At 43.1% G+C, this 110,460-nt stretch overlaps 1 protein-coding gene across 1 annotated transcript; it reads left to right on the forward strand.

Annotated features, from left to right (window-relative positions):
• Positions 1 to 1,454: 1,454 nt before the first annotated feature.
• On the forward strand, positions 1,455 to 79,510 carry LOC111234819 (cytosolic carboxypeptidase 1-like). The gene is made up of 13 exons (XM_022762994.1): positions 1,455 to 1,573; positions 1,690 to 1,770; positions 2,187 to 2,335; positions 2,970 to 3,057; positions 3,360 to 3,492; positions 12,079 to 12,232; positions 24,531 to 24,711; positions 33,588 to 33,717; positions 36,802 to 36,933; positions 50,645 to 50,707; positions 51,038 to 51,151; positions 69,688 to 69,845; positions 79,201 to 79,510. Exons 1-13 carry the CDS (start codon positions 1,455 to 1,457, stop codon positions 79,508 to 79,510), a joined length of 1,812 nt encoding a protein of 603 aa, XP_022618715.1.
• Positions 79,511 to 110,460: the final 30,950 nt, after the last annotated feature.

Below are 110,460 nucleotides of genomic sequence, written 5' to 3' on the forward strand. Positions count from 1 at the left end.
CAATAGCAATATAGGTCAGAAGAAAGAAAATGAATGAATAAATAAATAATAAGAAAACCATAGAAAAAAATAATAAACTCAATAGACAATTATATATGTCAAATAAAAAATAGGACAAAATAAGTGATCAGACAGGTATTAAAGTGCATAGATATTCATACATACATTGGACTTTTTTAATATAACAGCCTTTCACATATTTTTTATACAATATTATTTCATTTAAACAGGCATCAAATATAGATGTTGTCTTTTAGGAAATAACATTTATGTATAAAGTATTTCACTAAAAGTATTACACCAGCATAAACATGTTGAGGGTAAACTATGATTCTCACTCTGTCTATAATAAATACTGACAGGCTAAGGGAACAACCCTGGCTTTAATAACCCAGTGGTATGTTACTACAGAAATATAGGAATTATCTTACCAAATTATTCAACATAATGAGAAACAACAACACAAACACATCAGCTCAAACTCTGTATTAACTGATGTAGAATTCCACACATCAAATACAGAAACCCAGACAGAGGTGGGTCACTATGTTCGTCACCATGTTTCTTCTAGTGTGATTATCCAGAGGTCAACAGATTATCTCCCTCCAGATTATAATTCATCCAAAATTAACAAGAATGATTATTGAACCTTTTAGGTACTGATTTGAAACATCTTATATATTAACTGTACATGACATCATTGTCTACACAGATTATTATATGGGAAGTTGGATGGAGAATCACAAATTCAATAAATCGAATGCACCTTAATATCAACTAAACAGAAATTGCATCTTATCAATTCAATCTTATAGTTTCACACATTTACAGACACACTGACACTTAAACTGTTAAAGCTGTATTTTCCCTCTGAACTTGGTTTCATCATGTTTCAGGCCTGTTGAAGCTCATCAGAACTGACACCAGCCTAAGTCTTCAGTCCTGAACAGACCTGATGGTAGTACTGGTTTTGTGAGGGACCTTTAAAAGTCTGTCTCTTTTCAAACTAAATGTAGTCATCCCTGCAGCTGTTTGTATCTATTGAGAAGCTGTGCTGTGAGAATTAAAGTAGATACGGTAACCCTTTAATTTACAGGCCATTAATTATGTAGTAATTGCATAGTAATTATGTAGTAATGTGAAGAAATTACCAAGAAATAATAGTCAAGTAGGCTGTTAAAAATGTAGCAATTTTGTGGTAATGGGAAGACATTGCCAAGAAATTACAGTCAAGTAAAGTCAGAATAATTCCAAGTTGTAGTCATATATACTTGGAATTACTGTAAGAATGTTGTAATTATGGAGTAAAATTGAAGCAGAATAAAGAGGCTGGGTTGTTCATTATATGGGAATTGTTATAGTAAGTAGTATAGCCCACATACACAGTAAGACAGGAGGGTCGTTTCTGTATCAGCTATCATTAATATCCCATTGTGAAGACGCATTTCTTCACAATGGTCTTCACCTCGGTCTTATTTATCTCGACCAGGCAGAAAGTGTTTGAGGATGTGCTGCGTTTCCTGATTACTGATGACATCATCAACCAGGTGGTCTTTGACCTGGAAGACAGCAGGTATAGCAAAGAACACAGCACATTTATTAAGCTATCTATTTTAAAAGATGAGTTTTAATTTGAAATGATTTTTTTATGAATATTATTGTGAAAATATCAGTCTCTGTCTCTGTCAGTCTTCAGAATCCGTCTGAGTCCCTGAGGTTTTTCTCTAACTTTGAATGTGGGAACCTAAGGAAGGCTGTTCAGGTCCGCAGGTAAGGACACACAAGCACACATATTACAGATAATAATATTACATCTTATAGCTTACACATGGTCCTGACTAAAAAAATTAAATCAGTAAAACACAGGTAGCACAGAATAAAGCAGCACACATTGTTCTTCACTGCCCATATCCAACAATGACTCTGTGTGTAAAAAGCAGGTTGAATTATTCTCTATTGGGTTTTATCAGAAATATTATCATAACTAAAACTGCACAAATACTACTTAGTTACTTATCATTTTTTACAGATGGACATCAGAGGGTTATTTTCTGTTGCCACCATGTAAAACAACTTTAATACAGAGAACAGTTTATTATTGAGTAATGGTGGCAGAAAATAGTAAAACATGTTTTAAAAAGTTAAGGTTGTTGTTCTCTCCTCCTCTCTCCTCTCCTCCCGTATAGATATGAATATGACCTTATACTGAATGCGGATGCTAACTGTTCGCAGCACGCTCAGTGGTTTTACTTTGAAGTCAGTAACATGGTGGCAGACGTCCCGTATCGGTTTAATGTCATCAACTGTGAGAAGAGCAACAGCCAGTTCAACTACGGTGAGTGAGTGAGTGAGTGAGTGAGTGAGTGCAAGCTTGGGTGAATGACAAACTGTAGAGAACTTTGGTTTAAAAGCACTAGAAAAATGCAAACAAACAAACTTCAATAAATTGACTCATTACAGATTATTTACAAGTTTATACTAGAAATTGTTTATTGAATTTAAGTTAAGACATTTAAGTTGCTGTGTAACATAACAGAAGCATCTAAGATAGTCAAGCCTCTCATGATGATTTATAAATATGTACAGTTTGTTGAACTGGAAGCTGAGGAGATCATACCACTGTCAAGTAAGAAACTTAACAATTTAGTTTTGATCACTTCAGTTAACTTGCTGTTGTGTTGCAAGCTATTGTATAAATACTTCAGTATATGGCTTTGCCCCATGCTTATTATTTGTCCTCTATAAAGTGAATATAAATACATACAGTAAATTCCCTTAGACACAGTCACACCCAGCCAAACACAGTCAAAGACCAGAGTGAACACACAATGCTGCAGTATCATCAGACATTTCCACCAGTTTACTGCCATGACACCATGTCTGTTCCCTGTGGCCTGACTGTCTATCTGTGTGTGTGTGTGTGTGTGTGTGTGTGTGTGTGTGTGTGTGTGTGTGTGTGTGTACTGCAGGAATGCAGCCGGTGCTGTACTCGGTAAAAGATGCTTTGGAAGGTAGACCACACTGGGTCAGGACCGGAACTGAGATTTGTTATTTCAGGTATGAATGAATTGCTGGTGGAGAATAAGACTAGTATGAATTAACTGAATCATATATCATACAGTATAATGATATATGACCTAGTAATGATATATGACCTAGTATAATACTGATTCACCTACAGAAACCCAAACCTCAGCAAAAGACAGTTCAATGACACAGCTAATAAAGGCTCTGACACAGTTTGAATGACTTGTGATGTGTGAGAGCAGTGAGAGCTCAGAGACCTTAAACACAGGTACGGATCTTCTATTTACACATGACAGAACCTGTTGTTTCTTATTCTCTGTTGTCTCCTCTAGAAACCACTTCTGTCCAGCTCGAGGCAGAAGGAGAACCACCTTTTATACTCTGACCTTTACTGTCACCTTCAGACACAATGAGGACGTCTGCTACCTCGCATACCATTATCCCTACACATACTCTGCTCTGAAGGTATCACCTGTCCATCTGTTATTCAGGTGCAAAGCCCTCTAGTTTTTACACTTATTCAGTTTAGTAAAGCACACAAACACATATCTATGTTTTTAACTTGTGAATTACATAAACAGAAGAAAACAAGGCTCCTGTTTCTCTCCTGTTTACTGTCCTTTTTGCTCCACTATAACAATAATAATAATAATCTTGATTCATAGAGCACTTTTCAAAAACTTCATTACAACGTACTTTATAACAGCAGAAATATCGAGTCAATAAAATCAATGCATTTCAAAACAAAGAGGACAGATAGAACAATTAAAACAATCAAGAGCATAAAAAACAGTACTGAGTCATTTTGAGAGAAATAAACACTTCAAGGGAAGGTAAAACCAGGAAAAGTACGTTTTAAGAAGGGACTTCAACAAGATTTCCTCGGGCAAGTCGTTCCAGATCCTTGAGGCCATAACTGCGAATGCTCTGTCCCCTTTCATTTTCAGCCGGGCCTCTGGAACAGACAGAAGACCTTTGCCTGAAGATCTTAAAGTGTGTACTGATATGTGGCAAACTAAGAGGTCAGAAATGTAACCAGGCCATGGAGAGCTTTAAAAAACAATCAATAAAAATGTCTTTAAAAGTTAAAAAAAGATGGTATTTTAGAAATATTTGTAAGATGATAAAAACATGATTGTACAAGTTTTGTGGTGTCCACCTCAAAACTTAGATTACTATCAAACCAGATGCAAAGATTTTTGCAAAAGGCTTGATTTGGTCTGACAGGTACCAAGCAGATGACAGGATTTGTTTTATCATTGGCTGGTACCCAATAACCAGGATCCGAGTTTTGTTCTAGTTCAACTGAGAAAACTATCTGACTTTCAGGTTTTATTCTCACACTGGTCAGTGGGTCTAACTGGCAACTACAGTTGCACAGTGACCTTTAAGATTTTAAATAACTTACCTTGTGATGTTCATTACTTGAAAACAAAATCCTTTTGGATGAAGTGGTCGATGGTGGGGTTGTGCAGCTGACCATTTGCTTTTAAGTTCGTTAACAATTCCTTCTCGTGTTTCTCAAGACGGCTTTTATGCACTTCAGCACAGAGAATGACCTCTCCACAGAGGCAGTGGAAACAGGAATTGTCAGGACAAGACAGGTGAGGGTGTTCACTTGTGCCACGCTTTCTTTCAGTTCTTTTTGAGGAGGAACTGGTGAATGTCGGCTGGGCCTTTACCTGCAAAGTCAGACATGACATACATGACAGTGAGTTTCGTGTAAGGTTGGGGCTGGTCAAAATGCACACCATAGCTCTCCATTAAACTGGAAAAGGTAGCAAAAAAAAAAGGAGATCTTGCTGTGCCATGACAAGATTTTGTGTGTGAGCTTAGGATAGGACAAAGAAAGCCTGTGTTAAAGTTTTCTTCACTTTTGCTTGTACCCCATTCAAACCAGATGCCATAACGGCTGCTCCATCAAAGCACTGAGTGACCACTTTGTCACCACAGTCACAACCCCACAAGAACTTGCAGCAGCCGCAAAGCTATGGCATCTGCTCATCTGTCCATCACATCATCATACTTGTAAAATGCTCTTTCAATTCAGAGCAAACTGCTGCCTTCATTCCACTCTGCTCTGTTTTGCCAGCAGCAGCTTTCCAGTTGCTCTGAGCCCTGGTCAGTCTGCAGCCCCACCTCACTCTGCTCTTCCTCTTCAGTCGCTGGTGTCCCTAAGCTCTTAGCTCTGGCCAGCCAACAATCTCAGAGTATATTTTTTTTTAATTATTTTTTTGGGGGGCTTTTTTATGCCTTTATTTGATAGTACAGTAGAGAGACAGGAAATGGGGAGGCAGTTAACTTAACTGTTGTCTTTGTTTACCTGGATGATATCCTCAGCTTCTCCCACAATACCACTGATCACATCCTCCAATGGTCCTGGAGAACAAGTTATTTGTAAAAGCCTAAAAATTTGTCTTTCATGCTAATTCTGTGAGGTTTTTGGGTTACGTCTTTGAAAATGAAACTGACCCTGAGAAGATCTAGGCGTTGATAGATTGGCCCATACCAACTACCCTAAGACAGTTGCAATTTGCCAACCTCCTACCTCTGCTTGTTCAAGAACTACAGTCAAATAACTTCCACATCTGTGTGTCAGGGTCCGCTTTGCATGACGTAAATGTCGTCATCCAACAATGTACAAAAGGATTCCCACAGATCCCTATGCAGATGTCTTTATGCAGCCCAAAAAACGTGTGTGCAGACTGTTCGCATAGCAAGTGTGCTGACTACGCATGCTCCAGATAACTAAATGGATTCTTGTTTTAAAGAGAGGTTGTGCAAGGAGATCCTGCATATCCACAGTTATATAATTCTTTGTTGAAACTATACAAAGGTAGTAGAGTGTAGATTAGGAGATGTGCAGACAAATGAATACAGATGGCAGTGATTGTAGGAGATGAGTTAGCTAGAGGCCATAGGCCTTGGTGAACAGGTGGGTTTTCAACAGTTTTTTGAAAATGTCCAGAGATGAGGCTGTGCGGATCTCTTCCATTCCAGAGGGTGGGGGTTGCCACACTGAATGCTCTGTCACCGAAAGATTGCAGGCTGGTGTAGGGGTTGGAGAGTAGACCAGTGTCTGAGGACCGTAGGTTCCGGGATGGGTTATAGGGGTGGAGGAGGTCAGACAGGGACTGGGGTACCGGATGCGGGATTTGACCAGCCGGCGATGTCCAGAAGTAGATGTAGATCTCCAACCTTACGGAGCAGGGCCTTGAAGCCACAACCATGAGCTCTGTATTATTGCTGTCGAGTTTGAGTAGGTTAGATGACATCCAAATTTTGATTTTGTGCAGGCAGTTGACAAGTGACAGCATATGAATGGAAGCTGAGACCGTGGCAGCGGATGTTCTGACCAAGGGGGAGCATATAGATGGTGAAGAAGAGGGGTCCAAGCACAGAGCCTTGGGGTACACCGTGGTTGACTGGGGCAGGGGCTGAGCTAGAGCCTCCAATGGTGACAAACTGTTTTCGGTTGGTGAGGTAAGACTGAAACCAGCAGAGTGCTGAACCAGTGAGGCCAAGGTAGTCAGAGAGGCGGGTTCCAGGATTTTACTGAGGAAAGGAAGGTTGGAGATCATTGGGGTCAAGACTTGGCTTCTTGAGGATGGGAGTGACTGAGGCAACTTTGAACCTGGAGGGTACCAAACCAGATTCCAAGGAGGAGCTGATGTTGTCCACAATAAGGGGTCACAGAGCATGCCTTGACCAACGCGGTGGGCATGGGGTCCAGAGAACAGGTGGAGCCTTTGGCCTTAGAGACCAACGTGGCAACCTGAGGAGCATCCACAAGGGAGAAAGAGGAGAGGGAGCACTTGGGCAGATGAACAGTGGGGGGAGCAAGGAAGGGGACAGGTGCCAGAAGCTGCAGATGGATGAAATCAACTTTTTCCAGGGAGAGGGTTAGGGTTAGGCTACATTTTTAGAAAACAATTAAATTCTGAATATTATTCTGAGAATCATCTTAAAAACCTCAAAGCGGAGGGTTTTTCAAATCAAAGATTATTTAGATTCATTAAAACCTTAATTTCAAGTCATTGCCAAAGGTGAGACTTGGTTAATAAATGAAAAGGGTAACGATTTTGTATTTTTTGTATTTTAGTGTATATCAGACAAATAACAGGGGTGGTAGCATAGCATTTCATGTACTAAAAGATTTTCTATGTAGAGTAACTGGTAGAACAACTGTTGATGATATTATGGACAGTTGGACAATTGAGATTTTTGTATTTTTGTATTTTCCTGCGTTGCATATATAGAAGGCCTAGTTCTGGCATAGAACAATTCATGAGTTCCATAGCTGATATTTTTGGGAAAGTATGTGATAAGAAATTACTCTTTATTCTTGAAAGATTTTTTGAGACTAATTTCCTCTGGGTTGTGATTGATCATAAACTAACATGGAAACAATATATTAAAGAAAAAAAAATCTAAATCAATAGCAATTCTGTATAAATCTGGGGATATATTAAATTTTAAGGCCTTGTATTTCCCTAATTTATTTTGGAAGTGTGGGGTTCAACCTTTTAAACAAGTATAAATTCAATAGTATTACTACAAAACGAGCCATATGTATTATCAACAAGGCTGGTTACTGTGATCACACAAATCCATTATTTCTTAATTCTTAGGCTATGAGATTTAATGACGTAGTATTTTATGAAACAATGCAATTTTTTTTTTTTTTTTTTAATAATGTGCAAATGTGATCTGAGATATGTTTATGGTACAAATAGTTAAAAAAAGGGATTTAAAGGAGATGTATTTCTATAGTTGGGGTCAAATTATGGAACAATGTTAATTTAAATTTCAAAATGTGTAATTTGCTTTTGGTTTTCAAAATGATTTGTTAAGCTATTTTTGAGGGTCAAAAATGGGAATGATTTCCTTTTCTTAATTTATTGAACACAAATATGAATCAAGAAAAATAGTAATATCCCTTTGGTTCTTAAAGAGTAATTTATAGATATTTTTTATGGTTACAAATTACATTCTCAATTGTTTATGTCTATATTTACTGTTGTGTGATGACTGAATAAAAAAACTACTACTTTTAAAACTACTACTAATAGGCACTGAACAAGCAAACCAGGCCCTAGAAGCCACACTCCACTTTGTGACAGCCACTAACTCCCCCTGGAGTGACCATCTCAGCAGGATTGAGTATGCCCACAACTCCCTGACCAGCGCTGCTACTGGTATCTTACTTTCTGACTGTTCTCAGAGTGAAATCACATTGTCCTCGGTTCAAGTCCATGTGCATTGTTGCTGCAGGGTATGTTTTGCTCTCTTCCAAAAACATCCCATGAAAGACCGCCTCGTCTCGTCGTCTCCCGCTTATCTGGATCCGGGTCGCGGGGGCAGCAGCTTCAGCAAAGAGGTCCAGACGGCCCTCTCCCCAGCCACTTCCACCAGCTCCTCCAGGAGAATCCCGAGGCGTTCCAAGACCAGCCGAGAGATATAATCCCTCCAGCGTGTCCTTGGTCGGCCCCGCGGCCTTCTCCCGGTGGGACGAAACACCTCCCCGGGGAGGCGTCCCGGAGGCATCCTCACCAGATGCCCGAACCACCTCAACTGGCTCCTCTCGACATGGAAGAGCAGCGGTTCTACTCCGAGCTCCTCCCGGATGACCGAGCTCCTCGCCCTATCTCTAAGGCTGAGCCCGGCCACCCTGCAGAGGAAACTCATTTTGGCCGCTTATATTTGCGATCTCGTTCTTTCGGTCATTACCCAAAGCTCATGACCATAGGTGAGGATTGGAACGTAGATCGACCGGTAAATCGAGAGCTTCGCCTTCCGGCTTAGCTCCCTCTTCCCCACAACGGCCCGGTTCAGCGCCCGCATCACTGCTGACGCCGCCCCAATCCGCCTGTCGATCTCCGGTTCCACCCTACCCTCACTCGTGAACAAGATCCCGAGATACTTAAACTCCTCCACCTGAGGCAGAGCGGGCAATCCACCCGTTTCCGGCTGAGAACCATGGCCTCAGACTTGGAGGTGCTGATCTTCATCCCAGCCGCTTCACACTCGGCCGCGAAGGCGAAGCTAAGAGGACCACATCATCCGCAAAAAGCAGAGACGAGATCCTCCCGCCAACCGAACCCAAACCTCTCCACCACCCGGCTGCGCCTAGAAATTCTGTCCATAAAAGTTATGAACAGAACCGGTGACAAAAGGCAGCCCTGGCGGAGTCCAACCCCCACCGGGAACAGGTCTGACTTACTGCCGGCTACGCGAACCAGACTCACACTCCTTTGGTACAGGGACTTGATGGCCGCTAACAAGGGGCCATCCACCCCATACTCCCAGAGCACCCCCCACAGGGAGCCCCTGGGAACACGGTCGTAAGCTTTCTCCAAATCCACAAAACACATGTGGACTGGATTGGCAAACTCCCATGCTCAAGCCCAGGACGAAAACCACATTGCTCCTCCTCGATCTGAGGTTCAATTATCGACCGGACCCTCTTTTCCAGTACACTGGCATAGACCTTACCAGGGAGGCTGAGGAGTGTTATTCCCCAGTAGTTGGAACACACCCTCTGGTCACCCTTCTTAAAGATGGGGACCACCACCCCGGTTTGCCACTCCAGAAGCACTGCCCCCGATGTCCACGCAATGTTGCAGAGGCGTGTCAACCAAGACAGTCCTACAACATCCAGAGCCTTGAGATACCCAGGGCGGATCTCATCAACCCCCGGGGCTCCGCCACCGCGCAGTTGTTTCACTACCTCGGCGACTTCTGCCCCGGAGATTAGACCATCCATTCTCAGTTCTCTTGACTCTGTTTCCTCCACGGAATACATTTTGGTGGGATTGAGGAGCTCCTCAAAGTATTCCTTCCACCGTCCGACTATATCCTCAGTTGACGTGAGCAGCTCCCCGCCCCCACCATAAACAATGTGAGCGAGTTGCCACCTTCCCCCCCTGAGGCGCCGGATGGTTTGCCAGAACCTTTTTGGAGGCGATCGATAGTCTTCCGCCATTGTCTCACCGAACTCCTCCCACGCCCGAGTTTTTGCCTCAGTTTTTGCCCGCCGGTACCAGTCAGCTGATTCCGGAGACCCACAGGCCAACCACACCCTGTAGGCCTCCTTCAACCTGACAGCTTCCCCACCCCTGGTGTTCACCAGCGGGTACGGGGGTTACCGCCACGACTGGCCCCAGCTACCCTGCGGCCGCAGCTCGCAAAAGCCGCCTCAACAACAGCAGAGCGGAACAAGGCCCATTCGGACTCAATGTCCCCCACCGCCCTTGGGACGCGATCGAAACTCTGCCAGAGGTGTGCGTTGAAAATCATCTTAACGGGTTCTTCTGCCAGGCTTTCCCAGCAGACCCTCACAACCCGTTTGGGCCTGCCAGGTCTGCGCGGCGTCTTCCCCCGCCATCTGATCCAACTCATCACCAGGTGGTGGTCGGTTGACAACTCTGCTCCTCTCTTCACCTGAGTGTCCAAAACATGCAGCCGCAGGTCTGATGATACGACTACAAAGTCGATCATAGACCGGCGACCTAGGGTGTCCTGGTGCCATGTGCACCTATGGACGTCCTTATGCTTGAACATGGTGTTAGTTATGGCCAAGCTGTGACTAGCACAGAAGTCCAATAACTGAACGCCGCTCGGGTTCAGATCAGGCAGGCCGTTCCTCCCCACCACACCCTTCCAGGTCACGCTGTCATTGCCCATGTGAGCATTGAAGTCTCCCAATAGGACAATGGAGTCCCCTTTCGGGGCACTTTCCAGCACCCGTCCCAAGGACTCCAAAAAGGGCGGGTAGTCTGAACTGCTGTTTGGTAAATAGGCACTGACAACAGTCAGAACCCGATCCCCGACCCGGAGGCGCAGGGACACAACCCTTTCGTCCACTGGGATAAACTCCAACATACAGGCAGAGAGCCTGGGGGACACCAAAAAGCCCACCCTGGCCCTCCGCCTCTCACCCGGAGCAACTCCAGCAAAGAGGAGAGACCAGCCCCTCTCAAGGACTTGGGTTCCGGAGCCGACGCTATGTGTTGAGATGAGACCGACTATATCTAGCCGGTATCGCTCAACCTCTTCCACAAGCTCCTCCTCCTTCCCCGCCAGAGAGGTGACGTTCCATGTTCCAAAAACCAGTTTCCGTAACCGAGGATCGGACCGCCAAGACCCCCGCCTTGGTCTGCTGCCCAATCCACGCTGCACCGGATCCCGCTGACTCTTCTTGCAGGTGGTGAGCCCACTGGGAGACGAACCCATGTAGCTGGTTCGGACTGGGCCCAGCCGGGCCCCATGGGCCAAGGCCCGGCCACCAGGCGCTCGCCCACGGGCCCCAACCCCAGGCCTGGCTCCAGGGCGGGGCCCCGGTGTCCCTCCGGGCCAGGTACTCGGGTTCTTGATATTTTTCATCATTAGGATCTTCTGAACCATTCTTCGTCTGGCCCTTCACCTGGGAAAATCTGCCTTGGGAGACCCTACCAGGGGCAAAATGCCCCCGACAACACAGCTCCTAGGGTCATTAGGGCTCTCAAACTCCTTCACCACGGTAAGGTGACGGTTCAAGGAGGAGCCCATGAAAGACCATCTCAGAGAAACTGTCTCTCCACTACATTGGTCCATTTGAAATAGAAAGCATCATAAATTCCTCTACTGTTACATTAGAACTTCCCTGCTCCATGAGATTGTGAAAAACCAGGGTCTGTCAGTCCTTTGTGCCCTCAGTCCCACTCTGCTCTGCCTCGTCAGCCTCTGGCATCTCTCAGCCCTCAACTCTCACTAGCCACCTCATCCTCCTCCCTGACTATTTAATATAAACTTGTTTACATTTATATTCTGAGTCTGAGTTCTGCATTTGGGTAGAACTCACTCATCACAGTAAGGGATGTTCACCAATTAATATGTGAGAACACACTACAGAGCTGAAAGTTAGTATCACTGTCCCTGTTTCTAGTCCAGTGTGCTGCACTAAAAGACCATTAACATGGAGAACATTTCACAGCTTTCATACTGTGAATGCACGTGTACATAAGAACCTACATGTCTACTCCACATCTGTGTATTTATTGTGTTTGTCAGGCTCATCTGAAAGTGCTGCAGAATTCAGTGGATCCCTCAAAGGTGTTTTTCCGGCAGCAGATCCTCTGTGGCACTTTGGCAGGAAACTCATGTCCAGTGGTCACCATCACTGCCTGTCCGGCCAGCAGGGCCTGGAAGGACATGCACCAGCTACGTGAGTGATGCTCTGTGTGTGTCTGTGTGTGTGTGTCTGAGCAGACAAAAGGAGACAAACAGCAGCCATCTTAACAGAGACAGAAATCATGAGCTCTGTTAATTTTCAGTACTTTAGATTCAGAATCATAATCTGGTTTATTACCAAGTAGGTTAACAACATACAAGGAATTTGGTGTTTTGTTGCATAAAAATACACATAGTAGGAAGAAAAGAGAGGATAATCCGCCTAGCTATAATTTGGACAGGTGAGAAATATTGTCATTGTTTTTTTTGAAAGCCCCTTCAGTTTCTCTGATATCCATCCTCTGGTCTGTTAAAGGAACTATAGGTAAGTTTTTGCTTTTACTACATAGCTTAGCATGAGCATTAGCAGCTGTTTACTTACCAGGTTAGAGGGAGAAGGATAGCTGCATGCAGGTTCTAGAACTGAGATGTACGACAGGTATGTGTGAACATACAATTACTCAAGTAATTGTATGACTAACCACAACCTAAGCAAACATTACAACAACAGAACATTAACCAACAGGTACATGTACATTAACAATGGTCAAGAGTTCTGCTGTTTAGCTGTGCTGTGCTAGGTGAGGTTAGGCCGAGTTAATGTTACCCAGTCCTTTGAACAAAAGAGGAAGGTCCCTTTCAGTGTTGCTGTAAACTCCAGTGAGTTGGGTTTGCTCTGGTCGAGTGAAGTCCTGTCTGGCTGTGTGGTCTCTGTGTTAGAGATGAGGTTAGCTGGTTTCCTCTTTGTTCTTCTTACAGAGTTAGCTGTTCCAAGCAACAGGAGCCACAGCAGAGTTATGCTGGCAGACTGTGTTCTAGCTGCTAGGGTTAGGTTGGGGTTAAAACAGGGTTAGGGTTAGGGTTAACTTGTTCACTCTGTGTTGAAAAGCAGAGTGAGGAAGAGTGTTGCAGTCTGCTGTGAGCAGGCCTGCAGGAAAGCTGTTTTTCCAGGTAGCCTTGTGCTGACCTGGTGCTGGGAGCCCAGTTGCTCCTTGAAGAAGGGGGAGAAGGGGAGGGATAAGGAGCTGCTGCTCCTTAGCAAGCCAAGGAGAGAAGAGGAAGAACAAAAAAGGAGATCTGTCTTTTTCTGGTGACACCCTGGGTGTCACATATCACACACTGACCAACACTGACTGGATCAGTGAGTACCCTGGGGGAGGGTTGTCCCCATGTGTGAACAGGGAGGAACTGTGGGGGAGTGAGTTCTATCGGCTGTAGAACAAAGAGCATGTGGTCTCCACCACCAACAAAACTGAACAGTCAGTTTTCTGTTAGACGTGTGACAGATCAGATTAGGTTTAGCCATGAATACTGCCAACCAACTGACAGTACATATAATATACTGTCATGTAATGTCATCTAACAGAAAATAACTTAAACAACTGACATGCAAACTTGATTTCACTGAACCTCCTCTTTCAAGTATACATTAAAGTTAGTTGGATTGCATTTGAAAACTTGTCTGGTAGCTTTTGGAAACAGATGGACTTAATGAGTGATAAAGTGATGGAGAGAATTGCTTCCAGTGGCACTGCCCTGTAGCGACTCAGGCTCATGCTACTGTAGCTTGTGTTTTTAAGTGTTTATGTTTTAAGTGTTTATGTTTGTCAGCAATAAAGTGCTTTATGCTTGTACTATTTGCCAACAAGTGGCAAGCTTGGCCATATTAAGGACTCCAGTGTCAGTCTGACAGTACAACAACTTTGGGCAGCTGTGGGTAGCCTGGAACAATGGTCTCAAGCCTAAAAACTTTACTGCTGATTCTGTTCATCAGTGAACGCTTAATTCCTTGTCCTTCAACAACTTTGCAGTAGGGATATGGATTATGACGGGTATAATTCAGAGACACACTGCTGTCCTTCTGACCCCTTCAACCTACATCATCGGATCATAAACCAGCTGTCATCTGAGCAACACACACGGCCACTGCGAAAACAAGAGAGACATGGAGGTGTCCAGGAGCGTCTTCACCCCGCAGCTTTTCGCTTTTATTTTGAAATCAAGTCTTTCAAGCTTTTACCGTAATCGGTGGTATATACACGTACCACAAAACACAGAGCTTGACCGTGTTTTCGAAGTGGAGGCTGGCCTTACTGCAGTAGACATCACTACCTACCAAGGGAGCTCAGCAATATCATCATTGGTGCTGTTTATATCCCCCCAGTGGTAACGCAGGGAGAGCTGCTGCACACATAGCAGAATGCGCACATGAACAGCTGCAGCTGGGGCACCTACTTTCTTTTTAGGCAACTTCAACCATTGTAAGCCAGAGCTGGGTTGCCAGGTTTTGAACAATATGTGCAATGCGACACCCGAAAAAACAGAATCTTAAGGGTGCATATTCTGCAAAGTCAAAGCCCCTTCTCTCAAACTCAGTCCACAATACTGTATTCCCTCATATAAATCGGTTTTCAAGTCAAGCAAGCTCCAGTGTGTCTGAACCTGGACTGCGATGGTCCTTTTTTTCGATCAATTTTTTATTGTATATCAGTATATCACACAAGTGTAAACATTATACATTTTACATGTTTTCTTCTCTTTTCCACTCCCCCCATAATGTCACATATGTACAATCTTAAACTTTGCGAGATCTACTATGGAAAAGGTTACAAATGTGTCATCATAAACAATTACCAGTTGTAATAACCGAATAACAAGTGTATCAGTTTGTGATATTGATTCTTAAACGTATTGAACAGATTTGTCTACACTGTGTCCCAACAGATTACTTCATCATTTGCCCTAGTTAGGTCTCTATGCCATATGGCTTCTACTGGTAATGTCTTGTTGGATTTGGAAATAAGTTTATATAGTTTAGAGACAATCCCTCGCGTGGGTCCAGGTGGGGCTAACACATTGTGAAGAGGGTGCGTAAGAGGTGCAGACCCTCATGGGACACCGTAGGCCTTCATGGCTGACCTCAACTGCAGATAGAAAAAGTGTGATGAACCAGGTAAGCCATATTGGGTTTTTAGATCATTAAAAGCTCGCAGGCCACTGTTATCGTATAGGTCTTTCAAAACGTTGACTCCCTTACTCTTCCAACTTGGAGATGAGAAAGATAAATTGCCGGTCAAGAGTAGAAAGTTGTTAAAAATCGGTGAGTGGTTATGCCATTTGAGATCTGCACGCATATATTTCATGACTGTATGGAAAGTTGTGAGAAGGTATATAATTAGAGGGCCTAGACACAATTTGGCCTTTTTCAATGGTATATTAGAATAGACCAGATCTTGCAATCTATGAGACAGTGAGAGATTTTCCTCTATTGGTCTCCAAGAGACAGAGGCATTAGAGTCAAACCAAATTGACAGGGAACGTAGCACATAGGACCAAAAGTACACCTTAAAATTTGATAGGGCTAGCCCTCTTTGTGGTTTATCACGCTGCAAAGTTGCAAGTTTCAAACGTGGTCTTTTCCCTTTCTATATGAATTTGGAGATTAATGAATTAAGTTTCTCCCAGTATCCTACGGGGGGGGGGGCAAGGGGAATCATTTATGAGTAAAAATTCACACGGGGAAGTACATCCATTTTAACTATTGATATACGGACTTGAAAAGAGAGTAACAGTTTTGACCAATGTTCAAAGTCTGTCTCTATCCGATTATATATACCTTTAAAATTTCTTATAGCAATTGAAGGCGTAGAGGGAAAAATATCAACACCAAGATATTTGAAAGTCTTAACGACCGGTATGTGTGAAGGCAGGGGAACTTGGGATAAAACTGAGTTTAAGTGCATTAATGATGATTTCGTCCAGTTAATTTTATATCCAGATATTGAGCTAAATGAATCAAAAGTAGTCAGCAGGTGTGGTATTGACGAGCCAGAGTTACCTATATAAAGAAGGATATCGTCAGCATATAACGAAATTCGATGGTCTGTATTACAAAACGTGATAGGATGGACCAGGGGATGTTGTCTGACTTTTTGAGCTAGAGGTTCAAGGGAGAGTGCAAATAGGAGTGGTTAGAGAGGACAACCTTGGCGGGTACCTCTACATATTGGTAATTGGGCGGAGCAGATATTGCCCGTGCAGACCATTGCTGAGGGACTTGCATATAAAACTTTGATCATGTTAATAAATTGTTTACCCAAATTAAATTTATCCAAGGTAGTCCAAAGATATGCCCATTCCAGCCGATCAAAGGCTTTTTCAGCATCCAGTGATAGAACCAAGCACGGAGAATCAGTACTGCTAGCTGAATGGATAATGTGCAATAGGCAACAGGGAAGTGTTGGGACTTAATAAAGCCAGTCTGATCATTATGAATTAATTTTGTGAGATTTACTTCTAGTCGGATTGCGAGCACTTTGGCATATAATTTAACATCACTATTCAAAAGAGAAAGGGGTCTATAATTACCGCATTGAGACAGGTCTTTATTTGATTTTGGAAGTACAGAGATTATGGCCGTGTTGACGCATACATTGAATGCACCCTTATCAATTGCTGCATTAATCATTTCTAGCAGCGGTTTTCCCAATACATCCCAGAAGGCGAGGTATAACTCTGGCGGAATTCCATCCCATCCTGGTGACTTACCCTTCTTCATACTAACAAGAGCCATCCTTAACTCTTCTAAGGATATAGGGGCATTGAGCAACTCGGCTTCATCGTTTGATAGGGAGGGCAGATCTAACTCCTGAAAGAAACGGGTACATTTACCAGGGTCAAGTGAGATTTCAGACGCATACAGAGTGGAATAAAAAGTCTTGAATTCAGTATTAATGTCGCGGGGGTTGCTCAAAGTACCAGTAGGAGTTTTTATGGCAACAATATTTGAGTATTTCTCATTATTTTTCAATCTCAAAGATAGAAGGTGGCTAGGCCTGGCCCCATTAAAGTAGTATGTCCTTCTTGTCCTATGCATCAAAAACTCTGCCCTGCGTCTTAACAGAGAATTCAACTCAGTTCTCGTTATGGTTACTCTTCGTTGAAGCGCCTCAGAGTATGAGGCCTGTTGTTGGGCCTCTAGTTGGGTGAGAGTAGTCTCCAGCTCAGTTATTTTCTTAATTCTGTTTTTGTTTAGATGAGAAGAATAAGTGATGGAGGAATCTCTGATGCAGCCCTTAATCGCATCCCACACAAATCTGGGGTCATCTACAGAACCTACATTTATATTTATAAAGATATCTAAATTCTCTCTAAGAAAGTACAGGAAGTCTTCATTCTTCAGGAGAGAAGTATTGAACCGCCACTGCGGCACTCTGGTAGGCGTACCCTGAAGTGTGAAACATGCTGTAACAATTCTATGATCAGATAGAGAGCAGGGTTTGATTAAAACATCACGTATCTCTGAGAAAGATGCAGGTGAAGCCAGTATATAATCTATTCCGGAATAATTTCGATGTCTTGCTGAATAAAAAGTATACTGTTTAGATGTGGGATTGACAGCACGGTACAGGTCTGTTAGACCAAGCGCAGACAGAAATTTTTGAAAATCTGTGGATGCACGTGATTGATTGTATGTGAGACGTTGCACTGATTAATCCAGTGTCATGTTTGCAAAGCAATTCATGTCTGCACCAAGAATCAGAGAAAAATCTTGTAGCTGCAGTAGGGTTGCAGTTAAGTTTGGAAAAAACTCATATTCATATTGAGATGGCGCATAAACAGAATTAAAAGTGAAATTGCGCCCAGCTATAATAGTCTTGATATAGGAAACCCTGCCATCATCACCACCATATTTCTCCAACACAGTAATGGGGAGGTTGCGTTTTAATACTACTAATGAGCCCCTGGGTTTTGTATCTAGAGATACAGATGCAGCCACATAGTAATGCTTATTTGTAAAGCGATTAATATCTATAGATCTTAAATGAGACTCTTGTATAAAAGCAACATCCACACACTGTCTGTGCAAGAGATCTAGACAAGCTGTGCGTTTAAACTGGCCATTCAGCCCATTAATGTTCCAGCTAATAACATGTATACTACACATGTTGACTAACAGTAACTAATGTATTGTTGTACCTTTGCATTTGGGAGAGGAGACATAATATGCACCCTAGTGCAGGTAACAGATAACAATAAGTAATCAGAGTAAAGAGAGAGATCCATCTCACCCCAAAAAACCCAGTCACCATAGACCTGACCACTCTCCAAAGAACGGGAGAGGGTAAAACTAAATAATCCCACACTTGAACATAAGAACATAAAAAATAATAAGGACTGCAAACTCCTCCCAGGGAGTCTAAATTCCCCCCTCACGTCGGACTCGTGCTCCTCGAGCGGCATGTTCCACCCTCGCAGCACGAGCCCCCCCCCTCCAAATACAGTTGTGTCATACCATACCAGTTGTGAAATACACAGGACTACAGGACCATACGTGTAATTCTTGAAGGTCATATCTCTGTCCACACACTAGGCAATGAACAGCTGTATCATGTAAACATTTTCATGACCAATGAAAAAACAAAAACTTAATAGGAGCCATAGGCCTAATAATGCAAGGTCTATAGTAATCATATAAATCAAATCAGCTCCTCTATACCAGAAAGAATGGCAGTTCATTCTTTTAAAGAGTCTATGAGATCCCTCACCTCCTGCAGATTGTTGAACAGGTGGATCGCTTCTCCGCGCATCGCTTTAAGTTTCGTTGGGTAGAGCAGAAAGGTGCGAGAGTTCAGCTTTTGCAGAGCATCCATTGCAGTGGAAAAGGCCGACCTACGCTTGTAAGTAGACGGGCTACAGTCAGGGGTGAAGCGGATGGCTTTGCTCTCAATTTTCACAACAGCACTCCGCGCGGCTTTTATGATTTTATCTCTGTCAGTGAAACGCAGCAGCTTCATGATGACAATGCGCGGGATGGATTTGCCATTCGCGTCCCGTTTGGGAGCGCCTAAGCAGTGTGCACGCATTATTTCCACAGGACCCAAATCTGGAAACCACCGTCAGATAGCATCCAACATGTAGATTAGGAGATGCGATGTCTCTGCAGTTTCAGGAACTCCGTGCACACGTATGTTGTCTCTGCGAGACCTGTCCTCCATGTCCGCAATTTTCTCCTCCAGTCGGTCATGCTGTGCAGTAAACTTTTTAACAGATGCTGAAAGACGGCTGTCCACCTCTGCCAAACGGTTCCCGTCTTTCTCCAAACAATCCATACACTCCGAAATGCCCGTACGCATGGCCACCATCTCGCCCCGAAGTACAGCGACTTGAGCATCCACCAACTCCTGCGTCTTGCTTGTCAGCTGCGCCACCACATCTTGACGAGTGTAGGGATAGCCTCCTTCATAGCTTCTGCAACCGCTAGCTCAACAATGTTAGTTAGTCCCTCGATGTCGGATGATGGGGCTGTAACCAGCTGTTTGCCAGCTGCCTTTCTTGAACTCATCGCCATTTCGTTGTGTAAAAAGTGAAATAAACACAGCGAAACCAAAAAACAAAAAAAGAACAGCTTAAGGTATGCAAATAAAGTGAAAATTTGGGGGGGCGCTGCAGAGCTGCAAAGGAAGTGTCCTACATCCCCCACGACGCTCATGTGACTCCACTGCGATGGTCCTTAAGGTCAGGCTTGGCCTCCAGGTGTCTGAACCTCGACTGTGATGGTCTTCCACGTAAGGTGTGCATGCTAACACACATTCCTTCCTGTTGGGTCTGAGCTCTACCTCATGAGCTGGACACCAAATATGTTGGATTTCGGTTGTCTATCAATTTATTGGCTATCATAAATTAAGAAAATATTAATATTAAAAATATTAATATTAAATAATAACTATAAAATTAGTCCTTGGGGCACCAGCCTAAACTAATAGGCAAAATAGCCAATATGGTTTCAGTCTCAATTTATTACCATTAATCTGGAACTCTGATTAACAATTAGAGTTTACTAACTATAACCAAATTACTATATCAACAGTAAGTTAAAGTTGAAGGATTGGAATTCTACAAAGTAGAGGTTGGCAATATTCATGCTTGTGCAACATTAAACACACCAGTAGTTATACTTAAAGGCATTTATTTACAATAGAGCAGAGTAAAACACAATGTCTAATCTATTATATACAGGTGTGTGTATGTGTGTGTAGGGGTATGTCTGTGTGTCTGTGGGGACACAAACAAAGGCAAGATGGCCGATTCAAAGTGGTCACTGTGACCACATGACCTGAACAAAGAAGACTATATAAGATGGCAGTAAACAAAGAAAAACTATTCAAAATGGCCGCTGACACCACCTGGTGTGTGTGGGAGGGCGCGGAGGCATAAGGGCGCGAGTCACCCAGGGGGAAAAGGGGGGGAACTAATGTTTCGACGTCAGAATGTTTTTCACGGTGGAACCATAAAAAACGCACTTTCACCTGCCTTTCATAGCAACTGCATTCAGGTCTGTTGGTTTTCAGAATGGAGAGATATTTGACGGACGAAAACAAGCGATGCTTCTGAGACCAGCAATACAATGTGCTCAGATGACGGTAATCGACAAAAAGCCAAGTCAAGAAAATATGACGAAGCCTATCTTGCTCTTGGGTTCACAGTGAATGTGGTCGGAGATGAAGAGAGACCCGTGTGTCTTTTTTGTCTGAAAACTCTGGCAGCTGACAGTATGAGACCCAACAAATTAAAAAGACCCTTTGAGACATTACACCCCAGTAATGTCAATAAACCACTCGACTTCTTTAAGAGAAAACTCAGTGAATATCGTCAGCAGGAACATCGGTTTGTAAAAGCTGCATCTGTGAACATGAATGTTCATGTTCATTATTTTGATAAGTCAATAAAGTTAAACATGGCCTATTTTGTAACAATGATGAAAATTTTTCTTCCTCCAAAGGGGGGAATGACAGAAAAAGTTTGAGAACCACTGGCCTAGCTCATGTAATCTAAAGGTACTAGGTTAGAGGGAGGAGGTTAGCTTCATGCAGGTTCTAGAACTGAGACGTACTACTATGTGTGTGAACATACGAGTACCCGATTAACTGTACGACTGACCACAACCTAAGCAAACATTACAACATCAAGACATCAATTCAATCAACAAGTACATTAACAAAGTTAAGACTTCTGCTGCTTAGCTATGCTGTGCTGTGCTATGCTGTGCTGGGAGAGTTTAGGCCCAGTCAGTTAACTTTACCCAGTCCTTGGAACAAACAAAGAGGTCCTTTCCAGTGTTGTTGTAAAGTCCAGTGAGTTGGGAGGCTTCCTGGTGGAGTAAAGTCCTGTCTGGCTGTGTTGCTTTGCTGTTATCTCCTTTGTTCTCCTCACAGAGTTAGCTGTTCCACGCTAACTCTGCTATGACTCCTGATGCTTGGAAAATCAGCTGGCCTTGTGTCGTAGCTGCTGATTCTGAAGAGAACTTGGTTCACTCTGAGTTAATCCGAGGCAGGTCGCTGCTGTTGAGGAGAAGAGCGTTTGCAGGCTGCTGTGAGCAGGCCAGCGAGAGAGCTGGTTTCTCAGGTAGCAAGGCTGACCTGGGCTGGGGTCTTGTTGCCCTTTGAGGAGCCGAGAGGAGAGAGCAGGAGCTGCTCTCCAGAGCAAGCCGAGAAGAGAGAGAAGAGAAGAAGGAGATCTGGTTTTGTTTGGTGACACCCTTGGGGGTCACATGTCACACGCTGACCCACACTAGCTGGCCAGTAAGGTCCGTGGGGGGAAGGGTTGTCCCCAGGTGTGAACAGTGAGGAACTGTGGAGTGTGAGTTCCTTTGTCCAGTGGAGCAAAGAAACATCTGGTCTCTTGAATGATAAGTCCCAACACTTCCCTATACCCATTCTCAACTTTATCTCTGGACAAAATATCTATTTTCAAGATTCAGACTTTTCATTCCAAGGATAATGATAATGTTATGTCCGATCCATGACCCATTGCAATACAAATCTATAATCTATTTTAGCTTTATGTGTCATAAACTGTCAGTCACACTGGGAACAATTCAACTGCTGAGATGGACCCTGCCCTTCAGAATAAAAGCTGCTGGTTTAGATAGTGTTCAAGTAATGTAATGTAATCTATTGTTTATACCCAGTGAATATGAAATCACAGATTAATAATCAGACAGAAAACAGTGACAGTACTAAGCACTACTATGTGCTTTAACACTCACTGAGTGAGAGTACGTGTTTACATTATGTACCAGATGAGCCCAATGATGTTCAGTCTGTAACACACTAATTACCTGATAGAGGGGCTTTAAGTGTGTTATGTCTTCCCTACTGCACCAACATCCAGGTAATTATAATCCAGGAATCCAGACCTCAGGTAGAGGTCCCCATCAGGCACCAGGACACACTACATGCGTTGGTTCATAGCAGAAAGTATAGTCTCAGGTGGGAGATAAACCCCTCCCCCCTTCCTACCTATCTGTCTGTTGCTATGTCCACACTACTATGTTTACGTTTTAAAATTCATTTCCTTTGCTATGTTTTCGCCTCCCATCCGAACCAACTCCGGATTTTTTGAGCACAGAAAACGTGAACTTTTGAAACACTGCTGACCCAGTTTTAGTTTGAAAATTCCGGGGGTTGTGTTGTAGTCTGGACAGGCAAAAATGGAGACCTTTGGAAACGATAATGTAGACACCCATGGTCGCTCTCTGACTGATCAGCCTCGACTACCAGTGGTGAATACATCACAGATAACAAATTACAAGCATGACTGACCTTGTTGTTTTTGCTAGCAGCTGTTGTGCAGTTAAATTCTGCATTTAACAGTGCAGCTGTCTTTGCTCTTCCTCGTTCATAGTATTTTTTGCAACTAACCAACTGCAGAGTCGACAATCTGCTTCATGTTTACACCAGCTCACACATGCCCATTGTACATGATTACTCAGGTATGTATGTGTTTTCAGGTGTCATAGTCTGCACAGAGATCGTTTGTGATAAGGAGCTAAAAAGGTCACTGGACAGAGATCGTAAACGAAAACATAGTAGTGTAGATTTAATATGTCTATCTGTCTGGAACAAGCCTTTAAGGAAATCTAGCCTGTAGTGTGTGGAGTTTTCTGCCAGAAAAAAAACATACATGGACACATGCCCTTATGAGAGAATACCAACAGACCTGGAACATCACTTTGCTCTTAAACTGCATCACTATGAAACAGCGATGTTGCATTATTCATTCACACTGGATGTTCACTGTGATAACAAAACACAAGCACATTATAGAGTCTGCGTATTGATTTTCCTAAGATGAATGGAAAACAATGGCAGCCTGCAAGTAATGCTTCAAAAATATTGTTAAAATGTTCAACAAAATGCTCATGGTCATGATTTGCATAGAGTACACATAACACATGTGTTGGCCTTTAAACATTCTGGGTCATTGTGGGAAATTTAGTTGTTGGTATCTTATTTACAGTCATGTGAAAAGATGGAGATCAGGACTGGACTGGAAAGCATCACACCTTCCAACAATGTGTTTAAATGCTCCATCTTTGACACTTGAGTGTCTGAAAATGTTGGCGTGTTCTCTTGAGGTTATTAGAACATAGATTGTGGTTTTATAGCTCTGTCTATCTTTCTGTCAGTTATATTCAGTGAACTTCAGTGCTGCGAACTGAGGATGAAGATGAAATGTCATAGAATACACATCAGATGATCAGACAGGTTAGAGACAAACTTTTTGTCCAGATCATGTAAAACCACTTCATTTGTTAAAACTATGGGGACACAATGGCAGTAAGTACAGCAGGTCAAAGGTGAAGCAAGTATTTCTGTCTTTAAATGACCTTGAGACGTGTATATATTCTGTCTGATCATTGTGCTACTTCTGTTGCTCAGACCCCAGTGATTAATACAATCAGCTGATTCAGACGTATATTTCGTCAGACACTGCAGATATCTGGTAGATGGAAACGTAGCTTTATAAAATAGCTGGCTAGCATGTTGTAATGATGGATTAACCTGGACAGGCGGTTCTAAACTCAAACAACTGATCACACACACATGCTGTCTGTTCAACATTCACACTGTAATCACTGACAGTAATTATGACCCCTGCACAACATTAAAGTGATAACTCATTTTCACCCATAACTGAGGCCAGCTGTCACTGTCACAGAGCTAAGCAGGTTGTTGTGATGGTACACAGGATACACAATGTGGCGGTTTGAGTGAGAGTGGGTAGGGGAAGGGTGTAGGGGCAGGATTGGTTTTGGGTTCTCAGAGAGCTCAGGTCATGTCAACTACCAGATTACAATACGGAGGCAGCTGAGTGCTGATTGACAAGGTACCACTCAGTTTAGAAGGTAGGATCCTAAAAACACTCAGTAATGTTTCTGGACTAATTCGCCACACACTGTGCATCCTACCATACAGAAACATGACAGATCTATGTCTGTCTCCCTGCAGGTAACCGTCCCTGTATCATGCTGACAGGACGTGTCCACCCTGGTGAATCAAACGCCAGCTGGGTGATGAAGGGAACCCTGGAATTTCTGTGCAGCACTGAGCCGGTGGCCCAGAGTCTGAGGGAATCCTTTGTCTTCAAGATCATCCCCATGCTTAACCCAGATGGAGTCATCAATGGAACGTAAGTGGGAGGCAGGAACAGTGCTGGATGCCTGTGTTAGTTGAGTAGCTGGTGGAGCTTTGGTCTAACTCCAACACTCGTCTCCACTCACAGACACAGAGAGAGAGAGGAGAGGGAGACTGCAAATGACGCAGAAGAATCCACAGTACATGTCTTAGATTAGATGTTGGTATGAGACTGCAGCAAAGATACATACAATAAATGATACGTATAAATCAATTAATGATCACAGAGTGAACGCTTGTGTGTGTTTGTTAAATCAGCTGCTGTAGTTTGTGTGAGTGTATGTGAGTGGAAGTGTCTTGCTCTCAACAGAGTTAAGGGGAGTTTATAAGATATCAGTCTCTTAAATGAAGCCTTTGGACAGCTGTGGTGAGGTGATCTTTTCAATAGGACTTTTAGTTTTCCAACACAAGTTTCATCTTAAAAGCTTTTGTCTGCCTATGGAGACAGAGGGGATTGTGTGTTCCCCCCTGGTGGCCACAGTCGCTATAGCAACCAGTGTCTCAGCAGGTGCTACTGACAGTTACTAGGCAGAAATGGGCAAAGCTGACTCTGAAGATGTCAGGACCGGCCAAAATGACCTCACAATAATGGTTTTTAAACAAAATTGTCCTCACAATTATAAAAATACATGTACACACATGCAAAGAACCACACATCAACACACACACCCACACAAGTACACGCAAATACACTGTGTTGATTTACCTTAGAGTTGCTCTCACACCTGAGTTTAAAGGCTAAGAGTTAATCAGTCTAATTAGCCAAACAAAGGACTGTTTGAAGGTTAAGCTTACACAGTTCCCAACACCACACACACACACACACATACATTGAAAGACACAAACTCTATTACCACCATATGAATATCAACTGTATAAGTGTTTCAACCTGGTAACACAAGCTTTTTGGAGGCTATATGGTAGACAGCTCTACTGCCACACACAACAATACACACACGCACATTGACAGACACACACAAACACCATCTTACTTTTTTGATATTCACCTTCAAAATAAGAGTCTCTGTAAAAAGAACTTACTGGAGGTTCTGTTTGGCAGCTCTACTGCTACACACAAAAACACAGACACACACTTACTCTCACACACACACACACACACACATATATATATATATTGACAGAAACACACAAACACCATCTCCACGATTTCAGTTAACCTTTAAAATAAAAATCTCAACATGGTAAGAGGAAATTATTGGCTCTGTTGTACACAACCTTATGCAATTTATACTGCCAAACACAGAAGTACAGACACTTTCAAAATAAGAGTCTCAAAAAGGTAAGAGGTATGGTAGGTAATAAAAGTCTGATCTTAGAAGCTATCGTCTATATGGGGATATAGTGTTATAGCTTTATTGCAAATCAACTTCTGTTAAGGCATGTACATGTGCATATGCATGTCTTGCTATGGTTGTTGGGACAAATTTGGGTTTGAAACAATCAGTGTGAGGGATACCTGCAGTCTCTATGACATAAATAAAACGGAGAGTGACGTCCTTTGTACAGATTGAAACATGAGGAGTGAAGTAAACCCACCAAGCAGTAGGCACATTCAAAATTTCAAAGTTTATTATTATTATTGGTTATTATTTTGGACATTTAATGCCTTTATTTGACTTGACAATGTAGAGAAACAGGAAATTTAGGGACAGAGAAAAGGGGACTGACATGCAGAAAAGAGTTTCAAAGTTTATTATTATTATTGGTTATTATTTTGGACATTTAATGCCTTTATTTGACTTGACAATGTAGAGAAACAGGAAATTTAGGGACAGAGAAAAGGGGACTGACATGCAGAAAAGAGTTCGGCTGGTTGCGAGTTGAACGGAACTCAGCTGGTGAAGAGAATGTTAAATATCTGCGACAGATGTTTCTCTGACGCTTGACTCCTGTGGTATGGACATTCCTCTGTGTATGTCGTTATATTCAATGATGAGTCTCCACTGTGACTATAGAAACATGTTATTATCACTGGGGTTTTATATTGAAAATATATTTCAGCACAGACTTCATATGAAAACATAGCAACAATGAAACTTCACTCTGCTCTCTCACTGGATGTAAATACATTGGAGGTTGATTTAAGATGTTGAAACAACTGCATCATTTTTGTACTGATGACAGTCTCACAAAATGAATCCCAAAAGATTAATTTATAAAACTAATTCCAATGTGATGACAGTGTGATATGATTGGAAGCTCCAGAAAGTCCTGAGTAAGGAAAGTTAAGTACAAACTATTTCCAATCAAGAGAAACCTGTCATGCATAGGCGGAAATCCCGGGGGGACGGGGGACATGTCCACCCCTTCCTGAGGGTTGTCTCCCCAAATATATTACTGTAACCTAAATCTACTGCCTGCTACGATCTGACACACAATAACCTGGCACAGTGGTTGTGGCTCAAAGAAAAGGAAAACAGATATACACTATTTTTTCAGTGCAGCTAGGCACAAAGTAAACCCCAGTCATGTCAAGGCATTGTGCTTATGGAAATTGTCACAACCCTCTCCACTTGTGTACCTGTTGCTTCCTGTGTGTGGCTGCTTCCTTTGCAGACTAGAGACTTGGTACTAGAGGTGGGTGTGGCAAAGGATTGTCAGTACCTGGGTTCATCAGTAGACCTGGCACACCTGGGCCCTGTGTGCTAGTGCTTTTACAATCAAGTTGGAGCTCAGTTCTGGTTCTCTCTCCTCCCTGAGGCATCCGTTTGGCTTGGTTGGCATTTGGTTTGGTGTTGTTTCTGTTACTGCACCATACAACACTGCATTCACATACACTTCTTCACTCATGGTCTCACTCACACTGTTGATCTTACATATTACACATGCCATTGTTAGTTTAAGTTCTCCTCCTAGATTTATTGTGTTTTTTTTAAATAAAAGATTTGTTAATTGGCTTGTCTGTGTGCATCTCCCTCTTTTGTCATGGCTGTGTGGCCCGGTTTGTGACAAAATGATAACATAATGGTGTCATTAGGAAAAGGAGACAGAGAAAACAGAACTTTTATTAATATGTAAACAAATGAGTGTCTAAACAGAGAGACAGAGGAGCAGACACACACAGACAGATGCAGGACAGACACCCCTCCTCACAAAGCAATGGTCCTTTTAACTTCATTGTTGAAGAGAAACCTCATCCCGCTAAGAAGCTCTACATTATTAACTCATGAAGTTAATGTAAAGCTCTATGTGTGATTAAGAAAGAGCAGTGGAGCAGAGTCGCTTGTTGACTGATATATATGAGTATATGCTTCTGATATGTAATGCACACTTTCTGACCAGGTACCAGGTGATACACAAGTCAATGAAATAATTTAAAACACAAACTACCTCTGTTCATTCACCTGCTGCTCAACACTACACTAATTACAACCTACTACTTCCATGGTATAGTCTGATCGTACTGATGTTTGTTTGAGGCATCATATTCTCAACATAATGAAACTACTCATGGGGTCAGACTAACATCTGATTTACAACAGTTACAGCTGACAAGTGTGTAAGCTCATCACCACCTCAGAGGCAGAAGAAGCCTTTGAGGGGCAGGAGGTTCACTCATCAGTGTATCATCTTCATCTTTGATTTAGTTTCTCCTGTTGTGAGCCAACTCAGTTCATGTGAAAATAAGAGAAAAGAATAAAATCTCTGCAGCTCTAGTTGTGGTTCTAAGTTCAGCTGTGTCTGTAGCTTTAGATGTCTTAAATAACTGTGGTTGCAGCTGTGAGCAGACTGTGACTGTGATGTTTATTTAGTTACATTCAGAAAATACAAAAACAGACAGAGAGACCACAAAGGATAGGAGGAGCTATTGAGCAGAGAGGTGTCTTTTCCTCCTGTAAAAATCTTGTCCATGTGTCAGGGTCTGTGATGTGGTCTCCTCTGTCATAAAGTTTGAACTCTTTTTATGTGGCCGTAGGAAATAAACTGCAGATGTACCAGATCCAGACACTGTCACAATCCGCCTCTGCTCTTACCTGCTCTCTCTGGGGTTTTTCCATTCCTCCTCATTTACTCTCCCGACACGCCCCCTCATCAGTCCTCATCCAACTCACCTGGCCGCGCAGCTGCTGCTGCTCTCCAATCAAGCTCATACTTAAGCTTCTCCAGTTGATCCACTTGTTGCCAGATTGTTCACGCTTCTATGCCTGATACACCAGCGTCTACCTGCAGACTGGCTTCCTAGTTTGGTCTCTGTTTGATCCTTTTTCTCTGACCCAGCTTCAGCTCTGGTAAATGCTCTGACGTTTTGTCTCTGGCTTCAAGTAGCTGTTGGTTTCCTGCTCAAAGACTCTGCTCCTAAAAAACGATTCAACTCACTACTTCCTGGTTTGGCCCGCTCGCCTCTCCTGCTGCCTGGTGTCAAACTGTAAAGACCACATAGCATATTATCCACCATCACTCCTTCAACAGGTAAACAATATCCTCTTTACTTACCTATCCTGTGTGGTTCCGCTGTGGAAAGAGATCTGTCACATACCTGTTGGTGTCTGAGGTCCACACATTGACTCTTTGGCTCATCGGCTCCACGACTCAGCTCCACTCTCCAGCTCTCCACACGGAGCTCCTGGCTCTCCATTCCCCATCATCTGTGCCTCTTCTTCGGCACCTGCTGATCCAGTGTGAGCCCATCATGGGCAGTATTGGTTTAGGCACATTCCTGTTGCCGCCTGAGGCTCCTGCTCTGCTCCGACTCTCTGAATCATCAACTTGATTCCCCTGTCGAACACGCGGGCTTCTAGGCTCCCCACTCCCAGCCTTGGGTGTCTCTGTCCTCGCCCACTTGACTTCATCACCTACCTACTCAAAGGGTCGTGTGTGAGTACCAGCATTCATTATTCACCTGCACTACTACTGAGAAGAATTACTCACCTGCTGGGCAAAGATACGAACCGGTTATACTCACCTGCCTCAAGCTCTCCCCTGCCCATCATCCCTATGAACTCTCTCCCGTTTGCCCACCTACCTGCTTATGACAATTCCCCTTTTCCCCAATACCCACCTGTGTGAAAAAATCCTTGCTGGTTCATAAAGGTCATTACAAACTATATCCAGTTGTGTGCTGCATTTGGGTCCATACCATACCCGTTTCAGACTCAGGCTTAACCAGTGGTGAAAAAATAAGCCTTAACTTCTGTTATCTCTCATCTTAAACAAGAGTAACATTTGGTTTTAGACCTTAATTCACTCCAGAACTGAAAAACATTAATGAAATCACAACTCTAATTTCATGAAAACTCAGTTGAGGAAAGCCTGGTACCATCACAACTATAGTTGTTGTTAGGTGGTTCATGCACTCTGACTGATTCACTGAAAAGCCCGTCAGTAGAAGAGGAACTGTAAAACTGAATGTTGTTCAGGACTCTTTATCATACTGGTTAATAGCCTCAGTATCTACAGTTAGGCCCAGAAATATTTGGACAGTGACACAATCGTCATGATTTGGGCTCTGCATGCCACCACATTGGATTTGAAATGAAACAACTACAACGGAATTGAAGTGCAGACTTTAAGGTTTAATTCAAGGGGTTGAACAAAAATATATGATTAAACATGTAGGAATTGTAGCTATTTTTATACAAACGCTCCTCATTTCAGGGGCTCAAAAGTAATTGGACAAATAAACATAACCCTAAGTAAAATGTTACTTTTCAATATTTTGTTGAGAATCCTTTGCAGGCAATGACTGCCTGAAGTCTGGAACCCATGGACATCACCAAACGTTGGGTTTCCTCCTTTGTGATGCTTTGCCAGGCCTTTACTGCAGCTGTCTTCAGTTGTTGCTTGTTTGTGGGTCTTTCTGCCCTAAGTTTTGTCTTGAGCAAGTGAAATGCATGCTCAATTGGGTTGAGATCTGGTGATTGACTCGGCCATTGCAGAATATTCCACTTCTTTGCTTTAAAAAACTCCTGGGTTGCTTTTGCAGTATGTTTTGGATCATTGTCCATCTGTACTGTGAAGCGTCGTCCAATCAACTTTACTGCATTTGGCTGAATCTGAGCAGAAGGTATATCCCTATACACTTCAGAATTCATCCGGCTGCTTCGGTCTTTTGTCACATCATCAATAAACACAAGTGACCCAGTGCCATTGGAAGCCATGCATGCCCATGCCATCACACTGCCTCCACCATGTTTTACAGAAGATGTGGTGTGCTTTGGATCATGAGCTGTTCCAATTCTTCTCCAAAACTTCTTCTTCCCATCATTCTGGTACAGGTTGATCTTAGTCTTATCTGTCCAAAGAATGCAGTTCCAGAACTGGGCTGGCTTCTCCAAGTGTTTTTTGGCAAAGTCAATTCTGGCCTTTCTATTTTTGAGGCTGATTTAATGATTTGCAACCTTGTGGTGAATCCCTTTTGTATTTACTCTCATGAAGTCTTCTCTTTATGGTAGACTTAGATACTGATACACCTACTTCCTGGAGAGTGTTCTTCACTTGAGTGGATATTGTGAAGGGGTTTTTCTTCACCAATGGAAAGGATTCTGCGATCATCCACCACTGTTGTCTTCCGTGGACATCCAGGCCTTTTGAGTTCCCAAGCTCACCAGTGCACTCTTTTTTTCTCAGAATGTACCAAACGGTTGATTTGGCCACTCTTAAGATTTCTGCTATCTCTCTGATGGATTTCTTCTTTTTTTCAGCCTCAGGATGGTCTGTTTCACCTCCATTGAGAGCTCCTTTGACCGCATGTTGTGTGTTCACAGCAACAGCTTCCAAATGCAACGCCACACCTGGAATCAACTCCAGACCTTTTAACTGCTTAATTGATGACAGGTTAACGAGGGAAGAGCCCATGCAGCCTTGTTATTTTTTTTTGCAGCCTTCTGAGTCAACTGTCCAATTACTTTTGGTCCCTTGAAAAAGGGGTGGCTACGTATTAAAGAGCTGTAATTCCTAAACCCTTGCTCCAATTTGGATGTGAATACTCTCAAATTACAGCTGAGAGTCTGCACTTTAAGCCCATATTGATTATATAATTGTATCCTGAATATGTTTTCGTAAACAGTTAAAATAACAAAACTTGTGTCACTGTCCAAATATTTCTGGGCCTAACTGTATCTCTTGTTTGTGAGTCATTAAACGTCACATGTCATTTGAATAGTCCATCCATCAATCCATTTTCTTCCGTTTATCTGGGGTTGGGTTGCGGTGGCAGCAGGCTAAGCAGTCGCTTTCAGACATCCCTCTCTACAGCAACACTTTCCAGCTCCTCCTGGGGATCCCAAGGTGTTCCCAGGCCAGATAGGATATGCAATCCCTCCAGCGAGTTCTGGGTTTACCCCAGGGTCTCCTTCCAGGTGACATGCCTGGGAAACCTCCCAAAGGAAGGTGCCCGGGAGGCGTTCTTATCAGATGCCTGAACCACCTCAGCTGGCTCCTTTGCCTTTCCGGCTCAGCTCCCTCTTCACCACAATGGTCCGGTATAAGGTCCACATTACTGCTGACACTGCACCAATCCATGTGAACTCCTTCACTTGGGGCAGTAACTCACCCCAACCCGAAGAGAGCAGTCCAGCTGAGAACCATGGCCTCAGACTTGGAGGTGCTGATTCTCATCCCAGCCACTTCACACTCTGCTGCAAACTGTCTCAGTGAGCCCTGGCGACCATGTTTGGATGAAGCTAACAGAACCACATCATCTTCAAAGAGCAAAGATGCAATTCTGAGGTTCCCAGAGTGGATACACTCCTCACCTCAGCCGCACCTTGGGATCCTGTCATGAATATCGTAAACAAAATTGGAGACAACATTGACAGCCGTGGTGAAGTCCAACACTCACTGAAAACATGTTTGCTCCTCCTGAATCTGAGGTTCGACGATCAATCGACGCCTCCTTTCCAGCACCCTGGCATAAACCTTCCATATAGAGGAGACCCTCTCGTTCCACAGAGAGAACTCCAACACCGCAGTACTCCACTGGGGGCTTGTGAGTATCCACACACCGACCTAGCACCTGTCACCCTGGGCAACTCTGGAAAAGGAGAGAGTCCAGCCTGTCTCCGGGAGTTTGGCAGATGAATGCTGACTCGCAGTGTCTTTTTAGTAGTTTCACAGCTTATTTGCATTGATTGATTGAGGACACTTAGCTCAGTCAAGCTTACCATCTGACACACACACTAACAAGGGAACACCCTTGTCCCATTCCGAACCCACAACAGTGTAATAGGGCCTGTATCCTACCGCTAACAGAGGTGTCTCCCATTCCCGCCTGACGTAACTCACAATGGGCTCCATGCAATGCCAGGACAGCCTAGGCTTCCCTCTTTTGCAAGCTGCTCTGTCTTCATGCATCATTTATGAGGGAATACTCACATCAGCTGTCAACCAGAATTAATTTTCTTTTGTTTAAGAGTGCTGCATAGTTTATGAATATGATTATCATGTTAAAATGCTCATGTGGGGATGAGAAGTCACACATAGAAAAAACACCTCCCATATATGCTCATGTTATTTATCTAATTCTGTCACTGTGCTGTTTATTTTATTGCCATTGTGTTAATTTGATTTTATGTTGCCCCCTGTTTCCACTAGAGGGAGCCAAGAGGTTCAGGTGCTGTGGTGCTAAGATAAACGTGCCCATGTGTAACAGGAAGCAAATTATAATTCTTTAGTCAAGTGTGCATCACGTAATATATGGTTTATCCATTTTTCTATTCACATAACCTTTGCCTTCTGGAGGGACCGCCATAAAACCAAATACAAAGACGAGTTAAAAACCAGTACTCCTACTGATGTGTGGAGGCTTTACTGATGTTATCCTCAGGATCTGTTATTGAAACAGTTCTCCATTATAGTACCAGTGTACTGCTCCATAAATCCCCACCTGTCTCCTCTGCTATATCTCCCCAGGAACCGCTGTGATCTGAACAGTGAGGACCTAAACCGCCAATGGTGTAAACCAGACCCTGTCCTCAGTCCAACCATCTACCACACCAAGGGCTTCCTCTATTACTTGAACTGTATAGGACGACCTCCACTGGTGAGATACATAGACAGAACTCGGTGTTACCTGAACATACCTGTCCTCTGATGCTGTGGGCTGGTTCTGCTCTCAATAAGTCACACGTTTCTCTGATGTGGTCTCTTGAGTGCTACCTAACTTCATATTTAAGCTAATTGCATTTGTATACAGCATGGTACTTAGCGGTTTAAAGTTCTGTTACCAATGAAGGAAATCTCTTAACATCAACCAAAGTTGCTTGTACCCTAAACACACACTGACCATAATTCCGAGTGTGTTTACGGTACAAGAGGAAAAACTCTATTTATGATGTTTCCTGTTTATTTATTTAAGTCACAGAATGAATGAGATTCAAGCTAAAAAACTAACTAACTAAACTAAAGTAGATTTAAAATTCAATGTGAATCACCAGTGAAACAACTTCAGCATTTCAGCAGAATATTCACCAGATGTATAAAGAGACTGATTCGACAGTGATGCCCACATCCCTTCAAACAGAGCAAAGCACAGGAGTATCAGTACTTCTCACAGACCACTACAGCAAAAACATGATTTAGCTAATGGTTTATCTGTAGACAGCTGAAATTCAGATTAGACTGGTGAAAAAAATAACAAGATCAAAGAAGAAGCAGAATAATGACTGACTGCTTCAACTTAACTCATGTTAACCCCCAAAAAACAGCTGACAGCCACAGTGAGAGAGAGACAGAACAGTGGGGGGGATCCATCCATCCATCCATCAGAAAAATTAGCTTCTGAAGATGTTCACTTTTTTTTGTTTAAAACGAGATAACCTCTTACATTTCTTCTGGCAACATTGAAGAAGAAACAATTATATCGAGGAATTAGGAATTGCTTCCCTGGAAGCAAGAAAAAGGGAAAATCCTGCTCAACTGAAAAATCCAGCAGAAAACAAAACCACCTGCCAAACTGACCTTTAGTCTAACTGTCCTACATCTGACTTACACCAAGCTAAGAGAGGAATACAGCCAAAGACTCAAATGAGTGAGATGTCACAGAGAGAACCTACAACCTAAGAAATGATGTACGACTGATGTAAAAATGACTATGAAATAGTTTAAAGCTAGCTTAGCTTTAAGGCTGACAGATAACCTTCAACAAACCCTGGCAATGGTTACCAAGGAGTAGCAACAATAGCAGTGCAGTAGCAGCACTTGGCTATAAGAGCCCATTACCTCTCTGTAAAGAAAGAAAGAAGGGATTTGTAAAGGCTGGAAACTAAAAACCAAAGAGGCAGAAGACACAGACACTGTCATGACAACAGTCAGTATACTGTATATAAGAATGGGACTGTCATAGTGCAGCTGGACTTTCTCCCTATAAAAAAGGCAGAACAGGAGAAGACTACCACCACTGACAACACCCACTCCTTGCCAGACGCAGACATCACCCCACCCCCAACTGCACCAAAACTGACCAGCCCTGTGAGGAGAATTATAATGAAAATATTTTCTCCATTCTTGAAGATGAGATCAATTACTACCAAGCCCAGGGAAGTGTTCCAATCTGTGGGGATCTTGATGCCAGGACAGACACAGAACCAGATTCTATTAGCCAACAAGGAGACAAACGTATACCTGGTCAGATTAGCATTCTGCTCCCCTCACAACCCCATAGCAACAACTTTGACAAAAGTGTAAACAAAAATGGGCACCAACTACTACAGCTCAGTCAAACATTGGGTCTTTATATCGTCAACAGCCAGTGATCCTGATGGTATTTTAAATGAAATGCTTACATTTACCAATCATAAGTTCAACATTGCCATTTTAAAATTATTAAACTTCCTTCTGAGCACTGGAAATTTCCCTGACATGGAGGAAAGGAATTATCACGCCATTCTTTAAAAATGGAAACACATTATTATAATTAAAACCATGTACACAAATATTAAATGTGTTGTGAAATTGGCAATTTGGAAACAGACTTCTTCCCTCATAACAGAGGGGTGAAACAGGGCTGCAGTCTTAGCCCCACCCTGTTTAACATTTATATTGATGAACGGTCAGATATCCTTGGTCTCAGCCTATCTGACAGAAATTAAATGTCTACTTTTTGCAGGTCTAATATTACTAGCTCCATCTAAGGAGGCGTTACAACTGGATGATCTGCAAAACTTGTCAAGTCTTGGGGTCCTCTTATAAATCAAGACTTTGAGAAATGGGACAAATACCCAGTCGCAACAATGTATGCCAAGCTGAACTGGGCCAAATCCCCCTTTTAATCAGGATACAGACAAGAGCCCTCAAATTCTACAAATACCTAAAAACATGTGCACTCTGCTCCCACCATTACAAAGCCCTTCACTAGGAATAGAAGAACACAGAGAGGAGTCCCCCAGCCAGCTGATCATGAGGCTCAGCTCCTCCAACAGCAGCAGGCCTCAGCACAGCTCTCACACTATCTGGACCAATCAACCTATATCTCAACACAAAGACAATGACATTAACTACTGGACATGTGCCGCACAAACACAACACTAACTTCTAAACACACAGTACACAGCAGCAGACCATCTGACCACGATGAGGGATCAGACACTGAGAAAGACCCTGACTATGTACACACTCATTGATCGCAGCCTGGCAATAGAGACTGGCTGACACAGGCTGACCTGACTGCCAAGAGAAGACAGGCTGTGCCAGCTCTGTCCACAGAGACAGGTGGAGACACAGCAACATTTCCTGCTACATTGTAGAACATTTGAATACATTCACAAAAATTCTATGTAAATTTAAAGGTTTTGATTCCCTCTGTGACCACACTAAAATTCAACATGTAGGCTACTTAAAGAAAACAGTGTCAGTGCAAGAGAAGCAGCAAGATATGTGAGAGCAAGATGCATGGTTTTTTCCTTTATTCTGATAGCTACAGTTAGAGAGAAAGGAAAGTCAGGGAGAGAGAGAGGTTGGTATGCGGGCCGCAGGTCGGACTGGAACCCGGGCTGCTGTGGTTAGGACTAAGCCTTAATGGTATGCACTCTACTAGGTGAGTCACCGGGGCAATCTAGGTGTCATTTTCTTCACCTCATCATTCCACACAAAGGTTATCTCCGATTCTTTTCCTGTACGTCTGCTCCAGGTTTTCTGTGACTACCACGGCCACTCAAGAAAAAAGAATGTCTTCTTGTATGGCTGCAGTGTGAAGGAGACTCTGTGGCAGTCAGGCTCTGCTGTTGACACTGTGGGACTGAAAGAGGACCCTGGATACAGGGTAAGACCCACAGTGTGACACACACTACCAGCTCAGTTTAATATCTATCTATCTGTCTATCTATCCTATCTATCTATCTGTCTATTTCGTCTAGTCTATCTATCTATCTATCTATTATCTATCTATCTATCTATCTATCTATCTATCTATCTATCTATCTATCTATCTATCTATCTATCTATCTATCTATCCTATCTTATCTATCTATCTATCTATCTATCTATCTAATCTGATCTATCTATCTATCTAGTCACCGCAGACAGGTGTTCATGGTTTTTAAAGACAATATTGATGATGATGATCTCAATCTGACCTTTAATTTTAAAGTAGACGGTTTCAACTTCATGGTTTTTTGTTACATCGGAGACCATGAAGTATTTTGGTTGTGGTGGGGATGGGGGATGCTCTGTCGGCTCCATCGGCCATAGTGCGGCCGCTGTGGACAGTGATCCCCCTGAAAGCTCTGGTGATAAGATGACAGTTAAAAGCAGTGATCAGCGACAGAGAATTTGATTTGTTTAAACTGTCACAAAAGAGGAAAAATCAAGAACCTGACATTAAAAAGTTCCTGAAGGGAATGAAGGGATCCAGGTTGGTGAAAGTGGAGGATTATTTTTCAGATCTGAAGCTGTTTGTTGAGTCTGCGGGGCCTCTGACCAGAGAATCAGGAAACATAGGAGATGATGTTCTTACAGATCAGGAGATTTATCGTTTAAGGAAATTGGTAGTTAAAGGTGTCGTGTAAGATCGTGCTACTTGCTCCACCTCCATAGGGGGCAGCATTTCACCTTTTCGCTCCTGTCTAGTTAGTCATGTTGTTGTTTCCCCCATGTTCCTTATAACTTATTATTTATATGTGCATTTATTGTTGATTGTTAAAATTGTTGCCAGCACTGAAACAAATTATGAAAACTTGTAATACAAACAGTGTTTTTATTTACCTATAAAAAAATATGAAGGCAAGGGGATACTGCATGACACATGGGTGTCAGGCTACAGCAGCATGAGGAAGGGATGATGACATCACAAAGGCAGAATCAGTAATAACAATAAAAGGTAAAATACTGCAACAGTCAAAAAGATAAATGCTGCAGTGGAGGAGCTGGGATCGTGTTCTCTAGAAGTTTGCCGCCTTCTTGTGAAACTGAGGAAATCATTAAAGGCTGTTTACTGAAGGTTAAAGCTCAGTTTGAAAATATCGCTCTAGTTTTTATCAATGTTTATGAACCAACTAATGTACTGGATGTTTTATGTGACACCATCAGAAACTGTAGCAGTGATGAGTATTTGTTTTTAGGTTTGAAGTGAGTTTAACTGCACTGAAAATCCAAGACTAGACAGAAATCACCAGGAGATTCACCCTGCGTCATCACCCAGGTTCAGACAGCTGACTGAAACACATGAGCTGTCAGATGTGTGTAGGTTTTTTAAATAAAACTCACAGGTAGTACATGTGGAGTCACTCTAAAGACAATATGATATATTTAACACTGAATTGCTTCATGACAAAGCTTTTAAAACAGTCTTTTCAATCTTTTTGGCTTACCCACAGAAAATGTAAGTCTGTTTTTGCCAGCGTCCAACAATGGTGGGATGTTGGTAAAACACAGACTAAACAGCTGTGTCAGCAGTTCGCTTGCAATGTCAATGAGACATCACCAGATCTTTGAGGGACCTGGAGACTCAGGTGGTAGAACTGCAAAGTTTAGTAGAGTCTAAATCAGTCCTTTATGGTCCTTTAAGGTTCAACCCAGGTTTTATAGCCAAGATATAGGTGCTCTACAGTGACATTGTGAGTGTTCTGAAAGTTAATGGCAGTCTGAGTACTCCTTTTAGTGTTCAGAGGGGGGGGTCAGACAGGGCTGCTGTTTGTCCAGCATGCTATACTTTTTTTTTTTTTTTTTTTTTTTTTTTTGGGGACAAGTTGCAGGGCCTGGTCCATCTGGCCAGTAGAAGCGCTTCCATCTTCAGTTTATCCAGAGACTGCTCACTGGACCTACAGACCTGGTGTGGAGATCTTTATCCTGCTGCATCTTGCAGCGGTTTGGTGGTTTGGGACTTGATCTGGCTCTATTCCTGATGGACTCCAAAAAGTTAGACACTTCATCTCTGACAGCTTTTTATAGGAGTATTTTTTCAGTATGGACTTTGCTGAAGAAGCAGAGACAGGAGCAGACTGACTCTCTGTACTGGCTCCTACAGGAGCTTGTACTGTTTGGTTTTTTTTGGATTGTCCGAGCTGGAGGACCTACTCTGTCCAGACTGCATCACACTGCAGGAGTTTCCACTCTGGGGCATGTGGTGGAGCTGGCTGGATCTCGCCTAGATGACCCTATTGAACTTGCTCCTCGGCTGGGATTAAGATCTATCTGGGTGATAGATCAGTTGTTGGCAAGCATTGGAGAAAGAAGCAGACAGGACATCAATGTTCTCTTTTAAATTACTTTTGGTGACGGTTCACTGCTGCCAAACTTTATGGACCCTTTTCCTACCATAAGACTTTTTCCCGGATTTTAAAATCTGTTCTGGTCCTTTACTGGAGCCTGTCGACCCTGTGGGTGCTTCTCTGGAGGATGCCACAGGGAAGACTCTGTATAAGCTAATGGTTAAAACTTTGAACCAGAAATGGCCATAGTGACACACCATGGAGGACTTATTTGGACTTGGACATGGAGGTCTTTTGTGCAAACCTCCTTTGATAGAAAAGCATGCAGACTTACAGTGGTGAATCCTGCATGGCATTGTGGCTGTGAACTCTTATCTCTGTCATTAAAAACGCTGTAGAGAACAAATGTCCCTTATGTAATCAGAGAGAGACTGTGTTCCACTGTTTCTCAGACTGCACCCATCTCACAGCTCTGTTTATATTGTTACACACCATTTTTAGCAGATGTGGAAAAGTTTTTATGAAACAGGTTTTTGTCTGTGGCTTTAAATACACGAGCCAATACAAGAACAAATGTCAGATTTTGAACTTTGTTTTAGGACAGGCAAAGATGGCAGTATATGAGCCACAGGAGGAAGGTGGAGGAAGACTTGGATGTTGATGTGCTTCCCGTTCTTTGTAAAAATGGTGAAGTCCAGACTGCTGCTGGAATTTAGTTTTTACAGAGCTGCTCAGGACCTGGAGTGTTTCCAGCAGATCTGGGGTTATGGGGAGGTGCTCTGCTCTATAACAGATGGATAGTTTTTGCACATGTGCTGATATAACTTTGATACCAGGGTAAATATATTGTGTATGTAGTAATGTACTGTATTATTGTTCTTTGTAAAATGTATATAATGATTAATAAATGTTGTTTTTTTTTGTTTTTTTTTGTTTTAATTCAAAATCTCTCTCTCTGTCTCTCTGTCTGTCTCTCTCTTTCTCTCACTCTGATTGGAAGGTGTGAGTGTGTGGATTGGTCGTTTGAGAACTGTTATGAGTGTTTTTCTATCTTTTCTTTATCTATAAATAGTGTAGTGTCAATCTTGTTGTGGTGTGTATTTCGGTGGTTTAGGGGTTGCAGGTTGGGTGTGTGTGGTTTTGTGCAGTCCACCAGTGTTAAGATCTCCACAGCTAAGCCATGCTCAGTGGAGTGCAGTCTGGCGGTGGGGAGAGTTGTGGGTTATGGCAGCGTTAAATCCGCTGCTCAGATTAACAGTGCTGTGGTGATCTTTGTGGATGAGGTTGAAAAGGCGAATAAACTGGTTGAGAGAGTTGAGAGAGGAAGATCATGTCCCCAATCAGGAAGTCTTCGCTGCTGAACCGTGGTTTCTCACGGACGGCAGGTTTACATGATCCTCAATAAAAAAGGCGAGGAGCTCAGTCTGGTGTTTAATGTGAAGGTCGAGGACTTTGAATATGTTGTTTGTTAACTCTGGGGCCTTCAAATGTTTTGGCTGTGGGGAGAAGGGTCACCTAGTCCAGGCCTGTGCTGAAAGAGTCTCCTCTGCTGAGAAAACAAAGAGAGGGGCCGAGAGGAAATACTCAGACAAACTGTGAAGGATATGGTGAGGGAACAAAAGAGACCCAGCAGAGTCAGGGAGACACTGAGACAGCAACTTTTAGTCAGAGTAGCAGCAGAGACAGAGTAGACAGCTGTGGACACTCTGAGGGACAGTGATGAAGATGGTGGAGGAGACTGTTTTTAAAGTACCTGCTCTCACGAGAAAGCAAAGCAGCAGGGGCCTTCAGGCCAAGAAGGGAGCAGTAGGCAGGAGGAGGGGGACTGTGGTGAAAATGCCCAGCGTCACTCTGACTCACAATGTTCTGCTAAATCACAATCAGACAAAATGTATGAAGTACAGCAGATTAAAAATTTCCTGCAGACACCAAAGAACATGAAGAAAGTGCGAGTTGAAGAATACTTTGCAGACGGAGAGTTCTTCCTGATCCAGATCACAGATGAGCAGCAGTGGAAAAGGATGTTTCACTGAGCAGGAAGTCTACAGGCATAGATAGATTGTTCTGAGACTCAAACAAGAACTCTATCATGATGAGGACTCAGAAACCATGTGAGACAGTGTGTGTCCTATCTGTTTTACTCTGTGTGTCACTTCTCACATCAGAGGTCATGAGTGATTTCAGGGTCTCCACACTCAACATTAACGGAGCTGAGATGTGAGGAAGAGGGAGACCCTGTTTGAACTCTAAAGTGAGGATCATTAATGTGATGCTGGTCCAGGAGACGCACAGTGACACTGTGGATGAGACTGACTGGAGGAGGGAGTGGGACAGGGAGGTGGTTTTCAGTCACTTAGGAAGAACCAGTGGAAGAGTGGTGCTCCTCATCTCTAAAACCTTCCTGCCAAAATTTCATGTGGTGGAGGACATAATGAAGGTCTGATTGATGGTGGTCAAAGCCAAGTATGAGCTGTTTACTCCGGTTTTTATAAATGTCTACACTGCCAACACAAAACCTGACAGAAACCAGTTTTTAAATGAACTCTGGTTTTAAGTCAGCGTGGTAATGAAGAGTTTCTATTTCTTGGAGGGGATTTTAACTGCACAGAGAACGATGAGCTGGAAAGGAACCACAATGCAGAGTTCTGCAGAGTCCACAGGAAATCAATGCTGCATTGAAGACCTTAAATTAAAAAAAAGCCATACTGGCAGACCTGCTGGGCTCAAAAGTACAGGGGGTGCTGGTCTTGTCTCGCTTCCAGAACGCCAACTTGATGGACTCACTGTCTAAGCTGGAGAAGAACGGCCAGAGCAGTTTCATCTATGCTCTACACTCCAGCTCAGGATAGCTGCTGACTGAAGACAGTGAGATCCGGCAGAGAGCTGTGGACTTTTGTTCTCACCTGTACAACAGTGAGTTCACTGAGGTTGAGGAGGCTCCTTCTGCAATGGCCAGCCTAGAGTCTCAGAGGAGACCAACAAAGAGGTGGAGGGCCCTCTGACTGCAGAGGGAGGGGGGCTGGGATCAATGAGCTCCCTTCAGAGTTTTATAAAGCTTTCTGGACTGAACTGAGAGATGATGTGTTAGAACTCTTCATTGAGAGCTTTAATGACTCATCTCTGCCTCAGAGCTGCAGGAGAGCAGTTCTGACCCTGCTGTCAAAAAAAGGAGACCTCCAGGACATAAAGAACTGGAGACCTTTTTGGAAGTCTCCAGTTCAATGGGTTTTGATGCTGGTCTGGTTTCTTTGGACCAGGAAAAGGCTTTTGACCAGGTTGAGCACCATTACCTTTGGAAAGGTTTGGCCACTGCCCTGGGCTTATTGCCAACATTATTGTTCTGTATGAAGACATTGAGAGTGTCCTAAAGCTGAATGGTAGTCTGTGTAAACCTTTTAAAGTGACTCGGGGTATAAGCATACTGTTCGATGTCCAGTATGCTCTTGACCCATGTTGCACAATGTTCTTTTATTGATGATTTGTTTTTACCAGATGATTTCAATATACATTTTACTTTATCTGCATATGCAGATGATGTCACTGTTATTGTGTACATTGTTGAAAGGTTTGGAAAAATCTCAGCTGCTAAAGTGAACTGGGAGAAGAGTGACAGTCTAGCAGTTGGCAGTTGGTCTGCTGGTCTCCCTCAGCTGCCAGGAGAGTTGAGCTAGAGGAGGGGGGGCCTTAGGTACCTGGGTGTTTATCTAGGAGATGATCAGACTGTACAGAGGAACTGGGAGGGAGTGGTGGAGGGGAGACTGACCAACTGCAGGTGGCTGTTGCCTCATATGTCCTACAGAGGAGGAGTCCTGATCATCAATAATCTGGTTGCATCAACTCTGTGGCACAGGTTGAAATGTTTTAAGCCCCCTGCTGCTCTGTCACAGAAAGTGCAGTCCATCATGGTTGACTTCTTCTGGGATAAGTTGCACTGGGTTCCACACAGTGTGATTTACCTGCCAAAGAAAGAGGGAGGGCAGGGGTTGGTGCACCTGGGGAGCAGAGTGGCAGCGTTCAGTTTACAGTTCATCCAGCGTTATCTCACAGGAAGTAATGCCATAGTGTGGAGGCCATTAATGAGCACCATTTTAAGGAGGGTGGCATCTCTGTTTTTAATGAACTGTGATTTTATACATGTGTTTGACTTGCCTCCATTTTATAGGGGACAGTTTAGAGCATGGACTCTTTTTAAATGGAACAGACTGGACCCTGCTGCCTCACTCTTCTTGCTTCTGTAGCCTCTCATCCATGGGTCCCATTTGGATGTTCAGGACCACACCAGACATGGTCTCACCCAGTGGTTGCTTTCAGCTGGGACAGTGAAGCTGTGACATATGATGCTGCAGGTCCAGGATTTTACAACACAGAGGCAGTGGCTTCTCTGCTGGGGCGGAGACACATGGATTCAAAGACGGAGCAGTGAAGAGCACCAGATGCTGCAGGATTATTTTACTGGGGCAGTAAACACTCCTGATGAAGGGGATCTTTTTCCTGAGCTGGGTCTCCACATAGACCAAATTGGACTGTCAGGAACACTGCTGGTCTACAGGACCACAGCATATGTAGACCTGTACATGTTGAATGGGAAAGCTGTGTACAGGTCCTGTGTTCAGGCTTTGAACAAGAGGAAGCTGAGTGGAAGAAAGGACACAGTGTGAAGAGAGAGATGGAAGGTGCAGGACACCTGTAAACCAGTATTGAAGTTGTTGTATGAACCTGAGGTCAGGTGACCTGCAGTGGAGAATCCTGCAGGGAGTGCTCACTGTCAACACCTTCATCTTTTAGATTAACCCCATGGTATCCAGTAATTGTTCTTTCTGTCAGAAACCAGAGACTGTTTTCCCTGTTGCATGGACTCTAGCAGACATGGTGTTCTGTTTGAAACCCTGAAAACTGTATTTCTGAACTGTAACCAGGTTTGGAGTGAGACTGATTTTGGATACAGTAAAGAAAACACAGAGAAGTGGCAGCTCTTAAACTTTGTGGTGGGACAGCCCAAACTGTCCATTTATAAGAGCAGAAAAGCTCAGGTGGAGGATGTTTCAGGTGAGGAGCTGCTGTAACTGTTCAAGATGTTGGTGAAAGCCAGAGCGAGAGTGGATTTCAGGTTCTACTCACTCATGAACAATGTGGAGGAGTTTGTGTCAAAGTGGTGCTTCACTAAAGCTGTGTGTTCTGTTGTAGAGGGACAGCTGTGGTTTAACTCTGTTTCTGTGAGACTCTATAATCTGATTATCTCTTGATGTAGTCTGGTTAATGATGTCATGTGACATGTTTCTTATTTATTGATTTAATAAAGGAATTTTTAAAATTCAATCTCTCTCTCTGAGTGAATGGCGGAGTGACTGGAGTGTGGTGCTGCAGAGAGCGTTTGTGAAAGTGTGTATGTTTTTTTTCAAACTTTTTTGGATTTTTCTTCCACTGTGTGATTGTTGATGACTTTGTGCTTCTTAGTATTTTTGTTTTGTGTTGGGACTCAATCATTCAAGAGACCAAATGTTTCTTTGCTCCACTGGACAAAGGAACTCACACTCCACAGTTCCTCACCGTTCACACCTAGGGACGACCCTTCCCCCCACGGACCTTACTGGCCAGCCAGTGTGGGTCAGCGTGTGACATGTGACCCCCAAGGGTGTCACCAAACAAAACCAGATCTCTGGCCCTCTTCTCACTCTCTTCTCCTTTGGCTTGCTCTGGAGAGCAGCTCCAGCTCTCTCCTTTCAGTTCTTCAAAGGGCAACAAGGCCCCAGCCCAGGTCAGCCCTGCTACCTGAGAAACCAGCTCTCTCGCCGGCCCGCTACCAGCAGCCTGCAAACACTCTTCTCCTCAATAGCAGCGACCTGCTTCGGATTAACTGTGAGTGAACCAAGTTCTCTTCAGAATCAGCAGCTACGACACAAGGCCAGCTGGTTTTCCAAGCAACAGGAGTCGTAGCAGAGCTAGCATGGAACAGCTAACTCTGTGAGGAGAACAAAGGAGATAACTGCAAAGTAACACAGCCAGACAGGACTTTACTCCACCAGGAAGCCTCCCAACTCACTGGACTTTACACCAACACTGGAAAGGACCTCTTTGCTGGTTTCCAGGACTGGGTAACGTTAACTGACTGGGCCTAACCTTTCCCAGCACAGCATAGCACCGCACAGCATAACTAAGCAGCAGAAGTCTTAACTTTGTTAATGTACTTGTTGATTGATGTCTTGTTGTAATGTTTGCTTAGGTTGTGGTCAGTCATACAGTTAATCAGGTACACGTATGTTCACACACATAGTAGTACGTCTCAGTTCTAGAACCTGCATGAAGCTAACCTCCTCCCTCTAACCTGGTACCTTTAGATTACATGAGCTAGGCTAACAAAGAAACTCACACCTTCCCTCTCACACACCCCAGGTGGTCTCAGCGGCCATTTTGAGTAGTTTCTTTGTTTACCGCCATCTTGTGTAGTCTTCTTTGTTCAGATCATGTGGTCACAGTGACCACTTTGAATCGGCCATCTTGCCTTTGTTTGTGTCCTCACAAACACACACACAAACACACACACACACACACACACACACACACACCTGTATATACTAGATCAGACATTGTGTTTTACTCTGCTCCATGGTAAATAAATGCCTTTAAGTATAACTACTGGTGTGTTTAATGTTGCACAAGCGTGAATATTGCCAACCTCTACTTTGTAGAATTCCAATCCTTCAACTTTAACTTACTGTTGATTTGGTAGTTTGGTTATAGTTAGTAAGCTAATTGTTAATCAGAGTTCCAGATTAATGGTAATAATTTGAGACTAAAACCATATTGGCTATTTTGCCTATTAGTTTAGGCTGGTGCCCCGTGAACTTTAATTAATTTTAAAGTTATTATTTAATATTAATATTTTTAATATTAATATTTTCTTAATTTATGATAGCCAATAAATTGATAAACAACCAAAATTCAACACATAGTTGGTGTCCAGCTCATGAGGTAGAGCTCAGACCCAACATTTGTTTGGCGGCTGCTCCTTCAGCTACACGGCCGAGCATGGCGGTGCGAGGCGTCTCCGGGTTGGAGAAGCTGACTTGCCGGCATGCTGTTAAACTTTCTCCGGCTGTCGGTGTGCCAGGGGAAGAGTGCAGCCTGGCTGTGGGGGCAGTTGTGGGGTATGGCAGTGTTAAATCTGCCTCCAGAATGAACAGTGCTGTGGTTATTTTTCTGGACAGCATCGATAAAGTGAAGGAGCTGGTTGAAAGTGGAGTGGTGATTCAGGGAACTCTGACTCCGGTGTTGTCTCTGGTCATCCCCGCTAAAAGAGTCATTATTTCCAATGTGCCCCCGTTTCTGAGGAATAAGAATTTGGAGAAGGAGCTGACCCGACACGGACAGTTAGTGTCACCGATCAGATTGATCCCTCTCAGCTGTAAATATCCACACCTTAAGCACGTCATGTTCTTCAGAAGATAGGTGTTTATGATCCTCAAAAAAAAATAACAAGGAACTGAATTTAGTTTTCAGGTATTGCATCGATGAATTTGAGTAAACTGTTCACGAAGGTTCAAGCCCAAATAGCAAACAATGAATACGTTTTTTTTTTTTTTTCTTATTCTTTTATTGTTTTATTTTGTTTTTGTCAGGATGCTGCTTTATAATAAACATGTGTGACATAAAACTTGGTTCTTTAAACATTAATGGAGCTGGAGAGGATGTTAAGAGAGCCTCTCTGTTTAGTCTGATTAAGATCAAGAAGATAAATGTAATGTTCCTTCAGGAAACTCACAGTACTGCTGATAATGAATCTGGCTGGAAGAGGGAATGGAGTGGGGGGGCTGTCTTCAGTCATAAGAGCAGTAACAGTGGGGGAGTTGGTATTCTCTTTTCTGAAGATTTCCTACATTGTTCCTGTACTGTTCATGAAATCATTCCAGGTCGGCTGTTGAAAATATGTGCTGACTTTGAAAAAGTAAAAATTTTTATAAATGTGTATGTTCCGAGTGTGGGTTCAGAAAGACTGTTGTTTTTGGACACGTTAAAATATGTTGTTAGGGATTGTAGCAGTGAAGAACATCTATTTCTGGGTGGTGACTTTAACTGCACAGAAAACCTTTCGTTAGACAGGAACCATCAGGAACCACACGCTGCTTCTAAGAGTTGTCTCATTAAGCTGCTAGAAACTTTTGAACTGTGATGTTTGGAGACATTTTCATAAAAGTCAGAGGCGATACATCTGGGTTCACTCCAAAGATAACTTTTTATCTCTGGCCAGATGTGATCGACTTTATTGTTTTGAACATCACATTAATATATTTAAAGGTTGTTCTATCAGTCCGATTGGTATATCTGATCATTCCCTTGTACAGTTTTCCATTTTTATAAAATATGTGAAATGTAAAAGTGCACACTGGCACTTTAATGTCCCTCTGCTGTCTGATAATGTGTTTAAAAATATATTCAGGTGTTTTTGGAACAATCACAGACAGACTAGAGCTGAGTGCAGTTCTTTACAGCAGTGGTGGGATGTAGGGAAAGTTAAAATCAAACAGCTTTGCCTACAGTACACTTTCAATGTCACAAAGGACATGTCCAGAGCTATGAGAGCTATGGAGAGAGAAGTGGTAGAGCTGCAGGATTCAGCAGACTCCACCGGAGAACGAGAACACATTCAAGTCCTCAAAGGCAAAAGATCAGCTCTGTCTGACCTGCTGGGTATTTCTGATCAGGGTCCTCTGGCTCGATCTCGTTTCCAGAATGTGGTTAAAATGGATGCTCCGTCTCACTTTTCTTTCTCTCACTTTGGTCTGGAACATAAGACTGGTCAGAAGAGGCTGATACACTCTCTGCGGTCTGACACGGGGCAGCTGCTGCAGGAGTTGGCTCAGATTTGTCAGTGTGCTGTTGGCTTTTACCAGGAGCTGTACAAGACGGAGTTCCAGGAAGAACCAGAGGTGGTGCTGTGCTTCTATGAGGGCCTTCCTAAGGTCTCTGAGGAGGATAATGCAGAGCTGGAGGTGCAGCTCTCTGCTCAAGAGCTGCAGGAGGCCCTGCAGAGCAAGAATGCTCCCGGGATAGACGGTTTTCCTGCGGACTTTTATAAGACCTTCTGGTCTATCATTAGAGAGGACCTGTTGTGTGTTCTCCAGGACAGTCTACGTACGGGGAGGTTCCCTCTGAGTGGCGGGAGAGCTGTGCTCACCCTCCTCCCAAAGAAAGGAGACCTGCAGGACATTAAAAACTGGCATCCTGTGTCTTTACTTTGCACAGATTACAAACTGTTGTCAAAAGTATTGGCAGTGCGACTGAGAAAAGTGATGGAGCTTGTCATTCATGTAGACCAGACATACTGTGTACCCAGCAGGTTGATATCAGACAACATTCGGGACATTTTGAACCTCTCTGGTTCTTTGGGCTGTAAGCTTGGTCTGATTTTTCTAGATCAAGAAAAGGCTTTTGACCGAGTTGAACACCAGTACTTGTGGCAGACATTGCAGGCTTTTGGGTTCAGCTCTGGTCTCATAGCCAAGATCCAGGTCTTGTACAAGGTACTTAAGATGAATGGTGGTTTTAGCGCTCCATTTAGAGTTCAGAGGGGAGTCAGACAGGGTTGCTCTTTGTCAGGTATGTTATATGCACTGGCCATAGAGCCCTTTCTGCATAAATAAAGGTTACGTTTGTCGGGTTTTTCTTTTCCTGGGTGTGAAAATTGTTATAAATTGTCTGCAAATGCCGATGGTGATGTTGTTTTTATAAAGAAACAACATGACATTAATGTTCTTGATGACACTGAGTGATTTTAGTAGACTCTCCTCTGCTAAAATGAACTGGGGAAAAAGTGAAGCCTTAGCAGTGGGTGAAGGACGGACTAACAGGCTGATTTTACCTGGAGGCCTCGTGTGGAAGAGAGGAGGACTTAAATATCTTGGGGTTTACCTCGGTGATGAAGCCCTCTCTTCTAAAAACTGGGAAAATCTTCTTGAAAGAGTCGAAGGCCGACTTAAAAAATGGAAGTGGATTTTACCGAAACTGTCCTTTAAAAGTCGGATCCTGATTATCAACAACCTTGTGTCCTCTATGTTGTGGCACCAGCTGGCGCTCCCTCCTGTAAACCTGCTGTCCAGAGTGCAGGCTGTCATGGTGGATTTCTTTTGGGACCATCTGCACTGGGTCCCATGGAGTGACCTCTTTCTGCCCAAGGAGGAACGGGGACATGGTCTCGTCCACTTGGCAAACAGGGGGGCTGCTTTCAGGCTCCAGTTTATCCAAAGATTCCTGACTGGACCTGCTGACCTGCTTTGGAGACCTGTAGCTCGAGCCATACTTGAGCGGTGTGGTGGGCTGGGTCCGGCTGAGTTGTTGTTTTTAATGGATCTAAATGGATGTAAGTTGGACAACCTTCCATGTTTTTATAAAGGACTTTTCAAAGTCTGGGGAATGTTCTGTAAGGAGCGACCAAAGAACGATGTTTCTTTGTTCTGGCTTCTTAAAGAGCCAGTGGTTCACGGGACTTGTCTCCGGTGTGAAGCCGGGCCACCCCTGCTTCAGAAACTGTGTGAGGCCAAGATAACGGACCAGATCTGGCCTCACGTTTGGGGATCAGGTCAGTCAGAGTGATCAGTCTCCTACTGAGAGGCTGGAAACAGCAGCTAACTCCCTCTGAACTGTTACTGACGGCTGCTTATTGTAATGGACTGATTCAGCGTGATGTTATTGATCCTCTTCCAGATGTGAACATTGTTCCTGTTTTTACATGTGATGGTTTGTTGTTGAAGTTGAATGTTGCTGATTACAAACTGAGTAGCATGGTTGGAAAAACAATGTACTACTTACTAGTAAAACTTTTAAATCAGAACAAACTAAAAGGTCAAGTTGACACTCCCTGGAGGACTCATCTGTCCTTGACAGAGGCTCACAGACCTGAGTGGAGTGCTCTGTACAAACCACCATTAACAGAGGGTTGGTGATTTACAGTGGAGGGTTCTGCATGGTGTTGTTGCTGTGAATGATTTTGTTTCTGTGATTAATCCAAATGTTGCTGATACCTGTCCCTTCTGTACACAGGGAGAGACTGTTTTTCATTGTTTATTTAGAGTGTGGTCAACTCTTGTCTCTGTTTCGGTTTTTGTTTCAGATGTTTGGTTTGTATGACAAGGTTTTCTCACAACAAATGTTCATTCTGGGCTACAGGTACAACAGGAGAGGAAAATTGGAAATGAGTACAGTTTAATTTATTAAATTTATTTTGGAGTTTTGTTTTATTTATTTCTTAAAAATTTGTTATTGAGCAAATAAGTGGTTTGAAAAATCTCTCTCTCTCTCTCTCTCTCTCTGTCTGTCTCTCTCTCTCTCTAGACCATACCGAAGACCCTGGATCGTATCGCTCCGGCTTTTTCATTCAACAGCTGCAACTATTTGGTATCAACAATAATTATAATAATCATGATTATTCCTTTCATTAATTAATCATTATCACACATAGTCTAAATTTATTGACTTTGTTTTCATAACCAGTATATTTGCCATTATAGTTTTTGTTAGGTTTATCATCATTATTCTCATCATCGCTACCACTACCCATCACCTTATCTTCATCATTACCTCCTCCCTCAGTCTTATCATGAGTCTCATCATCACCACCATTATCATCATTATGATACTGTAGTATTACTGATATGATGTGGCCTTCATTCATTTGTTGACAGTAGATATGATGTGATGTCATATCTGAGCTGTCTCCATCCTCAGGTGGAGAAGTCTCGCTCTGCCACAGCCAGGGTGGTGGTCTGGAGGGAGATGGGTGTGCTCAGGAGTTACACAATGGAGAGCACTTACAATGGCTGTGACCAGGGGATATACAAGGTGTGTGTGTGTGTAAGCGTGCGAGACTGTGTGAAGTAGGCCCATAGACATCAGGGGCCAGATGCATAAATGATGTGTACGCACAGAAAACATGCGTACACCTTTTCCTGCACATGAGTATTTATGAAGATAGGATGTGTCACCTCGCACATTCCTTTGACCATGTGAACACATGGTTTTCCAGCGCGGTCCAAGTTAAGTTAGGTGAGACATAACCAACTTCACAGAGCTTCATTCATTATCATCAGTATAAGTTTTAATGTTTACACAGCCATAACAATTTTACAATTCATAAACAAAAATAATGTGTTTGTTTGTCAATGTTTCTTTCAGCATCATTTGTCATTATTTATTGTGAGTCATTCTGTAACTGCTTCATACTATTTTAATATTTACTAATCACAGTGTTAGAGCCTGTGGAGCCTCATTAAGACTCTAGTCCCAATAAATGAAGTTCAGAATAAAACAGGACTTTACATTTGGAGTGAATGTACTAAATGATGGAGATATAAGCCTTTTCTACCATCGATCCTCATGGGAAATGTCAACTCCCTGGCTAACAAGTGTGACAAACTGGAGGCACTTGTGAAGAACACGCGAGCATATCGTGAGTGTAGTCTCATGTGTTTCACAGAGACCTGGTTAAACGACAACACTCGCGACTGTTGTGTGGATTTACCCAGCTTCACTGCAGTACGAGTGGACAGAGACGCCGGAGCAAGTGGGAAGAATAAAGGAGGACTGGTTCTGCTTGTGAACAATAGATTGTGCAACCCCGGTCACATCACAGTGAAAGAGAAGATCTGCTGTCGGGATATTGAACTGTTGGCTGTTGTTCTTAGACCATACTATGTACCGAGGTAGTTCTCACACATTGTCACCATTGTTGTTTACATTCAAACATGAGCAGAGCCGTCAGTCGCGTGTGACGTCATTCACGAGACTGTTGCGAGAGTACAGACCCAGCACCCTGATGCAGTTGACCTCTAACCTGATTGGCTTCACTCAGTGTGTTGACTGTCCCACAAGGGAAAATAAGACACTTGATCTCTGCAAAATCTATGCAAAAGTCAAGCAGGGCCTACACTGCTTCAGCTCTACCACCACTTGGCAGATCAGATCATAATCTGTTTTTGCTTCAGACTTTATACAAGCCCTGTGTACTGAGGCAGGCTACAACCACCTGCTGATTCAGGAACTTGACCCCGGAGGCCAGTGAGTCTTTAAAAGACTGTTTTGAGTGCACAGATTGGAATCTACTGTAGGAGTCACAGGAAAATGATAAAAGCAAGGACCCTGACCTTAATAGAATGGTTGAATGTACCACAGACTTAACTTCTGTATGGACACTGTAATACCAGCAAGGACTATACACTGCTTTCCAAACAACAAACCCTGGATCATCAGTAACATCAAGACCCTCCTCAACCAGAAAAAGGCCTTCAGGGATGGAGACAGGGAGAAGCTCAGGTGTGTGCAACATGAGCTGAAGAAGAGATTAAAGCAGGCAAAGGAGGATTACAAAAAGAAAGTAGAGAGGAAGCTGCAGCACAACAACACCAGAGACCAGAGAGGTGTTGTTGTGTCCCCTGTAATCTGTTTGGTCACCCCGTGTGCCCCCCAATTGTCATTGGCACTTAGTGATGTAAATGTTTGTGTAAAGCTCCTTGCCACTTGCCCTTGTATGATAAAACAGAAATAAAACTTAAACCTGGACTTGAACTGAAAGTAAAGGATTGGTGCTTTTGTTTTAAAATACATGTACAGGAAATGGTGCTGCCAACTAAATGCTGTAACTTCACCACTTAGTCACGGACTTTCATCTTCCTGTTTACAGCATCAGTGCAGCAATATGCACCAGAGTTGAGGTAAGAAGTGTAACGTTATATTTGAGCTCTTTAGAATTGCCACAACAATGTTTTGCAGTCTACCGATAAAATGTGTTTCGTTCTGAAACTGATCTTAAACAACTTGATAGACATGTGGTTAGCTTAATCCACCTGGTTTAACTTAAGTTAGCTAAGTTAGTGGAATAGTGGGTAGGTAGGATAGTATTCAGTGTGTAGAACACTGACATGGTTACTGATTAAGAGTTTATGATATTGCTTTCAATTTCACTGTGCTGTTTATCCTGCGTTAGACTACTTGTTTATTATGCAAAGTATGGGTTATAATTTTCAAAAATATTGTAATAAATACTATATTATAGTAATATATGTGATAATTGACAGGGCTGTAAACTGTCATTCTTGCACAATACCTTGCATCCACAGAAGAGCCAGATGTTAATGAGAAGATTAACAAGGGGACAAGTTAATCAGAATTTTAATGTCTACAGTGGAAAAGGAAAACGTATTCACCTTCGTTACAAGGGGAAAGAGGTAATATAGCCAACAAAAGCAAGATGAAGACAGAAATACACTGTTCGACTACAATCTAAGAAAAGTAATTGTATTCACTTAGTAGACTAAATAGTGAAGAGAGAAGTCTGTGGCGACCTTTATTTTCTATCTTAGGTGGCCCCCCAAGTTTAACTGTTGTTACCCCCTGTGCCACCTACATGAAAATACTCTGGATCTGCCCCTGGTGTGGAAGGGGATGAGGACCATCACTGCCTATAAAGAGAAGAAACGCCAGGCATCATCAGGTGAGTTCAGCCTGTTTTACAATAGGTTTGAAACAGCCTCACATGTTCTCTCTCCCACTGCTTCAGCTGCAGCTTCCCCTCAGGCATCTCCTTCACAACCTGACACTGCAGCTGCAACTCTCTCCACACTGGGGTCAAGTCTCCTGTCCATTACAGCAGAGCAGATGAGGCTGAGCCTCTCCAGAGGATCTTCAACTTAAGTTTACAAACAGCGAGGGTCCCAGTCCTATGGAAAACATCAAACTTGTTCTGGTCCCTAAAGTAGGATGACCAGCTGAGATAAATGACTACAGACTGGTGGCCCTCACATCACACATCATGAAGACCCTGGAGCGGCTGCTTCTCCACCTTCTGAAGCCACAGGTTGAACATGCACTAGACCCCCTACAGTTAGCCTACAAAGAACATATTGGAGTGGATGATGCCGTCCTTTACATGCTCCACCGGGCCCATTCTTACTTGGATGAGCCAGATGGTTACATGAGGATCATGTTCTTTGATTTCTCTAGTGCATTTAACACCATCCAACCCCCCCATTCTTAAAGACAAGCTGGAAGGCATGGGGGTGGATCCCTGCTTCATGTCCTGGATTGTGGATTACCTGACAAGACGACCACAGTACATCAGGTTGGGTAACTGTGTCTCAGGGACAGTGATGATCAGCACAGGGGCTCCACAGGGGACTGTTCTGGCTCTGTTTCTTTTCACCCTGTATACAGTGGACTTTAAATACTCTGAGTCCTGCCACATCCAGAAATACTCAGATGACAGCTGTTGTGGTGTGTATCAGAAACGGGCAGGAAGAGGAGTACAGGGATCTGACGATGGCCTTCAGTAAATGGAGTGACAAAAACTGCCTCCTTCTGAACACCTCCAAGACCAATGAGATGGTCATCGACTTTCGGGGGTTTAGGCCCAGCCAGTCAACATTTGAGGGAAGGACATTGAGGTGGTGCATACTTATAAATACCTAGGTGTGCACCTGGACAGTAAACTGGACTGGTCCCTGAACACGGATGCAATCTAACAAAAGGGGCAGAGCTGGCTCATATTATTCAGGAGGCTCAGGTCCTTTGATGTTTGTAGCGAAATGCTGCACATGTTTTATCAGTCAGTGGTGGCCAGTGTACTTTTTTATACTGCACTCTGCTGGGGCAGAACATGTCAGACATGAACACAAAAAGACTAGACAAGCTGGTAAAAAAGGCTGGGTCTATGCTTGTCAGGAGGCTGGACTCACTCAGGACTGTTGTGGAGAGACGCATGCAATGTAAGATGGAGGCAATGTTGGACAATACCTACCATCTTCTCCACAACATTCTGGCAGGACAGAGAAGCGGCTACAACTGCAGCAAACATCTCATCTCACTGCGCTGCAGAACAGAGAGGTTCAGGAGATCCGTTGTTCCCACTGCCATCAGGCTGCAGAACACCTCAGCCAAAGGAAGTGGAGAATGAACTAAAGTCCATGCGGCACCCACCTAAAATAGGCGTGGATAGACATATTAAGTCTAAAATTTTTACTATTAATCTGTGACTCTGATAAATAATTAATTTAATAACTACAAGCAAAATAACACAATCAAAAGTAAGTGACAGTTGAAGGATCGAAGTTCATAGAGGCAATATTCACATCTGCAACTTTGAACACACCAGTATTTATACTAAAAGTCATTAATTTACAATGTAACAAAGTAAAGCACACAATATCTAATCTAAGTATATACGTGTCTGCGTGTGTGTTTGTGTGAGTGTGTGTCTGAGGGGACAAGGCAATATGGCCAATTCAAAATGGTCGCTGTGACCACATAGCATGAAGACGAAAAACTAAAAACAAGATGGTAGTAAACAAATAAACTCCTCAAAATGGCTGCTGAAAACACCTGGTGTGTGGGGGAGGGAAGGTGTGAGTTTCTTTTGTGCCTTAGCTCATGTAGTATAAAGGTTCCAATTTAAGGTAAACACAAGAAACTTGTGCTACAGAAAATGGACCAGACTCAGTGAATAGCTCCCTAAGCTTAACATCCTAAATCCTATGATAAGTATTAATTTAGCTATACAGACTAATGAGCAGTGATAACTAACATGTCTTTGGGGTCATCAGGTGGGAACCTCCTTTCACCAGTGTTTTGTCTAGTTGGTCCCACCACACCTCCAGGAGGCTAGACAGTGATCACTGGCGTCCCAGAGTCACTCCCCTAATGCCAGCCATCACTGCTCCTCACACCACGACTATTTTCTCCTTTATCTTGCCTATGCTACCACAAACAACATCATCAACTCAGACAAAACACACTAGCAGATTCAGCAAACAAACTCCCCTAACCAGTTGGAGAAAGTGGCCATTTTGAATGAGGGAGGTAGAGTCAAGGAGAGATGCCTTTTTGAGCTATACTCTCCCCCGCCGGATTAGGCTGTGCTCTACCCCCCCCTACTCCCCCACTCTCCAAGACAATGAGGGAGGTAGAGTCAGGGAGAGGTGCCTTTTTGGGCTGATTGGGCTGTGCTCTAACCCCCCCCCCACACACACACACACCTACTCCCCTACTCTCCAACAACTCACCTAAAATAAACAAACTCACCTAAACAGCCAAAGACAAAAGCAATAAGCAAACTACAAACCAATTCAAACAATGCAAACAAGCAATACAGGCCACCTCACCTGAACTAACCGCATGGTCTCAAAGAGGCTAACACAGGCCACACCCCTACTTAAAAACACTTCCTCTTCCTGGATTTCTTCCTTGCTTCTCCTAAGAGTCTGTCTATTCTAAGTGCTCCCCCTGCTGGGCCCCCAGCTACCATTACTTCTTCTCATCCAAATCCACTGACTGGATCTTGCTGCCTCATCTGACATGTCCTTTACTATTTTCCTCACACTCTGTCCACTTCCTCCTAACTCCCTCACCAAAGAAACAACAGACCTTGCTACAAATCCTCTACATCCTACTTCCACTGGACAAATCCTAACTTTCCATCCTTGCTGATCTGCTTCTGCCCCTAACTCTACATACCTGAGCTTTTTCCTTTCATATGCTTCTTCAACTGAAGCCTCCCACGGAACAGTCAGCTCTATGAAATATACTTTCATTCTACTCCTAGAAGACAAGACTATGTCAGGCCTTAGCTTTATACTGGCTATATCCTGGGGAACAACAAGCTTTCCTCCTAAATCTACCTGCATTTCCCAATCACAAGCATCCTCTAAGCTGCCTTGCCTCCTTGTTGTCTTACCAACTTTCTCTGCCTCTTGAACAAACTTGATTGCAACTCTCTTTATTTTAGGCCCTCCTAAATTTGCCTGCCTCCGTAAATCTTCAATTCCTGCAACTAAGCTTTTTAAAACCTGGTTATGTCGCCACGTATACCGGCCTTGCGACAGACTAACCTTACAGCCTGACAAAATGTGCTTTAAAGTTGCAGTACCTGAACACAATGAACATAACGGGTCTCCATTTACCCAGAGTTTTAGGTTCTGGGGAGTTGGCAATACATAATAAGTTGCCCCTATCAAAAATCTAATATTATTTTCCTCCATACTCCACAGCTCTTTCCAGCTAAGCTTTTTCTTGTCTACACCTTCCCAATTCACCCACTGTCCCTGCTTAGCCTGGGCCACTGCCTTTGCACCCCTTAATATTTCCTCCTGTCTACGAACCTGCTCCACAACTAGCTTTTTCTTTTCCTTGGGACCTGCTCTACTCCACACCGGTTTGCCTGGGCCAAGCCCCAAGCCTCCCCGGCCTATTTGGACATTACCCACAATCTCTGTATGCCTGAGCGTTGATTCCGCCTCCTGCACTGCCATTCTTGGATTCCACTTTCTCCCGTTGATTGGGTTTGGAACCACCTTACTGACTACCACATCTTTACTCTCAGATAACAGGAGCTCTGTCCTAACCTTGGTACATTTAAACTCCTCCACTAGACTAGTTACTGTTATCTAGGAACACCTAGCCACTTCCTAATGTAAAAGCTAACTACCGTATTTTCCGGACTATAGAGCGCACCTGTATATAAGCCGCATCCGCTCTATTTCTAAAAAAAAGAGATATACAAGCCGCACCGGGCTATAAGCCGCAGATATCTATGTTGAAAAATTAGATATTTACTGCATGTACAGAACGATTTTGAACTGTAAATGTACATGTATGTACCTGAACAGATTCTTTCCGAACAGTGCCTTTTAACACGGCAGCAACTTTGCTGATTAAAACGGAACAGAACCAAGAGAAAAAAAACGGCATTTATTTACCTTCATTTCTCCTGTGTTTGAAACCACAAGTCACTTTAATCATCTTCGCTGAAACCCATGAAGTCGTCTTCTTCAGTGTCGGAGTTGAACAGCCTCAGAAGCGCTTCGTCACATCTGTCTGCATCAGTCTCGCTCTCCGTGTCACTGTCATCCTCCGGTGAAGATGACTCTGAAGGTGCGCCGCTCTCTTCGCGTAGCAGTCCAGCCTTTCGGAACCCGTTGGTGATGGTGGATTTTTTCACAGCACTCCACGCTGTTAGGATCCACTGACAGACATCAGAAAAGGATGCTTTTCGCATGCGGCCAGTTTTTGTGAATGACTTCTCACCACTTGTCATCCAAGCCTCCCACTCAACCCGGAGTGCAGCTTTAAATGCCCGATTCACACTGATGTCAAGTGGCTGCAAATACTTTGTTGTACCTCCAGGAATCACAGCTGGAATGGAGTTTGTTTTCTTGATCGCTGCTTTCACAGAATCTGTGATGTGGGCCCTCATGCTATCCAAAACAAGCAGTGCTTTTTCCGGTGAAAAAATCCTCCTGGGCGCTTGCCGTAGCACTCCATTAACCATTCCTTCATTAGGCCTTCCATCATCCACCTTTTGGTGTTAACTTTGACCACTATGCCTTTCGGGAGGCATAGTTATGCGCTTAAAAATCACCAGTGGTGGAAGTTTTTGCCCGGATGCCGTACATCCCAGAACGCAGGTGAAGTGCGTCCTCTCGTGACCTGTTGTTTTCAACAACACGGATGATGCGCCTGTCTTATTAACAGTCCTGGTCAGAGGCAGATCAAACGTCAAAGGTACTTCATCCATATTTATGATGTCGTCTGGTACGATGGAGTGTTCTTGTATCTTTGTTTCAACGAATTTGTGGAAGTTTTCAACTTTTTCCTGATAGTCAGGAGGGAGTTGCTGACAGAGAGTGGTCCGTGCCCTGATGGACAGGTTTTTACGTCTCATAAATCTGAAACACCATGACGGCCCAGCTTTGAAATCTTCAATATTCATTTCGCGGGTGATTGTTTTAGTTTTCAGTCGGATCTGTACAGTGGATACACCTCGGCCACCTGCTCTGTGTGTTCACCCAGTCCACCAGGACATTTTCAAGTTCAGGCCACCTGCTTTTATGTCCTCTGAAAGCTTTTCTCAACTTTTGGCATTGCATGAGCTCTTCCCGCTGCCACCTCCAACGTCTCACCATAGATTCATTGATTCTAAGCTTGCGTGCAGCAGCGCGGTTTCCTTCCTGGATAGCAAGATCGATGGCCTTCAACTTAAAACTTGCATCATACGAACTTCTTCGTGTGGGTTCCATGATGACAGGCGAGGATTTGAAAATAATTACCAGTTGGAAATTTATCGTCCGCGTTCTATCTGCTAAAGGAAAAGTAGCATATTCTTCTTTGCATTGATTTTTCGTCTATCTTATTTTTGATTCTAATTCCGGTTAGAGCGCCCCTAGCGGTGGAAGAAAAATCCACAGAATAGCTGCACCTTTGTATAAGCCGCATGGTTCAAAACCTAGGAAAAAAGTAGCGGCTTATAGTCAGGAAAATACGGTAATCTTTCCATTTTCTCTGCAGCAGATAATGGGATCTCATATACAGACAGTGGCCACATCAGCCTGGGAAATAACCCGAACTGCAAACACCACAACTTCCACTTTCCTGGAAGCCCTGATTTATCTATTCTATCCAGTCCCTCAGCAACATCCTTCCGAAACTGCACTACCTGTTCTCCGTCATTCAAGTCTGCCTTGTACCACCTACCTAGACTCTTTACTGATTTTTCCCTAATTATTGGAATTTCCTCTTCGTCTATTACAAACTTCCTATCACTTAACTTCCCTCTACTTATTGAGATACTTCTAGACTTACTAGGCTTGATTTTCATACTAGCCCACTTTAAGTTTTTATTAAGTCTCTCAAGTACTCTTTTCATACATGGCACCGTTGTAGTTATCAACGTCATGTCATCCATGTAGGCCCTAATTGGTGTAAGGCGCATCCCATCCTGCCGCCTCTCTCCAACTCCAACCCACTTAGAAGCTCTAATGATTACCTCCATCGCCATTGTGAATGCCAATGGAGAAATCATGCACCCTGCCATAATGCCTATTTCTAGCCTCTGCCATCCTGTTGTAAAGCCTGCTGTACTTAAGCATAGTCTAATATCCTGGAAATATGACTTTACTAAATTAACCACTACTCCAGGCACTCTAAAATAATCAAATGCCTCCCAAATAAGGCTATGTGGCACTGAACCGAACGCATTTTCTAAATCCAAAAGTATGACATGCAAGTTTCTTTTCTCTGTCTTGGCTGCCTGAATCTGATGCTAAATCATGCTAGTGTGCTCTAAACACCCTGCGAAACCTGGTATTCCTGCCTTCTGTACTGCAGTATCTATTAAGCTATTCCTTTCTAAATAACTAGCTAATCTCCGTGCGACTATGCTAAAGAAGATCTTCCCCTCTACATTTAGGAGAGAGATCATTCGAAACTGACTCAGGTCTGAGGATTCCTTCTCCTTTGGAATAAAAACACCTCCTGCCCTACGCCATGCTCTGGGAATAACCTGTTTCTCCCAAACTATTCTTAATTGCTTCCACAAAAACTTTAGGATATCAGGTGCGCTTTTATAAACCCGGTAGGGGACTCCATTTGGCCCTGGGGCCGAAGAAGCCTTTGCACACCTGACTACCTCCTCAACCTCCTTCCACCTGGGTGGTCTAAGATCCATCTCATGATCTATCTTTCCTACTGGTGGCATGTCAGGTGGAAGACCTATTACTCTATCCTCCTGAGACCCAGGAAAAAAAATGTTTTTTAATTACTATTTTTTTTTTTTACATAAATTAAGTGTTGGGGTGGTAAAAAAGACATTGCAAAGAAAAAAATTTTAAAACTTAATTTTATTCAAATTTTACAAAATGTCCACTGTAGTGAACAACAGGATTTCATCTGTCTCAAGTTTGAAACATTTAACGGCAGAGTATGTACATGGAAAGATCCACTGGAATCATCAAGTAAAATACAACACCAAATACAAAACAAATAGCAAATGCAGATTTTTCTTTTTGTAACTTCACCATTTCACCTGAACCTTTTGTGATTTCTTCATTAGACGTTTGACTCTTGATGGTATTTCATGAAGCATTCTGACTTTTTGGAGACACAGAGGAACATGTTGCACTTTATGCATCTCACAAAGGTTTTGCTTTTGCATCCAGGCATTCTGCATCTGGAAGCATTTGGAATGTTGAGCATTTGGGGCAAATGGATTGCACCGTATTTCCTTATGCTCTCATCTGGGTGGGGCTTCCTTTTCTTGATTTCTGGAGAAAATTCTTCGTCACTTGAGTCAGTTTCATCCCGTTGACATGCCTGTGCCTGGGATATCAGTTCCTCAGCCAAGAGAAGTTTGAACTCCAGGTATTGGGAGGTTTTCTTTGCAGGTCGTTGCAGGGCCTGGCTGTCTTGTCGGTATTGAATCCATGAGTTGGTTATGGCCAAATCAGTGAAGTGAAGCATGGTACGAACAGTCTACTTCTTGGTGCGACCCGACATTCTGTAGAAGCTGAGCATGCGCTCACACATATCAACCCCCCCCATGTTGCTGTTATACTCCGCTACCACTGCAGGTCTCGGGACTTGAACTTGCTTTTTTTTCTTTTTTTGACCATCTGGAACAGGTGTCCTGGGGCTCAATCCCATGGACGGTCGATACCATGACAACAGGCTTGTTGTCCACCCACTTGGTGAGTGCAATTTCATGAGGTCTCCGTACGATCATTTTTGATGACCCTCTTCCTTTTTTGCTCAGGACCTTGTCAGCAGTGAAGTGGCACTCTTTTGGAATTCGATTCTTCTGAATTGTTCCCGTAGCAGGAAGGCCCCTTTCCAGAAGACCTTCCAGAAGCTTGATGGTGGTAAAATACCAGTCAAAGTACACCAGTGTTCCTCTGGGAACCGTCTCAGTCAAACGCAGGACTGCATTTGCACCTATTCCCATTTGCTGGTCTTGAACAAAGGTGTTCTCAAAGTCCAACACAAGGCCACTTGGAGTTGCAAGAACAAATACCTTTAATCCTGTTGGATTTGGTTTACCAGGAACGTATTGACGAACTGGACACCGGCCTGTGAAGGAAACCATTTGTTCGTAAATGCAGACCTTTGCTGGCCTGGGTAGGATGAAGCAACCTTGGAGCACTCTCTTGAGGAGTGGTCTTACTTTCCAAAGCAGATCCTTTTTCTTCTCATCTTCTGGCACATCCAGATCATTGACCACTTTCAGCGAAGATCTGATCTTGTAAAAACGATCTTGTGTCATAGAGTCAGTTATAATCGGGACTCTTGTTTTGGCAGCCCAATATATTTTAATTCTTGGATATCCAAGGCATGCCATGTACACTGAGATTCCTAAAAAGGTCTTGATCTCTTCTGGTGTTGTGTTCAAGCTGTAGCCTGAATCCTGTACCATGCGCTGGTTGGTGAAGACAGACAGATCCTGAATTAGTTGCTCATCAATGTACTGCTGGAAGTACTGCATTGGGCTCCAGTCTCTACGGCTTAGGACAGTATCATCTGGTGTAATTCTGCATTCTTCCAACACAGGCATGAACCTTAGGAGAAAGACAAAACACACTCAATAATTAAGCACATTAACATGTTATAAAAATGTTAAAGGGATAGTTCACTTGAGAACACTTTTGCAATTGTTTCATACGTCCATCCTTCTAATAAAAGTTTTTCCTCAATTGTTGTAAGTAACTTTAAGAGGGTTTTTGTTAATAAAGTGTTCACTTCCTGTATGCTTTATTTTGGTGATCTTCGGGCGGAAGTAGCGGTACCCATCGTTTTCTTTACGTCAGTTTTGGGTATACGGTAGACGGTACGGCCACGAGACACAGCTCTTCTATATAAGGATACATTCAGACGTTTAAGCGCCTAGCTGGAGTTGGGAACAAGGTATTGTATGTAATTAATGTGTTTAAGTGAAGATGTTTGCCTTCTTGTTTTATATTTACTGCGGAGAAATGTTTAATATGTTACCGTGCTAACATTAGCCTTTATTTAGCCTCATGGTGGTGCCGTTGAGCTATAAAAGCCTTTTGAGTCCTTTTTTTGTTTATTGCAAATGTTATGCTATGTGAAATTTTAAACTAATTTTTATATGTAAGGTCATAAGGTATACAGGTTATTTTTATTTGTGTTGTAAGAGCTGATTTCATTTATTTATCTGTCCATTAGCTCTTACGGTGTAAAGGAAGAAAGGAGAAGTAAGGAGAAATTTGTGTTCAAAAAATAAGGATGATGGCCGAACATAAATAAAGGCTTCCAAAAACATCTGTACGCTTCACCATCATTCCGGCTGGGGTTCGCTACAATTGTTTCATTAGGTTCAAAAATAAACTGTTGGGATCTATTTCCTAAAACACATCTCTGTAGGTTATCCTTCCATTTTTGCCCTGATTAAAAACCTCAGAACCCTACATATTGGTTTTGGCCCACAGAGGAAGACGGCACACTTCATCTGGCTCTGCGTCTTGGTCCACCTCATCTGGGTCCTCCTCATCTGAGCTTTCACCCTCTCCTGTCTCATGCTCTCTCACTGGACCCTCATCCTCTGATAGATCTATGTCTGAATCTCCCTCAATGATTCTATTAAGAATCCTCTCTGCCTCCGTCATAGAGCTGTCTACTGAAAAAATGTGAGACAAACATAAGTACAAAGTCCTGACGTCCAGTACAGAGTACATTTATAAATTAGCTGTTTTTCAAATGAAAATAAATAAGCTCAGCTCTGAAAACTCACTCAAATATTCCCGAGATGTTTACTTACTTGAAACAATTGAAATATAACATTAAAAAATGTTTTAATTATGAATATCATGCTTACCTTTCTTTTTTCCATAAAATGTACTTGTTGGGATGGCGGCCATTTTGAAAAGACAGGCACAGGCAAGTTGGCAAGGTCACACCCCCCACATGTGGTGTCATTTTAAAGCCCCAGTTGTCCTCTTTAAGGAACAACAGGACTTAATAGAGTGACATGTATAGTATGAGAGATGTTAGCAAAAACGTAATGTCCACTAGAGTGGACAAAAATGAATTGCTGGGTCACAGGAGGCTATTCTGCTCAAAATCTTAAAACATGCTTCTTAGATACTTTTCTACTTCTGACTTTGTTGCCTTAAGCTGCCCTCCCTTTTCCTGGTTAAACAATCCTTTAACAAACTTGAAAGGGTCCCTGTAAAACGCTGTTCTTACATACTCTTTCTTCTTTCTCTTTTTCCTAAGATATTCAGCCCTTCTAAGTACTGCTAGCCTGCCTCTCAAATCTTCTTGCAACACATTAATCCCCCCCCCCTTCCTCTGTTCCCCTTTTCCACTGCTTTCTTAATTGTCTTTTTTCCTTAACTAATTTCTCCATTTCCCTTTGCCGTCTGGACTTAACTACCTGTGCTCTTTCAACCCTCTTTCTGTCTTGCACCCCAAATCTTTCGGCATCATAGGAGTAGATTATATCCCCCATCTTCTCTAGTCTATTGCTTGGATTTCCTCCTATTCTGTTTAAAATTACTGACAAATCTCTATTGACTGACTCCCATTCTTTCTTGCTATTTGCCCTTGGCCATTTAACTCTAGTTTTCTGCTCCATATTTCTCTCTCTGACTGGCCTATTCACCTCAGTCTCAGCTGCATCCCCTCTTGTAGTCTCCTCTTCCCCCTCTGTAGCTGTGTTATTGATATCCTTCGAACTGTAGTTTTCTACCTGTCGCTGGACTTCATCCAACTTATTCGATTGACTTCTTAAAAAGTATCGATCGATGTGGCCACACTGCCTTTCCTTTGCAACACATCTCTTTTTTCCCTGATGCATTCTAAGGCCTCTAACTGATGTTACTTTCTGCCAGGCACAAGGACAAATCTGGAGCTTATTTCCCTCTAGCCTAACATTTTTATTCTCTCCAGCTACGCTCACATCACCCTGAGAACTATTCTGCCCAGTTCTAGTCCTAGAGAATAGGTCCGTACCCCTATCCTTCACTGAGTCGCATATCCAACTAATAGTCATGTCCGTTCCAGTGTCCGTTGCCGTATAGTCTGCCTGTGAGTCATCTTCCACCCCTGCTTTCGCTGACCCTTGGGGTATTTTCCTTATGTTAGATGTAGCTTATGCTGGTTGTGACAAAGATGCTAGGCCTTGCCACTGCTACCATGGATTGCTAGCCCATGGCAGCACCCTTGGGGTCTTTGCCTCCTGTCAGCTGTCTATCCAGGCTGTCACATGGTCTTTCCCTTGTTGTCAGCTGCCCTATTCACAGCAGTCACTAGCTAGGCTAGCTTTGAATTTAAGGTAAACACAAGAAACTTGTGCTACAGAAAATGGACCAGACTCAGTGAATAGCTCCCTAAGCTTAACATCCTAAGTCCTATGATAAGTATTAATTTAGCTATACAGACTAATGAGCAGTGATAACTAACATGTCTTTGGGGTCATCAGGTACATTCAAGGTTAGAATGAGAAGGTTAGCTGCATGCAGGCCCTAAAACTGAGTTATGCTACAGGTATGTGTGTTAACATACACAACAGTAGTGTCGGCATTGACTCAGAATTTGGGTTGCTGCCGCTGCCAAACCCAGTGAGTCTATCTGACAGCAAGAGTACAAGGTACTCTGAGCTTACTTACTGTCAGTACTCTGAGAAGCAAACTCTGGAGCTCTCATTCTTTAAATTTTTCCTGACTTCTGGCATAAGGCTGTAACACTCTAAGTAGCCAGACATGCATTCAGTGGCACTGTCACTGTATGAGTTGACATGGTCAGAGATGACGTGGTCATTGTCTGATCCATGCTCCCAGTCCAGAATTTCTGTGTAAGGCCTTCTCCTGCTCCTATTGTGGGAGTGCCTATCTCTACGCAGCTGATGGACATGGCGGTTACGCTCAGTGTCCCTATGTGGCCTTTTGTCACCCCTCTTTGAGCTGTTCTGAGGGTGATCTCTTAAGGTGACAGGTCTGTGTGACGCCAAGGTGTTTGAGCTGGCAGGCTCAGTTGTTTTCCCCCTTTCGTTGTGTCACCGACTGGCTCTTGGCCGGCAACAAAAAGGGAGGCCAAACACAGACACTTTGATCAAGAAACTATTTATTTATCTCATGAATAAACAAAGTAACCAACCAAATGGTGTGTGTAAGTAAGAAAGTCATCAGTCATGTCAGCAGTGTGTGGATGGGTGAAAATATGGTGTAGTGTATGTTGTAAGATGCAACAAACCAAACAAAGAGAGACAGACTGTAGTGGCTGCAGCAGGCCCACCTTTATTTGGGAGGCCCTACCCAAATGGGCCGGTATTAACTAACCACCCTCCAAGCTCTTCTTTCAGTCCTTGATGGATCCCTTTGTACGCATTTCTGACTCACTTGTGGACAGCTTTAGAGCTGGTATTCCACAAAACTTTAACTTTCTCCCTTTGGGTTGCATGGGGCAAGTCAATTAGGTTGTGATCTCGTTCCCTAAAATAATCATCAGTGTGACGATCCAAGTTGTCTGGGTCAAATTTTTCAGTGTCCTTAGCTATGAACTCAAGCACTTTAAGACGGGGGCACTACTCCACCCTTCTGGTGAAGGCAGGACTAAGCTAGCTGAACAAGAGGCAGGAGCTGAGCAGCTGTCATGACTTTCATGGAAGCGTAGAGAGGAGGCTGAACAGTCTTATAAAGTTTTGGTCCTCCTGTTGGAAGGATGAGCACAGGTGGAAGTATCATGCATCAGTGGCTGATGGGAACATGAATATCCTCTACAGGATAGACTACCTGTCTCTTCAGTGTCAATTTCAGGAAGATGGGAAATCAGGTGGCTGTTACCTCTGTCTGTCAGTGAAGTTTGAGGAGCTGACTTCATTCCCATCTTCTTAAGGATCTTAGGGTCAGTTGGGAATTGGTCCCATCTTCTGAGTGGAGGTGGGGTCAACCTGTTACGGCGGTAACTCGGAACCAGGACCCAGATGCAGAGACGTTCAAAAAGAAGAATTTATTTAACAAAAAACACACAACAAAAAACACCCTTGCGGGGAATAAACGGGGAAAACCAAATAAACTACAAAAACACTAAAATCCACGACGGCAAAAGTATCAACAGAAAATCACCCAAAAGGGGGGAAAAACTAGACTTACAAAATTGCTAGAAAATAAAGAGCCAGGACTGCAAAACCTCACTGGAAGCTCTGTTAGCAAAAGGCTGCAATAGAAAAACACTAAGATACACGAGAGTGGGGAAGATCTACTGGGAAGCGATTTCACGAGGAGCTTGGGCGGGAATGCAATAGTTCCGCACAGGAGCCAGAGCGTGAGGGGTTTAAATAGGGACTTAATTGCAGATGGAAGGCAGGTGTGCCTCATGAGCCTCGCTCCCGAGTCGATCGGCCCCGCCTCTCTGCATCGACCTGCTGAGAGGGAGCGGGATTACACCAAAATCAAAAATCACAAAATCAAAACCATAACACAACCTGTCATTAAGGAAGAGTGTGAATCAGAGTAACCAGAATCACATGCACTGATCTACTGTGATGGAGCAAGCCATTTTGATTTAATCCTTAACAATTCCTCCTTGTGTGAGCAGAGGTCTAGCTCTGCTGAGTGCAGGTCTCCTAAATAGCACATGGCTTTCTTGTTAGCTACCTGAACTTCATGGAGGAGAAGAGCATTTTGAGCTCTAAGCAATTGTACCTCCTCCTCTAGGGCTACTTGGCTCTGAAGGGCAAGGCTGGTTTGCCTGAGGGAGTTCAACAACAAACATCTTAACAATGGGCCTTTAGATGCAGTCCGAGCATCACATCTGTCACTGAAGACTGAAGTCTATTTCTTTACTGCACTCACTGGAATTTAACCAGCTGATGAATTCTGGGTAGCCAGGCTTCAGGCTTTGTGCTTGTGAAGAAATAAACTGCTCTACACAGGAGTTCTCCATTGCTGTGTCTGGAATAGAGGGAGGTTAAGTTGTCTAGAACAAGAAGACAATGTAGTTGGCTGTGGTGTTGTGCTGGCAGACACCATGTAGTGTAGCTTGGGAAGTACACTAGCCTAACTAAACAATGCAGTGGCGTACACTGGGTGGTAGCTACAAAGTCTACACCCTCATGAACTCTTTTTAAAATAATCTGTGATTTGAGACATTTCTGCAAAAAAAACATACAAGATGGGATGTAACATTAATTTAGGGAAACCTTTCAAGAAGCTAGGTGTGCTTGGATGTAAAAGAGATAATACTCGGGGCGTCGAGTAACTCAGTTGGATGAGCATCCGCCCCATGTGTAGAGGCTACAGTCCTCGCTGCAGATGGCCACGGTTCGAGTCCCACATCGGACAAGCCCTTAGCTGCATGTCAATCCCCCTCTCTCTGCCCCCTCATTTCCTGTCTCTCTCTACTGCACTGTCAATAAAGGCACAAAAAGCCCAAAAAAATATATTAAAAAAAAAAAAAAAAAAGAGATAATACTCATCTGTAGGGTTGCCACCTTTTTATGTAAAAAAAAAAAAAAAGTGGCAACTGGTTTGGTTTTAGTTGACATTACATTATTCACAGCACTTTGAGGACATAACATGAACGAAAATACAGGATGTATTGATTCAATACAGGACGCAGCATTTTATTTTCAAATACAGGACGATCCCATATTATATGGGACAGTTTGAACAGCCACAAAATCTGGTTGCTGCCTCCTTCCAGCGCGTTTGTATTTTTTCAGATGGGTCTGCCAGATGCACGGATTACTGATGCACAGCGGCAAACGTCAAATCCATCAAGTGGACTTTGAACCTTGACACAAAGTCCTGATAATGTTCACAACATGGAAGAATGGACACGAGGGACAGGAGAAGGTCATGTGACTAACAGAGTGTTCACATCCTGTCTAAACCAACAGTCTCTACTGTCCTGTAGTGATATTTATTTGTATGTGGGGACTCTGATGAAAGCTTAAAGAGAAGCTGATCTCAGGTACTAAACTGAGATTTTCCAGTGTATATCAGTGGAAGCTGTAAATCTAAACCATGATGCAGAATGTCTCTCTTTAGAAATCTTTGAAGTTACTGAAGCAGTGAACAAAAAGGAATCACTTCACATTCAATGGACGAAGACCAGGAGAGGGAAGAATCAAAGGCACATTTACACAAATACACGAGGATACGCACACACAGACACACACACACACACTTGTACTTCCATCTATGTGAGGACAATTGTTGACATAATGCATCCACCCCTCACCCTAAAACCCTAACATGAGAGGTCTCCAGTGAGTCAGGGCTGAAGTGATCGGATAAATGAAGCTTAAAGGAAATGTCCAGTGTGTTTGAACCTCACTGTAGATTTGGCAAACGAGGACTCATGTAAAACAATGTAGATCAGACTGAGATGGATGAGTCTCCTTCAGCTTCAGCAACTGATTTCAAACACTCATCTCTGAGTCTTCACAACATGTGGGTAACAAACAACTATTGGTTTGTTATTAATCAGTCTGATTTCCTTTACACAGTAAAAACAGTCTGTGTGTGAGTCGCTCCATGTGTTTAAATGTATGAGTAAGCTTCTCTTGATTATAGTTATTTTTTGTGGTGTGTGTGCAGGGCCTGCAGACAGGAACCAGGGAGCTACAGGAGATGGGGATGAAGTTCTGCCACAGTCTGCTGTCTGTGACCAAAGATATGAAGGCTCTTTACAGCAGGACGCTCATCAGCAACATTGACCTGGATCACAACAACATCCTGGACCACAAGTCTCACAAGTAAGATGCCATCCTGACGTGCAGTTTTGTCCAGATACCCTCACTGGTGCCAAAGCGATGAGAATCATCCTCCAGAGCTGTTGGTTTTACTTCAACAGTTGAAGGTTAAGGCTCAGTACAGAGTCAGGGTAACACATGACAGACAAGACCTGCTGGGAAACAAAGGAAATGTTCACATGTAGCACTGATAAATGTGAAATATTTTATTATGACCAATACATGTATAAAAATTGCACACCTTACTGAAACATCTCATGCTGTTACTATGGTAGAAGTTCAAATGGTATATAAACTTAAATATGTACTCAACTTAGAATCATTCATTTTCCACCACTTCCACCGCCTCTCCCAGAGAGCAGAGGACAGAGCAGTGCAGGCAATAATGACAAATAGAAAATAAATATGCGGCATGAAATAGTGACTGCCCGCATGGCAACTAATCATGGCAGCTCTAAACAGCCTATTATCAGGCAATTGTATTTTGTAGCGTTAATACCACAATTTGAAGTTAGCTCTCGTTAAAGAATGGGGCACCAGTCCTCAGGGAGGACAATTTGATTAAAATAAAGATTATTCTGATCAATCTCACATCCAAAGTGGTGATTTCTCGATTACAGGGATCTCCGATCTTCACTTCAAAGAAACACAGGGCAACGACTGGGTCACGTTGATAATATTTATTAACTAACTAAACACAGGAGTAATACAATGAACAATGATAATTGACATGAATCTATAACTAACAATACCTATATCTATCAGCTTAACTATCAGTAATTTGGGCGATGGTGAAAGAGAATGAATTTGATTATGTGTAAAGCATTTATTCGTAACGGTGGAATTTATTAGGTCGGAACTAGGATTATTCCGACATCAACCCAGTTCGGAGCAAAGGATGGAGTTGCCTACTTTGAGCTGCGGCGCGCTGTTGAGATCCTGGCTGGAGCCCCGGAGTTAGGTTGCTAGGCGACGGGGACGCCACGCTCCAAGTGGGTTTCTCTCAGAGATGACGGCCGTTGCCAAGGGGAACGGGCTCTGCCAATGTCTCGGTGGGTCAGCGTCGGCGCAGTCTGCCAGCAGACTTTCTTCCGTAGGCACTCTCGAGATCTGGTCAGCCGGTCCTGGTGAGGCGTGTAGCCGGAGGGCCGGAGGTTGACGACGGAATAAGCTCTAGTATTTAATTTACTTTGCCAGCTAAGTTGGAAGGAATTGGTGTTGGCCAAACGACACAAAACCTTCAAAATCTTCTAGACAAAAGTGAAGTTATCGAAAAAGAAAACGGCGAGATTGCTTATATACACCTGTGTGTGATTCAATTTATAAGGCTTGGCTTGCTGAAATAGTAAAACAAAAATCGCGCACAAAAGTATGAGAAAAATTTGAAGACAAAGAACACGAGGTTGGTACCAAAGCACAAAGTAAAGTTTAGGCTAGAAACACGTGAGCTAGTATGCAAGACAAAACGTAAGAGACTAAGAGTACAAGTAAGAGTACGAGTTGTACAAATAAGAGAGTGCGAATAAGAGTCTGTGGGGGAGAGTTGTGGTTGTCTCCCATTTGTTGCAGGAGTGTTGGTTCAGGATGAGTTCCATGAGCTAGCCATAAATTCTGATGGTATCTTTAAAAGCTAGTCTATTAGTGAGGGGAACTCATTTCGTCCCTGTGTTCTATCCAAGTGATAGTTTGATGATGGGAAAGTGGACATGGGAGGCTCTCCATATCCTCCAGAGCGCCCCAGTGTCTTTACCATAAATCTTGAACGTCCGGTCACTGGCGTCCACCAGTGTCCGCTACAATTTTATCGATTTAAAAAAAAATAAAAAAAAATAATACATCCTTTCTCTGCAGCCTGGAATATGCCACGGCCCGGAACTGGTCCATGGCCTTGTGGTTGGGGACTACTGAGGCAACACATTGAAGGGAGAGGAACAAAACAGGTTCACATGTGGACTCACTTCAGATATACAGAATATAGAGAGTGAGTGTGTTGTTGTCAGGAGAAAAAATCTGGAGCAACAAAACCACTGGGAAGATAAACACAACCTGTATGGGCTCATACAGCTGCGCACACTCTCTGCTGATGAGGAATGGTCGAGACAAGAGGCCGAGAAAAATACAATTTATGGACACTGGCACTGAAGTTCACTGAACTCACTGTCATGTTGATGAAAGCAGTTTGTCACATCGAGCATTATCCTGATGGAAGGAGCCATAAGAAGATGGTGAAGAGTGGCCATGAAGGGATGAACATGGTCAGCTGTGTTCACTGGAAATGTCAAGTTTAAACAAACTTTCCAAATACAGGCTGCAAATTATCCTCTAACCAATGATCCACAGTGTTTGCTGCATGATTTCCCCTCAGAAATGTAAAGCATATAACACATGAACAAATTACACTCGTTCATGTTCATATCATATCATATGGCCACTTGGGAGCAGAAACAAGTAGCAACCAGGTCACAGTCAGACTTAGAGCCTGACAAGATAGAATACTGCGGGCGGCTCTGCAGGTGCTGGGATGGCAGCTGGTGCCGCTCACTTTTGGCGTGGCTGCCGAAGCCCATTCTGGGGCCATGGCTGTCGGGTCTGTGGCCGATCGCAGGGATGTGGCACCCTGTAACAGTGGTTCACTTTCTGCAAAAGATGTCACGGAGCCTGTAAGGCAGGAGGAATCTGTGTTTTAAAGAAACCTGAGCATCTCTCAGAAGGCAAAAAGAAAACTGATGACATGTTTGAAAATATGATTTCTCATGACCGAAAGATGAAAAAAATTTACACAATCGGACCAACAAGTCAACATTTCAGTTTGGCTGGTTTATTCATGCACGAAGGACAGATCTAGTTTAGGGTACACCAAGTCTCTGTATTTGTATTGTATGTATTTCCCTGCATCATTCAAAACTGAATAACCTGCCAAAATTGTCTTATCATTTGGACACATTGATGACCCATCACAATACAAAACCATATCCTTCTATACCAATGGTGTTTGTTGCAAATTTGTTGTAGTGCTGGATGTTGAATTAATTAACTCCATACAATCCACACAATCTTCCTGTTTACCCTGAAGTAATGCCTTCAAGTGCACAACTGTACTTGTATGTGCTGCTGTTGAAATGGTGAGATTTTGTGTCCTTGTCAAAATATGTTCATAATTACAACATCTCTGACTAGTCATGTGTTGCGTTGTAATATTCAACAAAATAATATTTACTGCATGGGAAGTGTGAATAATCATGGGATGGCATGTTTGCGCCTTTTCTACCATTATTGCTGCTGCTGCCACTGCACGCAAACAAGAGACCATGCCTTTTACATTTAATGGCAGCGTTTTAGAATAATAAGCTACTGGTCTTGGTCTCCCCCCATGCATCTGCACCAACACAGCTACAGCCACATTTCCGTCCTCTGCCACATATAGATGCAAAGTCAACTTATAGTCTGGCAGGCCCAGAGCTGGAGCAGAACACAGCATATATTTCACGTGATGAAAAGCATGTCTCATTTCCTCAGTCCACTGAATAGTTGGAGGAGTCTCTTTCAGTGTAGCAGCACGTAACACAGCCTCATATGTAGAATATTCCAGTAACCATGCGCGGCAAAAGTTCACAAGTCCAAAGAAGGAAAGCATTTCCTTCTTTGTCTTAGGCCTCCGAATCTCCTTTATTGCATTGATTTGTTCAGGTGACAGATACCGACAACCATCTTTCAGAACATATCCCAGATAATGGACAGAGTCCTGACAAAACTGGAGCTTCGCAAGTGATGCTCTATGTCCACCTGTGGCCAGATGACTCAGCAAGGCAAGAGTCTTTGATGCAATTCTTTTGTGTTGGTGATGCAACCAAAATGTCATCCACATACTGTAGTAATGCAGATGAACCAGGCAAGACCAATTTTGACAACTGTGCTTGTACTGCAGCTGCGCAAATTGTTGGACTGGCAACATATCCCATGCTCAACCTTCTGAATCCCCATTGACAATTACAATATGTGAATGCAAATAAATCCTGTATCTATCAAAAAAGGAATAAGATTTCCTGCTACCTTTAAATTAAATTTTGGTAATTGTATAGGTGAATCAAAAAAATGCACTTGCATTGCATTAATTATGACTAACAACTATCTGTGTCCCTCTGTCGGTCTCCCTATGGGTTATATCCTGCATTCCACATGCAGGAAGCAGGTGTGTGTCCAGCCTGAACTGGGGCTTGGAATGGAGGGGGTGAAGTACTATAATCGTAAACTGGATTTTCTCTCTCTCCCTCTCGTCTTTCTATCTGTGGGGATCCTCTCTTCACAATCTTTAGACCAGCGACCAAACCTCCAACAATAATTACACATATCTGAGGAGTGTGTCTGTCTCCTCCAATATGGCCTATTACCATAAACACGTCCTCTTTGAATGGGATGTCCAAAACCAGGTCTATACTCTGACATATCCCATTGCTGTTGATCATATCCAAGACCGTGGCCTCTTATCACATTATCTTTTGCTGCAATCACATTCATCTGCTCCATTGTTGGATTACACTGAATGGTTTGCATTTGAGTTTTTAAATAGTCCAATTGCATCTAACTCTGTTTTCTTTAACTCTGCAGGGCTAAGTGAAAACACACCTGGAGCAGACAACTTTAAAGTGTATGCCTCTTGGGGTCCTAAACTATTATTCATCATTGAAACAAAGAATGGATCAGCTTTATCTGAAATGTCAAATTTAGCTTCCTCTTTCCAACATTTCTGAAACCTTTCTGCATATTCAGAAACCTGCTCATCAGACTGCTTTTTACAATTCATCACACATGTCACATCTTGACTCACTGTTGCATTTTCAATCAAAAAATTCTTCTAAATGAGTCTTCTGATGTGTCTTTGTTGACCATGGAAATTTCTCATCCAAAGTTGCTACTCTTACTATTAGACCATTACCAAAATCCAAAGATTCACATTTCTCGGTCAAAGTATCAATCATTATATTGGGCATTAGAGTTGCTAAAATGTATCGCACATCTTTGCCAGACTTAGACATAGTCCACCAATTCATAAATCCTGACGGATTAGTCAGTGGTTGTGGTGCATCCTGCGTGATGCATGAAATTTCAGCCAATGAGGTTTATCCATTACTTTATCATCAATCACCAAAAGTGAAGCAACCACTTCTTCTGTTTTCTGGATGTCCCTATCTTAATTATAATCAAACACAGCTTGAAGCTCTAGAGTTCTGCCACATCTCCACGTAAAATGTAACACAGAAAAGCTCCTGTTTGCTTTTTACTGAGTTCAATCCAAACAACAGGAATGCCTTCATTACTTTGATAGTGTTTAATTGCATTATCTAAATATTTCAATAACTTCTCCGCAAGATGGTTTACTGGTCTGTTGCCCCATGATCTACTTTGCATGCATATATCAAAATAAGCAAATTTACAGCAATATATACATTGGCCTATAAATGCACAAATTGAAGGTCCGTTGGACGGTCTGATAATTAGTTTGCTTTCATTGCATGTACACCCAAAGCATACGGTTGGTCCAGACTTACACTGTCCTGTGATATGACAATGCTCACTATGAGATGAAACGAGATTCTTACATTGTCTTTTCATAACTTTTGGGTCTCACAGTATTTTCACGATTCTTGAGGCACTATCATGCATTTCACACTTCTCTTTTAAACGTACCTTGGCTTGGTCTCACGTTCCCTATGCTGGCAAACGGATCTTGACATACACCGTTGTTTATATGTACAGTTATGTTCATAATAATAGCTGTGTGTTTAAAAAGGTGAGTAAACCTCAAAATTCTTCAAATAAATTGTATTTTAATGAACACAAATGCATTGGGGACACTGCACATTCTATTTCAAAGCAAGAAAATTGGAAAAAGTAATTGAATTTGATAATATTTTACAGAAAGTCAAGAAATATAATGTTCAAAAAAATAGCAGTGTTGACATCTTTCTTTACAAACTCAAAAATGTACTGTATAAACCAAGAAATGCTTGAAGATTCAACTTTCCTGAGAATCATAAACTAATATTTAGTTGCATAACCACGGTTTCTGATAACTGCTTCACATCTGTGGTATATGGAGTCGACCAACTTCTGGCACCGGTCAACAGGTATTGCAGCCCAGGACAATTGTACTATGTTCCACAATTCCTCTGCATTTCTTGGTTTTGCCTCATGAACAGCATTTTTTATGTCAGCCCACAAGTTTTCTATGGGATTAAGGTCCGGGGATTGTATTGGCCACTCCATTACTTGAATTCTGTTTGTCTGGAACCATGATTTTGCTCGCTTGCTGGTGTGTTTGGGGTCATTGTCTTTTTGAAACACCTATTTCAAGGACATTTCCTCTTCAGCATACGGCAACATGACTTCTTCCAGTATTCTGATGTACTCAAACTGAGCCATGATCCCTGGTATGCGATAAATAGGACCAACACCATAGTACGAGAAACATCCCCATATCATGATGCTTGCACCACCATGCTTCACCGTCTTCACTGTGTACTGTGGCTTGAAGTCAGTGTTTGCAGGACGTCTGACAAACTGTCTGTGGCCCTTAGACCCAAAAAGAACAATCTTACTCTCATCAGTCCACAAAATATTACACCATTTCTTTTTAGGCCAGTCAATGTGTTCTTTGGCAAATTGTAACCGCTTCAGCACATGTATGTTTTTTAACAATAGGACTTTGCGGGGGCTTCTTGCTGGTAGCTTGGCTTCACATAGACGTCGTCTGATTGTTACAGTACTCACAGGCAATCTTAGATCTTCTTCGATCCTCCTGGAGCTGATCATTGGCTGAGCCTTTGCCATTTTGGTTATTCTCCGATCCATTCGAATAGTCGTTTTTCTTTTTCTTCCTCGCCTTTCTGGTTTTGGCTGCCATTTTAAAGCGTCTGATATCATTTTAGCTGAACAGCCTATCATTTTCTGCACTTCTTTATAGTTTTTCCCCTCTTTTATTAATTTCAAAGAACGCTCTTCTTCTGAACAGTGTCTTGAACGACCCATTTTACTCTGTTTTTCAAGGACAAATGCACAGCCAGCATATGCAGCGTCAGTTGCCTTGATCCTTGAATAAGGGCCACCTGTTTAACACCTATTTTTTTCACATAATCAATGACCTCACTAATTGAACTCGGCACTGCTATTTTTTTGAACACGCCCCTTTCAGTAAATGATTCAGTTTCACAGAATCAGCAGCATGCACGTCATGCCTGTTGGGTCTGTTGGTTTTCTATACCTTTACTAAACCTTCTAGAAACTTACTTGCAGTGTAGAAGTTGAAATTCTAACAAAAACAGTGATTTATGTTGCTAGTGATATGGGACTGCTATTATTTTGAACACAACTGTATGTCTCACATCACCTTATTTTGACAGACGAATCTTGACATGACCTCACATTATTTACTTTATATTTCTTTTATCTCTTTTGTTTCTAATGTACTCATAAACCTAATTTATGTTGGCCAACATTCATAGGTTGGTTTGGGTGCAAATACAACAATATTTTCCCATTAGTAACTCACTAAATTTCATTCAGTTTAGTTTCCATGATCCAATTCTAATTAATAAAATACTTCTTTGTGCATCTTTTCCTTCAGTCACGTCTAATTCTTCACAGAGAGGGCAAAACAACGAGCAAACCTTCATAAGTCAATAAAGAAATAAAATTTTGTTCACCTGTTCACAGACTCCGCTGCTGTTTCGTGACTTGGATAGCCAAGGTACCCAAAGTGTGCCAAAGGGGTTTTTTACCTCTTGAAAGGAAATCTGGCTACAAAATACTAATGATTTCCACTACAGGAGGCTATGTGCACACAATACAACCCTTAGCCACTTCGTTTACCCTGTGCATCATCAGATTCTATTCTATTCAATTATGTATTGCACCGTTCTGTGGGACTGTAGTGGGTCCATCAGGCTTAAGAGGTGAAAGGTCTGCTTTTTACAGACTACAAGATACTCTCCAGAGATTTATCGAGCAGACTCAAGGAAGTCCTTGGAAGTATCATACACACTATTGTTTTTTGGACAGGACAATTATGGACAATATTTTTCTCATTAGAGATGTCATTGATGTGTGTAAATGTTATAATGTAAATTCTGGTATTATGTTGGGCTGGGCGATAAAACGATAGCAATAATTTTCGCGAAATTATTTTCCTCGATAGAAACAAAAAATGTTCAATAAATGTTCGATATAGTTAATGCTTATTGCACACCCACAAATGAATCATGAACGGCCAATCATGTCGCAGGAATAGAGGTTTGCATTGCACAAATTAGGATGCCTGTGAGAGGTATAAATACCAGACAGCTTGTGACATTATTTACAGACACACGCAGTGGCCGACGGGCTTGAAGTTGGAGCAGAGTAAACAAATTAGGTGAAATAAGTGACACCACAGAAAAAGCAGAACGCAGCTCAGAGGACAAAGATATCGTCCACAAGAGAGGCCACTCAACTTAAGTAGTTTGGAGATATTTTGGTTATTTACAGTCCGACAAAAAACAGAGCAATGCGCACTGCAAACTGCCAGAGACATGTTCGAGTTTCAGGATGTTGGAAAGAAGGAGCTTTATCAGACCTGTGTCAAAGTCCTTAATCTCGGGGGTTGGGGAGTCGAGGTGGACTGAGTACTTTGGCCAACACTTTTCCCCAAAAGGCAACTGGCGGTCCCTGTACAGGCAGACTGTTGGAAAATGGACAGCAGACTTCCAGTGGAGGATTGTACATTGGGCAATAGCTCTGAACAGATAGAGGAACGCACATTGATCCTGGGGTGAGGGAGGAGTGTTTGTTTTGTTCACAGACTGAAACCCTTGCACATTTGTTTGTTGAGTGTCCCAGGCTGGCATCATTGTTTAAAGTTCTAAAAAGGTTGTTTCAGGGTCTTGGGGAGACTTTCGGTCTTTCTGGAAGTATCTGGCAAAGAAAAAATCTGTTTGGACCTTGTTGAACTTTTTATCTGGCTCTCCCAAGTTGGCTGTCTGGCTGACGTGCAGGAACAAGGCCCAGAATTCTGGTAGTGTGGAGCCGGTGTTGGTTCTTTAGGGACGACTAAGGTCGGAATATGCCTTCTATAAAATAATAAGCAGGACTTCAATCGTGCGTGGGCTCTAGGGGGGGTTTTGTGTTCTGTCCGAGAGGATGGGGAGCTAATTGTTGATTTTTGATCTGAGGAAAGTGTCCATGTGGTTGTTGTTTTGTTGTTTTTTTTGTTCCTGTTTTTGCTCTAATATGACAGTGATGTAGTTTCTCCTTGCAGTGGTATAATAAAGGGCATTTGAAAACCAAACCCTCTCACCTCTCCTCTCTCCTCTCCTCTCTCCTGCAGTTGCTTTGAAGATGATGAACCTCCATGTGTTGAGGAGATTGAATACTCCATAGACTGTCCCCCACTCAAAGGCACTGATCTAGATTCAGATGTCAATAGCAATATGGCCAGCACTGATGAAGAGGAGTATGGCGAAAAAGGGCACAGGGGAGGTAAACAGCGGCGAAGCAGCGTCGGCCAGTTGCAGCAGTCGAGTCTGAAGAGTTGTCTGTTCCCTCAGCTGATTGGACCGGCGTCCATCGAGACACTGAATGAGAAGAAACACATGTGTAACAGTGGGAGCATCTCCAACAGACACTTGACAAGTTAAAGTATGTTGATTTGATAGTAGAGATAGAGATAGACGCCATCCTCCATGACACACAGCAGCCTGCTGTCTCCTCAGGTTCAGTCTGTTCTACAACATCATTTCTTCACAGCACAGGAAGAGATGAGATTTCACACACAAACACAGAGATGAATGACCAACAGGAAAAAAATGAGTCCATGAATCATTAACTTCATTAGTGTTCAACATAAAATTAATTCTTTAACTGAAGGTCCACTTACTGACTGAGCTTTTCAACTGCATCTAATGGTCTTCATCAGTGAATGGAAGGGGCTTTGGTTCGTGAATCTTTAGTCATGTGATGACAGGTGGAAGTGCACAGATGGGGATGTAATGTAATGAGATCAGAGCATGGAGTGATGGAGACAAAGTCCACCACTCCATCACTGGAGTCACAGTACCGATCCTCCTGGTCAAATAGGACTCCAATACAAGTGACAGTTGTCCAGTCACATTTTTACTTGAGTTAAAGTTCTGAAATAGTTGATTTTAAAAATACTGAAGTATTCAAAACCACGTTTTTATGTCAACTCATATTGATCCACATTTACAGAAGCTGATGACTCTGAAACAGCCTACTGAATACAAGGAGTTACTTGCAGAACCTGTAGAATAAAAAACTTTTAGAATATGCTACAAAGCCTATAGGAATGGCCATAAAAAACACAATTTGAATCAACAATCAATAAATGGCTGTTTTCATATTTGTTTTTTTGTTTTGTTGGTCTTGGTAAACACAGCAAACATTTCAAACTAAATTAATATTTTTTTTTATCTTTATCTAACGTTGCCATCATTAGGACACTGACAGGTTGACGCATGACTGACAGTGGAGGAGTTGGCTGTGATTTGTATTTCTCCTGTGATGAACACAGTGTATGTCTATGACATTTTCAAAGTAAAAGAAAATTCATTCACTGACTAAATGCTCTGCTTCAAAGTAAGTGAGTCCTTCATAGAAATGTAGTGGAGTCAAAAGTACAATATTTGTCTTTACGTGTAGTGGAGTAAAAGTCAGAAGTTTACAAAAAAGAAATACTCACGTGAATGATGAAGACTGCGACATGTGGTTAAATTAAAAAAACAAGTCCAGTAAGTGGACCTGAAGTTCAGATTTGCTGCTATCTGAAGCTAAAGAGTAAACTCTCTCATTCACAAGACTGTGGATCTTTTGGAGAGCAAAGTATTTCTGTCATGACCTATGACCTCCTACAGACAAACACTGTAACATCACGCATGTTTTACAGGCAATTATCTCAGTCAGACCTGAACTCATGAAGTGTGGAGAGCTAACAATGCCAAAACTGTCTGCCTTATAAGAGCGTATCTGCAGCTGGTGACATCAAAACTCAAACCGAAGACTGACTGCGGTCTGTTTCTGTTTATTTTAGTCAGAAGAAATTGAATGAAATTCAGATGACTTGATTTATTGATTTATTGATTGATTGATTGATTGATTGATTGATTGATTGATTGATTGATTGATTGATTATTGCTGCTGTGTAAAAACCTGTAAATCCACAGGAGTGTTGGAGACTTGAAAAAAACAAACTGATATTATGTTTCTGGTCAGTGTCACAGCAGGAGGTGGGATGGATCCCTCAGGGCAGTGTATGAGCAAGTGCTGAATGGACATACAAAAACATTTATGTGCAACCTTGACCACAGTCTTCTCTGTTAGGAAAATGTTTTAGAGCCTAAACTTAAACTTAACCAGATTCAGTCAGAGGCGGAAAATCAACCTACTCTACTCTACCATTTAACTGCTTCATCAGAGCCAGAGGCAGAGTACAACTGTCACCAATATCAACTCCCGCATTGCTCAGGGTGTAATCCTCTACACACCACCTTCACATACACAGCAATATTTTCTCCCTAGTCAAATGTTCCCTTATGCGTTAGAAACTCAACACACCCTTTAAATACCTGTGATGTTACAGTGTACAGTACAATGATGAACTGGGTCCTGAGGATAGGAAGTCAGTCAGTATCTGTTGTTGTTGGTAATTGTTTTTCTTGACCCATTGTCATTAACAGGCCAAAACATGTATGTGAGAAAAACAAAGTACAGTACAAATTCAGGATCATGCTCCATGAGGGATAAATATAACCAATCATCACCAGTAGCAGGACAGTCCATCTGTATTCTTGTTATATTATGAATTAGTGCTTTTGTTCCACAGCAAATCTGTTGCTAAGGAAACAAAACTCCATTGTTTCATTCCCAGTATAACATTTAACATTAATATTTGATTTTAAAAAAAGTATAATATAAATGATAATAATTCTGAAAATAATAAGTTTAAGGGATATTCTCAGATCTTTCAGATCATTTTCTTACATTAAAAATTTGAACAAAAAATTAGTTTTAGACTACTCCCTTATAAACACCATGACTTGAATAAGACTTTCAGACCAACAACAACAATAATGAATGTTAATGTGCTTGTAGTTGTATTCAGTGGCAGTCTTCAGACTGCAACCAGGCTGCTTTTACTGCTGTTACTGCTGTGGTGGCTGGTCAGGCTGCTGGGGGACCTGGCAACCCGGTCCTGGGGCTAAACATGGAGATAGTGTGTGAGACAGTGTGAAGAGGTCTGCTTAAGTGTATCTCAGACCATATGAAAGCTTATACTGCACTTAGCTGAAGAATGTAAACCGTCCAGGCTTTTTATCAAGCATAAGATGAAATGCATCAAGGTAATGACCGCAGTAGAGGAATATAATCAATCCCCAAGTAAAGTAAAACTTTATTGATATCACACCTCTTTAAACACAGGTTACTAAGTGCTGTACATCAATTTCAACACAAAAGCATAAAAAACAAACAAAAGAAATACCAAGAGAGAAACATTCAAAATACATACAAACACAACACACATATGAACACACAGCAACCAGTCATCACCCAGAGGAACCACTGAAATGACAAAGGCCGACTGAAAGAAGAGGTATCATGGTATCATGTACTGTATCTCTAAACAAAGAGCAAAGGAAATATTTAAGATGAACAGAGAGCATTAGAAAACTTGACCAGCACCGAGCTCACTGAAGCTGAGCTCAGGTTTTACAGCCAAATGATACCCAGGTAAACAAACAGGTATGCTATAGAAAACCATGGGAACCTGTTTACAGGCTGCACCAGGGGAAGTTCACAATGATGGAAGATAAAGAAATGAGGAGGCTACATGTGCATGATTTATATGTCTGATCTAGTCTAGGATGATGTTTAGTGTGAAAGGTTTGTGTAACAGGTGTGTTATGATCTAGATTTCATTTTTAGACCTGTAATTTGCAGTGACACATGTAAGACGTAAAGCATGTAGAATGAATATGTTTGTATTTTGGATCAGTTGAGAAGTTTGTTTTGAGACAAGTAAAACATTGAAAAAAAATGTCATGTTTTATTCATTTTATTTTCACTGATTGGAAACTTTCACCACAGTGTTCATGTGAGCAGTGTTCAGCTATTAATGTGAACACAATATACTGACAAAACATGCTAAAACAAAAACTGACTCACATAAATGGGATTTTGGATCATCAAGTTCATCATTAGTTGTTGGTTCTGTCCTGTACGATGGCCCTGAGTGCTCAACGCACTGCAACTTAAGAAAACACATGCAAAACATAACACGCTGCAAATTCAGAAAACATCTCCATCAATTTGAGAACATATGCACTGCAAAAAAAAAAAATCACAACCAGGGGGACCCGAAGGCGTAAGCCTTACCACAGCGGCCATGGTTCAAGTCTAGCCCGTGGCCCTGTGTGCGCTATGTCATCCTCTCTCTCTCTCTCTCTCTCTCTCCCTCTCTATCATAATCAAGGCAAAAATAACTTACAAAGAAAAAAAGTGATGAACCTGTCTGGGACGCAAATGTTATCCAGTGCTTAAAGTTACAATTGGGCACTGAACAGCATGTAAAAAGCTGCTGAGTTAGTGAAAGTCGCTAAAAGGAGCAGAGAATGCTGGAGCAGAACTAGTGTAAGTTTACTGTTTTGTGTGTGTGTGTGTGTGTGTGTGTGTGTGTGTGTGTGTGTGTGTGTGTGTGAGTCTGTGTTTGTAACCCTCATAGACATCAATCAGGCTGTTGACGAGCATCACCTGTGTGCAGCTCGAAGACAGAGCTCAGATGAACATGTCACATGAACACACTCACATACATGCTCTCATACTTGAGAGTAATAAGGGTAAGAGTTAATGAGTGTAATTAGCCAATAAGAATCAGCCTTATTCATTTCTGCCCCAATGTTGTTTGTGTGTTCGTGTGTTTGCATGTGTGTGTATGTATGTATGTCTGTGTGGCTGTGTTTGTAAACATCACATAGATCAAAGAGCCTCTTAACGAGCTGGTTCCAACATCTGTGTCTAACTGCAAGACACAGAGCTGACTCAGATGTGGGTGTGATTTTGGCTCGGCGAGCCTCTCAAATGTCTGCTATTTGTGAAAAAATGATCACTCCCATAAGAACCATGAGCGGACCATGGCCGGAACAAGATCTTTGTGCACTGCATGTCTGGCTTTGGTGTTTTTCTAGAGCCAAAAATGTGGACACAGAAGTGAGTTACAGAAAAATGTCACTTCAGCGTTTTTGGGGAAATCAGCTCCTGCAGTCGATGGAAGAGGTGGAGGATACTCCCATCGCTTTGCAGTTCATGTTCAAATTCTGAAAGACTCTGTGCTTAGGTAAACACATTCTATGAAACAGGACAAATTTCTCTACTATCGAGGAAGCCGTGATTTGTGACGATTGAAATAAGTTGAGTTCTAGAGCTTCTCCCACCATAGCGATGATGTCATCCACTCTAGCTATGAACATTCTGTGCAATACACATCCATTATTAAGTCTGAAACAGTCTAAAAATGACACAAAATGTAAACTGTGATTTTGTGTAAACCATAATAGTTGTCAAAATACCAATTTAATCCAAAAGAGTCAAGTCTTGTAACCCATTTAACATTTCAAAGATTTTTCTACGTTGAAGTATGATGCAGCAGTAGAGCTCCAAATTTGGTTGTTTTGAAGATGTCTCCCCGTTCATTCTCAATGGGAATTTTTTCGCCTTTCACGTCACCATGGTTACTCGAATTGCTTAGAAAAGTCATGGCACACCATTCCTGATCGAGCTGCACCCATTGATATATATATTCTCTGGGTTTTCTCAAAGCTGCGGGACTAGTTATGCGCTGAAATTTCGATATGGAAGAGGAATAAGACGGACTCGAAAATTCCTGGAGAAATTTTGAATGTGCCTGCTGCTTGGTGCATGTACTTAACTCCTCTCATTTCAATCTGCACAAAGCATGTTCCTTTTAGTTACATTCATGTCGTAGAGACACTGACCTCAGTTGCTGCAAGTGTCCCCCAAAAAACCTTTTGAAACTTTCACGACCGGCCAAAATAACTTCACACTGATGGTTTCAAACCCAAAAATTTTCCCCACAACCATAGTAAGACATGTATACTAACTTGTTAACAGCTTACTGTGTGTGTGTGTGTGTTTGTGTGATTGGGTAACTCCTATCAGAACCATGAATGGACCATCATGGGCACAAGACCTTTGTGCGAAGCATATCTGGCTTGCTGTTTTCTAGAGCCAAAAATGTGGTCATGGGAGCAAGTTACAAAAAATGTCACTTCTGCATTTCTCAGGAAATCAGCTCCTGAATTTGTATTGTAGTCAATGGGAGAGGTGGCAGGTACTCCCATCTCTTTGAGGCTCATGGTCAAATTCTGTAAGTCTCTGTGCTTAGGTAGACACATTCTGTGAAACAGGACAAATTTTCCTTCTATCAAGGAAGCCATGATGTGTGAAGACTGAACTATGTGGCCATGTGGCTATGTTAAACTGGAGGATCTGAAATCCATTAGCTGCTAAAGCTGAGAAGTGAATCATGTTGAAACACTTTTAAGCTAAATTACTTACTGCCAAAGGTGGAGTTGGGAATAAAATGCCTTGAAAATGTGAAGAAGTAATCATTTATGTTAATAACAGAAAGATGAACTACATCCTGAATAGTAGAAACTTTAATTTAAGATATGAATAAGCTGAAAAATCGCTTAAAAGCTGGAAGCATTGTGAACAGTTGAAACTTTGAATAAAGTCTGTAGCTGAAAGTATTCTCTAGTAGTTGAATTTGATTTGAACATCGTCTCCATTCACTTAGAGGAAAGTAAAAGGAGGATCTCCAGTATAATACCAGTGGAACTGTCATCTCCCTCTATGGCTGGATTGCACCAACAAGGTTTAACTTTTAAACCAGATTAAAGCATGGTTTAAATTGAAATCCTGTTACACCAAACTAGTTTAAATTAAAGAAAGATTAAATTTAAACCTCTCTTTACGTTCATGTGAGCCAGATTTCAAGGGGTGCTGGGTGCTATTGATTGCATTCACATCCCAGTACAGAACCCTGGAGGTGTGAATGGAGAGCTCCTGCTCGATCAATGTGCAAGTGGTGTGTGATGAAAAATCTGAGATAACCAACATTGTAGCACGTTGGCCAGGGTCAACACATGACAGTAGGATCTTCGACAACAGTCAGCTTTGTGCCTTACTGGAGAACCTAACGTATCAGGGCTATCATGGTTATCAATGCCGCTCATACCTGGTGACCCCACTTCTGACCCTTCAAACTCCACTGGCTGCAGTGTTATAACAATGTCTATGAAAACATAACAAGAAAAACAGTTTTTTTTATCTTCTATGATTTAGCCATATTCTTCCATTCACTCAGCCAACAAGTTTTTCTCAAAGGAGGACAAATTTGGGCTTTTCTGCCAAGCCATTATGAGTAGCCTACTGTTAAGCGAGCAATTTTGTAGCTACCTAGCAACAATGTGACGTTTTATTTCGGAAGCAGTTAACAGCCCCTTCCACCACTCTTCTCACAGCATGCAGATTATTTATATATTAATTTACGTATGTATTTATCTAATTTTAATTTTGATATGCACACTTATGCCTATTAATTGAACTTGAAGTTTAAATTCAGTTTAAATAAATAAACTTGGCTTTACTGAACCGAGTTTAATTTGAAATGAACAGAGCTTGGTTTAATTTTAGACCTGGATTAACTCATTTTAACCCTTTAACTGCCTGCTCGACCATATGGTTTAGCACACTTTGACTCTTCCATTGCTTTTTTCTTGGTGGGGTTGTTAAAGGGTTAAAGCTAGTTTTACTAAACTCTGATAAGACCTAATGTTAGACTAAATTAAACCCTGTTGGTCCAATCCAGCATGAGTACTAACTTTTAAACATTTGAGAGGTGTGTAAATCATTGTCTGTATTTAGTGTTGGAGCAGTCTGTAGCAAGATTTTGATAGAAATGTCAGTAAAGTGGTTGATAAACACCACAGATATCAGAGGAGTCTCTAATCAGATAATTTGACCTAGCTGTGTATCCCCTCCCTGCACTCAGAGGGTGCCATGGTGACAATGCTGTCTCTCTGGCTGCCTGCCTTTCTTTATCTCTGAAAAAGGTAACACCTGGAAAACACTGGTTGAAGGTAATCCAACAATCAGAATGAGCTCCATAGGTAATCCACCAATTAGAATATATGTAATATGGAGTCAGTTATATTGCAAACTGAAATTAACAGCCAAATGTTTCCTGAATGAAGCTACGTCTCTCTGCCTGTCTATCTGCCTGTCTGTGATAATTCAAAAACTGTACAAGACATCGAAAAGTTGAATACAAGTTCAATAGCCTTAAAGTCTTTGAATGAAGTCTGTAGCTGAAAGTATGCTGAAGTAGTTGAAGCTCAAAGAGGCTGAAGCTTTAAAGGATTTGAACAATCTCTCCATTCATTTGAATGGCAAAAAAAAAAAATCGCAGAAAAAGCTTAATATTTTGAAAATTATAAATAGTAGAAAAAAGTTATATACATTGAATAATCTACAGTATAAGCTGAACGTTTTGATAGTTGAATGGTTTTTGTATGAAAAAGTATGAAGGAGTAGTTAGAGGCCGTAGAAAAGTGGAGGAAGTAAGAATAAAATATAAAGATTTGAAGAACAATAGTGTGAATACCTCAGCATTTACACTAATAAGTATGCAGAATAATAATATATGCCTTCAATGATATTGCATTGCAGGCACATAATCAGATTAGTCCAATTCCTTTGACTGAGGTGTCATATAGCCTGATGATAGTGGGCACAAAGGATCCACTGAACTTCCCTGTTCTGCAGCGCAATGAGATGAGATGTTTGCTGTACGTGTAGCTGCTTCTCTGTCTTGCCAGAATGTTGTGGAGGGGATGCGTCTCTCCTCAACAGTCCTGAGTGAGTCCAGACTCCTGCCATGCACAGACCCAGCCTTTTTGACCAGTTTGTCGAGTCTCCTTGTGTTCATGTCGGACATGCTGCTGCCCCAGCAGACTGCAGCAAAAAAAGTACATTGGCCACCACTGACTGATAAAACATGTTCAGCATTTCACTGCAGACACCAAATGACCTGAGCCTCATGAGGAAAAGAGCCGACTCTGCCCCTCCTGGTAGATGGCATATGTGGCAGGACAGGAGTTGTATTTAAAGTCCGCCGTATACAGGATGAACAGGAACGGAGCCAGAACAGTCCCCTGTGGCGCCCCAGTGCTGCTCATCACTGTCCCTGAGACAGTTATCCAGCCTGACGTACTGTGGAAGTCTTGTCAGGTAATCCAGAATCCAGGATGTGAAGCAGGGATCCACCCCCATCCCTTCCAGCTTGTCTTTAAGGATGGGGGGGTTGGATGGTGTTAAATGCACTTGAGAAATCAAAGAACATAATCCTCATGTAACTACCTGGCTCATCCAACTAAGAATGGGCCCGGTGGAGCATGTAAAGGACGGCATCATCCACTCCAATATGTTCTTTGTAGGTGAACTGTAGGGGGTCTAGAGCATGTTCAACTTGTGGCTTCAGAAGGTGGAGAAGCAGCTGCTCCAGGGTCTTCATGATGTTTGATGTAAGGGCCACCGGTCTGTAGTCATTTATCTCAGCCGGTCGTCCTACTTTAGAGACCGGAACAAGACATGATGTTTTCCACAGGACCAGGACCCTCCCTGTTTGTAAACTTAAGTTGAAGATCCTCTGGAGAGGCTCAGCCTCATCTGCTCTGCTGTAATGGACAGGAGACTTGACCCCAGTGTGGAGAGAGTTGCAGCTGCAGTGTCAGGTTGTGAAGGAGATGCAATAGGAGAAGCTGCAGCTGAAGCAGTGGGAGAGAGAACATGTGAGGCTGTGTTAAACCTGTTGTAGAACAGGTTGAACTCTGGCCAGAATCCAGTTTTGGCAGCGTCCACTTCCCTTTTCTGAGGTCCTTGTGACCGTGGTAAGGGATCCGGTCCAGGCACAAGTCTTAGAGGACAAAATCATTACCTTCCTGCACAAGGAGGCAATTGTGAGAGTAAACTTCAATAAACAGCACACTGGGTTTTACTCAAAACACTTCATAATTCCAAATAAAGACAGCAACCTGCAGCCCATGTTAGATCTGAGGCCACTGAATTTTTTCATAAAGGTGTTACCCTTCAAAATGTTAAACACCAAACAAATTCTGCAGACAATCCAGAGAGGGGGTTGGTTCACTTCCCTGGACTTAAAAGATGCTTACTTTCATGTACTCATCTGCAAAGACCACAGACCGTTCCTATGGTCCTTTCTGGGACTCCCATTTGGCCTCTTTTTTTTCACCGAGAATGTTCACCAGGGTGATTGCAGCTGCCCTGTCTCCTCTACAAGTGTCTGAAATGTCTGAAGAACCTGCCCTTTTTGAACGACTGGCTGATCTGCGCTTCAAGTTGCAGTCAGGCAATGCAAGACACTCGGAGGGTCGTCAACCATGTACAACTGGCTCAGTTCCAGAGAATGTTGGGGATGATCTCATCAGCAGTCGCTGTGGTTCCCTTGGGCCTTCTCGGGGCTCGGCTGCTGCAAAGATGGTTAAACGCCTTCAAACTCCATCCAAGACAGGTGTGTAAAGCTCAGGGTGAAACAGTCATTAATTTGGAAAAACATGGAAAAACAAATCCTTCCTAAGCCTTGGGGTCCCGTTGAGGAACATCCCATCGCGCAGGATGGTGGTGTCCACCAATGCGTCCTTAACAGGCTGGGGTGCAGTCTGGGAAGGCAGAATGGTGAGGGGTGTGTGGTACCCTCCTAGGAGGGGCCATCAATGTATTAGAGTTGCGACCTGTCTGACAGGCTGGTCGTACGCTTTTCCTCTGTTGCCTCTGATCCCCCATGTCCTTACACAAGATTGCTACAGGACTTTGCATGGTCCTGGCACTGGTTTCCTGCTCTACTCCACCTGATCCATGGCCGACAGTGGCCCCTGCCGGTCAGGAAAGATCTCCTGTCCCAAGCAGACGGCCAGATTTGGCACCCCAAACCGGCAACTCTGTAATTGTGGGCGTGGCGGCTTTGCAGCCCCCCCCGGTGGAGTTAGGTGAAGCTGTCACGCAGATTATACACAGTGCTAAAGCTCCTTCCACACAAGTTAGCTATAGCCAGAAATGGAGAACGTTTTCTGACTGGTGTTGCAATCAGAAGGGCAACCCTCCCTCTTGTTCTATTCAAATAGTCTTACGGTTCCTTCAGTCACTCTTGGACTCAGGGAGAGCGTCCAGTACTATCAAGGTGTGTGCGGTCACCATTTGCTGCTTTCACGAGTTAGTAGAGGGAGTGTCTGTGGGGAGACATCCCTTGGTTTCTCAGTTTGTTAAGGGGCATATTGCCTGCATCTGGGTAGGGTGCTGAGAACTCCATCGTGGGATCTCCCACTGGTGTTAACATCGCTGACCCCTTATGAACCTGTTGAGCAAGCAGACCTTAAGTCCCTCTCTCATAAGATGCTGTTACTTTTGGCAATCTGCTGAGCCAAAAGAGTCAGTGAATTATATACTTTGTCTGTTAGCAAGGAGTTGTGGCACTGTGGGGTCCTCTGTCCCTTGCGACCCTGCTGGCATCAGTCATCAAACGTAGAAGACCGTGGTGACCGTCTGAGTGAGGTCAAAATAGATTGTAAGTTATACCTATAACTATGGATCAGGCTGAGGCGTTCCAGGCAGGAGGAAGAGGCTTGTTCACCGGGATGCTTTTATAGGCGGCAAGCCAAGCCTCTTAAGGTCAGTCACATGACTTTGTTGACATAAGGTCTCGAGGATAGGTAGTAGGACAAGGTATAAGACTGTGGTGATGGTCATCATTCGGTCTCATAGATCCATAGTTATAGGTTTAACTTACGTTATCTTTACTTCACCTGGATCTGTGTCTGACACAGACTCTGCTGTGCTGTTTGCTCCGCATGTGTGTCTGTGTGTTTCTGTGTGTGTGCCTCTCTCGGAGAGCAGAGTAAGCAGGCCAGAGGACAGAGAAGCAGTGTCACCATGAAAAACAAATACAGAATAAATATATGGCAGGTAATAGTGACTTGCCACCACAAATAATATATGTATGAGAAATGATTCGTTGACGCAAAATATTGACGTCGATGCATTTTCATCGTCAACGTCGTCGATTATAGCGACTAATCGCAGCAGCCCTACAAAGGGCCACACATCAACACACACACACACACACACACACACACACACAAGTTTACGCAAATACACCGTGTTGATTTACTAAGAGTTAATCAGTCTAATTAGCCAATCAGAATCATCAGCGTTGTCCATTTCTGCCCAGTAATTGTCAGTAGCACCTGCTGAGACACGGGTTGCTGTGGTGACTGTGAATTTTAGAGAATTGGATAGAAGGGATTCTACAAGTCCTATTGAAAAGATAACACCTCACCACAACTGTCCCAAGGCTTCAATAAGGAGATTGATATCTTATATGTGTACCTTCAGTTTACAGTTAAGGTTTTATTACAGTTTTTAAACTCCCCTCAACTCTGTTGAAGGCAAGAGCTTCAGAGCTCAGTTTAACATGTGCGTCTATGTGAGCTTTGGACAGCACTCTCTGCACTTAAGGGAAATTTCCTCAAAAACTGTAAAAGATATCAGAATGAGACCAAAACTGGGTGATACTGGACAAAGTTTTGATGTAAAAATAGTCAATGACGGTTGGAAATTGTGGGATTTAAAAGATCTTGTCAGATTTTTTTTTAAAGAAAATTTTCAGGGATGGCAGTTAATGTGCGCAGTTAGCTCCGGTTAGCGAGTGGAGTTGTGCTTGAAATAAGACAGCAGACATCGTTGAAGTCGCTAAAAGGAGCAGAAAGCTCTGAGTGCTAGAGCAAAACTAGTGTAATTTTAAATGTACAGCGGTAGTTAGACACTGTGATGAAGAAAACAGGAACATTAAGTTTCTCATTAAGAGTCTCCTAACGAGCCACGTTGAACAGCTGTGTCTAGCTGGAAGACCTGACAGAGCTGAGTGAGATTTTGGCTCTCAAACAACTGCTAACCGTAACTCCTATCAGAACCATGAGCAGACCATGATCGGCACAAGACCTTTGTGCACAGATCATGTGGCTTTGGTGTTTCTAGAGCTAAAAATGTGGACACAGGAGCGAGTTACAAAAAAGAGTCACTTCTTGTTTTCTCTGGAAATCAGCTTCTGAATTTGTATTGCAGTCAGAGGGAGAGGTGAAGGGTACTCTCATCACTTTGAGGCTCACTATTCAAATTCTGTAAGTCTCTGTGCTAAGGTAAACACTTTCTATGAAACAGCACAAATTTGTCTACTATAATAATAACAATAACTAGAAAATTCCAGGGAAATTTTGAGTGCCACGGGGGCTACTGCCGGGATGAGTACATGATTTATTTCCAGTGTTCAAAAGTCACCCTGATCATATTCTGGTTTTGAGAAATGTCTTGATATAAAAGACTCTGATATGAAACAATGTCACATCCCTCCATCATGTATTATGTGGGAAATATCTCATATTCTGTGTTGTTTTTTTTAATAAAACAAGAGGCAACATGTCTTCAAACTGGCATTTAAAGGGTTAAAATCCTGAAAACTAATAAACATTTGGTAGGTTTGAGCAGAACTGAAGTGGTTTAAGAGATGTATGCAAAAAAAAGCAGAAAAAAATATTGATATATGATGATTTTATAGCATTTTCTTTGTGTGTCCTTTTTTGGATGCGAGGAACCCCAGAGGGTACAAAATGTGTTACCAGTGTATAATAGACCTGTAACAGTAACTGACATTAGATTTTAAAAATATGTCAAAAAAGACACTTTCTTGCAGAAATCCATACCTTCAGCTGTATCACAGCCAAAATGATCAGCAAATCAAAAAAGAAAAGTGAAGAAAATGTCCAAAAAAGGACAGAGGGACCCCTGAGGGTTAATAAATCCCATGAACCGCTATTTAAATTACCACTATTATGTTTTTTTCTGTGCTAAATTTAACATTACTGGGGAGGAGAGCAACGCGACTAGAAGTGACAGCGAGAGAGGGCTAGTAGCTTCTCCTCTCCTCTGTCTCAGCGGAGACCGTCACAACTTCATTCACTCATTTAACAAAACAAAAAGAAAAGCAACAAAGGAAGCAGTAAATGGACTTACATATTTAAGACCTAACTAAATGTAATTTAAGACCTAACATGCGGCTAATGTAAAGCTAGCGGAGCTTGGAGAGTTGGTTATCTGGTTGCTAGGCACGCACACACGCACACAGGTCAGGAGCTGCCGTTGCCATGGCAATGTGAAAATCTGCCCAGAATTTGGCTTCTACATGGCTTAAAACAATTGCAAATTATGAGAAAACCGTTACTTCTTTTCAAAAACCGAAAACACCGTGACAGACACTGAAGCCAGAAGTTTCTTACAGTCTCTATTTTATTCAGATATTCCTTAAAATGAGTGAGTAAGCTCAGTGCGAAGACAGAGTGAGATTCTTTTGAAAAAAAAAGACGATTACATTAGGTGTCAATGAGAGTGAGACAGGTATTGCTGCCGGACTCGGCACCCCCGTTTAAATTTTGTGCAGACCCTGCCTGTCAAAGTTACATTTTATGAATCCCAACAACTATGTCTACATTTTCAGAAAGAATTATTTGTCTCCTTTTTACGGTTTGGCCGTGAGCTCGAGTTAAAAATAAAAATAAAGGTTATTTTTTACTGCTTCACGCACTCTAGCCAACTGACGCTGTCACTCTAACTTTGAAGAAAAAGTGATTTCCACTCCTCCTTTGAGTGCTCATAGTTTGAAAAGTTTACATGTTATGTAAAAACAGTTGCTGTGTTTTGGAGAGAGCAGAAGTTTTCCTCCGTTTTATAGTTTGAATCACATTTCTACATGCAGGTATGAGAGAGTTGGGTGACTCAGAAAAAAGGTGAAAATTTATAGAAAAAAGGTAAAATTTTGTGGGTTTTTAAAGAAAATTCCAATGCATTCCTAATGCATTATTTATTCCCAGTATTTTGGGAATACCTTTGGGAAAAATTGAATTTTTAACACCAAAAGTCATAGCACCTCTTTTGGGATCAAGACGCACGTTTTAATGTATATATTACCGGGGTTTTCTCAAAGCTGCGGGACGAGTTACGCGCCAAAATTTGGCGGAAGAATAATAATAAGCCCGAAGGAACTCCTCTCAGCTATTCTAGCTGTAGAGGAGTTCCTCGGAGCTGAGCACCCGTGGCACTAATAATACTGTTGAATGATGCTCTCAATTATTGTTTTATTTACCCCCCCCTCCCCCTTTTTTTGTTTCAACAAAGAATGGGCATATTTAATTTGTCACATATTTAATTTGTGACGCACACGAGCCACCTGTATAGTGGGCGTGGTTAATAAAAAGTCCTCCTGCACGTAGCTGAGGCTAGTTGTTGCAGTGTGAGTGCTATGCCAAGCAGCAGAGCGTCTCTCGTTTTTCTTTTACGCTTTCTTTTGCTCCATGTTAGGTTGTTGCGGTTCACAACACGTAGCCGCTGTACGGGATGCTCTGTCAACAGGTTATGGGCCCAGAGAAACACAGAGACAATTTTCGCAGCAGGGTTGGGACACCTTCGTTTGGAAGGGTTAAAGGACACAATTTTAACAGAGCCCACCAACAATGACGCGGATGAGTTGCTTGAAGACGCAGGAAAGAATGCGGAAGCCTATGCAGAACTAATTCAGTTTTTGGACGATAAGAGTTTGTCACTGGTGATGCGGGAGGCTGCCGACGACGGGCGGGAAGCCCTGCGCATTTTAAGAGACTACCATCAAGGTAAAGGAAAGCCACGGATCATAAGCCTTTACACAGAATTGACTTCACTCCAGAAGTCAGAGAGTGAAAGTGTGACTGAGTACGTGATCCGGGCGGAGACCGCAATCACAGCGCTAAGAAATGCCGGTGAAACATTAAGTGATGGACTTTTGTTAGCGATGGTGTTGAAAGGTTTGCCGGAGTCTTTCAAACCATTCGCGATCCATGTCACACAGCGTGATGAGTCGATATCTTTTGCTGAATTCAAAACAAAGTTACGCAGCTACGAGGACACAGAGAAAATGCGCGCAGCAGCAACAGATGACAACGTGATGAACGTGCGACAGCAGAGAGGGAGACCTGCTGTGACAGGTGACCGTGGAGCCGAGAGGGCCGCGGCGGAGGTGGTGTGTTTTAAATGCGGCATGAAGGGACACCTGGCCAGAGCCTGCCAGCGTAAACTCTGGTGCAGCCACTGCAAGAGCAACACACACCGGGACACGACCTGCAGACGGAAACAGCGGCGGGACCCGAGACGACGCACGAAAGGTTTCCGGGGAGACAGCTGACCAGGACAAGGAGTACGTCTTCCGAGTGAGCGAGGGAGCAGCAGGAGTGAACGTGAGAGGCCTGATGGTCGACTGCGGGGCGACCTCGCACATCGTCACAGACCTCACAAAGTTTAAAAGGTTTGACGACGGGTTCCAGGCCAGGACACACTGCGTGGAGCTGGCGGACGGTACGCGGTGCAAGGGCGTCGCAGAGCGCCGAGGCGACGCAGAAGTCTGTCTGATTGACAGCAAAGGAAGACACCTGATCACAACGCTGAGGCAGGCGCTATATGTTCCATCTTACCCACAGGACATTCTATCTGTGAAAGCAGCTACTGCCAACGGAGCGACGGTGATCTTCAAGAAGGGGAAGGACGTTCTGATCCACAAAGACGGTACCAAATTCCACATACACGTACATGATAGACTATATTATTTGCATACAGTAAATAATAATGATGACGATGAATGTGATGATCAATGCAAGGGATGTCATGATATGCAGACATGGCATGAGATACTTGGACACTGCATTTACAATGACATTCAGAAGTTACAAGATGTTGTGGACGGTATGAAAATTAAAGGTTCAACAAACATACCTCTACATTGTGAAGTGTGCACTCAGGGAAAGTATTACCAGACGAGAAACAGAGACCCTGATGTGAGGGCTAAAACCCCTCTAGAACTGTACATACAGACTTGGCAGGACCAATTCACCCAGAGTCGAGAGATGGGTACAGATATGCACTTTCATTTACTGATGATTTTTCCAGTACAGTGTTTGTGTATTTCTTGAAGAATAAAAGTGACACAGTACTAGCTACAGAGAAGTTTTTAGCTGATACTGCTCCATACGGCAAAGTGAAATGCTTCAGATCTGATAATGGTACTGAATTCAATCAGGCATCAAACATCAGCACCATATTCTCCCCAACAAAATGGAACTGCTGAGCGAAATTGGCGCACACTTTTTGACATGGCAAGGTGCATGCTAATCGGAAGCAGTTTGCCAAAACAACTGTGGACTTATGCAGTCCAGACCGCTGCTGTGGTTAGGAATAGGTGTTTCAATAAACGCACAGGGCAGACACCATTCCAGATGTCGATAGGAAGACAGCCAAATCTGTCTAAAATGCAAAGGTTTGGTTTAGGGTGTTTTGCTTATACACAAGACAAGAGAAAACTTGATCCAAGGTGTGAAAAGTGTGTTTTTATTGGGTCCTGCATACATTTGTTGGGCCTTAACATGTGGTCGACCTAGAGCAGGCCTGCTCCGGCCTACATGTAACCTCAGAAGCCTGACCTCAGAGCCTAAGTTCTAGCCTCAGGCCTAAACAAAGGAAAGGGCGCCAAAAACGGCCCCTCACAGACTCCATCTCCCAGCAGGCCTTGCAGTTCACACCTGAGTGTGAAATCTGGGGGAGTCCCAAACTCACGCTTCCCATTAGCGGAGATACAGGGGACCCCGGCGACTCCGCCGTGACGTCACCGCATCTATAAAGGTCAGACTCACATACTGACCATCGCCTTTCCATCGTAGCTGTAGCAGAGGTAGCCCGCTCTCTCTCGTGAACCAGTCTACTAACGGAGGTAACAACCCTGTGCACATTTTCCCCGCGGAGTTTGGAGATTCTCCCCTCGCTGGACGAGCTGAGACTTCCCCTCCTCCCCCCCCCCCCCCCTTTTCTTTTTAGTTGTTGCTTCATTTTTGTGGTGTTTAACGGAACACCACGTGTGGATCCGACAAGGGGTCTCTGCCGACGCAGATCACGATCTCTCTTACCTGCAGAAGGAGGAAGCAAATTCTTCACGGAGGCACAGACAGCTCGACGTTCGTTACCCTCTTATTAAGTCGAAATCGCTGGTTTTCTTCACTGCCGACGAGAAATCAGCCGCCGCAACCCTCACGAATGAGGACGGCACCGTCAGGACCACATCGGAGTAACCGTGTTGGATTCCACCGACGGACTGATACACACCCCATCGCTTGGAGGCGATCCAAGTAAGAGGTTTACGTCTGGGCAGAGACTGTAGTAATCATGTAATAACTTAGCTGTGGATGCTAGTTTAAATTTTATTTGTTGTGTTAAAGTGTACTGTTCGTTGTAATACGGATCGCCGTATCCGCGACCTGCTATAGTCGAGAGTGGTGAGGCTGCTGTGTGCGGCGTGTTGATGGTCACCGCTCTTGATAACTGTGTGTCCCGTTGCGGGACTGCTGCATGCGCCACCACGGGTGTGGAGTGAACTGATCAGTCCCATAACCGATCAGACAACGGGCCTACCGCTTCACGGCCGTACGCCCGCTCTCTGTGGACTGAGTAACCATTCTTCCCATCCCGTGGTCGCCCGGCTCCGCCGTGAGTCGTATGTTTTCTTTGCCGCACCTACATAAACACTAACATATAGGTTCATTGTTTTGTCACGCATACAAACATATATATACATATTCGACGTCCCTCCACCGCCAGACACGTGTGTTGTGGACTCGAATTAGGTGTACGGGAAGCCCGATCCCCAAGTCGGCGTCCCGTCTTAGGTCGTCGAGTCGAGACCTAATCTTGTCCGCCATTTTGGCCCACGTGGTCGACACGCTTAGACCCGTCCGCCATCTTGGACCTCTGCGGGACGCGATCGCTACAGATCACACCCGCCATCTTACCTCACACACACACCCACATACCTACACATAGACACACACACCCCCACACACATACGCATACCCGCACACACACACAAACACACACACACATCACTTGATTGTATGGCTGTTTTCCTCTTATATGTGTAGATTAGTCAATTGATGGTAGTATACTAGGATAAATCAAGACTGGTTAACTTTGTTAATTGCTGTGGAGATTTAAAAAATATCATTGTAGTTTAAAGAGAAGTCTTTAGTCATTATTGTGTATGTTCATTGCGATCCATGACTGATTGAGAAGGTCTGAGCTCGAACTTAATCCTTCAATTAATACTCACGGTCCCTGACCTAGGGACCCATTACTTGGAGTGTACTATTAAGGTTATGAGACTACAAACTGATTTGGTTATTGTTCCCGGTTTCCGGGTGGTGCCCCATATTATGAATTAATATTGATTAACACAATATTACTGATTAATAATTAATTAACGTCATACGTCAATGATTTATTAAGGATTCTAAGGATTCTTAGTTAATAACCAAACGTGCTCCTACCGGACCCAACACATTGTTTACTTTCCTGTCAGTAAAAAGGTGCAGGAGCAAAGTTTGTGGCTAAATCAGGTGTAGAAAGACAGACACAGACTAATTTTGCACCTGAGGATGATGACTTCATACAGTACAGGTCCAGAAGTCCAGATCACCATGTTAAAGCAGAACAGAGACCTGAAGTCAGCCACCACCAACCACAGTCAGTTGAGGTCAAGTGTGAGCCTGAGTCTAAGCGTTACCCTACCAGAGAGAGGAGGAGGCCAGACAGATACACAGACTGTCATGTGTCTAAAAACATGTCTGAGGGGGAGACTGATCAAGTCCAGAGTAATTTAGATTACGGTTATCGAGTGATGTGTAACATACCTGTGTCATTTACAGAAGCTGTAACCTCGGATAAATCAAGAGAATGGGTCAAAGCAATGGATGAGGAAATGCATTCACTTAGGGAGAACAACACATTTACCCTGACCAACCTGCCTGAGGGCAAGAAAGCAGTGGGGGGTAGATGGGTGTACGCTATTAAAACCAATGTTGATGGATCTGAAAAATACAAGGCCTGATATGTTGTTAAGGGGTACAGTCAAAAGATGGGTGTGGATTATGAGGAGACATTTTCTCCTACAGCTAATATGACTAGTGTCAGAGTTTTGATGCAGAAGGCAGCACAAGAAAATTTGATCCTACACCAAATGGATGTTAAGACTGCCTATTTAAATGCCCCTATAGACTGTGAGATTTACATGGAACAGCCAGAGGGGTACAAGGTGAAATCTCACACAGACACAGAGTTAGTGTGCAAGCTAGAGAGGTCATTGTATGGGCTGAAACAATCGGGCAGGAATTGGAATAAGTTGTTACATGAGTATTTGACACAAAACAAGTTTCTACAAAACCAGGCTGATCACTGTGTTTACACGTGAGAAAGAGAACATGAAAAGGTGATCATGGTAATTTGGGTGGATGACTTAATAATTGCAGCAAGTGATGAAAATGCTATGAAGGTTACAAAAGACATGCTTACAGCAAGGTTCAAAATGAAGGATCTAGGCAAACTAAGACATTTTCTTGGTATTGATTTTGAACAGAGCAACAACTGTAACAATGTCTCAAGCAAAGTATGTTGAGAAAATTCTTGAAAGGTTTAACATGCATGATTGTAAACCCAGATCAACACCTTGTGAACAGAAATTGAACTACACAGATGATGCTACATTGATGAATGATGTTTCAAGATACAGAGAAGCAGTAGGTAGTCTGAGTTATCTGACTGTACAAGACCTGATTTAAGTTACATTGTGAGCAAACTGTCACAGTATTTTAATGAACCTACTGATCAGCATTTTGGGACAGTCAAACACGTGCTGAGGTATCTTAGAGGGACAAGTGGTAAGAAGTTGTTACAGATGAGAACCTGGGTATCCATGCCTACACTGATGCAAACTGGGCTGGTGATGTAAATGATCGATGAAGTACGACTGGGTATTGTGTAAGCCTGACTAAGTGCGGCACTTTGGTGTCGTGGAAGACAAAAAAGCAGCCTACTGTAGCACTGTCCACGTGTGAGGCAGAGTATATTGCTCTGGCTGCAACCATCCAACAGTGTCTGTACCTCACACAACTTTTAAGTGGCTTTGATAAACATGTATATGTAATACCCAGGGTGTATGAAGACAACCAAGGTACAATTGCTTTAGCTAAAAACCCAGTCAGTAGGCAGCGATGTAAACATGTGGACATTAAGTACCACTTCATACGTTCTTCTGTAAATGATGGTAAGGTGTCATTAGAATATTGTCCAACTGACCAGATGGTTGCGGATGTAATGACCAAGCCTGCAACAAAATTTAAGTTGGCTAAATTTGCCAGATTTATGTTTGGGGATAACTGAAAAATCCTAGTGATGTAATATGTATGTAATATGAATTCTGACTGGTTGTAAATATGTTTGTTTTGTTGGTGATAATCTGAGAGCAAGTGGGGGTGTTGAATGATGCTCTCAATTATTGTTTTATTTACCCCCCCCCCTTTTGTTTCAACAAAGAATGGGCCTGTGCTATAGTCTACATGTTAAAACTGGCTGGCACAAAATGATTTGTGTGCTCTTACTATGAGTTCTAGTTTATCTAGAGTTTTGGTATGATCTGAACCCACGAGGCAGAACACAGAGTAGTAGTGAAAACAAGTCTTTTATTGCACTTTAAGTTTATGGTGTGGGATGGGGGCTGGTTACAGTACTGAGGGCATGGGGATAATGGCGGAGATGGCCTTACACACAGGAATCCACAGAGCTGAGTAGGCAAACAAAATCCAAGCTGGCAAGATCAGACACGAGCTGAGCGTGGCAGGTGGCAGGATTATGAATCTGAAGCACAAAAACAACATGATTAACAAAAGTTTGGAAAGAGTCAGAGCAAACAGGTAGCAACCCGAGCTTCGTTAATACCACTTGAACAGACGAAACGATCTGGCAGAGAATGGTGAGTTGAACCGGTCCTTTGTACTGCACCAGGAGGTGGGTTGATGACTGGATGAGAAGCAGCTGTGTGTGGAGGGAGCAGGAACCAGGAAGCCACGCCCAGCTGACACACACACAAATTCAGGCACAGAGATCAAACTGGGGACAAACACACTCATGAGGGAGGGGAAAACAACAAAGCACAAAGGGGAAAGAAAAGGACCACAAAGTCATTACATTACATTACATTACATGTTGCTGTGGTCGCCATATTGAACCAACCGAAGACACTCAGCTGACAGTTTTTGGAGCGTGGTGAAGTGTTCCCAGGCTTCATCAAAATCATCAAAAATAACAGAGTAGCGGCAGTTTCAGATGGTAACGCCATCACCAATGTGACCTTGTTTGAAGAGTTCACTTCAAAGTTATCCTTGGACAGTAGTTATGGAGTGTACTCCCTACATGCCCACATACATCTCGTCATATTTATCACAAAGGACACCCAGTTTTTTAGTTGCTTCCTGCTGGAGGTCTCAGAAGAGCTGCAGCAGGAGGCTGAACAGCTAATTAATCCTTACATATCTTACATTGAAATAAAGGAAATAAACTGATACACAACACACAGTAATGCCTTTCCACTTGAGTGAAATGTGAAATGTTCCACTCACCACAACCATTTGTACCAGTTTTAACATGACTGACAAATTTAAGTTGTAGAATTACACTAGTGTAGCGTACATACCTGGCCTGGCATCAGTCACAAGCCATTAAAGAAGTTCATTGTAAGGACCTGCAGACTTATGGACCCAAAATTGACACTTTGTTACTCTTCCCCCCATCAAACTATCAAATCGATAGGAAACAGAGACAAAGGACCCTTCTCTCACAAACAGACAACACTGTTAGCATGTCAGAGAGACACACAACCAGACCAAGGATGAAAGGGTCAGCTCCAGAGGATCAACCAATGGACACCAGGCAACTGGAGAACATAGGCAAAATCTCCAGTTTGTAACAATAAGACTCTGTCCAATGATATTTGATTGTTTCTTATATAGGACAAATAACACCAAAGGGACTGATTATCACTAAGGTGTGAATCCTGGCCTCTCTGTGCCATGCATGAACGCACACACACACACCAAGCTCCCTTCCTCTGTCCCTCTCTAGATAAGAGTCATAAAGTATAACCCCAGTGTTTCCTCTACATTCATTTAGCAGTGGCGGCCTGCCACTGCTAAATCATAGCCGCCACGCCTTCGAATTTCTTTTTTTTTTTTTTTTTTTTTATTGTTCACAAATGCCACCACCGCCACATCTCTCCACCTTCACAGCACAGCCGTGTGTGATGATGAGCGCAACCCAGCGGGGGGAGGGGAGAAGAGGGGAGGAGGGAGTGGGGGGTTGGGGGATCCTATTGGAGTTAATTACTCACGAGAGCGCAGCCTTGAAAGTGACATCACGTCAGGGGTACCAGGTCAGAGTCAGAGAAGTGTAGTCGTGAGGAATAAGGCAGCGAAATTACCCAGAGAAAAGGTAGACTTATTAGCCAACTCAGTGACGCTAACTTGGGTAAACTAATTGATAGCATTAAGCTAATATCTACATGTCATTATGTATTAACTGCTGACTGCAATTTCAGATGAGCTTGTTCAGATACTCTCTAAGAAGAGAAAGACAACATGAAAGAAGACGCTAGTCAGGTAGCCTATCATAAGCCTTTTACTGACTCGTAAATGATGATGGTTAGGTAAATATTTTAATGTTCACACTTGTAATCAGATGTGATGTGAGTGTAAACTATATAACGCTGAAAATCAAGTGCTCTGAGCATGGGTGCAAACATTGCCACTGACTCTACAGCCCCATCTAGCTGATCTTTATATGTTTATTTATTATCCATCCATCCATTTTCTACCGCTTATCTTCTAGTAGGGTCGCGGGGGGGCTGGAGCCTATCCCAACATCCTTTCGGGTGAGAGGCGGGGTACACCCTGGACAGGTCACCAGTCCATCGCAGGGCACACAGAGACAAACTTATTTATTATTTTTATTTATTTAATGTTATTGTTTTATTTATTTTTTACTTTTTACATTTTCAACTGGTTAGAGTTGAAGTAACATTTATTTTTCACAAACCAAAGGTATTTATTTTTCTTGACATTGTATATGGCGAGATATATATTGTAAAAGTTCAATGGTAGTGATAAAAGCATATTCAACTGGCCAGCCAATAAATAGGTTTTGAAAGTAAAATCTGCTGTCAACTGCTCGGAGAGCATGCCCCCCACTGCTGAAAAACATCCTAGAGGAAACACTGCTGAACCAACATTCCACCCTGAGCAGTGACCAGCAGAACACTCTTCACAGGCGCAGATCTGAGAAAGAATATATAATTAAATATCTAACCGTTCTGTAACTCATGAGATGTTTCTATGTAATAGGTCAATCCCAAACTTCTATCCCATACAATGTTTGAAATGTAACATGTAAACTTTAAGACAATGTCTTTCATGTGACCATACCATAAGCATCCTTCACACAAGGTAACACAGACATCCAGAATGTCCATATTATTATTATTACAGTCAAATAACTGCTGTGTAATACACATTTATAGACTATTAGCTTTAGGAAATGTTTATATTGTTGTTTGATCAGTTAACCACTTGTATTATGATTAATTCCAGGTTTGAAGGATGTGCCTCGGGGCTTCGCCTCCTCTCAGCTATTCGGGCTTATTAGTGCCACGGGTGCTCAGCTCCGAGGAACTCCTCTACAGCTAGAATAGCTGAGAGGAGTTCCTTTGGGCTTATTATTATTCTTCCGCCAAATTTTGGCGCGTATCTCGTCCCACAGCTTTGAGAAAACACTGGTAATATATACATCAAAACGTGCGTCTTGATCCCGAAAGAGGTGCTATGACTTTTGGTGTTAAAATTCAAATTTTTCCCAAAGTTATTCCCAAAATACTGGGAATAAATAATGCATTAGGAATGCATTGGAATTTTCTTTAAAAACCCACACTTTTTTCTACAAAATTTCACCTTTTTTCTGAGTCACCCAGCTCTCTCATACCTGCACGTAAAAATGTGATTCAAACTATAAAACGGAGGAAAACTTCTGCTCTCTCCAAAACACAGCAACTGTTTTTACATAACATGTAAACTTTTCAAACTATGAGCACTCAAAGGAGGAGCGGAAATCACTTTTTCTTCAAAGTTAGAGTGAAAGCGTCAGTTGGCTAGAGTGCATGAAGCAGTAAAAATTAACCTTTATTTTTATTTTTAACTCGAGCTCACGGCCAAACCGTAAAAAGGAGACAAATAATTCTTTCTGAAAATGTAGACATAGTTGTTGGGATTCATAAAATGTAACTTTGACAGGCAGGGTCTGCACAAACTTTAAACAGGGGTGCCGAGTCCGGCAGCAATACCTGTCTCACTCTCATTGACACCTAATGTAATCGTCTTTTTAGTTTTTGTCACTGAGTTAATGTGTTCGGTAAAAGCTTGCACATTCTTTGGATTTGATTTTAACCCATGTTCGTCCACATTACCTGACCAGTGGCTCGGTGTTGTTCCTTTAAAGGATTCAAAGCCTTTTTTTCACCTCCTCCTGTCCAGACTCGAACTTGGACAGGACCCAAATGCACGACTCAAAAAAGTTCAACAAAATGATATTTATTAACAAAGTACAAAAGAAAATCACTCTTAAGAGGAAACAACAAAGTAACCAAACAATAACGTGACTAAGCACAAAGTATCAAAGTAACAAACTAGAGACAAAAAGAAAATCACTCTGAGAGGAAAAAAGGCAAACGCCAGAAAACCAAAAATCACTCTTATGAGGAAAAAACTAAACCAAGCAACAAAGGAACAAGACCAGAGGTAACAATGACATGGACGTGGGGCCGGGAGGTTCACGATATGGAACAAGACGAACTGCACAGACAAAGGGAAACGCAGACAGATATACACGAGTAATGCGGAACAGGTGGAAACAATCAGGCGGGGAAGACAATCAGACCAACGGGAGACACCAGGAGGAAGGCAAGTACCTGACACAAAGGAGAGTCAAATGTCAAAATAAAAACAGGAAGTGATGAGACAACATAAGACACAAGACAGAAAACTAAACACAACCAGACACAGATCATGACAATACCCCCCCTCAAGGACGGCTCAGACGGCCCAGGAACCTGTGGGTGCCGAGCATAAAAGTCAGAGATGAGATCAGGGTCCATAATGAAGCTTGCAGGAACCCAGGAACGTTCCTCTGACCATAACCCTCCCAGTCCCACCAAGAACTGCCTGCCCCGACCCTTTTGCGCACGCAGAAGGGTCTTGACTTGAGTAGACTGGACCCCCGTTCGACCATCTGGGGGGAGGAGGAGGCCTGGCCACGGGAACCATAGACTCTCCTTGACCGGCTTCACCCGGCTAACGTGGAAGGCAGGTGGACCCTCATGGACCTGGGCAAACGCAGCAGAACACAGGAGGGGCCGATGACCTTGGCCACAGGAAATGGACCCACAAACCGCGGGGGCCAATTTCCTGGAGACAACATGGAGAGGCAGTCCCGTGTTGAGAGCCAGACTTTTTGGCCAGGCTGGTATGGCGGAGCGGGTCGACGCTCCGATCTGCAGCCCTCTTCATACGGTCCACACTGCGAAGGAGTACCCTACGGGCAGGTCTGCCCAGATTCATGGCAACGTCGGACCATGTGTGAGCGACGGAACAGTGACCTCTTTTTCCACCTCGGGAAAAACAGGGCTGGTAGCCGAAAACACATTGGAATGGGACATACCGGTGGCCGAGGTGGGAAGTGAGTTGTGGGCTATCCACCCATACCAGGTCTTGCTCCAAGAGGCCGGGTTCTGCGATACCAGCACGAAGGCAAGTCTCCAGCTCCTGGTTGAGGCGTTCTGTCTGGCCGTTTGATTCTGGTGGTATCAGAGGTGAGGCTCACGTGGCTCCAATGAGAGCACAGAACTCCTTCCAGAACCTGGAGATGAACTGGGGCCCCGTCCGAAACAATATTCTAGGGAATCATGGACACGAACACATGGGTCATCATAACTTCTGCTGTTTCTTTGGCAGACGGCAGTTTAGGCAAAGCAATGAAATGAGTCATTTTAGAAAATCTGTCCTCCACTGTGAGAACAGTAGGTTGTTACCTTCTGAGACTGGAGCCCGTGACAAGTCCAAAGATATCTCAGCCCAAGGACGAGTAGAACGGAAGTGGCTGCAGCAATCCATCTGTGCCCGGAAGAGTTCTTTTTGCGAGCACAGAGGACACGCCTCTACATACTCCTGGACTTCCCTCTTCATTGAGGGCCACCAAAACCTTTTGGAATGGCCATACAATAGTCCTCTGGACTCCTGGTGACAGGTGACAGCGAGTGTGAGCCCAATGAATCACCTGTCGCATAGGCAACAGGGACAAACAAGCGATTTGCTGACAACCACTAGGTGTCGGGTTCTCACCATTAGCTTGCTTACCTCAATTCTATTTGCCAAGTCACGCTCGAACCACACGTTCAGTGGTAGGATGGTTCAGGTTCCCTGCAGTAGGCTCGGTGTCAAACAGACGGACAAGGCGTCGGGCTTGGTGTTCTGGGACCCCGGCCTGTATGACCAGCACAAGTTAAAACGGTTAAAAAACAATGTCCATCTGGCTTGACGAGAGTTCAGTCTTTTAGCCTTGCGAATATACTCCAGATTTTTATGATCAGTCCAACAATAAAAGGTGCTGTGCACCCTCCAACCAATGTCTCCACTCCTCAAGCGCTACTTTGACAGCTAATAAACTCACGGTTACCGACATCATAGTTCCTCTCAGCTGGTGAAAGCTTTCCGAGAAAGGACGGCACAGGGGTGAAGCTTATTGTCTTTCTCGGAGCGTTGGGAGAGGACTGCACCCACCCCGTCATTGGAGGCGTTCCACCTCCACCACGAACTGCCGCTGGGGGGTCAGGAACGGTGAGGATGGGAGCAGTAGTGAAGCGAACCTTGAGCTGCTGGAAGGCCTCCTCAGCCTGAGGGGACCACAGGAACGGAGTCTGTTGGAAGAAGTAAGCGTGTGGAAGAGGTGCTGCTATGGCGCTGAAGTTTCTGATAAACCGCCTGTAAAAGTTAGCAAATCCTAAGAACTGCTGAACCTTTTTGCGGCTATCAGGTGTAGCCCACTGAGCCACAGCACTAACTTTAGCCCGAGTCCATTTGTATCTTCTTCCCAGGGCTATGATGAACCAAGGAATGATACAGTGTCGCGTGAAACTCACTTTTTCAGCTTTGACATATAATTGGTTCTCCAGCAACCGCTGGAGCACCTGACGTACATGGCGAACATGAGAGTCTGAATCTGGAAAAGAATCAAGATGTTCATCCAAGTATACATAGACAAAGTGTTCAGGAAGTCTCCTTAAACGTCATTTATCATTGCTTGGAATACAGCAGGAGCGTTAGTCAATCCAAATGGCATAACAAATATTCATAATGACCATGAGGTTGTTGAAGCCTGTCTTCCATTCATCGCCTCTCGGATTCGAACCAGGTGATATGCATTCCTCAAGTCTAATTTAGTGAAGACCTGGGCCTCTGAAGTTGATCAAAGGCGGATGCCATGAGTGGCAGAGGGTATCGATTCTTAACCGTAATGTCATTGAGTGGCCCATAGTCGATGCATGGTCGGAGAGACCCATCCTTTTTCCCTACAAAAAAAAAAACCCGCCCCTGCTGGAGATGACGAGGACGATAAGACCGGCTTTAAACAGGTCTCAATATATTCAGTCATGCTTTCCTCTCAGGACCAGAGATTGAATATAATCTTCCCTTAGGAAATAAGGGCCCCCAGGTGGATCAAACTCAATGCGGGCAATCATAAGGTCTGTGGGAGGAAAGAGAAGTAGCCTTACTTTTGTTAAACTTCTCCAAGGTCATGGTTAACAACTGGCACCGATGTCAGCGTCGGGAGCTTCAGAGTCTGTGTCAGGTTTAGCAGAGACAGGGTTACAAAAACAGTTTTCACAGGCATTATCATGACAAGACTTAAAACACTTTGTTCTTGCAACCCTCAGCCCAGTTCAAGATTCTTCCAGTACGGTATGTCCTGTAACCCAGGGATAGCCCAGCACCAGAGGGTTGACTGGGTAGAGTGATACACATGAAAACACATGGTGCCATGGTGGTCACCCACAATAATAATTGCAGAGGTTCAGTCTTGTGAGTCACCTTGAATATCTGGTCTCCCATCGAGAGCCCTTGGCCTCTAATGGCTTGGTTAATTGTTCAGTCTTTAGATTAAGTCTTTTAGAAAAATTCCCAGTCCATGAGACTCTTCATCTGCCCGGAATCAATGAGAACCCCAAGGGAGACAGTGGATGTTCGTTGCGTTGTTCTTACCTTAAATTTCTGTTTAAGGCTCGGGGAGGCAAGTCGAGAAGTAAAAACGGCTCACCAGTACCCTCCCGATTACTGGCGAGCCTGCCCATTTGCTGGACACGCTGCGAGGAGATGACCTTGCTGTCCGCAATAAAAACATCGTCCTTCCTGCAGACGACGACGACGCTCCTTCCATGGTAACATTGGCTCGGCCCAGCTGCAATGGGTTCCTCTTCCCCCTCAAAGGCTGAATTCTGCGTGGACAGGTGATGGAAAGCGTGTGAGGAACCACGCCAACCGGAGGTAGCAGCTGCAAGCACGGCTCTTGATGGCGTCCTGTTGAGGATGCCCCAGGTGCAGCTTTGTCTGCGTTCTTGTAAACGATTGTCTGTTCTTATGGCAAGGGTTATTAGGGTGTCAAAGGTCAGGTGGCAGATCGAGAGGCACTAATAATCCTGAATCTGGTCAGACAGACCCTTGAGAAACACATTCATAAAGAGACCGAAGTCATTCCATCCGCTGTCTGTGGCTAAGGTGCGAAAGCGGACATGGCGTAGTCACAAACAGAGTCCACCCCTTGCTTGATCGTGCTTCAACTCACATGCCCTCTCTCTGTCTGACGAAATGGGATCGAAAATCCTCCTCAGAGCCTCGGTGAAGTCCTTACGGATTCCAAATCGAAGAACCTGGGACCACTCAGCAGTAGCCCACGCCCTCGCTCTCCCGGTAAGATGGAGAGACCATGAAGGCAACTTTTGGATCGTTCCGTACGGAAGGCTGTAGGAAGATGTTCAAAATGCATTTCACAATCAACATCTGAATGACCGGCATCCTCCAGACTCACCGGAAAACTTCTCTGGAGGAGAGAGTGGAGAATCCCATGGCCGCGGAAGAGGAGTTCTCTTTCTTGAGGTGGTTGAGAACTTCTTGTACTTGGATGGTCAGAGGTTCACCTGGCGTGGTCATGCTTCTTTAAAGTGATCCTGACTGTCCGCCATCTCCTTCACTCCTTGTGCAGAACGACATCTGCTCCTCCTGCTGATTCATGCGGACGCCTTGGGAACAACGGGCTGCTGTCAGGCGATCTAAGTCGGCTGGGTCCATCTGGCCAGTTTGTTCTGTTCAGAACTGGCTACGGTAAGGAGAACGACTCACACAGGACAATTCCCTGCAAAATCGAACAAATCTCAAACCTGAAAACATCTGCCAGCTCCTGGATTTGTGGCCTGAACACCACATATTTCCAGTTTAATTGGCAAATTTTATAGACAAAAACACGGCTGCGCCATGGGTTTCACCCAGATATCCCCTATTGTGGCAAATCTATACATGGAGGAGGTGGGAAAACAAGCTTTGAACTCCTTTAAAGAACAACACGAGCCACTTGCGTTAGGATGTGGACGACACATGGGTTTAAAATCAATCCAAAGAGTGCAGCTTTTACCGAACACATTAACTCAGTGGACAAAAAACATCAAGTTCACAGAGAGGATATCCAAGGACAATAGTTTGCCATTCTTTAGATTGTGACGTCCATATGAAAAAGGACACGAGCCTCCACATGTGGGCTATACAGAAAACCCACACAACACAGACCAATATTCTACTTTTCGACTCACACACCCTTCTGGAACAACAAGCTTGGTGTTATCAGAACCCTGCAACACAGAGCTGATAACGTGCCCACCAGCTCACAGGCCCAAGGGCAGAACACAAGCACCTGAGGGATGCCCTCACAACTTGTGGTTACCCTAGCTGGACTTTGTGAAATCATGCAGCTACTTCCAGAAGGAAAAAACAGCAAAGTGGTTTGAGAAACAAAACAAGAGAAACAACATAGTCATTCCATATGTGTCTCTGGGAGTATCGGAAAAACTCAGCAATCTCAACAAAACACCGTATCCCTGTGTATTTCAAACCCACAACACACTCAGAACAGAGGCTGTGTACATCCCAAGGACAGAAACACCACACACCCGCAAAAGCAATCTGGTGTATGCAGTCCAATGCAACGAGGAATTCAATGACCTCTACATTGGAGAAACAAAACAACCATTGCATAAAACGCCATGGGCCCAACACAGGGGAGAGCCAACTCTCAGGCTTAGACTCTGCTGTCCATTTACATCTCAAGGAGAAAAGCCACTCCTTTGAGGACAGCAATTCACATCCTAAGCAGAGAGACAGGTTGGTTC

The sequence above is a fragment of the Seriola dumerili genome, unplaced genomic scaffold (genome assembly GCF_002260705.1).
Source record: "Seriola dumerili isolate Sdu_G_001 unplaced genomic scaffold, Sdu_1.0 BDQW01000465.1, whole genome shotgun sequence".
Lineage (NCBI taxonomy): Eukaryota > Metazoa > Chordata > Actinopteri > Carangiformes > Carangidae > Seriola > Seriola dumerili.

What these genes read in the sequence shown, in the direction of transcription:
- LOC111234819 (XM_022762994.1), top strand. Translation starts at nt 1,455, where the DNA reads ATGGTCTTCACCTCGGTCTTATTTATCTCGACCAGGCAGAAAGTGTTT. An exon ending in GATGGAGTCATCAATGGAAC is followed by an intron (nt 24,712 to 33,587) that starts GTAAGTGGGAGG and finishes ATATCTCCCCAG; the next exon opens with GAACCGCTGTGATCTGAACA. An exon ending in GTATAGGACGACCTCCACTG is followed by an intron (nt 33,718 to 36,801) that starts GTGAGATACATA and finishes CGTCTGCTCCAG; the next exon opens with GTTTTCTGTGACTACCACGG.